Source organism: Tasmannia lanceolata, unplaced genomic scaffold, assembly GCF_043159265.1.
Source record: "Tasmannia lanceolata isolate RefF3 unplaced genomic scaffold, GAP_Taslan_0.1 ptg000018l, whole genome shotgun sequence".
NCBI lineage: Eukaryota > Viridiplantae > Streptophyta > Magnoliopsida > Canellales > Winteraceae > Tasmannia > Tasmannia lanceolata.
Genome location: NW_027518695.1, coordinates 17,438,629 through 17,543,869, shown reverse-complemented (window position 1 = coordinate 17,543,869; position 105,241 = coordinate 17,438,629). Strand labels below are relative to the sequence as shown.

Below are 105,241 nucleotides of genomic sequence, written 5' to 3'. Positions count from 1 at the left end.
GGGTGATCCAAAGCATTCATTTTATGGGCCCTCACTATGGTGTGCCTAAAAAATCAGCTTCATAGGATCATCTAACCTTTCGAACCGTGGAGGCAAAAAATGGACAAATTTGTGAAGGTTTATACACGTCCATTTTACCTCCACAAATCGTAGGGTTGGGATGATCCTAGCTGATTTTTTGTGGACACCCTATCTATGTGAGGGCCAATCAAATAAATGGTTTAGATCACCCAAACAATATGGGCCCCATTGTATTTTAAGCTAGTGTGTAGATAAGTTATTTACACCGGTGTGTAGAAACCGTTTTCTATTTTTTTTGGTAAGTTTTCAAATTTCACTGTAGCCATAATATTCTGCCTTTTAAAAAGGAGTGCGCACTTTAAGCTCCATCACACCCCAAGCTCATGTTAAGATCCACCATCACCTCTTTTCCTTTACACACAGCAAACTTTTTCTTTGTTTACCCATTCGGGAAAACCAGAGAAATCATTTCCCTTGTTTTTCGAATGCATTTTTAATGGAACCATACGCCCAATTCCAAACTGCAAATCCTCCTCCCTACCCCAATTACACATACTACCCCCCAAACCCAAACCCAAACCCAAACCCAAACCCTAACCCTATTCCCTCATACCCTCAACCAGATTCAAATTCTTACTATTCCCAAGTGGGTTTTGAAGGCCAAGGTGTTCAGTACCCCCCCAACTACCAGCAGCATGTGATTCAGCATCCTGTTAGTTATCCATCTGTAAGTAATGATCTCATTCCTCAAAAAAAATAAAAAAAAATCTGCATTTTGGAATATTTTTTTTGTATTTTATTTTTGTGGGGTTCATTTGTTTTTCTTTTTTTGTTTGATGATATGAAATGGGTTGGATCTGAAATTAGTTGTTGAATGTTGTATGGACTGGATTGTGTTATTTCTTTAGTTACTATTTTTTGTGCTTCTCTTGTTTAGTATTTTTTTGTGCAGTTTAGTATTTATTTAGTTATTATTATTTATACTTCTTTTGTTTAGTATGATTTTGATATGATCATCTGTAAGTTAGTGATCTTATTTTTTTTCCTTTTCTTTTCTGCATTTTGGATAGTTTTGTATTTTATTTTTGTGGGGTTCCTTTGTTTTTCTTTTTTGTTTGATGAGATGAAATGGGTTGGAGCTGAAATTAGTTGTTGATTGGTGTATGGACTGTGTATTAGGTTATCCATTTATTTATTATTATTTAAACTACTTTTGTTTAGTTTTTTTTAGTATTCATTTAGTTATTTTTATTTATACTTCTCTTGTTTAGTATGCTTTGACATGATCATCTGTAAGTGATGATCTCCTTCCCGATTTTTTTCCTTTTCTTTTCTGCATTTTAGGATATTTTTATATTTTATTTTTGTGGGGTTCTTTTGTTTTCCTTTTTTGTTTGATGAGATGATATGAAAAATGGTTGATATTATTTGATATGAAAAATGGTTCCATCCATATGGGTTTTGAAATTTTGTTTATTTATATATTTATTTAGTTATTCGTATTTAAATTTATGCTTAATGAGTTTGGTTTCAATACTTTTTCTTTCTTCATTTCTCAAATAAGGATTTGGTTAGAGCAAATTGGTTATTATATTTGGCCCTGGACCTGCTGCCGATAGTCTATTTGCTTGGAAATTGTGTTCCTTTGTTTTATTTTTTGTTGGGATGCTCTTGATTCTTCTTATCTGGAGTATGTTGGAGTGAATACTTTTCTGCAATTGGGTTTTCAGTGATTAGTGTGTGACTAGTCTCATTTTTATGTGGTTTTGGTATAAATGGGTAGTTACATTCAAGACCTTGATTGGTGATGAGTTTCATGTTTTCTTAGAGCAAGAAAATTGCTGGGACAGCATGGTTTTTTTTTCTCTACAAGCAATCATTCTCAACAACTCAACTCAACTCAACAAAGCCTTTGTCCCAAACTAGTTGGGGTCGGCTAAATGAATCCTTTTGAAAATTTTCATGAAGAAGGTGAAAGGAATCTACCCGGCTCTAATCTTGGCTTTAGTTGGGTTCTTCTACGTGGATCATTTTCTTCCATTCTATCCTATCCAAGTTTATGTCCTCAACAGATGGGTTTAAATCTTAAACAATCAATACGAGTACGTGGTTTGTTAATTGCAGAGGTACGGGTTATTTGCTTACTGCATTTGACGTTTAACAAACATTTTATGTGGTAAATTGCTTCTATTGTGTATTATAAGCAAGGTTTTAAATTTTGACTGAAATCCGAAATTTCGGTCAACACTGAAATCGAAACGAACGAAACCCGAAATCTTCGAAACGCACCAAATTTAATTTCGCCAAAATTTCATGAAAAGTATTAATTTTTTAATCATTTACCAAATTTCAGCCGAAATAACAGAAATTTCGGTAATTTCGGCCCAAAAAATGAAATTTCGAGCTCCCAATACAAAATTCCGGGATTTCGGCTGAAATTTCGGTTTCGGTGAGGACCGAAATTGACCCCGAAACCGAAATTTAAAACCTTGATCATAAGACATTGTTTTATTATTGGTTTGATACTTTGTGATGCTACATTTGGGTAAGTGGTTTGCTTCTTTTTATTTTTCCCTACATTTGGGTACGTATGAACCTTTTTTCAGTATTGATTGTAGCATGCACTGTATTTCTTTCTTTTGTTCAATTTTTGCTGCTAGAGTGGCTTGATTATTTATCCAGGCATGACAGGAGTATCATGGTGAATCTTATCAAGACTTTGGAGCACATGGGTGGTTCTTTCTTCTGTTTAGTAATTGCTTATTGTATGAATATTGTTGATTTTCAATCTAGACTTATTGGGTTTTCTTCTTTCTTTTATGTGCTACATTACTTCGTATCTCTTATTCCTGACAATTAGCCAAGGATGGATAGATTTTCTTACTCCAAAACTAATCTGTGGGTTGCAAACTGTTTTATTTTTTTTCTCATCAATTATTTTGTTTCCTTATTTTTTCTCTTGTCATTTACTTTTTTTTAAAAGCATGTTTAATCTCTGAGAGCACTCATATTGATGATTCTGGCTATGTTCCATCTCTCAGTTGTGTTCAGTGAACTGCTTTGTTCATCGGTGCAATATCCTGGTATGACAGTTATTAGTGTTTTGATGGAAATGAGGATGCCTGTTTAAGGCTTCATATGCTAGGTATAAAGTTTTATTATTTGGATGGTACTTGTTGAAATCATAAGTGGATTTTGAATCTTAAGCTAATATATTGATCTCAAAGATGCGATCTTATTTAAATCTTAAATTCTTAAAAGTGCAAATAAATGGTTGATTTGGAGAACATTTGTTAAATTTGAAGGAGAAATGTACATCCACTGACAATGAAATGGGATCAAGATTCTAGCATATGAGGATTTACTCAATTTCAATTTGGTATTAGCAAATCTTTCAGTGATTTTAAATTATTGTGTCCTAATTTTAAAGCCATCGCATCTAATATTTCTATGATTTTTCATAAAAAAAACTAATATTTGTATGAGGTTGGAGAATACTTGTATGGTAGAATCTTTCAAAGTTGGCACCACACATGTGTAGGTTATCTTTTCCTGGGTGATTTTCGCTATTAAAATTACTTCATTCCAACCTCACTATTTGTTGGTCTCTAAAGATATCAACAACTTTAGGGGGTTCAATTTTTTTTATTTTTTTTTAATGTTTTTTTGTATAATGGGAGGGGGGGAAGGGGGTTGAAGAACATATGATCTTTCTTGCAATTGGCTGGAAGGATTATGCAAGCCAATGATGGAAGGAGGTGGGAGTCCATATTAACATTTTCTTGGGGAAGTGGTGGTGGCTAAGTGATGATTATTGTTAATAAATTTGATTTAGCTTAATATTATTGGCATAGTGATGTGGGATAACATTATTTATGATAATTGAATGTATCACCATGATTTCTTGATAGTTGCCATCGAGGTTTCTTAATAGTTCGAGTGGGACCGACAACAAATTCGTAAATCAGCAGATGTCACAGAGGCAAATGGGGCCAAGATATGATCCATATATTGAAAAAAGAGGTGAAAATGGGGTCAATCTGAACTGCTTATTCAAACTGAAGTTCATCCCTTTCTTGCCATCCTTTAGTGAGCTCCCCTAGGCGGCTTTCGACAGGATTCTAGGATGAGGCGGCATGTGGGTGGGTGGGAGACTGTGATGTGGAGCGGGAAGCAAAACTCAAGCTCTATCCGTGACTTGGTATGCTCTGATACCTAGTCTGGTGTGGATCGGCGAGCGGACAATTGAAATTAAAATTCATATCTGATTTAGATCTATAAAATTGAAGTTCAGATCTGAAACTTGCAGAAAAATCTGCAGGATTCTCGAAGAGAACTGGACTGACGTTCAGAGAAACTTTGGCTGGAATTCGAAGCAATTCTGAAATTTCTTATTCAATTCTCAAACTACAAGTGAAAATTAAATCAAAGAACATAATCTCAAAGATACAAACTTAAATGCATAGATCTAGGTGTAGAAACGAAGAAAAGAGTGCAATTTCAGAGAAATCTAAGATAGAACTCCAAGAAGTAATAGGCGTTAACTTACCAACTTCTCCCAACTTCTCCAAAAGCTTACGCTGTTGGAGAAAGGCGTTATTTATCTTTTATACTTTAACACTCCCCTGCACGTGTGGCAAACACGTGGCACATGTTGTCCCACTTTGGGCCGACCATCGCATGTGGAATTTTGCTATCCGGGAGGTTAGAACTCGAGACCTTTGGCTCTGATACCATGTTAACTTACCAATTTCTCCAAAAGCTCAAGCTGTTGGAGAAAGGCGTTATTTATCTTTAATACTTTAACAATAGGAATTACAAAACCTCACGCGAACTTGCACTGCTGCAAGAGCCGTGCAAATGTCCAACAGAAGAAACCTCCTCCTCTCTTGGAACCCCTCCAAGACTCTACAAACTCCAAAAATTAAAATCACTATAAAAACCAAACTAGACTTCTATACTAGACCCTATTTATAGAAAAATCCCAGCCCCTTTAGTGGATGACAGCTCATGCTTAGCTGTCATGCCAGCTCACTAACGGCCCACACATTGATGATGTGGCACACAATGCACTTGTACACTTTACAATTTATGAACATACATGCTACACACAATTACAATCATGTCATACTTCCTTGCCCTAGCCAAGTTCAGAGTCTTCTCCTCTTCAAACGTCCTGACCTCCTTAGGGCCTTAGGATGTTCAAAATAACTTATGGTAGAGGCAGTAGGAACAGTCATAACTTCATACTTCATTGCTGCCCTTCTCCAAATTCCAGTGCTAACAATTTTCTTTCTTTCTATTGTATTTTCTTTTTTCTTAGTTGCTTCTCTCGTAGCTCTGACCATAACGATGGGCCCTCTTTTATTCCTTTAATGAAATTATCATTATTTCAAAAAAAAAAAAGGTAACAAGAATTTTATTAATATGGCATTAACTGAAATACATCATCGGGGAAGAGGCATCCCACCGATATCAAGACATTTACATCATCATGCTACTCGAAAAAAGACAACATGCAGCGCCAACCCAAAGCCCCACACCCAATGGTTAGATCCATAAACATTGAAAACAACCCCCAAAAATATTGAATGCCCTGTGACATATAGGACAGAAATATCAAAGCATTTCTGCTGGTGACATTTAAGACTATTCTAACACATTTACCATGACTTGTTCTTCAGCCATGTCCACTCCCTGTTTTGCCAATGCGTCCGCCGATTCATTTGTTGATCTCCTCATTTGTTGAATTTGAGGGTTAACGTTACGAATGAGGTCCCTAATTTCAGCAATGATATATGCCAACTTCCATGGGCCTTTTGCCTTCTTAGATGCCCATGCTATTACATTGGTTGAGTCTCCTTCAATCATTAGAGGGACGAGACGAGCTTCCATGCACTACCTAAGGCCCCATGATAACACTTTAGCTTTGGCTTCATTTGAGTCACATATTCCAGTAGATCCTAAATACAACGTTATTGGCCTTCCCTTTGAGTCACGAATAATTCCACTGATCCCTGATGGGCCCGGTTTGCCTCTTGAACTCCCATTGAAATTCAGTTTGAGACAACCAATAAGAGGTGGCTGCCAGTTTGGAGCAACAATTGGTCTTGGTCTATTCTCTTGTGCAATTGCTTGCCACTCTCTCAGCACATCTCTCACTTGGTAAGTTCCTCCTAACTTATCCTTTCACCCCCATAAGATTATATCAATTTTCACATCTAGTAGCATCCTTCCCCAAGTCCTTCTCGTGTCCTTGAATATGTGGTTGTTCCTTTCCTTCCAAATGTGCTATGTGATAGCGTATGGGGCTGCCTTCCATAATGCTTGGCCAGTTTCTCCAAAGGGACTCGCACACCAATTTGAGAAGATTTTGCTAATCGGCCTTTGGAGGACCCATGATAGGCTGATACAGTTTACCAATGGCGTCTACCTCGATAGGAGAAAGAGCAATGCACAATGATATGGCCCAGTGTCTCTTCCTGCTTTTTGCATAAAATGCACCTGCTTCCAATATGAAAATTTTCTTTTCTTGAACCGATTGCAAGTGCTAATCTTCCGACTAACCATAGTCCAAGTAAAAGCTTTAATCCTTGGAGGGGCTACGGATCTCCAAATTTTTGCATACCGAGAAGATCTCACATTGCTTGCATGCAACCTGTACAAGAAAGAACGGACAGAAAATAATCCTTGAGGGTCAGGACTCCAAACTCTCTCATCTGAAAGTTTGGGAGAGCAATAGTGGGAATGCAAAGACTATGAGAAAGGCGAAATTGGTGATCTAATCTTTAAGATTACACCTAAGTCTAGCATCCCAGATTACCCTTCCATCTCCTCCGTTGGTAAGATAATCAGAAACTCACGCATCTCTATTTGCCTCTAGGAGGTATAAGTTCGGAAAAGCATGCAACATACTAGACTCTCCTGGCCATGATTCTACTCTCACCTTTTCCCACCCTATATCTAACTAGGGGTTTTAAGAAAAGCTATAACGATTAAGGTTTTCTGTCAATGAAATACAGTGTCATGGCAGCAGCCTCAAGCAAAATGATTTTGCAAAACATTCATGGTGGATGATGAGTTTGAATGATCTCGATGTTGTGAAGGTGTTTCTGCTTACAAGCTTTGTTGGCGCATAGCTTTGGGCAGGAATCCATAAGATTGCTGGTGCCTTAATTTATGTGAGATGTATTCTGTTGAATGTAGGCAGCAATTCATATTTTTTGCCCTCTTGACTACATTTATCCAAATAATACAAAACCTAATATTGCAGTATGATTGCCAAGCATTTGGGTCAGTGTTGGTAGACTAAAGCCAATTATTTCATGATAGTGTTAGATCTATGCCATAGATTACTGGAAAATGACTCCTCAACATTATCTAGTAGACCCTTTTCCACCTCACTTAGCAATTGGTTCCTGATGTCTTATAGTCAATTAGATCGTTATAATCCCTCTTTTAATTAACGTGTTCAAACTTTTCGTTTGCAGTCTTCATCCGGAGTTATGAAGTGTACTCACTTTAGATTTATAGCTAAAAAATGAATTCTCACTTGAATCATATAATAGTGGACTGCTGTTCCTTCCCCGAATTGCTTTTCCCAATTCAGTTGAAAAGAAAACAACTTGTAGTTTTTGGTTTTCTCTTTTGCGTTTTGTTCTTTTTTACGAAGAGTGCATCTTTTACTGTTGAGTTACCCATTTATTGCTACTTGCTTTCAAATTAGGCTTTATTTTTTCTTACTTAATAGGAAATCTGCATATTATTGTGTAACTCAGATCACATCAATGTTAAAAGAGTCTTTTTAGATGATCAATGCTTTCATTAAGGAAAATGGTGAACTCTATGGCATGGGTCTACCGCCATGTGCCCATGTGTACCGTGATTAGTTCTGTAAATCTTGTCGGCCTCTGACTCATCGTCCCGGGTCATTCCGTCATTGGGTGATCGTAGGCCTTGTTCATGGGTGATGAAAAAGGCATTCTTTTAGGCTTGTCTAAGCCATTGGCTGTTTGTATGGCTTAATCTTAATGTAATTGATGTTTGGCATGGGGCCTGGTTCCACTGGGTCGCCAAAGGCATTCTTTTAGGCTTGTCTAAGCCATTGGCTGTTTGTATGGCTTAATCTTAATGTAATTGACGTTTGGCATGGGGCCTGGTTCCACTGGGTCGCCTGGTGATGAACTATGAGATCATTAGTACTGATCACCAAGCACATGTACCACTTGTATGGTGGCATACATGGCCTTCTCAAGTATCATAATAATACTATTTTGCAAGTCCATTGTGTATTTAAATTGTATGTATGTGTTTATGAGTTTTGGTGTATGTATGCATGCATGGGTGGAGTGTTAGATTGTTCTTAATTTTCTTGCTCTTTTGAGATCAAGGTAAGATGGGAACTGGAATTCATTTTAGGATGTGGATCAAGGTAAAATGAACTATTTTCCTAGTTAATTTTAAGATGCGCGTGGAGGTCTATTACCTTCCTCCCCCTTGAGGATGTTTTTTTCTCTTGCTTTGATCTCTTTATTGTTCTATTGCTTTTTTCCTTTTTGTATCTTTCCGGCTCGACCATCTCGTTCTTGCTTGTTTTTTAATGAAATCTGCTACCATTCAAAAAGAAAAGAAAAGAAAGATGCGTGTGGAGGTGATACAACCCTCTTTCGTCCTCATCTGTTGTCTTCAGGCACGTGCGGTGTTCCGTGAATGGGGCACTGGGCAGGCTTGCTAAGGAAGGGGTGGAGAAGGAAAATTTTGAGCTTTTTGATTTTTTACCACCTTGATTTTCTCCTTTTGTTTCTTGCTATTGTTTCTTCTCTATTCTTTCTTTGTATTCAACCATCTCGGTCTATTTTAATGACATGAAATGCCGTTCTAAAAAAAACACTCTTTCGTTCAATTGTGCTAGGCCTTGTTTTAGGGAGGAAGCTTCGTAGCTTTGTAAGTCTCATAAGTGTACTTCAGTTAGGGATGGGGGGACATCTTGTCCTGCCATCCGATTGTATGGATCTTTTTTATTTATTACTATTTTTGGGTTGTAAGCTGGGATCGAACCTGCGACCTCAAGGTTGAAATACAAAGCTTCAACCATCGACCCCAACAGTGAAGGTAAACATCTATGGATGGATCTTCATTATCAATAAAGTTACTTCTTTTCAAAAAAAAAGAAAAAGAATTATGCATTGGTTTGTATGAGGGTGAACAAATGCATGCCTCATCTACGAAAGAGAAACATGGAAAGTTTTTTTTTGCCGGAATAAGCAAGTATGCATATGTATATATGCATGTGTAGAGTTTATGTATACATGTCATACTTCATACTAATTTGCTATCTTATTTCTTGTTAAATGATATCCACACTCCCTTGTTTTGATAATGGCATTCCCCACTTTTGTTGGACGCTTTTCTAATTGGTGGTAGATATCATTCTGGGAATTGTAACAGTCTTTAACGGCTAATTAGAAAACTCTAAAACAAGGAATGTGGATACCATTTACCCATTTCTTCTGCATTGCTTTCAGATTAATCTCTTCTTGATTCCCCGCAGGTCATTAGACCTCCAAATAGCATTGACCAATGGGCTGCTGTGAATCCAAATCAAATGTACTGGAATGGCCACATGATTCCCCCTTTTGCCGATGGTGCTAAGAAGAAGGGCCGAAAGAAAAATAAGGTTGTGCAATCCCTATGGTGCGATCTCTGCAAGATGAATTGCAACAGCCGAGACATGCTTGTCAAGCACAGATTAGGGAAGAAACACAAGAAGAATCTTAAAGAACTAGAATCAAAGAAAGAGGCCAATGCAACAGCAAAGCCTCCTAACCCGGCTGTGCAATCCCTATGGTGCGATCTCTGCAAGATCGATTGCAACAACCAAGATGCCCTTGTCAAGCACGGATTAGGGAAGAAACACAAGAAGAATCTTGAAAAACTAGAAAAATCAAAGATAGAGGCCAATGCAACAGCAAAGCCTAGTAACCCGGCTTTGCAATCCCTATGGTGCGATATCTGCAAGATCGATTGCAACAGCCAAGACGCACTTGTCAAGCACAGATTAGGGAAGAAACACAACAAGAATCTTGAAAAACTAGAAGAACCAAAGAAAGAGGCCGATACAGCAGCAAAGCCTAGTAACCCGGATGCAGAGAAGAGGGAAAATCCGCTGGTGGAGCAGGGAAAAGATGTTGGGGGATCAGAAACGAGGAAAGGGGCACTAAGATCAGAGGCTGGGGAGGAATTGGAGACCAAGAGACAGAAACTAATGCAAAGCGGGACTGGTGCAGATTCAGTGAGAATGTGTGCAATTTGCAATGTTGTTTGCAATAGTGAGTCCGTGTTCAATTACCACCTTTTAGGGCGAAAACATATTGCCCTGGTGAAGAAACAGGGGGAAGGGGTGGCCTTTGCTTGAGATGGATTTCCAGGGTAGGAAACAAGTATCTAGGATACATTGTTTTTCCTCTCTGTTTTTAATGGAAAGTAGGCTTGGATGATCTATCATTTTGATACTATTTTGGTAAGAGATCAATGTAACCATTTCAATTATCTACCTCTTTCTTTGTTTCTCTTGCCAAATATTATATCCAAGTTTATCAATGATTTGCCATGAGCTTCTTCCTCTGTTCTGTAAGCAGGAGAAAGCCATATAAGTTTGAGGGTAGGAAAGTGGGAATAGCAATATGCTCTAATTCCTGCTGTCTCAGGGTAACCAAACAACTTATAATAGGGGTGCAAGATGGGTCTGGTTGGGTCGGATTTAGCCCAACCCGAGCTAGCATTACCTCAACCCAAGCCCGACCCGTCCTGACCCAATCTGAGCCTTGGGTGGAGAGGGTCAGCCCTGACCTAACCCACTCCTAAATCTCTCAACCCTAGCCCAACTCATCTAACCCAATTTTCCGAATTCGGCTGGATACAAAGAAATAATCCTAAAGTTTTGAAAACCGCAATAAAATTAAGGGAATGGGCTGGCTTCAACCCTAACCCGACCCAAAATTAAATCGGGTTGGCTTTTCCCAGCCCAAGCCGAAATTGGATTGAACCCATCGGGTTCTGGTTGAGCCTGGCCCAAGTTGCACCCCTAGCTTATAATCGGGAACTAAACCTCAACCCATTAGGCTCTTGGGCACATCTGGACTGGGATGGATGATTAGATCCGTTGATCCGATCAGTGGCCATAAGTATGATCTCAAACCCTTTATCTATCAACCATGTGGCTTTCTTCATGAGGATCAATGGCCTGGATTACACCTAGTGGGACCGTGAAAATGATCCCAACTATGGCTCGATGTCTCCCCTTCCTCGAGTGTTTGGGACCGTTGATCTAGATTGTTGAATTTCAACTTATTGGACGGACGATGCGGATCTAACCGCGTTGACGCCCACAGGTCTCAAGTGGGAATTTTGTTTTTGGATCATATCTTACTTGCGCATGGCGTGGGAAAAATTAGTTAGGGTACTGATAAATTCGCACTCCCTATAGGATAATTTGCACCCCTTTAACGTCAAATGACGTCAAACAGCGTTAAAGTCTGCCACATACCCTTCCTTTTCAACGCTGTTTGACGTCAATTCCGGGTACAGTGGTGCGAATTATCTTCCAGGGGCGCGAATTTATCATATCCCATTAGTTAATACGATAATTCATTTTTCGTGACCGACACGTGTACGGTGGTAATAAGTTTGCTGAAGATCTAGACTGAGGACGAAATCAGCTCGTCATTTTATTCGGGATATTCCCGACACGTTTTCTCTTTTCCCAGAAGTTAAACGAAATAAAAGGATCAAAGAGTGAATTTACGGATAGATAGTAATTTCAACTTTATTAACCTTCGAGAGGCACCGTACATACCAAAAGACCATTTTACCCTTTTACATTACTAAATTTCTTGATTATTTTTCATCCCACTTTATTTGTTGGATGATCTACTCCCACTTCAACTCAAAAGAAAATAAGGAGGAAAACCAAGAATTAGCATTGAAAAAACAGAAAAAAAAAATACATTTTCAAAAGATTGGATCAGCTCACAAAAAACGAGCCGACTCGCAAAAGATCAGGTCGACTAGCAAACACAAAATCAAATTGGGAACTATAATGTGTTTTTTTTGCCAACACTTGACCCAATTTTTACCGATTTGATTTGATTTTTATTGATTTGACCTGATTTTTGTTGATTTAACCCTATTTATTTTACTGAGGTGACCCATTTTAAAAAAATTTAACCTCATTCTATTCTCTTCCCTTGCTCTTCTTATTCTTGCTTTTCTTATTCTTTCATGTCAAATGGCCGACCGAATACCAGTGGAAATGAAAATACACATAAAAAGAAAAAGAAAAAAGAGATGAAGTGGGCAAAATGGTCTTTAGACCACATGGCGCCCCTCTTGGCTCAATATAGTTGGAACCACCAGCAATCTGTAAATATTTACTTCGCATTTTCCCTTATATACACAAAAAGAAAGAATACAATAAAAAAAGAGCCAAACGGTCTTATTCTTCTCACCGATAAATCTATATTTTTACGCTCCCACGTTTCCTTGTTCCTTCTCTGTTCTCACCATCTCATTTCATCCGAAGGAAGAAAACTCTTTAAATTTCTGCCTAAAAACAGGTGAACCCTCTTCCCCTTTTTCATTTGCCTCATCTATCCCATTCTCTCCTATTACTTACAATCCTCTCCTCTTGAGGATTTCAGGTACCCTTTTCTAAACCATCCTCTCTCATTTCATTTTTTCTGCTTCTGGGTTTTGATTTCACCCCTCTTTCATCTTTTTTTTTTGTGATTTTTCTTGTTGTTTTTTTTATCTCCACCCTTTTTATTTGTGGGTTGTTTGAGATTTTAATCTTTGCTTCCTCTTTTCTTCTTAATTTCCTCTGTGGGTTTCCAAATCTTTTGTTTTTGCAATCTAGTCCTTTTTTGGGAAATTTAGGGTACCTTTTTTTTGTTGCTTGATTGTTTTTGTTCTAGGAAGCATAAATTTCAATTTTGTTTCTTCGTTTTAATCTTTGCATCCTTCTTTTTTCTTAATTTCCTTTGTGGGTTTCCAAATTTCTTTGATTTTTCTGTCTCTTGATTGTTTTTGTTCCTGCAATCTGGACCTTTTTGGGAATTTTAGGGTTCCATTTTTTTGTTGTTTGATTGTTTTTGTTCTAGGAAGCATAAATTTCAATTTTGTTTTCTGTTTCTAGGTTTTGATTATTGTATTCTTTTATATTGGTTCTTTCAACTCTGTAATCTAGTACTAGTTGTATTACATTCCCTGATTTCAGTGTGGCCAATTTCAGTTTTCTAGCCTCTTGTTTAATTTTAAGTACTTTTGTATTTGTGCTCTTATCTCCTTAAAGAAATCCACTTTCTCCTCTTTGTTAGGTCATTTATGCTTTTTCTATCTTACCCGTTTGCGAATTTCAAGAATTCTTTTCTAATATCTCCTTTCATTTCAGTTTTTTCTCTGGCTTTTGAATTTTTACTATGGTATTCTTTTATGTTTATTTCTACAATTTATTTTTTAAATTGTTCTTTTTGGGTTCCATCCCATTGGTTTTAGGAATTTCAGATTGGGGTTTATTCTCCCTGCTTCTTTTTTTTTCTTTTTTTTTCTCGTCTTCTTTTCATTATCTTTTGTGTTGATTCTTGAGCATTTTATCTTCTTTTTGTTTATCTGCTGTTTAATTTATCTCATTGATATTCTTAGGTACCCTTGAAGATTACTGCATTGGTTCAAGTTTCAGAATTCGAGGACTCGTATTTGATTTTTGCAATCTCTTCTTTTGACCATCACATGTCTAAAACTGGGATAATGAAAACAGCTATGAATAAAACCACAAATCAACAGTCTGCCAATCCCGGGTTAACTGGTTCTAACCCTTTTGATTCTGACACTGATTCTGATCAGAATCAAACTTTAAAACCCACAAGAACATCTGCTCATGTTCCCAGTAAAGAAAATCTCAGAACCAGTCTTCTTAGTTACAATGAAGAAGAGGAGAGAGGTGCTTATTCCTCTGCCTCATCGTCTTCACATTCAATTTCTTTGGCTGCAAAAAACCAATACAAGAATGATTTTCGTGACTCGGGTGGGTTACAGAACCAGACTGTGACAGAAATGGAAGGTTATGCAGTGTATAAGGCAGAAGAGACCACGAAGCAAGTTAACAGTTGCCTGAAGATTGCTGAAGATATTAGAGAAGATGCTACGACGACTCTGATAACCTTGCATCAACAGGGTGAGCAAATTACGCGAACCCATATGGTTGCTGCCGACATGGATCATGACCTCAGTAGGGTAATGTTCTCTTTCCTTAATTCAATCTTGTATTATATATTTATAGCATGCTGAACAAGGAATTATGCAACCATGTATATCCATGTAACTTGAAATTCCATATTTTGAAAGATTGCCAACTGAGACATGCATTGAGAATTTAACACAACTTCTAGGGCAATGCTTTATTCTATCTTTCCACTTTTCTAGTTTTTTGGTATTGTTTATGTAGTTCTAATGCATTTCTATTTATCAGGGTACACATCCATACTTCTTATTTATGTAATGTTTGCTATAATTATCTCTTCCCTGATATCACTTCAGAGTTCAGATGTTCTTATTTCTGTAATGTTTGATATAATACCTCTTCCAAGATAACAATTCAGAGTTCAGATGTCTGAGTGCGGTTAGTGAGATTGCCGAGAATGACACCTGCTGTCCATGTCTGATGCAGACCAATAAAGGGAGTACTGTTTGGTTAATATATTTTCTGTTTATTTGTTCTTTCCCTTTGTGCCTACAGTGTCAAGTAATTGACTAGAAGGTATTACTTGTTGTCCTTTGTTATTGTTTTGTGATTGTATTTTATTTTCATTTAAACTGAGAAATAGTTTCTTCCATTTTGATATGGGATTTGGGAGTTGTTTCAAATTTAAATCATCATTTTTTAAACAGTAGCTAATCATCCCCGCAGAAGTGGAGTAATAAATATTACAAGGATCATTCTCACAGGAATGGATTAATAAATGTTCACTGCTCATCAGTTGCTTAAGGAATGCTACTGTAGAGACTCCTATTTCTAAATATTATGGTTCACCTTGATTTGTGACTTTGGTTCATGTGTTTTTTAAGCCAAAGCAATCATGTTTATACCCCAAGTTATCATGATTACTTCCTAGCTCTTATGCTGTTGCAATCTGTGTCTGCGCGTTCTGCTATCCAAATTGTCAATTCACTCCTGTGTAGCCCCAATTTAGGATGGATCTCTCTTCTTTCTATTGTTTTGGGTTCAAAAAGCTCAGCTTCTAACCCAATGAATTTCCAAAATCCCTATCCTTTAAGAGCACAATGGAAACTCCTCATCGGATTGCTCAGAAGTTGTTTCTCCCTATGTTTCAGGAACTGACATTCTTTCTAAAAATGTGTAAATGAAATTTGATTTGATATTAGGGACCATACATCCTAGTTTCCTGTTGTCATGTTGACTTAAAGAGCCTGAAGATTGGCTCAAACTCGCAGCTTCTCAGGCTCATATGGTAGGACATTAACTGGTATATGGATGTGGTGTTTAACTGTGTATTATGCTTTTCCAATGCTTTTGTTGTCCTACAATACCTTCTCTTCCATATATAGGAGCTTGAGCTTTTGGTTGTCCTGCCCTTAACTGTGAAAGTGCAGGGAGGTGCAGCATCATAGTCACTCCTTTTTAAATTGGAGGATTTTTCATGTTCATCTTGTTCTCATGTAATTATATTTTTTTATGTCGGATTCTTTTATGTACCTCTAATGTTCTCAGGTAGCCATTGTAATTTTCCTGTGTACATGTGTTTAATTTGTCTCTATATGGATAATGTGGATATTCACATTTATGTGTTCCACATTGTTAATTGATTCTGTATTGATCCATCATTTAGATCTGAAGTTATCATCATGTTTAAAAAGTCATTGACTCCGATTAGGAGTTTTCTGCGCGGGATGGTAATAGCGAGGCGAAAAAAAGGCAATCTCTGAGGCGAAAAAAAAAGGTCGACTTCTTGCGCTTCCCTCCCTAGGCTCCCTAGGGCTTCCGCCTAGGGAGGGAGGTGGCCTCTCTCTCTCTCTCTCTCTCTGTGGAATCTCGCCCTCTCGTCTCTCCCATGGTTTTAAATTTCGGCCGAAACGTTTCGTTTCGGCCGAAATATTTCGTTTCGGCCGAAATATTTCGGTTTCGGTGGAAACCGAAACGAAATTCACTGTGAGTCGGAAAAGTACCAAACTTCGCCGAAACGTTTCGGAAATTTTCGGTGAAATTTCGGAAATTTCGGTGAAGTTTCGGAAATTTTCGGTGAAACGTTTCGGAAATTTCGGTGAAACGTTTCGGAAATTTCGGTGAAATTTCGGAAATTTCGGTGAAATTTCGGAAATTTCGGTGAAATTTCGGAAATTTCGGTGAAATTTCGGAAATTTCGGTGAAACGTTTCGGAAATTTCCAAAATTTCACCGAAATTTCGGTGAAATTTTTACAAGATTTCGTCCGAAATTTCGTTCCGAAACCGAAACCGAAACCGAGATTTAAAACCTTGGTCTCTCCCCATTGGTGCTTTTTTGAGTCTCGCCTCCTCTTTCTCGTCTCTCCCATTGTTAGCAAAAGATGAGCAGTGGAGGCCAGATCTGGAGTATGCCTCTTCCGTTGTGGCTAGATCTAGGGCTGTGGAGGTAGGATCTGGGGACGTGGAGGCTGGATTGGGAGCCCTAGAGGCCGAATCTGAAGCCATGGAGGCCGTGAAGCTGGACCTGGAGCCGAGTAAAACCGTGGAGGTTGCCGGAGGTCGTGAAAGACAGTGGGGTGCTGGACCTAGAGCTGTGGAAGGCCGCTATAGGCGTTGAGGCCGTGGAGGCCATGGATTATCGGATCTGGAGTAGGGGTGCAACTTGGGTCGGGTTGAACCCGAATTTTGGGCGAGGTGGGTTGACAAAATTCGGGTTGGGTTCGGGTCCGGGTTGGGGTTTGGCAACCCGACCAAAATTCGGGTTGGGTTGGGTTGGGCATCAGGCAACCCGACCCAACCCGTAACCTTGCAAAGAATAAGATTAACACATTACTTTTTGACATTTTTAGTTTTTCACGTGTTGTTTTTTCTACCTTCTAATTTTCTGTCCTTGAAAATATAATAGTGTATACTTTATATACTTATAAAAAAGTCAAAAACAAAAAGTAAAGGCAATCCCTAACCTAGAGAGTAGAAATCCTTATTCTCTATTTCTCTTTGAGAGAAGCCAGCAGCCTCCAATCCTTCATCGGACCATCTCTCATTCTTTTTCGGTTGTTCCGCCGCAGGACCTACAAGATTCTCTCTCTCTCTCCGATTTTTTTCATTAAGATTTAAGGAGGCAGTTTTTTCATTAAGATTTAAAGAGGCATTTGATGGGGTAACTGATTTAAAAAGGCATTTTTTTCATTAAGATTTCAACAGAAATCCAACCCAACTTGGGAAATCGGGTTGGGTTGGGTTGGGTTCGGGTTCGGGTTAGGGAAAAATCAATTTGGGTTGGGTTGGGCTAGCCAAGCCGGGTTGAAACTCGGGTTGGGGGTTGAACTTTTTGGGTTGGGTTGGGTTGGCCTCAACCCGACCCGAGTTGCACCCCTAATCTGGAGGCCATGGGGAATCTGGGAGGCTGTGGATCGCCAGACTTAGCAATGGGGTTGATGGGTTTGATCGTAGGAGGCTGTGGTCTTCAGAATCAAGATCGTGGGTGGTGGCCTGAGGACGGGTGTGATGGCCCATGGCAACGGAGGTGGCCGGATTCTTGATGACGATGATGGTGGCTGAGACTCCCCCGGCGAAGATGACTTTTGTGGAGGAGATATAGAAGGGATTGGAGGTGGTGACCGTGGAGAAGGGGGTGGTCGTTGGCAGGGAGGATGACCCGCTAGGTTTTGGTGGTGGTATGAGGTGGAGGCAGCCGGAGATCCGACAGTATTGTTGGGTGGTTGGCTATCGTGCACGGTTAGGGACGCACAATAGCTTTGGGCTCTCGAGTGGGATTTTTTAAAATCAAATTCAGAATGTGGTGGAGAAGTCTGTGGCAGGTCACGATCTTGGCTTGGTGGGCCCCACAATATGGCACTTTTTGTTGAATTCGTTACAATTGAGGCTATTGGGTAATGGGCTTTTCTTTTGGGCCAAAGAGAATGCTCCTGGGCAATTCATACTATGTATATCTGGTGGGACTACTGATCCCCGTTGTAAATTTTGCTAGTATGAATATATTTGTCAATTTAAAAGAAAAAAGAAAAAAAAGTCATTGACTCCAGGTATTGGAAAGTTCTGAGAAAAATTGAGAGGACGGGAGAGTGGGAGAGGGAGAAATTGAGACGGGAGTGAGAAGATGGTCTGAAGTGGATAAAATATTAGGGAAAAAAACTCTATTTTGAGTAGAGTTTTTCTTTTGCTTGTTTTTCAGCCATTTCTCATCCTCTCCTCACTCATGTCCTCTCAATTCTGTCCCTCTCCCACCCTTCTTGTCCATCTGCCGTGACTGGATAAACTAAAATAGAAAGTATATGAAATCGTGATATGTGGATATAGATCTGTGTATCCAGTTTCAACATGGATACGAGTTGCCTAAAAGAGGTAAACACAATATTCAATAAAAAAACGGAATGTCACACTTGACACGGTACAAAAACATGTCCACACACCCACATTAAGTCTAACACTTCGAGCAATACTAGTAAAAGTGTCCAAAGGAGTGTCGACACGTGTGGACACGGGTGTCGTGTCGGACACGGCAGGACACGTGAGTCGGCAATAGAGTGTCGGCCAAATCATAGCTAATATTCCATGAAAAATAATTCATGGCTGCCAACTCAACTCAACAACTCAACAATTCATGGCTGCCAAACTTGGCCTAAATGTTATGCATCATTTATAAAGTTTTATTGGATAGGCTGTTGTAGTTAGGCTGCAGAAGACGAATTCTGTTGTTTATTCATAAATGTGCTTGTTTAGTTATGCGTTATTTGTAAAGTTTTATTGGATAGGCTGTTGTACAAAAGACAAAACTCTGTTGTTTTATTTATAAATGTGCTCGTTTATTTGTTAAAGCTGCCCGCCTCAGAAGCTTATTTCAAAAAAATGCATGTCCTTGCTAGCAGCTAAAATCTGGCTTTCTAATAACAATACCCAACATTTATAATTCATAACAGGGAACACTTCCTGATTTTTTGATGTTATTTCAGGGCGAGAAACTTTTGGGAAGTCTTGGGGGCCTTTTCTCCAAGACATGGAAGCCAAAGAAAACTCGTACAATTTCTGGCCCTGTGATCACACGAGGTTAGTTTATTAGAACTTTTGGGGTGAATTTGTTTTACCCTATCAATGTTTGTATTTGATTTTCGGTTGATTGATTTGCAGATGATCCAATCCAAAGAAAAGGAAATCACTTAGAGCAGAAGGAAAGGTTGGGAATAGGGCGGAGTGCTCCTATGGGGCAATCAAATCCTCGACAATATGCTTCTGAACCATCAAATGCACTAGAGAAAGTTGAGGTCTGTGTTGGTATTTTTATTGATTATATCAAATTTAGATCACTATTTATTTATGCATTAGGGGACATAAGGACAACAATATTTGTGTGGTTTATCTGTTTCTCTTGTTTGTTTCTTTTCTATTTTTTTCTAATAACAGGTAGAGAAGGCAAAGCAAGATGATGCTCTTTCTGATTTAAGCAATGTGTTGGGTCAGCTGAAGGATATGGCTGTTGATATGGGATCTGAGATAGAAAGGTCAGTTCGTTTGCATCACATAAAATCAGAACATCCTTTTCCATTTATTCATTTAACAAGTCACGAATCTCATGATAACGTGAAATTACCCTATCGATTCAAAGATGCTCCTGACCAAATAAACCTTTTTCATCCAATCAATCCCAACGGTAGGAAGACTACTTGGAACAGAATGGAAGAAACAAAAACAGAACTCCTAAAAAAAAACTAACAAAAAGAACACAATAGTTGAGATTTTGTGACCACCATTGCTATTCTCATAATCCATAATATAGAATCATCATTTGCGATTAGCTATTTCCTAACTGCTGCTATTTTCATAATCCAAAATATAGAATCATCAGTTGTGAGCATGGTTTTAAATTTTGACCGAAATCCAAAATTTCGGATTTCAGTCAGACCCGAAACCGAAATCGGCAATACCCGAAACGTTACAGGTTTTTGGCCGAAATAATGAAAAATCGTTTTGTACAAAATTTAAGGAAATTCAACCCAAAAATCTCGATTATTTAAATTGTATAATATTTTCCCGAAATTTCGGCTGAAATTTTGTATTAACTAAAATATTGTTTTTAGTGGTTTCGTCGGATTTCAGCCGGAATTTTGAAATTTCGGTTTCGGAGGGCTGAAACACACCGAAACCGAAATTTAAAACCATGGTTGTGAGAAGCTATTGCCCTTGAATACTGTGATAATCCTTGATCTGGCTATCATACTAGTGTATACATATCAGACATTCTAATTTATTGTTTTATTTGTATTTTTGTGATTATGAATTTGAAGAAAATATTGATATTTTGCGATTTAAAAAAAGAAAAGAAAATATTGATACAATGTTGGATGTTCTCATCAACCCTTCGTTAAATTCCAAGGTGATAATTTTTTGATTGTTTATCGTTGAGTGATTCATACACAAAATCAAGGGTTCGACTAATCGATATGTCTCTACATATAGTTGAAATTCATTTTCTTAATCTGTATCTTCAATTTTTGCAAGTCATATAAAACTAGGTTAAAAGTTAAAAAAACACATAATGTAGAGGATTATACGACAGTATTTTAACTCTGTTGGTTTTAAGGAAACATCAGTTGGGTCTTTTTCTTTATGGAGGTACTTGAGAACTGGATCCATTGAGGGACTGGATCACCAAACATTACATAGCTACACGTTGATTGGTCGTACCATCAAGAGAGAGGATCTCTTTAAAGTTCAATCGAGCTCTTGGTTTTTCTGTCCTTCAGTTTGATAACATCTTTCAGATCTGTGTCTCATTTTCTATAATTATTTTCTTTTCTTTTTTCCCAGAAAAAAAACAAACCTGCAACTCAGCATACTAGTTACAAAACTGTAGGGTGCCAATAAGAGCTTGTCATAGATTGGCTTCACTTTGTTATATCTTCAAAGTTGTATTCAGCCTCTGTTATTTGTTTCATTTCTGATCCTGTTCTGAAATGTGTCTGTCTCTTTTATAATTGCAGGCAGAACACAGGTCTGGATCATCTACATGATGATGTGGAGGAATTGAACTTCAGAGTGAAAGGTGTAACCCAACGTGGGCGTCGTCTGCTCGGGAAATAGACCATTGATTGAAGAGCAGTAGCTGGTTTTCAGCTACTTTTGCTGAGCTTCACTTGATTTCTTTATGCTTGTCTAGAATTTGGTTATACTGCCATTTTAGATGGGTCTCATGATATTTTACAGGGTTCTTCCTTTTTCTGGCATACAGTAAACCAAATGGAATTGTCTAATGACATTTACAGATTTCTTCCTCTTCTCTGGCAAACAGCAAACCAAGTGGAATTGTGTCTATTTGTGCGCATGAGAGAGAGAGAGAGAGAGAGAGAGAGAGAGAGATCATACCAACTGATCGATTACTGGTTCCCGGTCACGATTCAGGGAAAACTTTTCAATGTTTTTAGCTTTTCCATTTTGGATTAAAAGAAAAAAATTTCTGACGGAAAATTATTTTCCCTTTCACAATTTAGAGAGAAATAATATGATTGTGGTTAATTTAGAGTAATATCATCATAAATTGAAGGACCCTCTAAACAAAAATTTATGGGAATGAGATTCGCAGTCTAATTGATGCATTTAATTGGAATCCAATAATACAGTTCAAGTCATCTCTTGACCTGTGCAAAAAAATTAGGAAATCTTGAAATCCAAACAGTGCCTTTAGGCTACATTTGGATACCAGCAAGATTCAGATTTGGATTTAGTTGATATTTTGAACCGGATGAGATCCTTAGATTTTCAAATCATCTACAACAGTGCAAAAAATTCTAATTTTCAAATCTTTTCTGCGGGACATTATTTGGAAATATTTGTGGCAACTTCAGTCACCATCGCTGCTCCCCCACGTTGCTCCGGCAGCAGCGAGACATTCCTCCCTCCCTCTCTTTCTCTCTCTCTTAAAACATGATCATGAAGATTATTGATGTGTTTTGTATGCAAAACTCAAATCCAAATCAATATACAAATGCATGAGGTATCCAAACGGGCCCAATCAACTTAATCAACTTAAATTAAAACTTGTAGCGAAAGCAAAACCAGCACATCCAAACAAGCAGAATTAGCAGGTCAAGAGATAACTTGAACCAACCATAATCAACTTAAATTCACTAAGAAATCAGTTGCCTAACAGGCCAAACAGAATTGCTTGAAACGACTGCTTTGCTTCCAGAATTTGGCACAAATCCAAACCAAATACGGCTCACAATTCTGAAATCAGAACGGGTGGAACGGGTCAGAATTACCAAACACCATTCTCTGTTTTCTCTTTTCTCTGATATAGGAAAAGTGCAGAAGCACAACCAAGAAGGGTTAAAGAACAAGGCCTAAGACGATGCTCATCTTTCCAATCGGTCTCTTATTGGCCGTTGACAGCCTGTGAAAGTGTGAAATAAAGGAAGGAGTGCCAATATCAGAACAGGATTCCAGATACCAGCGCCCATTTCTAACATAGAAATATACATACTCTTTACTATATCTCCTTCTGTACTCTATCCTCGGCTTCAATAAAACCATAAGGTCTGAGATTCACATACACACAAATATACGTATATTTAGTATTTACAAAGCTCCTAGAGAGAGATCAAGCCCCAGCCACAGAGTCATGTTCAATCCAACCTTTACCCAGATAAGTAAAGTTCCCGTAAAGTACTAAGAAACTTATTTTCCACATGCTTAGTTAAACCAATTTGCATTAAGATCACTGAGCTGTTGGATCGACGAAAGGTCATCAGTTGCAGACAGGTTGTTCGCTTATGTTTCGTCGTTCTTCACTGGAATCCAGTTCTTTCTTGAAGCAGCTTCTCTCCTGGAACGTGATATGAACCCAAGAACATAACCCAAAAAGGCCCCAAGCAACAAAACACTCCCTCCTTCAACATACCATGAGAATTCGAAAGCCTTGCCCCCTCTCAGGTTTAGGCCAGAAGGAATCTCCACCACGTCATGGGCTTTGCCATCATGATTTCCAATATAAGTAAGCGTTAGCTTCTCTCGAGTTGCGATGAGCCTAGTGTATCCAAACTCGCCCCCACGGTACATCGACCAATTGGGTTGCGGGTAGATTGGGTCCGTTGAGTGATCGTGCCTCGGCTCCCAGATGGGTTGCCAGTCTTGTCCCGCCATCCCAATCACAATGTGCACTGGCAAGCCCATGCCCATGTCCCCACAAGTAAAGTTGTTTACAGGGCAGAATCTCTCATACCTATGGACATGTCCCCACAGTGCAAGGGTCACCTTGTTCTTGACCAACAGAGGCTCCAAGTGCTCAAGCATCTTCTGTCTCAATGGGGTATCCCTGATCTCATTGCTTGTTGTGTACATAGGACGGTGCCCTTGGACGACAACAAATGGGGTCTTCTTCCTATTGACATTCTCCAAATCATGCTTGAGAAAATTATACTGGTCACTTCCTATAAGGAAATTAGTTTCAGTCGATAAGTACACGAAATGAACGACCCCTGCATCGAACGAGTAGTAAAGGTTCCGGGTGTCGGGAGCCCCAGTTCCAGTTGGTAAAGATGAGTTTCCGGGCATGTTGAATTTGAGACTGTAAGGGACCCCACATTCCCCACCTCCATCTGTACCGTATGCAGCCCACGATGGTTTCCATGGCTGTGATGGCCAGTCATATTCGTGATTGCCTATGCATACGTGGTATGGGACCTTGGAAGCGAGAGGTTCAATCTGAGTGAAGAAGGCGTCCCACAGCCATGAAAAGCCTCTTGCATAACTGATATCGCCGATGTGTGAAATAAAGGCGGGCTTATTACCAAGGGCTTCGATGTCACGGAGAATCCACTTCACTGTAGATATGCTTTCTTCTTGGGTACGGATAAAGGTCGCATATGGCACTGAAGTGCCCATATCTCCAAATAGAAACGCAATTGTCTCATCAGAGTCACTGTCCCGAGAAACAAAGCTATGAGTCGCACTCCAACCTCCTGCATTGCTACCAACCTGACATTACAAAAATGGAGAATATATAGTATTATGAAGTTAGGCCATTTTTATGCTAATTACAAATATAAATGCAAATGAACAGGCTGTTTTTTAATCTTCAGATTACAGAAACCCGAAGATAAGAATTGAAGGTGTGACGCATCAAACAAAAGAAGGATGTACAATATGATAAATTAACAAAGGTTGAATTTGGATATGGAAAAACAGATTTCTCTCATTGATAAGAACGGCATGATTAAATAGAGAAGCGATAACCTGGTTCTATTATGATAAAATCATTTAAACTAGTCTCAATGCAGCAGTATGAATGAAATAATATAACTTAAGACCGGCACTGTAAATCACAGACATGAGTGTGCCTTTACCCTGTCATAGATGAGGTTTACAAATCAAAACAAAAACAGATGAGTATTAAGGTACTTCCCGTATCAATTTTAGACTAAGGTAGCAAAGCCAAGATGAGCAGCAATGAGAATTCGAAAACCAATGGTAAAATTGAGAAAAAAAACCCACGACAACAGCAAAACACTAGGAAGACTATACACATGAACACCCATATATACAAATGCAACACAAGCATGTGCACACAAATGACCAGCCAAATTGCATACACATACTCTGCTGGTACAATGTCAAAAATTAGAAATAGAGCTAGGCAAGCAGCCTGCCAGTGAACTACGGATGAAGGCTCAACAGAATTGGATTTTTAATTTTAAAATTGTAATGAACTAAAAGCAGGGAAGCTTACTCATAACCAAAAACTAGCTACTTGTCTTGTCCGAAGGTAAGGCAAGAAGGATGGCTGGTTTAACTATGGGTCTTCTCTGAAAGGAAAAACAAGGGAATAGATTGTAACAGGATAAGATTGGCACTGGCTATCAGCTTGTAAATACTACGTGGCTTGGTGGTAAGTTATAAGCCTCATTTACTTACCTAATATCAAGCTTGGGATCAAATGACAAGAAGATGAATTGTGAGAAATGATTGGGGAAGCTTAACAGTAAATATGAATCGCTAAAGGGTTCTCCTTATAGAAAATATTTATAACAGTTAAGGATGTTTGTATATAAATTTAAAAGAAAAAAAGGATATACTGGTAATGCAAATTAAGTGGCAACAGATGACAGGAAAGGTAACTTGCAATCCTATAATATGAACGGTCAACTTTTATGGAGAAAATCTCTCTATCAGAATTTAGAGCAATAAAAAAGAAAACTGAAAAAAGACAGATCCAGAAACCTAAAGAGTAACTTTTAAAAAGTTATAGTATTTTGGATTTATTTTTCAGTTGCACTTTAGTAGTTGATGCCAACAATAGTGATAATTTGCGGCTTCTAGTTTGCATGACTATAAAACAGAAAAGTAATGCATGTTGTTGTACGCCCATGCATGATAAAATATATTGAGACATCCGAGTAGGTCAAAAGAGTAAGATTAAAGATGGCGTTAACGAAGAGGAATTAAAACATGCACAAGACTGGTCAGTCCAAGAAATAAGTAATACTTCATGAAATGAGCCCTTGGAAGGTTGCTGGATCTTTGGAGCTAACTTTGAAAATCATTGGCAAGTGGTGAGTGATAACTAACTGAAATGTCCGGCTTGGTCAACTTTTGTGCCTGAGATTAATTCTTTCTAGCACTTTTGAATGTGAATGCTAGGATTCCTTCATAATAAAAACTTCCTCTTATCACATGGAAACAAAACAGTATCCACTCACCCAAAGACATGAAACCTACTTAAGGCGTGAGAAAGAGGGAAATCCGATACTATTATAAACCACTACCCACACAGAAAGCACTTAAAAAAAAGACAAACAGCATCAACAAATCAAATAAAGACAATTAACTCCGTCTGAAAAAAGTATTTTTTGAATGGCTAAGAGCAAAATATTATTCAAAAGAATGAGAGGGCCAACGGGCGAGATTGTTGAGGCTACAAGAAAAGGAAATACAAAAAACACGAGGAACTAACATCATGGAAGTAAACAATCACAAAATTCCAACTCAGCCCTCCCGACCTAGCATGGCCAACCTATCACCCTCTCCATTGGCTGATTTTTTAACATGCTGAAACCTTGCACCAAAACCGCCAATTCTCTCTTGAATCTCATCTATCAACTCAACGAATCTCCAAGCATGAGAATGACTTCCACACAACCACCAGATTACATTAAGGGAATCTCCCTCAACAGTCAGAGAACTAAGAATACCTTCATCCACTATTCTGGTACCTTATACGACCGATCTTAATCCAGCTTCATTGGAGTTTGTAATCCCGATTGGCCCAGAGAAAGCCCACCTTTTCGACCCCCTGTCGTCCCTTTGAAACTCCGTTTCAAAAAGTAAAGGCTTTTTACAAACAAATCCCTAATTTGAAGAATATTTCCCAATTAGTCATTATGAAATGGACAAAAAGTTCAACCTTCTGAAAAATATTTCCAGAATGTCTATAAATGGAGCCCACTAACCCAATGACATGAAGGATGCTCAAGGCGCACGAGAGAGAGAGAGAGAGAGAGAGAGAGAGAGAGAGAGAGAGAGAGAGAGAGAGAGAGAGAGAGATCCCACGCTATTACAAATCACTAACCACAAAAAAAAAACTTAAATAAAAAAAGAAAATAGACAAACAGCATAAACAAATTAAACAAAGACAGCTAACTCCCTTTCAAAAGTTAGGATTTTTTTTACCAAAAATATTCCTCAATTAGTCATTATGAAACGGACAAAAAGTTCAAGCTTTTGAAAAATAATTCCAAATTGCTCATAAACACTAAACCTTACCATTGTTGATCAAAATGCCTTCCATTGACATCTAAAATCTAAAATTGTGATATTTTCCCCTAAGATTACTAGTCATAATGCTACTTATATTTAAAATGAATAAAGTTCATAAGAAAAAAAACAAGTTTCATGGAAAAAAAGCATGCTTTTAGAGTTGCACAAAGGACATTTTGTATAAATAAATAAAAAACATAATTTCTACTTGTAACATAGTTACAATTTAGTGACTTTTTTTTTAATGTTGAATGTTATGGCAAAATCATGATTCTTGGTGACATTGAAAAATGTTTTACAGGATAGGATTTATAGTGGGAAAACCAAGGGCCACTTACCATTCAAATGAAAAAGACTAAGGACCTCTTTGGATGCCACCAAAATTGGTCTTTATTTGCTAATAAGATTATGTTAATTTAATCTTATTAGCAAATAGGACATTAAGGCATCTTTGGAAGCCAGTAAGTATTTTATTTCTAAAGCATATTATAAGCATTATTTGTGAATGATCACATGCAACCTCACAACCATTCTCATACAAGATTATATGAAAAATTGAAAATAATTTTACCACAAATTAATCCCAACCTATGAGAAACAAGTAATGACTGAATATACACCCAATTCAAGAAATGAACAGGTTAACCCGAAGCACAACGACAAGCAACTTTTTTCTTTTCGAGGGAAGTTCTTATCAAAGACCCGACCAGATTTTTTGGCACTTCAGATTTCAGACATTCTAGCCTCCTCTGAAAGTTGACGACTAAACACTTTGAGCATTTCCAATCCCCCAGTCTGCCTTCCTTCTCCTTGCTACCCTTAATAATCGCTCCTCACGCCTACTCCTTTGCACCTTCCAAATCTCCTGGTTTCGCTTACTTCCAAGGACACCGTGATCTCTTAAACCCACCTATCTTCAATGGTTGCTGGTTTCCAAGCCTGATTTGGGTGAGAGTTCCTGTTACTTTCTCTTGCCAAATCACTCAAACACATGTTCTTCTCAAACTCCTCCATTCTTCTTCTAGATCCACTGATCCTCACACCTTACCATCAATCATACCAACTCTAGATACTAAGGATCAACATACACGGCGATAGAGCGTCCAAACGACAAGCAAGTTATCCTCATTCATAAAAAGAAAAACAAGCAGAAACAGAACAAATCTATGCCAAAGCTGAGTGAAATCATCTAATCAAACAAGAAAGACTCATCCAAGAGACGAAAAGGACTAATTCCATCATATGCTATGATACAACAGCACATAAAAAAAAATACCTGATAAAAGATGAAAAAAAAATCCAAGATTATGACAAGCAAACTACAGAAAAGAAACCCACTTAATTCAATAAAAAAGTAAAAAAAAAACAAACGAACAGACCATATAACTATATTGGATCATATAATCAAAGAAACCCACATACCCCAATATGTCCAAAAGCAGAAAAAGAAAACATAATAAACCGACTCCAAGTCATGATAAAAGATCTACAAATTACATAAACAAAATAAGAAAAAAGGAATTCCAGAACAGTAACAAAAGCAAAACAAATGCTAATTCAAAAAACAATAACGAAAAATTGTCCACCTTACCCTGTAATAATACCTCTCCCCCTTCTTCAAATTCTTCATCACCCCATCATGAATGAACCCCGGATCTCTCCACCCAACACTATCGTTCGCTGGCGAATCACACATATCCGACCTCTCATACCTGTTAATGAAACAACCCATTACTTCAAATGCTTTTTAATATCAAGGAGTTGTTGGGTTTTGACCCAGCAATAGCTCTGATGCAATGTGAAACAACTAATTACTCTAAAAGCTTAAGCTAACTGTTTGTTTTAGATTAGGACAACCGATTGTAGAGTCCCCAACCGATTATTGGACCTAAAATTGCACTAAATTTGAGTCAAATAATCGGGTGGGGACTCCACAATCAGTTGCCATAATCTAAAGCAAACAGGTCTTTAGCGTTGGAGTTATTTAATCATTTATACTTTAACAATACCTTTTAACCTCAGTCTTCACAATCTGATCAAGCTGCCCTTCCTCAACCCCATAATTCACAAAGCTCTCAAACCCATCTCTCATAATAAAAATCACTCTCATCTCATCATTTTTCGAAGTAAACGACAAGTGAATTTGCTCCGGACCCATCACCAAAAACCCTAATTCAGCCGATTTTGCTAAGAAATGCTTTGTTCCTGGTAATGGGTTGTGGTCATGATCGACCCGTTTAGGGTCTATCTCGTTTTCGGACCATCGAAAGATCCGAAATTCGTAATTGGACCGGAGATTGATGAGTGGGAGAGAGAGGGACCCAGATCCGGATTTCCAATTAGGGCTAGAGGAGAGGAATTTGTAACCGATGAAATCGGAATCGGATGAATTGGGGGGACAATAGATTCCAAGCCAGTCGAGATTGGAAGGAGAATCGATTCCATTCCATTGGATTTGAACGGAATCGAGGGATTTGTTTAGGGTTTCGGGGGTGATGTTGAGAGAAACAGGGGAGGAGAATGCTGTGAGGAGGAGTGTGGAGAAGAAGGTTAGGAGGGGGAGAGGGGGAGAAAGGGGGGTGAGGGAAATCATGGTAGGAAGAGTTTTAGAGAGAGAAATTTTGAATGGGTTTTGGTGGGGGTTTTTTTCATGGGTTTCAATGTAGATGGAGATAAGAATGGACAGACAATGTCATATGAGAATATGGGATATTCTTTTTTCGATCTTCAAAGTCAAGTAATCTTCGGTTCTTGTTGATGGGTCACTGCCAAATGATAATAAACTTTATTAGCTAATTGGAGAAATGGATTTGATAAGAGCACAGCTATGTTTTGATATTTACACTAACTCATCTTGTTTTTTAATACTTAAACAGCTGACAAAAGGTTATAAAAAGCTCGCAAGCTGATTAAAAAATGAGAAGACAAGCTAGGTTTGTGCAATTATTAAAACATGGTTGTGCTTAGGGGTGTTTGTTCGGTTATAACCGAACCAAACAGACCGAAATTTGATAACAAATTTTGAAAACTGAAACCGAACCGAAATTTCTAAAATCCGAACCAAAACCGAACCTATTAAAAATTCGGTTATAACCGAATAACTGAATAGTAGGGAGAAAAAGAGGAAAAAAAAGTAAAATCTCGGTTTGGACCGGAGGGCTAGGATTAGCCTATTGAAATAATTTTTTTAGCACAGCCTATTTAAGTTGTGATCAATCAAATTGATGGTTTTGATCATCCTATGGAGTACCCATATAGCATTGTCTTGGGAAAAATAATGGTTTTTATCTATAATTTCGGTTATTCGGTTAACCGGTTATTTTTTTTTTTAGATAACCGAACCCGAACCCAAATAACTGAATTTCCAGAAAAAAAAAAAAAAAAAAACCGAAACCGAACCAGAAGGAGAAAAAACCAAACCGAACCGACCAAACCAATTCGGTTCAGATCAGTTGTTCGATTATAACCGAATAATGAACACCCATAATTGTGTTGATATCATTTCCCTTACCGAAAATGAAGTAAAATAAGAAAAAGCTACCAACTTGGTTGAAATTGCCAAGTTACCAAACTTTTAAAGAAAGGAAGATTTTAAATTGCATTATATGGTTGGGCTGGTAGTGTATATTGCTGGCACGAACAGTGGTGCCATACGATGAAAAAGAGAAAGATACCAACAAAAAACCCCCAATGACCATCACTGCAACTTGGAAGATGAGGAAAAGAAAGAAGAAAAAGCAAAAGGAAAAAGAAAAGAGGACAAATAATAGGAATAAAAAGGAAATTGAGGCTGGAAAAATCGAAGGCGAAGAAAAATCAAGGTTTAGCTTTTCTTAGCATAAACCTAAATGAGGCTTGATGAATCAAGTGCATAGAATCATCTGATCAAGGTGTTTTCAGCGGCATTTGTCTGAACTTATGGGAAGTGAGATATTCGCCTTCACTTTTTACTTAGGACAGCTTCTTCTAGTCCATCTATGAATACTCATTTAGTCATTTACACAAGACGGGGCTGTCCCAAGTAAAAAAGGGGTTGAATTTATCAATCTCCCTTCTGTTTTTCTTTTCCTGGAAACGCGGGTAATTTCCGAAACATTTTCAAATAGAGAAGCGATAGATTTAGGACGATGATAAATTCGCACCCCTGTAAAGGCGGGTATGCCGTATGCGCCTATGAGGCAGACTTAATGCTTTTAACGTATCAAGTGGTGCGGATTATCCTATAGGGGAAGCGAATTTATCATTGCCCTAAATTAAACAGAGGAAAAGAAAGATAAACAACTGGGGAAAAGAACTGAGAGTACGAAAGGAATAAGTTTAAACAGAGATTTTGCAGATCCGAGAGAGAAAATTAGGGTTTTCGGACCTTCAGATCGAGAAATGAAATCTCAGATCCGTTCTTCCATCGATCTCTGTACATAAAGATCTCGGATCTCCATGGCGTCTCAATCGGCATTTGCTTTTATCTGCTGCCTCAGTCTCTTACTCACTTTTTCTCATTGCAAAACCCTAAAGAGAGACGGTAATCTATCGATCGCTTCTAATTGTAGAGTTTTTTTGTTGAAATCGAAACTCGATGTTTTGAATCTTAGGTTTTAGTAGTGTGGAAAATGAATTCACTTCGTTTTGACTTTGGATTGAAATTTGAAGTTAGATGATTAGGTTTTTTTCGGCCTGTGAAAATTGAGTTTTTTGCTTAGTTTATTGCTTCTGAATTGAGTTGAATTCTGACATTTTTCTGTCGATTAATCTCGGACGTGCTTGGGAATAAGGATTTTGCGTTATTTCAACTGATTAGGTTGTGATTAGTCAGTTCTTTTATTATTATTTTGGGTAACGCAGAGAGAAAATTTAGTTTCTGTTTTGGTTTCCAGTTAATTGACTTGAAGTTTCTCATTTTATTCTAGTATTGTCTCTTACATGCTTAAAATTCTTGCTTTTATGGTATTGTGATTTATTGGATTGACGTTAAAGTTAAACAGTCAGTTTTCGAGGTTAGGGTTTTGTGATTTAGTTCACCCTCTGGTTTATATAGCATAAATGGACTTGTATTCTGCCATGTTATTGTCCGTGGATTGATCACTTGCTTCAATTGTAGGATTTTCTGCTATATCAATTGGTATGGTTGAAACTTTAAGTTAGTAAAAAAATTTCTTGTTTGGCTTCTAACCAGTGAATCAATTTGAACTCAGCCATTCTTTTGTGGTTGATCTTTGATATGCTTAAAATCAGTGTCATTTTGATGTATACAAATTGATTGGATTAATGGTTGAAGACAGTTCTTGAAATTAGGGCCTCGTAGGGCTTCGTTCTGTGGCAAGAGATTTTAATTTGTGTTTTTGTTTCTTATGAGTCAATTGACTTGAATTCTTCTGTTTCTGCTGCCAAATTATCTCTCTTAGTCCTTAAGGTAGGTTTTTTTTATGTCATTTCAACTGAGTTTAGGAAGTTTGTTGGCAGATGATTAGAATATGAAAAACCTTATTAAAAAAAAATGATTAGAATATGAAAATTAATATTGTGTTAAATGTTTGGGTTAGTTATTGAATTGTGAGGCTATGTTTTTTGTATCTATAGATCGTTATATGCTTAAAGATTAGGTCGATTGTATAGAAGCTCGGAGTTTGACAATCAGATAGTTGAATACTATTCTTTTGTTTTGCAGAACCCAAACCATTTTGCACAGCGCTACAGTGTTCCGTTTTATTCTTAGTTACTATGTGGTTTGATTTTGGGTCTAATTATACGTGAATTCAGGCATTGTATTAAACAAATAAGGAAGGTGAAACACCGACTAGCTTTGCATTTTGGGTTCTTATATTTGGCATGTAAGTAAAATCCTCTTGTGAATAAAAGAAAGCCAAATATGATTTGACATCAATAATGATGGAATTGTGATAGAAAAGGGTTTTGTATAGCAGCTAGTAAACCATGAACTATCTTAGGTTTTAGACCTTTTTTGCTAGAAGATTTTTTTGAGCAAAGGAATAAAAAGGAAAAGTATTGCACAAGAGGCAGAGATTACCCCACATACACAAAATCTCTGGTCTCCATCTTTAACCGGGGAATCCACTCAATAATGCCTACTTGTCTCCTAGGATCCATATAATAACTCTTAATTCATGAAATAACATTCTGCAAATGCTCCTCCACACGGAGACTTCCACCAACATTGACGATGCAGAGCTTAAGACAGATCAAAAGGAGCTAGTACTTCCACTTCTTTAGAATTCTTTAATCTAATCAATCAGGAAAAGGACAACACAACATTCCCCAAATGATTCCAAACCACTCCTCAATCACCCATGACCCATCAGACTTGAGTTCTCCGACGAGGAGATATCTAAGTTAAGCCTGAGGGAATTAGGAGGTGGAGGACTCCACTTAGCTTTCTTCTTTCCCTTTCTATCCATGAGTATCACATTGCATTTCATACATATATGTATCTTGAGTATTATGGCCTCTAAATTTATCTCTCACAATAGCGTATGTGAACACGAGACTCTTAAGTGGCTTGATCCGAGCAACCAACCTTTCTTTGTCTTCAATAATGGTCAGTGTCGTTCATTTTAGAAGACCCAAACAACCACATATGGGATCATGAGCTTTAAAACACAACCTTTATCCCATGAGTGTCGACACTTCCACTCGTCTCCTCCAACAAGCCCGAGAACAAATATGGGAAAAACCAACAAATGCCAATACACTCAAGATCAACCTCCATACCTCCCTCTCCAACCGGCAATGAAGAAAAATATGTTTGCACGATTCTTTAGCCACCTTGTACAACACACAACGATTCACCATATGACACATTTTTCTCTTTAAAACATCGACAATGTTTATCTTTTGATGTGCTAATGGCCAACAAAAAACTTTACATCTTAGGCAGGACATGAGATTTCCGCAAGTGCATCCAATGGAACGAAGTGTTGTGCACCCCAAGAGAGAAACCAAAACAAAGATCTCACAGAGAACATACCGTTGGATCTGGCTATCATAGGTTATAGAATTTAATATATTGTGTACTGACTTCGTCATGATAATTACTTTTGAATTCAATGCCTTTGTTTTCATTATTTTTCACTTATCCGCTGCATTAATGTCGATGGGGCATTTTCTATGGCAACTGTGGCAACTGCATGATTGTGTTGCATTTTGTATTAATTGTTGCATGTTGTGATGAAAGTGAACAGATCTGGATTTGATGTCATTTTCTTGGTATAATGTGGAAATTGTCAATTGCCTTTTCAACTAATCAATTTTATGTGATGTGCAATGCTTTCTTTTTTGTGTTTTTCTTTTCTTTTCATTACTCAATATGGAATTAAAGAGGCATAAATGGATTTGATGTTTGTAAAGAAATGAAAAGAAATTTTAGAGCTTTGTCATGAGTTCAAGAATGTTATTCGGGTTGCAGTTAAAGCCTTGAATGAAATAAAAGCATCTCTAGGATGGAGGGTGGTATATGCATGGGTTGGAGATGATCCGTGTGGAGACGGTGACCTACCACCATGGTCTGGTGTGACATGCTCCAGTCAAGGAGATTATAGGGTGGTAACAGAACTGTAAGTTAAAATCTTTCTTTTGGTGGATAAGTAAAAAGCATCCATGTTACCTTCATCTGTCTTTTTATCAATCTTTTGAAATGTGATTTTAAAGATTCATTCCAATCAGTATGTGCTATGGTCGGGAGGACTAATCTTTCTTGTAAAGTTTTATTTTGCGTATTAAAGACTTCTTTGCAATTTAATCAGCATCTTCACTAAAGGTGTCACGTGCGTTTTCTAAACATTGAAGATGCATATAATGAGAGTCAAATCTGAGATGATTGCCAGGGGAGAGTTGTAGGGTGCTCATTACAAACATTCTTTACTTGCAGGGAAGTTTATGCAGTATCAATTGTTGGGCCTTTTCCCACTGCAGTGACCAATCTGCTGGATCTGACAAGGCTGTAAGAACCCTCAGTCTTCTAGTTCTATCTATAGTATCTATGAATTAAGCCCATCACTATGGTATAACATATGTACTCATGTTTTTAGTAACCTACTAGGCTACTATGGAAGATTTGAAAATATAGGATTTAAACTCCAATAATTTTTTTGGGACAGTTAAAAAACTGATTAAAAAGATGAATACGGACAGTGCACTCTTCTTTTTTATTAACCTAATCAATTACCAATCTATCAATACTTTGCATGAATGCTATGCATGTTTGCTGTCTATCATGGTAATTGGAGGCTTTCATTAATTTTATGTGCAATCCCTAGGCTTTCATTAATTGCATTTTGTTTTTCATGACAATTTATCAGCCAAATATCTTACTTTTTTGTTTTATGCAAGTGTACACAATTGTACAAAGCAATATATGTTGAGGCAATCCTATTTCCTTGATGTACTGGGTAGGAAATAGATGTTTATTTTATAAATAACGATAGTTGCCTGGTGGGTTGTAATATTGAGATATATAACTAGTTGCCTTGGTGCAGAGAATAGGGACTGGATGTGTAGTATTTAGATCAGTCCATACTAGAGGGATTGGGCTCCAAATGCTTTTTTCCCTAGCAGCTTGTAATAGTTGTGTATTTATGTTTATTTATGTAATTAGGATGACTCATTTTCAACAACGTAAGAAGCTGCTTTCTATTAAGCATTCATTCAGCTCTTGGCAATGCTGGTCCTCTTAGAAATTTTTTTGCTTGCAAAAGAAAATATTTGGTCTGCATTTCTTTGTGACAAACCTCCATGTTTACATGTACAACAAAGAAATCATCTTACTAGTTTATATCTAACTATATGAGGGCAATTTAAATTTAAATTTTGTTTTAGTCCATCAAATTGTTCTTTTCTTCATTTATTCTTTTCTTCAAACAAATGCCTAATATGTTTTCTTGCGCCTAAATGACAGGGATCTTCACAATAACAAGTTAACTGGCCCAATCCCAACTGAAATCGGCCGGCTGAAGCGTCTTAGAACATTGTACTTTCTACCCTCTTCCATAGGCTTTTATTCACTTGTGAAGTGTTCTTATTTAATTTGTTCTTAGGGCATTACATGCATCTTTTTTTTTTTTTGAATGGCTGAGAATTACATGCAGTTCTTTTTTATGTTTCTCGTTATCCTTTATTGCGCGAGCCAAACAGATATTTTCTGCATTGACGTGGTGGTCTCTACTCTCAAAGGCCAACCCACCATGCACGTGAAATGTGCTCATTGATCTGACTCCACCAATTGAAAAGGATCACCATTTGTGTACATTTAAAAGTAAATGTGGATACAGATCCACATTAAATGAGCAAAAATCCATTGATCAGATGATTAGAATAATTGACTAGTGCAATGCTTGGTATGGGCCCACAACTTTGGGCAATACTAATCATCCTGCACATGCGCTACATGTAAAGTATGCAAGATTGAAACCACTATAAGTGTAGTAGTCTTGGGATGATTACATTAAGCTCTCATTTGATATCAATTTGTAACATTGACTGTTTCTGAAATAGGAAAAAAATTGTACTCATCCCTGTTAGAGGCATCATTATATTTTAGTCGACCATAGTTGCAACAGTGGGAAGCGAGTGCGAGAAGCAATGCGGGAGAAGCACGAAGTGAGGAGTTTAGAAGAGAGAAAATACAAGAACCGAAAAGCTCTAAAGAAAGTAAAGAAGAAATGTGTAGAAAGCGTCATTGAAAGTGAACATGAAGGATGTAATGAGCCTCATTGGAATCAAACAAGAAATGTATAGAGCGAGTAGTGTTATAGTAGGTTTGGATTAACTTAGGTAAGGATTACAAGTGGTAAAGAAGGCTTCACGACTGATTAGAATTACTAGTTTTAGGAACATAGCAAGTGTGACGCATGCACGAAGATCTTCCTCGAATATCGAATTTGTCTTATCTTAATCATAGTTTATGGGTTGTTCTCAAACTTTGTTTGCATTGGATAGTTAAGAGCCACTGGCATCTGGCCAGAGAAGCCATGTTACCCTAAACAATCTAAAATAGATGTCAGAACAATGATGGACTCCTCAATTTGAATTGTAAAGCCATGCCCATATGTACCTATGTCATACATATATACTTTAACATAGCAAGTGAGTCCTTTGAAGCAAGAAAATGCGAAAAACCTGGGGAACGTTATAACTCTTGACTGTATCTTTCTCATATTTGACAATTTTGGTCCCTTCTGTACTTACACACCTGTTAAATCTTGATTTGTTTTTTTAAAAGATATTGATTAATGAAAGGCAAAAAAGACTACAATGGGGGCATGGGCTGCCTTCATGCAAGATCTCCTTATTTGCTAAATCATTGGTACTCCTAGGGATATCCTGGTTTGCATCCTTGAGCAAATAATTCTTCATGTTTTGATTTAATTTCCCGTTGTGCATAAATTGTTTCATGTTACCAATAGAAGATCGATGCAAAAGAAATTTGTTTCCTAACCGGTTATAATTCTGTTGTTATCCTGTGCTTTATAGAAATTTGAGGTGGAATAAGCTACAAGATGTCATTCCTCCTGAAATTGGAGAACTGAAGAGGCTGACTAATCTGTGAGTATTTCAGACCTTTTTCACACAAATTACCTAATTGATGTAATCCTTTAACTTAAGTATCTTCAAGGGATATTAACTGGAACATTTTCCAGGTACCTGAGCTTCAATAATTTTAAAGGGGAAATTCCTAAGGAGCTTGCAAATCTACCAGAGCTTCGTTATCTCTATCTTCACGAGAACCGCTTTACGGGCAAAATTCCTGCTGAATTGGGGAATCTCCCAAACCTGCGGCACTTGTACTCTGTCTTCTCTGAGCTGGAGGATTCCATATATCAGCATGATTTTTGTATCTTATAATTTATCTTTTTCTCACTATTGTAAACTTGTATATCTTAGGTCTTTTATAGATTTGCAATTTGCTAATCTGCAGCCTTCTATTCTCAGGGATGTTAGTAACAACCATTTAGTGGGAACTATAAGGGAGCTCATCCGCGTTGAGGGCAGCTTTCCTTCACTGCGCAACCTGTAAGTTCATGTCAATATTGGCATGTGAGTGGAAGTGTTCTATTTGTTAAACACATAGATATCTGTTAACAAGGACACTCATTCCAAACATTTTTCATTTCAATTGCTTGTGCCCGACGCATGCCATACTTATTTGTATGCCAGTTGTATAGTTCTAGGGCGATGATATTTTCACCCCCCCCTGCAGTACGCATTCGGCCCCCCTTTTAACGTGATTTGATGTCAAAAAGCCTTAAAGTTGCCCACTGTTCACGTAATAAGGGGGGGATGCGTACTGCAGGGGAGGTGAAAATATCATCACTCTAGTTCTATTATGTTTGTAGTTTTCTAAATACATTTTTCTACACCTTTATGCCTTTCTGGACCAAAATCTGAAGATATCATCTGGTTATCACTATGTACTTTCACATACGTGCCAGCATGTTGGGCTTTCTAGATCCCCTTGTTTCCCACTCGTCACATCATGTCCATGTGTAAGTTTAGTTTTTTGTTACTATTTATCCATAACTAGTTTAATACAATATACATATATATATTTATCCAAATGCATTTTGTATGTTATGAACTGATTTTGTCTTAATAATATATCCTTCATATTTACAAATTAACTGTCTATATTCGTGTCATATCGAGATTGATTAGGTTGTTGTGTTCGAGTTCAACACTTTACATTCTCTGACACCGAGATACAGATAAATGTGTTCATGTCCAAGTTATTCAGGCACATTCACATCTCTTAGTGTCCAATTGTATGATTTTTTTGTCTTCATTTTTTTATCTAGATTTTGATATCATTCAAAACAGTGTGTCATCTAATTAAGTTTGTGAGACATGTTTTCCATTTAAACACCAAAGGCACATCCACATCTCTTAATTCCAATTGTATGATTTTTGGTCGTCATTTTTCTCTCTAGATTTTGATATCATTCAAAACACCAAACACCAATTAAGTTTGTGAGAGATTTTTTCCATTTAAACACCAAACACCAGGAATTACTCTTCTATTTATTTTACCTGTTGACCTCCTGCAAAGATTTCCTTAGTTTCCTTCTTTGAAGAAGCAAATACTTGTAATTGTAGTATTTGCAAATATTTAATATTGCAAAGCAACCCCCTTACATACTTTAAGAACTTCCAGATGATTCATCCTTCATTTTTGATATCTAGGTACCTAAATAACAACTACTTAACTGGAGGGATACCAGCACAGCTTGCAAACTTGACAAATCTAGAAATCTTGTAAGTATTTTGATGTCAAATGAATAATTGCTTAAGCGTTTTCTTCTACCGCTTTCTGCCTGAAATCCTTCTCTTGGGCTTCTTGCAATAGTGGATTCTCTTAAGTTTCTTGATGTTTCGGTTGTAGGTACTTGTCCTACAACAAGATGTCTGGGACGATACCTTCCGGGCTTGCCCATATTTCTAAATTGACTTACCTGTGAGTTTTATTATCTACTCTTGAATTTAATTTCTGAAATAGGATCTTCGCTTTCTTGTTTTGGTTTTGCCCTTGATGTTGAATGGAACAACCATGGATTTTTATCCATGTGCTTCTCATGATTTCTTGTTAGTTGTCAGCTGTGTTCATTCAAGAGTTCAGAAACTTAACCAAAAAATGAGTGTAGTCAAGTCAACTTGACCGAGTAACTCCTGAATCGATGTTGAGTTGATAGAAATTGGAGGGGTTCTTATATTAAAATAAGAATCAACTTGACCAAGTAACTCCTGACTTAGATATAAATTGGAGGTATTTTTATATTAAAATACATATTTTGCATGTGTGTGTGTGTGTGTGTGTGTGTGTGTGTGTGTGTGTGTGTTGTTATATTAAAATAAGAATCAACCATTGACGTTGAAGATTCAAATGAAGTTGAGATGAAACAATTGTTAACTGAGTTGAAGAATTTTAAAAAAAGAATTGTGAGGTTCTATCATTATGGCGAAGAGGCTTTCTGGTAGGTGGGTAGATTGGTAAAGGATTGATTGTGAGTTCTGAATTTCTGCTAGAGGTGCTTGAGAATGGATAGGTGGTTGGTCTATGACCCTGGATGTTGAAGGTGTCCTTGGGGTGACTTCATTTTCAAGAAAAGATAAACAAAAGAGAACATGAGAAATAATATGGTGTCTGCCTGTAGATGGCATAATGGAGGTTCAAGAACAGTGCTCCCCTTCATATTTGATCCAGCGACAGTTGTTAGATCAAATATCAAGGGAGCACCTTGATTACATGCAGCTACACCCGAACACCACATAAAAACTCAGAATATAAATTTAGGAATGTCATTCTTTTTTTAGGAAAAGACCAACAGAGAGAATATTTGTTTCAGTTCTCTCAGCCTGTGTTTCTGTGTTGATGGTTGGGGGTGGTGGGTTGTGTCTATCCATGTGTACTTATGCATGCAATTCTGTAGGTTGGCATGTATGTGCATATGTATTTCTTCCAAATTTTGAGCTCTACTCAAATCTCCAATATGTGTGCATGAAGATTTCTTCTGGTCCTTAGAGATTAGCAGGGATCATTGATGAAATAGTAGAGATTTGTAACTTTAGTGCCTTTTCATTTTGTCATACACTTCTTAGTTCTAATGAGGCTCTGGACTCTCTCAAGAGTCACGGATTTTTTGTTTGTAGGGCAATCTTTGTGGCTGCGGACTCTCACCCTAAAGGAGTCACGGATTCTTTGTTTGTGGGGCATTCTCTGCCCCTATTGTAATTCATATTCTTTTGCGTTTCCTTCGTCTTTATAGAGTTTTATGCAAACTTAAGCTGGAAATTATGAAGGACATGCCAATGTTTGATATGTATGCAAATGCATTTTTGTACATATGCATGGCTTGCAATTTCTGAATTCAACTTGGTCCAGCCATTGCAAAACTTGCCAATTATATAGAAAATCATTCAGCTGATTTATTTATAAAATTAAAGCCAGACAACTCCATACTTGAAGCCTGGGCGAAACCGAGTTGATTTGACAAGTGCTGAACACTTTAGTGACTTTTGATAATTTTTTGTTAGGTACCTAACCAATACGTCAAAAGCACTAGGACTGATGGAACGTACGAGGCTAAGCCTTGTTAAACCTTTCCCATACCAGGCTGAGTACCACCTAGTCCCATACCTAGGCAGGCCACTACCCAGGACTAACCATTCTACCACGCTTCCTCGTCTAACATCTTCGCGGCCCAATATGTGGCGATTTTCACTATGGCTTTTTTTATTAGGTAGCCCTTTCTAGGTAGTCCTCTCCACAGGTCGCCCCTTCTGTGACTCGAACCCATGACGTGGTGGCTGCTATGATACCAAGTGTTAGGTACCAAACCAATACACCAAAAGGGCCATTCAAAACAAAAAAATAACGATACACCAAAAGGCCCTAGGGCTGATGGAACTTGTTCGGCCAAGCCCTTTAAACCTGTCCCACGCAAGGTTGGGTCCCACCTAGTCCCATACCTAGGCAGGCCCTCACCTAGAAGTCTAGAACCGTAACATTTTCCATGTAAAATATGTATGTTTTTGTATATCTATATACTCATGACCCATTAGTGACTGGCCAATCATTGTTGTTCCTTGCACTCACCTCTTCATCATGCAATTTCAGGTATTTGGATCACAACCTATTTACAGGAAGGATTCCAGATGCCTTCTATAAACACCCTTTCTTGAAAGAAATGTGAGTTCCTGAAATCATTTGAAAGACTTAAAACACGATTGAAATTCTCGAAGAAAACTAAACAGAACTCTCCATGCTGGTGCAGGTATATTGAAGGCAACCAATTCAAGCCAGGTGTAAACCCTAAGGGTGTCCACAACGTGCTTGAACTCTCTGACTCTGAGTTCCTATTTTAGAGCACATTGTTTTATTCTTTTTCAGTTTAGGTATTATATTTTTACCATACCACTTATGGAATGACACTTCCAAATGAAATGGTTCTTTCTACACATTCTTTTGGTTTGCAAAAACTAAGAAGAGGATTTGGGAATTAACAGTGTTTTAAACTCATGATTGGACAAGAACTAGTCCAAATATATTGTTTCCCTTTGGAATTTGGATCAGTGAATGGGATTTGCTAGGCAATTTCACAGAAAACCATTTCGCGGCTGACTTTTGCAGGAGAGAACAGTCACACAGGCTCACATTTTAGCAGATTGTCTTATTGATTTAATTCATCTGAGATCCATATGAGTTGGCTGTTCTCTCCTGCAAAAGTCATCTGCGAAATGACTTTCCGCGAAATTGCCTAGTTAAAAATATATGCATGTAAAAATTCCTTGCATAAGGACTGCACTGTAATCTCTCTTCTTTGTTGCTTGCATTTTTACTCCATTTGTTTGTCTTTTCCTAAAATTGACTCCATTGCCACCTCCCATGCACCAGTTAAATGAGCTTTCTTAGAAAACATGATAATTTCGTCCCTTTCTCAGCATTTCACCTCCTTTTGTTTGTATCTTCAGTCCTGTTTCTTTTGATGTAAAACATGAGCAAAACTAATGTTATGTCCAATTTTAGTGAAAAAATGGGTGTAAATTTTGTTTTACGCTTATAAATAAAGTCACTCAAAAGAAGGAATAAGGGAGGGAGTGAAAAGGGAATGGAAATACTTGAAGAGGGGGTGAAAATATCATAACCCTTTTAGAAATAAGACAAGCAAAAGAGAAAATGAGGTGGCTATAGGCCCATGTGTCACGGCCCGACTACATAATTGAATCAAAAGATGGGCAACCATCAAGTCTAACCCATTACAATTTTCCCATCATAATTGGATGATTTTAAAACCTTAATTGGGATTTGCTAGCGTTATGGGAAAAATAAGGCCCAAAAAGGCCACACCAATAGGGCCCACAAGGGCCCACCTCACTACTCCCTCTTCATCCATAAGGACCCCCTATAACCGCGAGTTTCCAAAGCTAGAATCATCAAAGTTGAACTTTAGGAATCCAGAATCCGGCGGCTCCAAAAGCCTGAACAATCACAGCTCTCATCTTCAAACTTCTTTGGCAGCCTTAACAAAAACCACCATGTTGTAGTTCATAAGCGAAAAACACGCCTCTAGTAACATCAACAATATCATTTTGTGAATGAATGATCTTCAAATCCTAGATTGAAAACATGATATAGAGCTTCACAGATAGACTGCACATCGTAAAATCACTTTAAGTCCAAAATCAGCTGTTATTTTTTTCATCTACATATATAAGCATATCCACTGGTAAATTAACAGCCAAAATGATTTTGTGCAACTAAGAGTACATGCTAAAATGTAGTATGCATTATATATGTGATAGCGAAATCAGAGGGCATTGATGCATCCTCATCAAAGGGTTATGGGAAGATCATTTTGTCTATAAGAACTGGAGACCACGAGAGAAAATCAGTCTCTCTCACCAAACCCACCCAGAAACCGTTGTACACCCTTCTCACCTATTCTGAGCTCTCGACCCTCTTCTGAAAACTAGAAAACGAATATAAGCCGTAAAACCCCTAATACATAGTGGGTCAAAACAAGCTTACCCGAGCCAGGCCCAACTCACTTAAATAGCGGGTCGGGCCCAACGGTCGGGTCACACACAGTTTTCGGACCCAACTGGGTTGAGAAGGATGAATGGGTAAGAAGTATAACATTAATCACTAAACAAGCGCGTCAGCAACTTGATTGCCACCCTGTAGAATGGTGATTACCTCCTTGTAGAACTTGTTGATACCTTCCATTTGTCGATCCAACACAAGATTTCCCAACAGTTCTGCAACACTAGTCCCACTATACTTCAGCACTTTTTAGGCTCTTTGTTCAATGTGTTGGAGGATTGCAGATTGATCCCTCTCTGCATATAACTTTCAGCTTCCTGTTTTAGATTAGCACAGTTAGTTCTTTGAAATTCTCAAATGCAAGCTACAATTAACTCAACATAGAAACAATAGCATTTCTGGTTGTCTACATCTGCACAGCTGAATCTTGAAGAGTAAAATAAAAATAAAGACATTTCTTGGTAAACATCAAACTCCATAGGCATTGATACTAATTGATCAAAATGATCCTATTCATTGGATGTTAATGAATTATCCATGAATGAGATGATCAAATTATCCATCTTATTGTCACACAAATGAACTCTAATCCCCAAGCATAATCACTTTAAAATGGGTCAAATGACCCTGTTTTTTCTGAACTGGTAAATAAAAACATTATAAACAAATGAAGAAAAGACAGACTGCAAAGGGAGCAGAGATAGGCATAGCAGGTACAAGTTTATCGAGTCATTTCTTGTGTAGCTGAACTTTTTCCTTTGTTCATGATCTTCACTTTGTAGATATGTCTCATTTATCACAAGTATCCATTTGACCGTTGTGAGTCAGAGGCCCATCTTACCACCTAGTGATATACATATTTTGCCTTTATCTACAGAAAAAATGACCTCAATGTCTCATTTATCACAAGTATCCATTTGACCGTTGTGAGTCAGAGGCCCATCTTACCACCTAGTGATAAACATTATTTGCCTTTATCTACAGAAAAACTGACCTCAATGAGTGGCCATGGCAAAAGAAACCTATAAAAGATGCCTACCAAAAGCACCAACCTTCCTTGACTCTAAAACATCACCAATCCAAGAATGACGAATACAAAAGGTTGCATTGAAGCAATTGACTGATTAGCAATTACTATATATAAATAATTTAATGATCAGTTTGCCCATGCCTTCACCATACTCTCAAGCTAAGACTCAACCATGCTCTAATGAAGCTTGATGTGATTCCTTGGCAGTGGAATACCAACAGAGCTTTAGATACCAAGGAAATGCACATATTATATTACCATTTGCCAATTGCCAGAGTCAAACATTGGCTAAGTCCATCTGATACACAAAAATAAAACCCAAATTTGGATGCAAAGATAGAGAATGTTCAAAGACTCACTGAGCAGTAATTACTAGCACCAGGAGTGGAAGAATTCATAGTAGCAACAAAAGGTACAAAAAAATGCTAAATTTTAATACTTTGAGATGTGTGCATTTGTAAGATTTAAAGTAGGAGCTACGCCTTAAGTGGAAGATTTGTGTCACTATACATGAGAAGATGGACTAATTGGACTTCTCATTAGCCGGCAAGAGAAATAGTTTTTCTGAATCTCCTGATGGCAGAGTACACTTATATTAACGTCTCATGAGCATACAAGTCTACTTGGACTTCTCATTATGATACAGTAGCCATACTCTGCACCACACATGGGAAAGACAAATTTGATACTTCTGCTCAATCTACTCCACAAGAGCCAATGAAAAAATACTAAGCATACCAAAAAACAAATGCACACACCCATTTCAAAAATTCATTAGACTCACATCAGCTGCATAGGACACTTTCAACTTTAATAGCAATGCAAATTTCTAGTACTTTTCAAAATATCACCCAATTCTAGGAAAATGACATCTCAATAATTAGAACAAATATTGAAAAAAAGCGGGTGAAAGATCCAGACTGAGAAGAGTTGCCCCGCCCAAAAGGAGAGGCAAATCCGGCAAAAGAGCATAGAGAGGTGACGATTAAGCTGTAGATCAAAATTAATAGTAATCTTTTCATCGGATACATGTCGTATGATATTTCAATTTTAATGACAATGCATATCATTTTCTACCCCAGACAAAAATTAGAAGAAATACTGAAAAGCCGTGAAGGGAGGGGATGAAAGCTCTAGACTGAGAAGAGTAGCCCTGCAGAGTAGGAGAGGCAAAATGAGCTAAAGACAAGAGGAGGGTGACGATTAGGCTATAGACCAAAATTAATAATAATGTATTAAACTAATTCAGCAAAACTGTACCAATATGTTTTATGAATCGCCTTAAAATCCGATGCATACTTATTAAGCAATGTGCATGACATGAAGGCACAAAAGCACAAGAATAATCTCACGTTAATTTGAAAATTGCTCAATATGGACAAATCTACTAAACTCTAAATTGAGATATCATGATTTCATGAATATTTAAATCAGAATTTCATACAAGAGAATACACAATTTTTATAAAGAAGTAAAAGGGAGAATCTATTGACATACCAGACCAGGCACATGGCTAGCAAGTGGAAGAAAATAAATCCCACCACCATCTTTGGCCATAAAACCATAATATCCTTAGAGGCACTGGTAAATCTTACAGACGAGCAAAACCTCGTTCCCCAAATATATATCTGGCAAGCAAGAAACAATGAAATGAAAACCTTCAATGAAAGTAAACACTCAAAATCCCCGTATGCTTAACCATACCTTCAAAACACACAAGGTGTTGCAAATTCCAAAACCAAAGGAAGAAAATGAGCATTATGGTTCGGCATCTTAGTTCTAACGACCAGTACTTCAAATTTTATGCTCTGAAACCTTCTCAAAGGGGCAGTGATTACAAAATTCAACACTCCATGCTTAAAAGTACTGCTCCCCTCTAACACATAATGAAGCTGCTTGGTGCCCTGCAGACTCGAACTGCTCGTTCATGTTCACCAATAACATGTGTATCTCTTCCATCTGAGGGTGTGTTTTCTCGCCTGCAACAAACTCATGAACAGATCCTCTAATCTCAATCGAGCTGCAACCCGGTGTTTTAGGCACACCGCTGTCCTTCATCAATTTTCGCATCTTTCTTGCAGCATCATAGTTCCCGTCAGCTGCGCAGATATTTGAGAGTAAAACATAGACTCCACTGTGACGTTCTAACTGGAAGAGGCGCTCGGATGCAATCTTTACCAATTGATTTTCTCCATGATTCCAGCAAGCGCTTAGTAACGCCCTCCACAAAATAGCTTCCTCTGATGGGCTGATTGAGCTGGGTATCTTTTGGATGATTTCATTTGCCTCTTTAAAGAGTCCAGCTCGACCTAGGAAGTCAATCACACACCCATAATGCTCTCCCTTGGGTTCAATGCCATACACAGTCTTCATTCTGTTAAATTCCTGCAACCCTTTGTCCACCATGCCCGAATGACTACAAGCAGTAAAAATGGCAATGAAGGTGACGTCATCGGGGTTAATTCCAACTTCCCTCATTTCCGAGAACAGCTTAAACGCACCCTCTCCATCCCCATTCATTGCCAATCCTAAAATCATAACGTTCCAACACACAACATCTCTTTGAGGCATTTCATCAAAAAGTTTCTTTGCCAAACCCAAACACCCACATTTTACATACATGTCTATAAGAGCAGTACCCAACTTCACACCCAACGACAACCCAATTCGCTCCACATATCTATGAATCCATATCCCAATTTCCAGAGCTCCCAATTGAGCACAAGCACAAAGAATACTCACTAAAACTCCCTCATCAGGCTCCAAATTTCCCAACTGCATCAACCTAAACATATGTAGCCCCTCCTTGAAACAATTATTCTGCACATAACCAGAAATCATGGAACCCCATATACCTCTATCCTTCACTGGCGTTTCATCAAACATCAAACGCGCCTCGTCAACATCACCCTTCTTTGAATACCCATGAATCATGACTGTCCATGACACTGCAGTTGTATGGGGCATTTCATCAAACACCTTCCTGGCTATTTTCATTTCACCACACACTGAATACATTAGAATCAAAGTATTCCCAACAAAGATATCAAACCCAAATCCTAATTTCACAGCATGGGTATGAATCTGTTCTCCTAATTGACAATCTTTCAAATTAGAACAAGCCTTCAAGACATAGGGAAGTGTGTAATTATCAGGGTATAAACTATCCTTAAACATGTGACTATAAATTTCTATGGTTTTCTTTAACTCACCCTTTAGTAAGAAGGCTTTGATCATGGTGTTACATATACAGATTGTGGGGTGTTTTATTCGTTCAAAGAGTAGTCTTGCATAGCTTAGGCTTCCATGATTTGGGTCTGAGCAGAAGGCCATGAGCCTGCTGAGGGCAAAACTGTCTTTTTGAAGCCCTCCAATGATAATCTGTGAATGGGTTTGCTTCAGTTGCTTCATATTCTTACATTTCTCCAATAGTTTAAGGCTTTTTCTACTACCTGACATAGGATTTCATGTATTTTTCTTTCTTTTTTTGCGTAGGTAAATTAACATGTATTTTTTTTTTTGATGGGCAAAAATAACATGTATTTCTGGTGCTTTTCTATCACCATTGATGGGCAAAAATACCATAGTCCCTTTTTCTATCTTACCCGTTTGCGAATTTCAAGAATTCTTTTCTAATATCTCCTTTCATTTCAGTTTTTTCTCTGGCTTTTGAATTTTTACTATGGTATTCTTTTATGTTTATTTCTACAATTTATTTTTTAAATTGTTCTTTTTGGGTTCCATCCCATTGGTTTTAGGAAATTCAGATTGGGGTTTATTCTCCCTGCTTCTTTTTTTTTATTTTTCTCGTCTTCTTTTCATTATCTTTTGTGTTGATTCTTGAGCATTGTATCTTCTTTTTGTTTATCTGCTGTTTAATTTATCTCATTGATATTCTTAGGTACCCTTGAAGATTACTGCATTGGTTCAAGTTTCAGAATTCGAGGACTCCTATTTGATTTTTGCAATCTCTTCTTTTGACCATCACATGTCTAAAACTGGGATAATGAAAACAGCTATGAATAAAACCACAAATCAACAGTCTGCCAATCCCGGGTTAACTGGTTCTAACCCTTTTGATTCTGACACTGATTCTGATCAGAATCAAACTTTAAAACCCACAAGAACATCTGCTCATGTTCCCAGTAAAGAAAATCTCAGAACCAGTCTTCTTAGTTACAATGAAGAAGAGGAGAGAGGTGCTTATTCCTCTGCCTCATCGTCTTCACATTCAATTTCTTTGGCTGCAAAAAACCAATACAAGAATGATTTTCGTGACTGGGGTGGGTTACAGAACCAGACTGTGACAGAAATGGAAGGTTATGCAGTGTATAAGGCAGAAGAGACCACGAAGCAAGTTAACAGTTGCCTGAAGATTGCTGAAGATATTAGAGAAGATGCTACGACGACTCTGATAACCTTGCATCAACAGGGTGAGCAAATTACGCGAACCCATATGGTTGCTGCCGACATGGATCATGATCTCAGTAGGGTAATGTTCTCTTTCCTTAATTCAATCTTGTGTTATATATTTATAGCATGCTGAACAAGGAATTATGCAACCATGTATATCCATGTAACTTGAAATTCCATATTTTGAAAGATTGCCAACTGAGACATGCATTGAGAATTTAACACAGCTTCTAGGATAATGCTTTATTCTATCTTTCCACTTTTCTAGTTTTTTGGTATTGTTTATGTAGTTCTAATGCATTTCTATTTATCAGGGTACACATCCATACTTCTTATTTATGTAATGTTTGCTATAATTATCTCTTCCCTGATATCACTTCAGAGTTCAGATGTTCTTATTTCTGTAATGTTTGATATAATACCTCTTCCAAGATAACAATTCAGAGTTCAGATGTCTGAGTGCGGTTAGTGAGATTGCCGAGAATGACACCTGCTGTCCATGTCTGATGCAGACCAATAAAGGGAGTACTGTTTGGTTAATATATTTTCTGTTTATTTTTTCTTTCCCTTTGTGCCTACAGTGTCAAGTAATTGACTAGAAGGTATTACTTGTTGTCCTTTGTTATTGTTTTGTGGTTGTATTTTATTTTCATTTAAACTGAGAAATAGTTTCTTCCATTTTGATATGGGATTTGGGAGTTGTTTCAAATCTAAATCATCATTTTTTAAACAGTAGCTAATCATCCCCGCAGAAGTGGAGTAATAAATATTACAAGGATCATTCTCACAGGAATGGATTAATAAATGTTCACCGCTCATCAGTTGCTTAAGGAATGCTACTGTAGAGACTCTTATTTCTAAATATTACGGTTCACCTTGATTTGTGACTTTGGTTCATGTGTTTTTTAAGCCAAAGCAATCATGTTTATACCCCAAGTTATCATTATTACTTCCTAGCTCTTATGCTGTTGCAATCTGTGTCTGCGCGTTCTGCTATCCAAAATGTCAATTCACTCTGTGTAACCCCAATTTAGGATGGATCTCTCTTCTTTCTATTGTTTTGGGTTCAAAAAGCTCAGCTTCTAACCCAATGAATTTCCAAAATCCCTATCCTTTAAGAGCACAATGGAAGCTCCTCATCGGACTGCTCAGAAGTTGTTTCTCCCTATGTTTCAGGAACTGACATTCTTTCTAAAAATGTGTAAATGAAATTTGATTTGATATTAGGGACCATACATCCTAGTTTCCTGTTGTCATGTTGACTTAAAGAGCCTTAAGATTGGCTCAAACTCGCAGCTTCTCAGGCTCATATGGTAGGCATTAACTGGTATATGGATGTGGTGTTTAACTGTGTATTATGCTTTTCCAATGCTTTTGTTGTCCTACAATACCTTCTCTTCCATATATAGGAGCTTGAGCTTTTGGTTATCCTGCCCTTAACTGTGAAAGTGCAGGGAGGTGCAGCATCATAGTCACTCCTTTTTAAATTGGAGGATTTTTCATGTTCCTCTTGTTCTCATGTAATTATATTTTTTTATGTCGGATTCTTTTATGTACCTCTAATGTTCTCAGGTAACCATTGTAATTTTCCTGTGTACATGTGTTTCATTTGTCTCTATATGGATAATGTGGATATTCACATTTATGTGTTCCACATTGTTAATTGATTCTGTAGTGATCCATCATTTAGATCTGAAGTTATCATCATGTTTAAAAAGTCATTGACTCCATCATTTATGTGTTCCTCTTGTTCTCATGTAATTATATTTTTTTATGTCGGATTCTTTTATGTACCTCTAATGTTCTCAGGTAACCATTGTAATTTTCCTGTGTACATGTGTTTCATTTGTCTCTATATGGATAATGTGGATATTCACATTTATGTGTTCCACATTGTTAATTGATTCTGTAGTGATCCATCATTTAGATCTGAAGTTATCATCATGTTTAAAAAGTCATTGACTCCGATCAGGAGTTTTCTGCGCGGGATGGTAATAGCAAGGCGAAAAAAAGGCAATCTCTGAGGCGAAAAAAAAAAGGTCGACTTTGTGCGCTTCCCTCCCTAGGGCTTCCGCCTAGGGAGGGAGGTAGTCTCTCTCTCTCTCTCTCTCTCTCTCTCTCTCTCTCTGGAACCTCGCCCTCTCGTCTCTCCCCATTGGTGCTTTTTTGAGTCTCGCCTCCTCTTTCTCGTCTCTCCCATTGTTAGCAAAAGATGAGCAGTGGAGGCCAGATCTGGAGTATGCCTCTTCCGTGGTGGCTAGATCTAGGGCTGTGGAGGTAGGATCTGGGGACGTGGAGGCTGGATTAGGAGCCGTAGAGGCCGGATCTGAAGTCATGGAGGCCGTGAAGCTGGACCTGGAGCCGAGTAAAACTGTGGAGGTTGCCGGAGGTCGTGAAAGACAGTGGGGTGCTGGACCTGGAGTTGTGGAAGGCCAGCTATAGGTGGTGAGGCCGTGGATTATCGGATCTGGAGTAGGGGTGCAACTTGGGTCGGGTTGAACCCGAATTTTGGGCGGGGTGGGTTGACAAAATTCGGGTTGGGTCCGAGTCCGGGTTGGGGTTTGGCAACCCGACCAAAATTCGGGTTGGGTTGGGTTGGGCATCAGGCAACCCGACCCAACCCGTAACCCGGCAAAGAATAAGATTAACACGTTACTTTTTGACATTTTTAGTTTTTAACGTGTTGTTTTTTCTACCTTCTAATTTTCTGTCCTTGAAAATATAATAGTGTATACTTTATATACTTATCAAAAAGTCAAAAACAAAAAGTAAAGGCAAACCCTAACCTAGAAAGTAGAAATCCTTATTCTCTATTTCTCTTTGAGAGAAGCCAGCAGCCTCCAATCCTCCATCGGACTATCTCTCATTCTTTTTCGGTTCTTCCGCCACAGGACCTACAAGGTTCTCTCTCTCTCCGATTTTTTCAATTAAGATTTAAAAAGGCATTTGATGGGGTAACTGATTTAAAGAGGCATTTTTTTCATTAAGATTTCAACAGAAACCCAACCCAACTTGGGAAATCGGGTTGGGTTGGGTTGGGTTGGGTTCGGGTTAGGGAAAAATCAATTTGGGTTGGGTTGGGTTAGCCAAGCCGGGTTGAAACTCGGGTTGGGTTGGGGGTTGAAGTTTTGGGTTAGGTTGGGTTGGCCTCCACCCGACCCGAGTTGCACCCCTAATCTGGAGGCCATGGGGAATCTGGGAGGCTGTGGATCGCCGGACTTAGCAATGGGGTTGATGGGTTTGACCGTAGGAGGCTGTGGTCTTCGGAATCAAGATCGTGGGTGGTGGCCTGAGGACGGGTGTGATGGCCCATGGCAACGGAGGTGGCCGGATTCTTGATGACGATGGTGGTGGCTGAGACTCCCCCGGCGAAGATGACTTTTGTGGAGGAGATGTAGAAGGGATTGGAGGTGGTGACCGTGGAGAAAGGGGTGGTCGTTGGCGGGGAGGATGACCCGCTGGGTTTTGGTGGTGGTATGAGGTGGAGGCAGCCGGAGATCCGACAGTATTGTTGGGTGGTTGGCTATAGTGCACGTTAGGGGCGCACAATAGCTCTGGGCTCTCGAGTGGGATTTTTTAAAATCAAATTCAGAATGTGGTGGAGAAGTCTGTGGCAGGTCACGATCTTGACTTGGTGGGCCCCACAATATGGCACTTTTTGTTGAATTCGTTACAATTGAGGCTATTGGGTAATGGGCTTTTCTTTTGGGCCAAGGAGAATGCTCCTGGGCAATTCATACTATGTATATCCGGTGGGACTACTGGTCCCCATTGTAAATTTTGCTAGTATGAATATTTTTGTCAATTTTCAAAAAAAAAAAAAAAAGTCATTGACTCCAGGTATTGGAAAGTTCTGAGAAAAATTGAGAGGACGGGAGAGTGGGAGAGGGAGAAATTGAGACGGGAGTGAGAAGATGGTTTGAAGTGGATAAAATATTAGGGATAAAGACTCTATTTTGAGTAGAGTTTTTCTTTTGCTTGTTTTTCAGCCATTTCTCATCCTCTCCTCACTCATGTCCTCTCTGTCCCTCTCCCACCCTTCTTGTCCATCTGCCGTGACTAGATAGACTAATATTCTATGATTTGTGGATACAAACACGAGTGTCAAGTGTCGACACAGACACGGAGTGTCGGACACGGCAAACCCCCAAGCTTTAGAAACGGGGACATGGCTAAAATAGAAAGTATATGAAATCGTGATATGTGGATATGGATCTATGTGTCCAATTTCAACATGGATACGAGTTGCCTAAAAGAGAATGTCACACTTGACACGGTACAAAAACATGTCCACACACCCACATTAAGTCTAACACTTCCAGCAATACTAGTAAAAGTGTCCAAAGGAGTGTCGACACGTATGGACACGGGTGTCGTGTCGGACACGGCAAGACACGTGAGTCGGCAATAAAGTGTCGGCCAAATCATAGCTAATATTCCATGAAAAATAATTCATGGCTGCCAACTCAACTCAACAACTCAACAACTCAACAATTCATGGCTGCCAAACTTGGCCTAAATGTTATGCATCATTTATAAAATTTTATTGGATAGGCTGTTGTAGTTAGGCTGCAGAAGACGAATTCTGTTGTTTATTCATAAATGTGCTTGTTTAGTTATGCGTTATTTGTAAAGTTTTATTGGATAGGCTGTTGTAGTTATGGTACAAAAGACAAAACTCTGTTGTTATTTATAAATGTGCGCGTTTATTTGTTAAAGCTGCCCGCCTCAGAAGCTTATTTCAAAAAAATGCATGTCCTTGCTAGCAGCTAAAATCTGGCTTTCTAATAACAATACCCAACATTTATAATTCATAACAGGGAACACTTCCTGATTTTTTGATGTTATTTCAGGGCGAGAAACTTTTGGGAAGTCTTGGGGGTCTTTTCTCCAAGACATGGAAGCCAAAGAAAACTCGTACAATTTCTGGCCCTGTGATCACACGAGGTAAGTTTATTAGAACTTTTGGGGTGAATTTGTTTTACCCTATCAATGTTTGTATTTGATTTTCGGTTGATTGATTTGCAGATGATCCAATCCAAAGAAAAGGAAATCACTTAGAGCAGAAGGAAAGGTTGGGAATAGGACGGAGTGCTCCTATGGGGCAATCAAATCCTCGACAATATTCTTCTGAACCATCAAATGCACTAGAGAAAGTTGAGGTCCATGTTGGTATTTTTATTGATTATATCAAATTTAGATCACTATTTATTTATGCATTAGGGGAGCATAAAGGACAACAATATTTGTGTGATTTATCTGTTTCTCTTGTTTGTTTCTTTTCTATTTTTTTCTAATAACAGGTAGAGAAGGCAAAGCAAGATGATACTCTTTCTGATTTAAGCAATGTGTTGGGTCAGCTGAAGGATATGGCTGTTGATATGGGATCTGAGATAGAAAGGTCAGTTCCTTTGCATGAGATGAAATCAGAACATCCTTTTCCATTTATTCATTTAACAAGTCATGAATCTCATGATAACGTGAAATTACCCTATCGATTCAAAGATGCTCCTGAGCAAATAAACCTTTTTCATCCAATCAATCCCAACGGTAGGAAGACTACTTGGAACAGAATGGAAGAAACAAAAACAGAACTCCTAAAAAAAACCTAACAATAAGAACACAATAAATAATGTTGTAGTTTAGATTTTGTGACCACCATTGCTATTCTCATAATCCATAATATAGAATCATCATTTGCGATTAGCTATTTCCTAACTGCTGCTATTTTCATAATCCAAAATATAGAATCATCAGTTGTGAGCATGGTTTTAAATTTTGACCGAAATCCGAAATTTCGGATTTCAGTCAGACCCGAAACCGAAATCGGCAATACCCAAAACGTTACTGGTTTTTGGCCGAAATAATGAAAAATCGTTTTGTGTCCAAAATTTAAGGAAATTCAACCCAAAAATCTCGATTATTTAAATTGTATAATATTTTCCCAAAATTTCGGCTGAAATTTTGTATTAAATAAAATATTGTTTTTAATGGTTTCGTCGGATTTCAGCCGGAATTTTGAAATTTCGGTTTCGAAGGGCTGAAACGCATACCGAAACCGAAATTTAAAACCATGGTTGTGAGAAGCTATTGCCCTTGAATACTGTGATAATCCTTGATCTGGCTATCATGCTAGTGTATACATATCAGACATTCTAATTTATTGTTTTATTTGTTCTTTTTGTGATTATGAATTTGAAGAAAATATTGATATTTTGCAATTTAAAAAAAGAAAAGAAAATATTGATACAATGTTGGATGTTCTCATCAACCCTTCGTTAAATACCCAAGGTGATAATTGTTTTATTGTTTATCGTTGAGTGATTCATACACAAAATCAAGGGTTCGACTAATCGATATGTCTCTACATACAGTTGAAATTCATTTTCTTAATCTGTATCTTCAATTTTTGCAAGTCATATAAAACTAGGTTAAAAGTTAAAAAAACACACATAATGCAGAGGATTATACGACAGTATTTTAACTCTGTTGGTTTTAAGTAAACATCAGTTGGGTTGAGAACTGGATCCATGAACTGGATCCATTGAGGGACTGGATCACCAAACATTACATAGCTACACGTTGATTGGTCGTACCATCAAGAGAGAGGATCTCTTTAAAGTTCAATCGAGCTCTTGGTTTTTCTGTCCTTCAGTTTGATAACATCTTTCAGATCTGTGTCTCATTTTCTATAATTATTTTCTTTTCTTTTTTCCCAGAAAAGAAAAAACCTGCAACTCAGCATACTATTTACAAAACTGTAGGGTGCCAATAAGAGCTTGTCATGGATTGGCTTCACTTTGTTATATCTTCAAAGTTGTATTCAGCCACTGTTATTTGTTTCATTTCTGATCCTGTTCTGAAATGTCTTTGTTTCTTTTATAATTGCAGGCAGAACACAGGTCTGGATCATCTACATGATGATGTGGAGGAATTGAACTTCAGAGTGAAAGGTGTAACCCAACGTGGGCGTCGTCTGCTCGGGAAATAGACCATTGATTGAAGAGCAGTAGCTGGTTTTCAGCTACTTTTGCTGAGCTTCACTTGATTTCTTTATGCTTGTCTAGAATTTGGTTATACTGCCATTTTAGATGGGTCTCATGATATTTTACAGGGTTCTTCGTTTTTCTGGCATACAGTAAACCAAATGGAATTGTCTAATGACATTTACAGATTTCTTCCTCTTCTCTGGCAAACAGCAAACGAAATGGAATTGTGTCTATTTGTGCGCATGTGAGAGAGAGAGAGAGAGAGAGAGAGAGAGAGAGAGAGAGAGAGAGAGAGCGCGGGAGATCATACCAACTGATCGATTACTGGTTCCCGGTCACGATTCAGGGAAAACTTTTCAATGTTTTCCCTGAAAAAAATTTGGATTAAAAGAAAAAAATTTCTGATGGAAAATTATTTTCCCTTTCACAATTTAGAGGGAAATATCATCCTAAATTGAAGGACCCCTAAATAAAAATTGAACAGGGTTGGTTCAAGTCATCTCTTGACCTGTGCAAAAAAATTAGGAAATCTTGAAATCCAAACAGTGCCTTTAGGCCACATTTGGATACCACCAAGATTTAGATTTGGATTTAGTTGATATTTTGAACCGGATCAGATCCTTAGATTTCCAAATCAGCTACAACAGTGCAAAAAATTCTGATTTTCAAATCTTTTCTGCAAGACATTATTTGGAAATATTTGTGGCAACTTCAGTCACCATCGCTGCTCCCTCATGTTGCTCCGGCAGCAGCGAGACATTCCTCCCTCTCTTTCTCTCTCTCTTAAAACATGATCATGAAGATGATTGATGTGTATTGTATCCAAAACTCAAATCCAAATCAATATACAAATGCATGAGGTATCCAAACAGGCCCAATCAACTCTCTTTCTCTCTCTTAGAACATGATCATGAAGATGATTGATGTGTATTGTATCCAAAACTCAAATCCAAATCAATATACAAATGCATGAGGTATCCAAACGGGCCCAATCAACGCAACTTAAATTAAAACTTGTAGCGAAAGCAAAACCAGCACATCCAAACAAGCAGAATTAGCAGGTCAAGAGATAACTTGAACCAACCATAATCAACTTAAATTTACTAAGAAATCAGTTGCCTAACAGGTCAAACAGAATTGCTTGAAACGACTGCTTTGCTTCCAGAATTTGGCACAAATCCAAACCAAATACCGCTCACAATTCTGAAATCAGAACGGGTGGAACGGGTCAGATACACCATTCTCTGTTTTCTCTTTTCTCTGATATAGGAAAAGTGCAGAAGCACAACCAAGAAGGGTTAAAGAACAAGGCCTCAGACGATGCTCATCTTTCCAATCGGACTCTTATTGGCCGTTGACAGCCTGTGAAAGTGTAAAATAAAGGAAGGAGTGCCAGTATCAGAACAGGATTCCAGATACCAGCGCCCATTTCTAACATAGAAATATACATAATCTTTACTATATCTCCTTCTGTACTCTATCCTCGGCTTCAATAAAACCATAAGGTCTGAGATTCACATACACACAAATATACATATATTTAGTATTTACAAAGCTCCTAGAGAGAGAGAGATCAAGCCCCAGCCACAGAGTCATGTTCAATCCAACCTTTACCCAGATAAGTAAAGTTCCCGTTAAGTACTAAGAAACTTATTTTCCACATGCTTAGTTAAATCAATTTGCATTAAGATCACTGAGCTGTTGGATCGACGAAAGGGCATCAGTTGCAGACAGGTTGTTCGCTTATGCTTCGTCGTTCTTCACTGGAATCCAGTTCTTTCTTGAAGCGGCTTCTCTCCTGGAACGTGATATGAACCCAAGAACATAACCCAAAAAGACCCCAAGCAACAAAACACTCCCTCCTTCAACATACCATGAGAATTCGAAAGCCTTGCCCCCTCTCAGGTTTAGGCCAGAAGGGATCTCCACCACGTCATGGGCTTTGCCATCATGATTTCCAATATAAGTAAGCGTTAGCTTCTCTCGAGTTGCGATGAGCCTAGTGTATCCAAACTCGCCCCCACGGTACATCGACCAATTGGGTTGCGGGTAGATTAGGTCCGTTGGGTGATCGTGCCTCGGCTCCCAGATGGATTGCCAGTCTTGTCCCGCCATCCCAATCACAATGTGCACTGGTAAGCCCATGCCCATGTCCCCACAAGTAAAGTTGTTTACAGGGCAGAATCTCTCATACCTATGGACATGTCCCCACAGTGCAAGGGTCACCTTGTTCTTGACCAACAGAGGCTCCAAGTGCTGAAGCATCTTCTGTCTCAATGGGGTATCCCTGATCTCATTGCTTGTTGTGTACATAGGACGGTGCCCTTGGACGACAACAAATGGGGTCTTCTTCCTATTGACATTCTCCAAATCATGCTTGAGAAAATTATACTGGTCACTTCCTATAAGGAAATTAGTTTCAGTCGATAAGTACACGAAATGGACGACCCCTGCATCGAACGAGTAGTAAAGGTTCCGGGTGTCGGGAGCCCCAGTTCCAGTTGGTAAAGATGAGTTTCCGGGCATGTTGAATTTGAGACTGTAAGGGACCCCACATTCCCCACCTCCATCTGTACCGTATGCAGCCCACGATGGTTTCCATGGCTGTGATGGCCAGTCATATTCGTGATTGCCTATGCATACGTGGTATGGGACCTTGGAAGCGAGAGGTTCAATCTGAGTGAAGAAGGCGTCCCACAGCCATGAAAAGCCTCTTGCATAACTGATATCGCCGATGTGTGAAATAAAGGCGGGCTTATTACCAAGGGCTTCGATGTCACGGAGAATCCACTTCACTGTAGATATGCTTTCTTCTGGGGTACGGATAAAGGTCGCATATGGCACTGAAGTGCCCATATCTCCAAATAGAAACGCAATTGTCTCATCAGAGTCACTGTCCCGAGAAACAAAGCTATGAGTCGCACTCCAACCTCCTGCATTGCTACCAACCTGACATTACAAAAATGGAGAATATATAGTATTATGAAGTTAGGCCATTTTTATGCTAATTACAAATATAAATGCAAATGAACAGGCTGTTTTTTAATCTTCAGATTACAGAAACCCGAAGATAAGAATTGAAGGTGTGACGCATCAAACAAAAGAAGGATGTACAATATGATAAATTAACAAAGGTTGAATTTGGATATGGAAAAACAGATTTCTCTCATTGATAAGAACGGCATGATTAAATAGAGAAGCGATAACCTGGTTCTATTATGATAAAATCATTTAAACTAGTCTCAATGCAGCAGTATGAATGAAATAATATAACTTAAGACCGGCACTGTAAATCACAGACATGAGTGTGCCTTTACCCTGTCATAGATGAGGTTTACAAATCAAAACAAAAACAGATGAGTATTAAGGTACTTCCCGTATCAATTTTAGACTAAGGTAGCAAAGCCAAGATGAGCAGCAATGAGAATTCGAAAACCAATGGTAAAATTGAGAAAAAAAACCCACGACAACAGCAAAACACTAGGAAGACTATACAAATGAACACCCATATATACAAATGCAACACAAGCATGTGCACACAAATGACCAGCCAAATTGCATACACATACTCTGCTGGTACAATGTCAAAAATTAGAAATAGAGCTAGGCAAGCAGCCTGCCAGTGAACTACGGATGAAGGCTCAACAGAATTGGATTTTTATTTTTAAAACTGTAATGAACTAAAAGCAGGGAAGCTTACTCATAACCAAAAAGTAGCTACTTGTCTTGTCCGAAGGTAAGGCAAGAAGGATGGCTGGTTTAACTATGGGTCTTCTCTGAAAGGAAAAACAAGGGAATAGATTGTAACAGGATAAGATTGGCACTGGCTATCAGCTTGTAAATACTACGTGGCTTGGTGGTAAGTTATAAGCCTCATTTACTTACCTAATATCAAGCTTGGGATCAAATGACAAGAAGATGAATTGTGAGAAATGATTGGGGAAGCTTAACAGTAAATATGAATCGCTAAAGGGTTCTCCTTATAGAAAAGATTTATAACAGTTAAGGATGTTTGTATATAAATTTAAAAGAAAAAAAGGATATACTGGTAATGCAAATTAAGTGGCAACAGATGACAGGAAAGGTAACTTGCAATCCTATAATATGAACGGTCAACTTTTATGGAGAAAATCTCTCTATCAGAATTTAGAGCAATAAAAAGAAAACTGAAAAAAGACAGATCCAGAAACCTAAAGAGTAACTTTTAAAAAGTTATAGTATTTTGGATTTATTTTTCAGTTGCACTTTAGTAGTTGATGCCAACAATAGTGATAATTTGCGGCTTCTAGTTTGCATGACTATAAAACAGAAAAGTAATGCATGTTGTTGTACGCCCATGCATGATAAAATATATTGAGACATCCGAGTAGGTCGAAAGAGTAAGATTAAAGATGGCGTTAACGAAGAGGAATTAAAACATGCACAAGACTGGTTAGTCTAAGAAATAAGTAATACTTCATGAAATGAGCCCTCGGAAGGTTGCTGGATCTTTGGAGCTAACTTTGAAAATCATTGGCAAGTGGTGAGTGATAACTAACTGAAATGTCTGGCTTGGTCAACTTTTGTGCCTGAGATTAATTCTTTCTAGCACTTTTGAATGTGAATGCTAGGATTCCTTCATAATAAAAACCTCCTCTTATCACATGGAGACAAAACAGTATCCACTCACCCAAAGACATGAAACCTACTTAAGGCGTGAGAAAGAGGGATATCCGACGCTATTATAAACCACTACCCACACAGAGAGCACTTAAAAAAAAGACAAACAGCATCAACAAATCAAATAAAGACAATTAACTCCGTCTGAAAAAAGTATTTTTTGAATGGCTAAGAGCAAAATATTATTCAAAAGAATGAGAGGGCCAACGGGCAAGATTTTGAGGCTACAAGAAAAGGAAATACAAAAAACACGAGGAACTAACATCATGGAAGTAAACAATCACAAAATTCCAACTCAGCCCTCCCGACCTAGCATGGGCCAACCTATCACCTTCTCCATTGGCTGATTTTTTAACATGCTGAAACCTTGCACCAAAACCGCCAATTCTCTCTTGAATCTCATCTATCAACTCAACGAATCTCCAAGCATGAGAATGACTTCCACACAACCACCAGATTACATTAAGGGAATCTCCCTCAACAGTCAGAGAACTAAGAATACCTTCATCCACTATTCTGGTACCTTATACGACCGATCTTAATCCAGCTTCATTGGAGTTTGTAATCCCGATTGGCCCAGAGAAAGCCCACCTTTTCGACCCCCTGTCGTCCCTTTGAAACTCCGTTTCAAAAAGTAAAGGCTTTTTACAAACAAATCCCTAATTTGAAGAATATTTCCCAATTAGTCATTATGAAATGGACAAAAAGTTCAACCTTCTGAAAAATATTTCCAGAACGTCTATAAATGGAGCCCACTAACCCAATGACATGAAGGATGCTTAAGGCGCACGAGAGAGAGAGAGAGAGAGAGAGAGAGAGAGAGAGAGAGAGAGAGAGAGAGAGAGAGAGAGAGAGAGATCCCACGCTATTACAAATCACTAACCACAAAAAAAAACTTAAATAAAAAAAGAAAATAGACAAACAGCATAAACAAATTAAACAAAGACAGCTAACTCCCTTTCAAAAGTTAGGATTTTTTTTACCAAAAATATTCCTCAATTAGTCATTATGAAACGGACAAAAAGTTCAAGCTTTTGAAAAATAATTCCAAATTGCTCATAAACACTAAACCTTACCATTGTTGATCAAAATGCCTTCCATTGACATCTAAAATCTAAAATTGTGATATTTTCCCCTAAGATTACTAGTCATAATGCTACTTATATTTAAAATGAATAAACTTCATAAGAAAAAAAAACAAGTTTCATGGAAAAAAACCATGCTTTTAGAGTTGCACAAAGGACATTTTGTAAAAAAAAAAAAAAAAACATAATTTCTACTTGTAACATAGTTACAATTTAGTGACTTTTTTTTTAATGTTGAACGTTATGGCAAAATCATGATTCTTGGTGACATTGAAAAATGTTTTACAGGATAGGATTTATAGTGGGAAAACCAAGGGCCACTTACCATTCAAATGAAAAAGACTAAGGACCTCTTTGGATGCCACCAAAATTGGTCTTTATTTGCTAATAAGATTATGTTAATTTAATCTTATTAGCAAATAGGATATTAAGGCATCTTTGGAAGCCAGTAAGTATTTATTTCTAAAGCATATTATAAGCATTATTTGTGAATGATCACATACAACCTCACAACCATTCGCATACAAGATTATATGAAAAATTGAAAATAATTTTAACACAAATTAATCCCAACCTATGAGAAACAAGTAATGACTGAATATACACCCAATTCAAGAAATGAACAGGTTAACCCGAAGCACATCGACAAGCAACTTTTTTCTTTTCGAGGGAAGTTCAGAGGGAAGTTCTTATCAAAGCCCGACCAGATTTTTTGGCACTTCAGATTTCAGACATTCTAGCCTCCTCCGAAAGTTGACGACTAAACACTTTGAGCATTTCCAATCCCCCAGTCTGCCTTCCTTCTCCTTGCTACCCTTAATAATCACTCCTCACGCCTACTCCTTTGCACCTTCCAGATCTCCTGGTTTCGCTTACTTCCAAGGACACCGTGATCTCTTAAACCCACCTATCTTCAATGGTTGCTGGTTTCCAAGCCTGATTTGGGTGAGAGTTCCTGTTACTTTCTCTTGCCAAACCACTCAAACACATGTTCTTCTCAAACTCCTCCATTCTTCTTCTAGATCCACTGATCCTCACACCTTACCATCAATCATACCAACTCTAGATACTAAGGATCAACATACATGGCGATAGAACGTCCAAACGACAAGCAAGTTATCCTCATTCATAAAAAGAAAAACAAGCAGAAACAGAACAAATCTATGCCAAAGCTGAGTGAAATCATCTAATCAAACAAGAAAGACTTATCCAAGAGACGAAAAGGACTAATTCCATCATATGCTATGATACAACAGCACATCAAAAAAAATATACCCGATAAAAGATGAAAAAAAAAAATCCAAGATTATGACAAGCAAACTACAGAAAAGAAACCCACTTAATTCAATAAAAAAGTAAAAAGAAAACAAACGAACAGACCATATAACTATATTGGATCATATAATCAAAGAAACCCACATACCCCAATATGTCCAAAAGCAGAAAAAGAAAACATAATAAACCGACTCCAAGTCATGATAAAAGATCTACAAATTACATAAACAAAATAAGAAAAAGGAATTCCAGAACAGTAACAAAAGCAAAACAAATGCTAATTCAAAAAACAATAACGAAAAATTGTCCACCTTACCCTGTAATAATACCTCTCCCCCTTCTTCAAATTCTTCATCACCCCATCATGAATGAACCCCGGATCTCTCCACCCAACACTATCGTTCGCTGGCGAATCACACATATCCGACCTCTCATACCTGTTAATGAAACAACCCATTACTTCAAATGCTTTTTAATATCAAGGAGTTGTTGGGTTTTGACCCAGCAATAGCTCTGATACAATGTGAAACAACTAATTACTCTAAAAGCTTAAGCTAACTGTTTGTTTTAGATTATGACAACCGATTGTAGAGTCCCCAACCGATTATTGGACCTAAAATTGCACTAAATTTGAGTCAAATAATCGGGTGGGGACTCCACAATCAGTTGCCATAATCTAAAGCAAACAGGTCTTTAGCGTTGGTGTTATTTAATCATTTATACTTTAACAATACCTTTTAACCTCAGTCTTCACAATCTGATCAAGCTGCCCTTCCTCAACCCCATAATTCACAAAGCTCTCAAACCCATCTCTCATAATAAAAATCACTCTCATCTCATCATTTTTCGAAGTAAACGACAAGTGAATTTGCTCCGGACCCATCACCAAAAACCCTAATTCAGCCGATTTTGCTAAGAAATGCTTTGTTCCTGGTAATGGGTTGTGGTCATGATCGACCCGTTTAGGGTCTATCTCGTTTTCGGACCATCGAAAGATCCGAAATTCGTAATTGGACCGGAGATTGATGAGTGGGAGAGAGAGGGACCCAGATCCGGATTTCCAATTAGGGCTAGAGGAGAGGAATTTGTAACCGATGAAATCGGAATCGGATGAATTGGGGGGAGAATAGATTCCAAGCCAGTCGAGATTGGAAGGAGAATCGATTCCATTCCATTGGATTTGAACGGAATCGAGGGATTTGTTTAGGGTTTCGGGGGTGATGTTGAGAGAAACAGGGGAGGAGAATGCTGTGAGGAGGAGTGTGGAGAAGAAGGTTAGGAGGGGGAGAGGGGGAGAAAGGGGGGTGAGGGAAATCATGGTAGGAAGAGTTTTAGAGAGAGAAATTTTGATTGGGCTTTGGTGGGGGGTTTTTTTCATGGGTTTCAATGTAGATGGAGATAAGAATGGACAGACAATGTCATATGAGAATATGGGATATTCTTTTTTCGATCTTCAAAGTCAAGTAATCTTCGGTTCTTGTTGATGGGTCACTGCCAAATGATAATAAACTTTATTAGCTAATTAGAGAAATGGATTTGATAAGAGCACAGCTATGTTTTGATATTTACACTAACTCATCTTGTTTTTTAATACTTAAACCGCTGACAAAAGGTTATAAAAAGCTCGCAAGCTGATTAAAAAAATGAGAAGACAAGCTAGGTTTGTGCAATTATTAAAACATGGTTGTGCTTAGGGGTGTTTGTTCGGTTATAACCGAACCAAACAGACCGAAATTTGATAACAAATTTTGAAAATTGAAACCGAACCGAAATTTCTAAAATCCGAACCAAAACCGAACCTATTAGAAATTCGGTTATAACCGAATAACTGAATAGTAGGGAGAAAAAGAGGAAAAAAAAGCAAAATCTCGGTTTGGATCGGAGGGCTAGGATTAGCCTATCGAAATGATTTTTTTAGCACAGCCTATTTAAGTTGTGATCAATCAAATTGACGGTTTTGATCATCCTATGGAGTACCCATATAGCATTGTTTTGGAAAAAATAATGGTTTTTATCCATAATTTCAGTTATTCGGTTAACCGGTTTTTTTTTTTTTTAGATAACCGAACCCGAACCCAAATAACTGAATTTCCAGAAAAAAAAAAAAAAACCGAAACCGAACCAGAAGGAGAAAAAACCAAACCGAACCGACCAAACCAATTCGGTTCAGATCAGTTGTTCGATTATAACCGAATAATGAACACCCATAATTGTGTTGATATCATTTCCCTTACCGAAAATGAAGTAAAATAAGAAAAAGCTACCAACTTGGTTGAAATTGCCTAGTTACCAAACTTTTAAAGAAAGGAAGATTTTATATTGCATTATATGGGTGGGCTGGTAGTGTATATTGCTGGCACGAACAGTGGTGCCATACGATGAAAAAGAGAAAGATACCAACGAAAAACCCCCCAATGACCATCACTGCAACTTGGAAGATGAGGAAAAGAAAGAAGAAAAAGCAAAACGAAAAACAAAAGAGGACGAATAATAGGAATAAAAAGGAAATTGAGGCTGGAAAAATCGAAGGCGAAGAAAAATCAAGGTTTAGCTTTTCTTAGCATAAACCTAAATGAGGCTCGATGAATCAAGTGCTTAGAATCATCTGATCAAGGTGTTTTCAGCTGCATTTGTCTGAACTTATGATTTTCGTTGGAATCAACGGATCCGATCATGCACATGTGGCATAAGCTATGCCCAAAACGTGTTAGTTAGTAAGGGGCCTTACAGGCCCTGTCTTTGTAACATTTACACCCTGTTCGTTTCAGACCTATTATTGGACTCAAATTTAAATGTAACTTTGAGTCCAATAATAGGTTTTGGACTTACAATCGGTTGTCATAATGTGAAACGAACAGGCCGTTAATAGGTTGGAGATCATCTTGCTTGATGGGCCCAAATTTATTTGGGGGGGCCCAGATGAGCAAAAACCCTCTGCTTTGGGAAGTGAGATATTCGCCTTCACTTTTTACTTAGGACAGCCTCTTCTAGTCCATCTATGAATACTCATTTAGTCATTTACACAAGACGGGGCTGTCCCAAGTAGAAAAGGGGTTGAATTTATCAATCTCCCCTCTGTTTTTCTTTTCCTGGAAACGCGGGTAATTTCCGAAACATTTTCAAATATAGAAGCGATAGATTTAGGACGCTGATAAATTCGCACCCCCTACAGAATAATTCGCACCCCTGTAAAGGCGGGTATGCCGTATGCGCCTATGCGGCAGACTTTAATGCTTTTAACGTATCAAGGGGTGCGGATTATCCTATAGGGGAAGCGAATTTATCATTGCCCTAAATTAAAAAGAGGAAAAGAAAGATAAACTGGGGAAAAGATCTGAGAGTACGAAAGGAATAAGTTTAAACAGAGATTTTGCAGATCCGAGAGAGAAAATTAGGGTTTTCGGACCTTCAGATCGAGAAATGAAATCTCAGATCCGTTCTTCCATCGATCTCTGTACATAAAGATCTTGGATCTCCATGGCGTCTCAATCGGCATTTGCTTTTATCTGCTGCCTCAGTCTCTTACTCACTTGTTCTCATTGCAAAACCCTAAAGAGAGACGGTAATCTCTCAATCGCTTCTAATTGTAGAGTTTTACTGTTGAAATCGAAACTCGATGTTTTGAATCTTAGGTTTTCGTATTGTGGCAAGTGAATTCACTTCGTTTTGACTTTGGATTGAAATTTGAAGTTAGATGATTAGGTTTTTTTCAGCCTGAGAAAATTGAGTTTGTTGCTTAGTTTATTGCTTCTGAATTGAGTTGAATTCTGACATTTTTCTGTCGATTGATCTCGGACGTGCTTGGGAATAAGGATTTTGCGTTATTTCAACTGATTAGGTTGTGATTAGTCAGTTCTTTTATTATTATTTTGGGTAACGCAGAGAGAAAATTTAGTTTCTGTTTTGGTTTCCAGTTAATTGACTTGAAGTTGCTCATTTTATTCTAGTATTGTCTCTTACATGCTTAAAATTCTTGCTTTTATGGTATTGTGATTTATTGGATTGACGTTAAAGTTAAACAGTCAGTTTTCGAGGTTAGGGTTTTGTGATTTAGTTCACCCTCTGGTTTATATAGTATAAATGGACTTGAATTCTGCCATGTTATTGTCTGTGGATTGATCACTTGCTTCAATTGTAGGATTTTCTGCTATATCAATTGGTATGGTTGAAACTTTAAGTTAGTAAAATTTTTTCTTGTTTGGCTTCTAACCAGTGAATCAATTTGAACTCAGCCATTCTTTTGTGGTTTGATCTTTGACATGCTTAAAATCAGTGTCATTTTGAAGTATACAAATTGATTGGATTAATGGTTGAAGACAGTTCTTGAAATTAGGGCCTCGTAGGGCTTCGTTCTGTGGCAAGAAATTTTAATTTGTGTTTTAGTTTCTTCTGAGTCAATTGACTTGAATTCTTCTGTTTCTGCTGCCAAATTATCTCTCTTAGTCCTTAAGGTAGGTTTTTTTTTATGTCATTTCAACTGAGTTTAGGAAATTTGTTGGCAGATGATTAGAATATGAAAATTAATATTGTGTTAAATGTTTGGGTTAGTTATTGAATTGTGAGGCTATGTTTTTTTGTATCTATAGATCGTTATATGCTTAAAGATTAGGTCGATTGTATAGAAGCTTGGAGTTTGACTAGTTGAATACTATTCTTTTGTTTTGCAGAACCCAAACCATTTTGCACAGCGCTACAGTGTTCCGTTTTATGCTTAGTTACTATGTGGTTTGATTTTGGGTCTAATTATACGTGAATTCAGGCATTGTATTAAACAAATAAGGAAGGTGAAACACCGACTAGCTTTGCATTTTAGGTTCTTATATTTGGTATGTAAGTAAAATCCTCTTGTGAATAAAAGAAAGCCAAATATGATTTGACATCAATAATGATGGAATTGTGATAGAAAAGGGTTTTGTATAGCAGCTAGTAAACCATGAACTATCTTAGGTTTTAGACCTTTTTTGCTAGAAGATTTTTTTGAGCAAAGGAATAAAAAGGAAAAGTATTGCACAAGAGGCAGAGATTACCCCACATACACAAAATCTCTGGTCTCCACCTTTAACTGGGGAATCCACTCAGTAATGCCCACTTATCTCCTAGGATCCATATAATAACTCTTAATTCATGAAATAACATTCAGCAAATGCTCCTCCACACGGAGACTTCCACCAACATTGACGATGCAGAGCTTAAGACAGATCAAAAGGAGCTAGTACTTCCACTTCTTTAGAATTCTTTAATCTAATCAATCAGGAAAAGGACAACACAACATTCCCCAAATGATTCCAAACCACTCCTCAATCACCCATGACCCATCAGACTCGAGTTCTCCGACGAGGAGATATCAAAGTTAAGCCTGAGGGAATTAGGAGGTGGAGGACTCCACTTAGCTTTCTTCTTCTTTCCCTTTCTATCCATGAGTATCACATCGCATTTCATACATATATGTATCTTGAGTATTATGGCCTCTAAATTTATCTCTCACAATAGCGTATGTGAACACGAGACTCTTAAGTGGCTTGATCCGAGCAACCAACCTTTCTTTGTCTTCAATAATGCTCAGTGTCGTTCATTTTAGAAGACCCAAACAACCACATATGGGATCATGAGCTTTAAAACACAACCTTTATCCCATGAGTGTCGACACTTCCACTCGTCTCCTCCAACAAGCCCGAGAACAAATATGGGAAAAACCAACAAATGCCAATACACTCAAGATCAACCTCCATACCTCCCTCTCCAACCGGCAATGAAGAAAGATATGTTTGCACGATTCTTTAGCCACCTTGTACAACACACAACGACTCACCATATGACACATTTTTCTCTTTAAAACATCGACAATGTTTATCTTTTGATGTGCTAATGTCCAACAAAAAACTTTACATCTTAGGCAGGACATGAGATTTCCGCAAGTGCATCCAATGGAACGAAGTGTTGTGCACCCCAAGAGAGAAACCAAAACAAAGATCTCACAGAGAACATACCGTTGGATCTGGCTATCATAGGTTATAGAATTTAATATATTGTGTACTGACTTCGTCATGATAATTACTTTTGAATTCAATGGCTTTGTTTTCATTATTTTTCACTTATCCGCTGCATTAATGTCGATGGAGCATTTTCTATGGCAACTGTGGCAACTGCATGATTGTGTTGCATTTTGTATTAATTGTTGCATGTTGTGATGAAAGTGAACAGATCTGGATTTGATGTCATTTTCTTGGTATAATGTGGAAATTGTCAATTGCCTTGTCAACTAATCAATTTTATGTGATGTGCAATGCTTTCTTTTTTGTGTTTTTCTTTTCTTTTCATTACTCAATATGGAATTAAAGAGGCATAAATGGATTTGATGTTTGTAAAGAAAATGAAAAGAAATTTTAGAGCTTTGTCATGAGTTCAAGAATGTTATTCGGGTTGCAGTTAAAGCCTTGAATGAAATAAAAGCATCTCTAGGATGGAGGGTGGTATATGCATGGGTTGGAGATGATCCGTGTGGAGACGGTGACCTACCACCATGGTCTGGTGTGACATGCTCCAGTCAAGGAGATTATAGGGTAGTAACAGAACTGTAAGTTAAAATCTTTCTTTTGGTGGATAAGTAAAAAGCATCCATGTTACCTTCATCTGTCTTTTTATCAATCTTTTGAAATGTGATTTTAAAGATTCATTCCAATCAGTATGTGCTATGGTCGGGAGGACTAATCTTTCTTGTAAAGTTTTATTTTGCGTATTAAAGACTTCTTTGCAATTTAATCAGCATCTTCACTAAAGGTGTCACGTCCGTTTTCTAAACATTGAAGATGCATATAATGAGAGTCAAATCTGAGATGATTGCCAGGGGAGAGTTGTAGGGTGCTTATTACAATCATTCTTTACTTGCAGGGAAGTTTATGCAGTATCAATTGTTGGGCCTTTTCCCACTGCAGTGACCAATCTGCTGGATCTGACAAGGCTGTAAGAACCCTCAGTCTTCTAGTTCTATCTATAGTATCTATGAATTAAGCCCATCACTATGGTATAACATATGTACTCATGTTTTTAGTAACCTACTATGGAAGATTTGAAAATATAGGATTTAAACTCCAATAAATTTTTTGGGACAGTTAAAAAACTGATTAAAAAGATGAATACGGACAGTGCACTCTTCTTTTTTATTAACCTAATCAATTACAAATCTATCAGTACTTTGCATGAATGCTATGCATGCTTGCTGGCTATCATGGTAATTGGAGGCTTTCATTAATTTTATGTGCAATCCCTATGCTATTTATTAATTGCATTTTGGCTTTCATGACAATTTATCAGCCAAATATCTTACTTTTTGTTTTATGCAAGTGTACAGAATTGTACAAAGCAATATACATTGAGGCAATCCTATTTCCTTGATGTACTGGGTAGGAAATAGATGTTTATTTTATAAATAACGATAGTTGCCTGGTGGGTTGTAATATTGAGATATATAACTAGTTGCCTTGGTGCAGAGAATAGGGACTGGATGTGTAGTATTTAGATCAGTCCATACAAGAGGGATTGGGCTCCAAATGCTTTTTTCCCTAGCAGCTTGTAATAGTTGTGTATTTATGTAATTAGGATGACTCATTTTCAACAACGTAAGAGGCTGCTTTCTATTAAGCATTCATTCAGCTCTTGGCAATGCTGGTCCTCTTAGAAAATTTTTTGCTTGCAAAAGAAAATATTTGGTCTGCATTTCTTTGTGACAAACCTCCATGTTTACATGTACAACAAAGAAATCATCTTACTAGTTTATATCTAACTATATGAGGGCAATTTAAATTTTAATGTTGTTTTAGTCCATCAAATTGTTCTTTTCTTCATTTATTCTTTTCTTCAAACAAATGCCTAATATGTTTTCTTGCGCCTAAATGACAGGGATCTTCACAATAACAAGTTAACTGGCCCAATCCCAACTGAAATCGGCCGGCTGAAGCGTCTTAGAACATTGTACTTTCTACCCTCTTCCATAGGCTTTTATTCACTTGTGAAGTGTTCTTATTTAATTTGTTCTTAGGGCATTACATGCATCTTTTTTTTTTGAATGGCTGAGAATTACATGCAGTTCTTTTTTATGTTTCTCGTTATCCTTTATTGCGCGAGCCAAACGGATATTTTCTTGCATTGACGTGGTGGTCTCTACTCTCAAAGGCCAACCCACCATGCACGTGAAATGTGCTCATTGATCTGACTCCACCAATTGAAAAGGATCACCATTTGTGTACATTTAAAAGTAAATGTGGTAAATGTGGATACAGATCCACATTAAATGGGCAAAAATCCATTGATCAGATGATTAGAATAATTGACTAGTGCAATGCTTGGTATGGGCCCACAACTTTGGGCAATACTAATCATCCTGCACATGCGCTACATGTAAAGTATGCAAGATTGAAACCACTATAAGTGTAGTAGTCTTGGGATGATTACATTAAGCTTTCATTTGATATCAATTTGTAACATTGACTCTTTCTGAAATAGGAAAAAAATTGTACTCATCCCTGTTAGAGGCATCATTATATTTTAGTCGACCATAGTTGCAACAGTGGGAAGCGAGTGCGAGAAGCAATGCGGGAGAAGCACGAAGTGAGGGGTTCAGAAGAGAGAAAATACAAGAACCGAAAAGCTCTAAAGAAAGTAAAGAAGAAATGTGTAGAAAGCGTCATTGGAAGTGAACATGAAGGATGTAATGAGCCTCATAGGAATCAAACAAGAAATGTATAGAGCGAGTAGTGTTATAGTAGGTTTGGATTAACTTAGGTAAGGATTACAAGTGGTAAAGAAGGCTTCACGACTGATTAGAATTACTAGTTTTAGGAACATAGCAAGTGTGACGCATGCACGAAGATCTTCCTCGAATATCGAATTTGTCTCTTAATCATAGTTTATGGGTTGTTCTCAAACTTTGTTTGCATTGGACAGTTAAGAGCCACTGGCATCTGGCCAGAGAAGCCATGTTACCCTAAACAATCTAAAATAGATGTCAGAATAATGATGGACTCCTCAATTTGAAGTGTAAAGCCATGCCCATATGTACCTATGTCATACGCATATACTTTAACATAGCAAGTGAGTCCTTTGAAGCAAGAAAATGCGAAAAACCTGGGGAACGTCATAACTCTTGACTGTATCTTTCTCATATTTGACAATTTTGGTCCCTTCTATACTTACACACCTGTTAAATCTTGATTTTTTTTTTAAAAGATATTGATTAATGAAAGGCAAAAAAGACTACAATGGGGGCATGGGCTGCCTTCATGCAAGATCTCCTTATTTGCTAAATCATTGGTACTCCTAGGGATATCCTGGTTTGCATCCTTGAGCAAATAATTCTTCATGTTTTGATTTAATTTCCCGTTGTGCATAAACTGTTTCATGTTGCCAATAGAAGATCGATGCAAAAGAAATTTGTTTCCTAACCGGTTATAATTTTGTTGTTATCCTGTGCTTTATAGAAATTTGAGGTGGAATAAGCTACAAGATGTCATTCCTCCTGAAATTGGAGAACTGAAGAGGCTGACTAATCTGTGAGTATTTCAGACCTTTTTCACACAAATTACCTAATTGATGTAATCCTTTAACTTAAGTATCTTCAAGGGATATTAACTGGAACATTTTCCAGGTATCTGAGCTTCAATAATTTTAAAGGGGAAATTCCTAAGGAGCTTGCAAATCTACCAGAGCTTCGTTATCTCTATCTTCACGAGAACCGCTTTACTGGCAAAATTCCTGCTGAATTGGGGAATCTCCCAAACCTGCGGCACTTGTACTCTGTCTTCTCTGAGCTGGATTCCATATATCAGCATGATTTTTGTATCTTATAATTTATCTTTTTCTCACTATTGTAAACTTGTATATCTTAGGTCTTTTATAGATTTGCAATTTGCTAATCTGCAGCCTTCTATTCTCAGGGATGTTAGTAACAACCATTTAGTGGGAACTATAAGGGAGCTCATCCGTGTTGAGGGCAGCTTTCCTTCACTGCGCAACCTGTAAGTTCATGTCAATATTGGCATGTGAGTGGAAGTGTTCTATTTGGTAAACACATAGATATCTGTTAACAAGGACACTCATTCCAAACATTTTTCATTTCAATTGCTTGTGCCCGACACATGCCATACTTATTTGTATGCCAGTTGTATAGTTCTAGGGCGATAATATTTTCACCCCCCCTGCAGTACGCATTCGGCCCCCCTTTTAACGTGATTTGACGTCAAAAAGCCTTAAAGTTGCCCACTGTTCACGTTATAAGGGGGGAATGCGAACTGCAGGGGGGGTGAAAATATCATCACCCTAGTTCTATTATGTTTGTAGTTTTCTAAATACATTTTTCTACACCTTTATGCCTTTATGGACCAAAATCTGAAGATATCATCTGGTTATCACTATGTACTTTCACATACGTGCCAGCATGTTGGGCTTTCTAGATCCCCTTGTTTCCCACTCGTCACATCATGTCCATGTGTAAGTTTAGTTTTGTGTTACTATTTATCCATAACTAGTTTAATACAATATACATAAATATTTATCCAAATGCATTTTGTATGTTATGAACTGATTTTGTCTTAATAATATATCCTTCATATTTACAAATTAACTGTCTATATTCGTGTCATATCGAGATTGATTAGGTTGTTGTGTTTGAGTTCGACACTTTACATTCTCTGACACCGAGATACAGATAAATGTGTTCATGTCCAAGTTATTCAGGCACATTCACATCTCTTAGTGTCCAATTGTATGATTTTTTTGTCTTCATTTTTTTATCTAGATTTTGATATCATTCAAAACAGTGTCATCTAATTAAGTTTGTGAGACATGTTTTCCATTTAAACACCAAAGGCACATCCACATCTCTTAATTCCAATTGTATGATTTTTGGTTGTCATTTTTCTCTCTAGATTTTGATATCATTCAAAACACCAGACACCAATTAAGTTTGTGAGAGATTTTTTCCATTTAAACACCAAACACCAGGAATTACTCTTCTATTTATTTTACTTGTTGACCTCCTGCAAAGATTTCCTTAGTTTCCTTCTTTGAAGAAGCAAATACTCGTAATTGTAATATTTGCAAATATTTAATATTGCAAAGCAACCCCCTTACATACTTTAAGAACTTCCAGATGATTCATCCTTCATTTTTGATATCTAGGTACCTAAATAACAACTACTTAACTGGAGGGATACCAGCACAGCTTGCAAACTTGACAAATCTAGAAATCTTGTAAGTATTTTGATGTCAAATGAATAATTGCTTAAGCGTTTTCTTCTACTGCTTTCTGCCTGAAATCGTTCTCTTGGGCTTCTTGCAATAGTGGATTCTCTTAAGTTTCTTGATGTTTCGGTTGTAGGTACCTGTCCTACAACAAGATGTCTGGGACGATACCTTCCGGGCTTGCCCATATTTCTAAATTGACTTACCTGTGAGTTTTATTATCTACTCTTGAATTTAATTTCTGAAATAGGATCTTCGCTTTCTTGTTTTGGTTTTGCCCCTGATGTTGAATGGAACAACCATGGATTTTTATCCATGTGCTTCTCATGATTACTTGTTAGTTGTCAGCTGTGTTCATTCACAGTTCAGAAACTTAACCAAAAAATGAGTGTAGTCGAGTCAACTTGACCGAGTAACTACTGAATCGATGTTGAGTCGATAGAAATTGGAGGGGTTCTTATATTAAAATAAGAATCAACTTGACCAAGTAACTCCTGACTTAGATATAAATTGGAGGTATTTTTATATTAAAATACATATTTTGCATGTGTGTGTGTGTGTGTGCATATATGTATATACATTATATTGTTAAGAATATAACAAGTCTTTTGACTTTAAAGACGAGTTTATGGGCTTTATTCTCGCATATAGATTTTTATCACGCACCGAATCATTGTCAAGTTGACCATTGATGTTGAAGATTCAAATGAAGTTGAGATGAAAGCATTGTTAACTGAGTTGAAGAATTTTAAAAAAAGAATTGTGAGGTTCTATCGTTATGGCGAAGAGGCTTTCTGGTAGGTGGGGAGATTGGTAAAGGATTGATTGTGAGTTCTGAATTTCTGCTAGAGGTGCTTGAGAATGGATAGGTGGTGGGTCTATGACCCTGGATGTTGAAGGTGTCCTTGGGGTGACTTCATTTTCAAGAAAAGATAAACAAAAGAGAACATGAGAAATGATATGGTGTCTGCCTGTAGATGGCATAATGGAGGTTCAACAACAGTGCTCCCCTTCATATTTGATCCAGCGACAGTTGTTAGATCAAATATCAAGGGAGCACCTTGATTACATGCAACTACACCCGAACACCATATAAAAACTCAGAATATAAATTTAGGAATGTCATTCTTTTTTTAGGAAAAGACCAACAGAGAGAATATTTGTTTAAGTTCTCTCAGCCTGTGTTTCTGTGTTGATGGTTGGGGGTGGTGGGTTGTGTCTATCCATGTGTACTTATGCATGCAATTCTGTAGGTTGGCATGTATGTGCATATGTATTTCTTCCAAATTTTGAGCTCTACTCAAATCTCCAATATGTGTACATGAAGATTTCTTCTGGTCCTTAGAGATTAGCAGGGATCATTGATGAAATAGTAGAGATTTGTAACTTTAGTGCCTTTTCATTTTGTCATACACATCTTAGTTCTAATGAGGCTCTGGACTCTCTCAAGAGTCATGGATTTTTTGTTTGTAGGGCAATCTTTGTGGCTGCGGACTCTCACCCTAAAGGAGTCACGGATTCTTTGTTTGTGGGGCATTCTCTGCCCCTATTGTAATTCATATTCTTTTGCGTTTCCTTCGTCTTTATAGAGTTTTATGCAAACTTAAGCTGGGAACTATGAAGGACATGCCAATGTTTGATATGTATGCATGTATTTGTATGCAAATGCATTTTTGTACATATGCATGGCTTGCAATTTCTGAATTCAACTTGGTCCAGCCATTGCAAAACTTGCCAATTATATAGAAAATCATTCAGCTGATTTATTTATAAAATTAAAGCCAGACAACTCCATACTAGAAGCCTGGGCGAAACCGAGTTGATTTGACAAGTGCTGAACACTTTAGTGACTTTTGATAATTTTTTGTTAGGTACCTAACCAATACGTCAAAAGCACTAGGACTGATGGAACGTGCGAGGCTAAGCCTTGTTAAACCTTTCCCATACAAGGCTGAGTACCACCTAGTCCCATACCTAGGCAGGCCACTACCCAGGACTAACCATTCTACCACGCTTCCTCGTCTAACATCTTCGCGGCCCAATATGTGGCGATTTTCACTCTGGCTTTTTTTTATTAGGTTGCCCTTTCTAGGTAGTCCTCTCCATCTAGGTAGTCCTCTCCACAGGTCGCCCCCTCTGTGACTCGAACCCATGACGTGGTGGCTGCTATGATACCAAGTGTTAGGTACCAAATAAGTACACCAAAAGGGCCATTCAAAAAAAAAAAAAAACAGCACACCAAAAGGCCCTAGGGCTGATGGAACTTGTTCGGCCAAGCCCTTTAAACCTGTCCCATGCAAGGTTGGGTCCCACCTAGTCCCATACCTAGGCAGGCCCTCACCTAGGACCGTAACATTTTCCATGTAAAATATGTATGTTTTTGTATATCTATATACTCATGACCCATTTGTGACTGGCCAATCATTGTTGTTCCTTGCACTCACCTCTTCATCATGCAATTTCAGGTATTTGGATCACAACCTATTCACAGGAAGGATTCCAGATGCCTTCTATAAACACCCTTTCTTGAAAGAAATGTGAGTTCCTGAAATCATTTGAAAGACTTTAAAACACGATTGAAATTCTCGAAGAAAACTAAACAGAACTCTCCATGCTGGTGCAGGTATATTGAAGGCAACCAATTCAAGCCAGGTGTAAACCCTAAGGGTGTCCACAACGTGCTTGAACTCTCTGACTCTGAGTTCCTATTTTAGAGCACATTGTTTTATTCTTTCAGTTTAGGTATTATATTTTTACCATACCACTTATGAAATGACACTTCCAAATGAAATGATTCTTTCTACACATTCTTTTGGTTTGCAAAAACTAAGAAGCCCTTGTTTTGATATTGGCAACCTTCATCATTTTAGACTTCATTCACTATTGCGAAAAATGTGCCTAAACGGATGCTTGCTGGTATCAGCCTAAACTCTAAAGAGTAGTGGTGGTGTCAAGAGCAAAAAAATGTTAAAATTTTCTACACAATTGGATTACTTATATAAGATGAGGTTAGTACACTCTTGAAATGGAGGCAGATGGGCATTGCTTTCTCTAATTGTAAATTTACTTATATGCTAGTTAGATTAATTTTGAAAGTATTATTCTATTGTAGAGGGAGCACTTATTTTTAGAAGATTATATTATTTGATGATCCAAACCATTCATTTGTCGGGCCCCCAACATAAATAGGCCAAGCCCTTGAGAAATTCATCATGATCTTAACCCTACGATCCGTGGAGGGATGGCAGATTATAGAAACCTGTACAGTTTACAGGGTTAGGATTATCCTATGGAGATGATTTTTTGGGCACAGCCTATTTATGTTTGCTCCAACAAATGAAGAGAAGTGATATATTAGGCCATTTTCTTTCTAGGTCCACCCCGCTCTAGTGTATTTATGATTACTATTTTTATACTACAAGGGGTGGTCCTGTTAAGAAAAGGGGGCAAATATATTGTTTCCCTTTGGAATTTGGATCAGTTAATGGGATTTGCTAGGCAAGTTCACGGAAAACCATTTCGCGGCTGACTTTTGCAAGAGAGAACAGTCACACAGGCTCACTTTTTAGCAGATTGTGTTATTGATTTAATTCATCTGAGATCCATATGAGTTGGCTGTTCTCTCCTGCAAAAGTCATCTGCGAAATGACTTTCCGCGAAATTGCCTAGTTAAAAATATATGCATGTAAAAATTCCTTGCATAAGGACTGCACTGTAATCTCTCTTCTTTGTTGCTAGCATTTTTACTCCATTTGTTTGTCTTTTCCTAAAATTGACTCCATTGCCGCCTCCCATGCACCAGTTAAAGGAGCTTTCTTAGAAAACATGATAATTTCGTCCCTTTCTCAGCATTTCACCTCCTTTTGTTTGTATTTTCAGTCCTGTTTCTTTTGATGTAAGACATGAGCAAAACTAATGTTATGTCCAATTTTAGTGAAAAAATGGGTGTAATTTTTGTTTTACGCTTATAAATAAAGTCACTCAAAAGAAGGAATAAGGGAGTGAAAAGGGAATGGAAATACTGGAAGAGGGGGTGAAAATATCATAACTCTTTTAGAAATAAGACAAGCAAAAGAGAAAATGAGGTGGTTATAGGCCCATGTGTCACGGCCCGAGTACATAATTGAATCAAAAGATGGGCAACCATCAAGTCTAACCCATTACAACTTTCCCATCATAATTGGATGATTTTAAAACCTTAATTGGGATTTGCTAGCGTTATGGGAAAAATAAGGCCCAAAAAGGCCACACCAATAGGGCCCACAAGGGCCCACCTCACTACTCCCTCTTCATCCATAAGGACCCCCTATAACCGCGAGTTTCCAAAGCTAGAATCATCAAAGTTGAACTTTAGGAATCCAGAATCCGGCGGCTCCAAAAGCCTGAACAATCACAGCTCTCATCTTCAAACTTCTTTGGCAGCCTTAACAAAAACCACCATGTTGTAGTTCATAAGCGAAAAACACGCCTCTAGTAACATCAACAATATCATTTTGTGAATGAATGATCTTCAAATCCTAGATTGAAAACATGATATAGAGCTTCACAGATAGACTGCACATCGTAAAATCACTTTAAGTCCAAAATCAGCTGTTATTTTTTTCATCTACATATATAAGCATATCCACTGGTAAATTAACAGCCAAAATGATTTTGTGCAACTAAGAGTACATGCTAAAATGTAGTATGCATTATATATGTGATAGCGAAATCAGAGGGCATTGATGCATCCTCATCAAAGGGTTATGGGAAGATCATTTTGTCTATAAGAACTGGAGACCACGAGAGAAAATCAGTCTCTCTCACCAAACCCACCCAGAAACCGTTGTACACCCTTCTCACCTATTCTGAGCTCTCGACCCTCTTCTGAAAACTAGAAAACGAATATAAGCCGTAAAACCCCTAATACATAGTGGGTCAAAACAAGCTTACCCGAGCCAGGCCCAACTCACTTAAATAGCGGGTCGGGCCCAACGGTCGGGTCACACACAGTTTTCGGACCCAACTGGGTTGAGAAGGATGAATGGGTAAGAAGTATAACATTAATCACTAAACAAGCGCGTCAGCAACTTGATTGCCACCCTGTAGAATGGTGATTACCTCCTTGTAGAACTTGTTGATACCTTCCATTTGTCGATCCAACACAAGATTTCCCAACAGTTCTGCAACACTAGTCCCACTATACTTCAGCACTTTTTAGGCTCTTTGTTCAATGTGTTGGAGGATTACAGATTGATCCCTCTCTGCATATAACTTTCAGCTTCCTGTTTTAGATTAGCACAGTTAGTTCTTTGAAATTCTCAAATGCAAGCTACAATTAACTCAACATAGAAACAATAGCATTTCTGGTTGTCTACATCTGCACAGCTGAATCTTGAAGAGTAAAATAAAAATAAAGACATTTCTTGGTAAACATCAAACTCCATAGGCATTGATACTAATTGATCAAAATGATCCTATTCATTGGATGTTAATGAATTATCCATGAATGAGATGATCAAATTATCCATCTTATTGTCACACAAATGAACTCTAATCCCCAAGCATAATCACTTTAAAATGGGTCAAATGACCCTGTTTTTTCTGAACTGGTAAATAAAAACATTATAAACAAATGAAGAAAAGACAGACTGCAAAGGGAGCAGAGATAGGCATAGCAGGTACAAGTTTATCGAGTCATTTCTTGTGTAGCTGAACTTTTTCCTTTGTTCATGATCTTCACTTTGTAGATATGTCTCATTTATCACAAGTATCCATTTGACCGTTGTGAGTCAGAGGCCCATCTTACCACCTAGTGATAAACATATTTTGCCTTTATCTACAGAAAAAATGACCTCAATGTCTCATTTATCACAAGTATCCATTTGACCGTTGTGAGTCAGAGGCCCATCTTACCACCTAGTGATATACATATTTTGCCTTTATCTACAGAAAAACTGACCTCAATGAGTGGCCATGGCAAAAGGAACCTATAAAAGATGCCTACCAAAAGCACCAACCTTCCTTGACTCTAAAACATCACCAATCCAAGAATGACGAATACAAAAGGTTGCATTGAAGCAATTGACTGATTAGCAATTACTATATATAAATAATTTAATGATCAGTTTGCCCATGCCTTCACCATACTCTCAAGCTAAGACTCAACCATGCTCTAATGAAGCTTGATGTGATTCCTTGGCAGTGGAATACCAACAGAGCTTTAGATACCAAGGAAATGCACATATTATATTACCATTTGCCAATTGCCAGAGTCAAACATTGGCTAAGTCCATCTGATACACAAAAATAAAACCCAAATTTGGATGCAAAGATAGAGAATGTTCAAAGACTCACTGAGCAGTAATTACTAGCACCAGGAGTGGAAGAATTCATAGTAGCAACAAAAAGTACAAAAAAATGCTAAATTTTAAGACTTTGAGATGTGTGCATTTGTAAGATTTAAAGTAGGAGCTACGCCTTAAGTGGAAGATTTGTGCCACTATACATGAGAAGATGGACTAATTGGACTTCTCATTAGCTGGCAAGAGAAATAGTTTGTTCTGAATCTCCTGATGGCAGAGTACACTTATATTAAAGTCTCATGAGCATACAAGTCTACTTGGACTTCTCATTATGATACAGTAGCCATACTCTGCACCACACATGGGAAAGACAAATTTGATACTTCTGCTCAATCTACTCCACAAGAGCCAACGAAAAAATACTAAGCATACCAAAAAACAAATGCACACACCCATTTCAAAAATTCATTAGACTCACATAAGCTGCATAGGACACTTTCAACTTTAATAGCAATGCAAATTTCTAGTACTTTTCAAAACATCACCCAATTCTAGGAAAATGACATCTCAATAATTAGAACAAATACTGAAAAAAAGCGGGTGAAAGATCCAGACTGAGAAGAGTTGCCCCGCCCAAAAGGAGAGGCAAATCCGGCAAAAGAGCATAGAGAGGTGACGATTAAGCTGTAGATCAAAATTAATAGTAATCTTTTCATCGGATACATGTCGTATGATATTTCAATTTTAATGACAATGCATATCATTTTCTACCCCAGACAAAAATTAGAAGAAATACTGAAAAGCCGTGAAGGGAGGGGATGAAAGCTCTAGACTGAGAAGAGTAGCCCTGCAGAGTAGGAGAGGCAAAATGAGCTAAAGACAAGAGGAGGGTGACGATTAGGCTATAGACCAAAATTAATAATAATGTATTAAACTAATTCAGCAAAACTGTACCAATATGTTTTATGAATCGCCTTAAAATCCGATGCATACTTATTAAGCAATGTGCATGACATGAAGGCACAAAAGCACAAGAATAATCTCACGTTAATTTGAAAATTGCTCAATATGGACAAATCTACTAAACTCTAAATTGAGATATCATGATTTCATGAATATTTAAATCAGAATTTCATACAAGAGAATACACAATTTTTATAAAGAAGTAAAAGGGAGAATCTATTGACATACCAGACCAGGCACATGGCTAGCAAGTGGAAGAAAATAAATCCCACCACCATCTTTGGCCATAAAACCATAATATCCTTAGAGGCACTGGTAAATCTTACAGACGAGCAAAACCTCGTTCCCCAAATATATATCTGGCAAGCAAGAAACAATGAAATGAAAACCTTCAATGAAAGTAAACACTCAAAATCCCCGTATGCTTAAACATACCTTCAAAACACACAAGGTGTTGCAAATTCCAAAACCAAAGGAAGAAAATGAGCATTATGGTTCGGCATCTTAGTTCTAACGACCAGTACTTCAAATTTTATGCTCTGAAACCTTCTCAAAGGGGCAGTGATTACAAAATTCAACACTCCATGCTTAAAAGTACTGCTCCCCTCTAACACAGAATGAAGCTGCTTGGTGCCCTGCAGACTCGAACTGCTCGTTCATGTTCACCAATAACATGTGTATCTCTTCCATCTGAGGGTGTGTTTTCTCGCCTGCAACAAACTCATGAACAGATCCTCTAATCTCAATCGAGCTGCAACCCGGTGTTTTAGGCACACCGCTGTCCTTCATCAATTTTCGCATCTTTCTTGCAGCATCATAGTTCCCGTCAGCTGCGCAGATATTTGAGAGTAAAACATAGACTCCACTGTGACGTTCTAACTGGAAGAGGCGCTCGGATGCAATCTTTACCAATTGATTTTCTCCATGATTCCAGCAAGCGCTTAGTAACGCCCTCCACAAAATAGCTTCCTCTGATGGGCTGATTGAGCTGGGTATCTTTTGGATGATTTCATTTGCCTCTTTAAAGAGTCCAGCTCGACCTAGGAAGTCAATCACACACCCATAATGCTCTCCCTTGGGTTCAATGCCATACACAGTCTTCATTCTGTTAAATTCCTGCAACCCTTTGTCCACCATGCCCGAATGACTACAAGCAGTAAAAATGGCAATGAAGGTGACGTCATCGGGGTTAATTCCAACTTCCCTCATTTCCGAGAACAGCTTAAACGCACCCTCTCCATCCCCATTCATTGCCAATCCTAAAATCATAACGTTCCAACACACAACATCTCTTTGAGGCATTTCATCAAAAAGTTTCTTTGCCAAACCCAAACACCCACATTTTACATACATGTCTATAAGAGCAGTACCCAACTTAACACCCAACGACAACCCAATTCGCTCCACATATCTATGAATCCATATCCCAATTTCCAGAGCTCCCAATTGAGCACAAGCACAAAGAACACTCACTAAAACTCCCTCATCAGGCTCCAAATTTCCCAACTGCATCCACCTAAACATATGTAGCCCCTCCTTGAAACAATTATTCTGCACATAACCAGAAATCATGGAACCCCATATACCTCTATCCTTCACTGGCGTTTCATCAAACATCAAACGCGCCTCGTCAACATCACCCTTCTTTGAATACCCATGAATCATGACTGTCCATGACACTGCAGTTGTATGGGGCATTTCATCAAACACCTTCCTGGCTATTTTCATTTCACCACACACTGAATACATTAGAATCAAAGTATTCCCAACAAAGATATCAAACCCGAATCCTAATTTCACAGCATGGGTATGAATCTGTTCTCCTAATTGACAATCTTTCAAATTAGAACAAGCCTTCAAGACATAGGGAAGTGTGTAATTATCAGGGTATAAACTATCCTTAAACATGTGACTATAAATTTCTATGGTTTTCTTTAACTCACCCTTTAGTAAGAAGGCTTTGATCATGGTGTTACAGATACAGATTGTGGGGTGTTTTATTCGTTCAAAGAGTAGTCTTGCATAGCTTAGGCTTCCATGATTTGGGTCTGAGCAGAAGGCCATGAGCCTGCTGAGGGCAAAACTGTCTTTTTGAAGCCCTCCAATGATAATCTGTGAATGGGTTTGCTTCAGTTGCTTCATATTCTTACATTTCTCCAATAGTTTAAGGCTTTTTCTACTACCTGACATAGGATTTCATGTATTTTTCTTTCTTTTTTTGCGTAGGTAAATTAACATGTATTTTTTTTTTTGATGGGCAAAAATAACATGTATTTCTGGTGCTTTTCTATCACCAAAAAGGGGTGCCTGGGAAGAAAAGGGGGCAAATATATCATTCCCCATATTTGCCAATTGCCACAAATATTTTTCCTACTTTCTCAGCAAAGCCTAAAATGCCCTTGGTATTTTAAAAAAAATATAAGAAATTCCCCTAAAAATATAGTTTTAATGCAGGGCATTTTGGGAACCCTCAAAACTATATTTTTGATGAAATGGCTTTCCTAAGGGAATGCTTGGATGTGCAGAAAGTGTTTTTTTCCGTGGAAAGCGATTTCGACAGTGACTTGTGCATGAGAGAACAGCCACACAGGCTCGCTTTTTAGCAGATTTTGTCTTATTCATTTAAGTCATTTGAGGTGGCTGTTCTTTGTGCAAAAGTCAGCCGCAGAATGGCTTTCCGCAAAATTGCCTAGCAAATCCCTTATAACTTACACCCTTCTGCACTTGTTCATTGATACCAAAATAATAGGACACTCTACAATTTGATGCCAACAATTTATTCACTGGCACAAACTTGAGCAATAGCTATACATATAACATGATGTTGTGTGGGATTATAGATGATATTCACCTCAGACCTAGCTTGACAATCCTCTTTGAATACTTCCACAATCAGTTCTTATTTTGCAGATGAAATTATTTTAATTTAATCTTACTTGCAATTAGGACATTAAGGTCTCTTTGGAAGCTATTAATTATATCATTTCAAAGACTATTTTAATAATTATTTGCAAATAATCATATTTAACTTCAAAACCATTTGCATATAAGTTTTTAGAGGTATCTAGGCCTCTCTCCTTTCATTCTCAAATAATTGGAGCATTCTCCCCAGCTAAAGGATATTCCCCCAATTCACCTTCACTTTCCTCCCCTTTTCACCAAAGTTAGCAGCCCTCTAAATGTGATCCCAATCCATCCTCTATCTTCATTTTCATCCTCGTAGCCTCCATGTAAATGCCACCTCCATTTATTTCTCTCTCATCTCTTTGAAAAAAGGAATTTGCTAGGGGCCATCGTAGAAGGCATTTCGCGCCTGGGCTGTTGCATTTGAGAGCAGCCACCTCGGATAAATTAAATGAATAAGACAAAATCTGAGCCTGTGTAGCTACTTTCACATGCAACGGCCCTGCTGCGAAATGTCTTTCTGCGATAATCCCTAGCAAATCCCTTAAAAAAATAATTGTCAACACAAGAATGAATCAAATGCTCTAGCCCAAAAACAAAAGCTAAAACCTCACATCATAAAAGTGACAGGAGGAAAAATCAAATTTCCCCAAAAAGAGCCCATCTTGGGAGGAAAAAAAAAGGAAAAATATCTCTCTCTCCCCAGAACAAAGATCATCTTGGGAGAAAAAAAATCAAGGAAAAATCTCTCTCTTGATTTCCCCAAAACAAAGCCCATCTTGGGAGGGAAAAAAAGGAAAAATCTCTCTCTCTCTCTCTCTCTCTCTCTCTCTCTCTCATATTTCTTCATGTAACAAAACAAACCCATTACTATACCTCTACCTCTTCCCAATCTTTGAACTGAAACAAACCCAAAACCCATCTTAGAAATCCGGACAAAACAAACCCATTACAATACCTCTGTTTCTTCCCAATCTTTGAACTGAAGCAAACCCAAAACCCATCTTAGAAATCCAATACCGGATTTGAAAATATTCCCAAAAATCCAATCCTAGAAAAAACCCATAAAACATTCCCTCCTCTTTCCTCCCCGATGCTAATTTTTTTGGTTCATTTCATGAAATTTCTGAATTCGGTTTTTAGGGTTATCTAAAACCATGCAGCTTCATATCTCTCCTAGCATGAGAAGCATCACAATATCAAGCAACAATGGGTTTTTTGACTTGATGAAGATCAAAGTCTTAGCTCGTCACATCTCTTATCGGACTGTTTTCCACACCATCCTCATTCTTGCCTTCTTATTGCCCTTTGTTTTCATACTCACCGCTCTCGTCACTCTCGAAGGCGTCAATAAGTGCTCTTCATTCGGTACTATCCGCGCCTTTTGATTCTATATATATATTACTCTCTCTTTGTTTAATTGTATACCCATTTGTTTATTGGCATCTCTATTGCTATGAATTTTAGGTCTTTTAGCTATTTGGCTTGTTGTAAGATGTTATAGAGAGATGGATCTGATATAAGTTTTGTTGGTTTTATTGGATTTGATTTTGAATTGTTGGATTTTGATCTGTGTTGAAATTGTTTTTCTAGTGTCGGTTTAATTTAATAGAACGCTGTTCTATCAAAACAGAAATTAGAGAAGAAGGTGATAGAGAAAGAGGAAAACAATGAGTTAATTCGAGGGAACTCAGGCCTCCAGTGTTAATTGCACTAATTGTGAGTATTCCTTGCTGAATAGTCATACGACATCTACATTATAAATCAGCAAAATAGGAAAAAAATTAAGAAAATCTAATATAATATGGAAATAACATAAATAAGGAAAGCAATCTAAATAAGGAAATCGGGTTCTAACATGGTTGTTGGGTGCATTCTCCTCTCTCTCTCTCTCTCTCTCTCTCTCTCTCTCTCTCTCTCTCTCTCTCTCTCTCTCTCTCTCTCTCTCTCTCTCTCTCTCGGTAATGATCCGTTTGAATTTTGATTGATTTTGTTACGCGTAACCTGATTAGATTTGAATCTTTGGTTTTCGATCTGGGTCCTGAACTCCCTATCTTATCAGGTTTGAACTGATTGGATTTTGTTTCTTTCGATTGATTGAATTTGAATTGTTGCATTTTCAACCTCTTCTACTTATGGTTATTGGGAGTGTTTTGAATTCTTGGGTTTTGAGTTGGGTCGTGTTCTCAGTCTTGTTTTCTGTTTCCGTCATTGTTATTAATCTTTGTCGTTGATTGAGTTTCGATTTATTGGGCTTTTACACTTGGATTTTAATTGCTTTGGAGTAATGAATCATGGATTACTAATGTTAACAGGTGACTGACCTACTTTGTTGAATTTGCTATTTAATTGGATTTATTTTTGGATTCTGAAACTGTGTTTCTATTTGCAGCACTATTTTCTTGGAAGAGTCATAGGTCTAACTACATCTTGTGGAAACCTTATTGCTTGATCTTGAAGTATTAGATTTTTACAATTGTCTTTTGCATGGTTAGCAAACGCACCCTAATCGGGGTCATTGAGCCAGAACTCAAAAGCTCACTTCAGAAGCTCAACTCTTCTTGCTCACAAAATTTACTGTGCTTCATACACCCTTCTAGATTTAGGAATTGCAGTTCATATTGGCTAAGAATAGCACTTCCTAATTAATCAGAATCATGCATCCTTCCTAGTTAATGCAAAGTGCATTTCCTATCAATTAGATCCTTGCTTCTAGTCTAACTTGAAACATACATTCCTTTAACTAAGTGTACTCTTCGTATTTAGGTAGGTGATTTCTTTTAAAGGGGTTGCTGGACATGCATTATTTTTCATTTATGTAGGCCTTTCTTTTGATTTTGTGACATTTATTTAGCCTAGATGTAGGGATGTCCACATTTTGCCCTTGGCCCGCTTACCCTTAAAAAACCATAATTTATAACATTTTGCATATGAGCCCTCGCATACCCTTTTATCCTATCGGATGAAACCCTACTCCCCGTAAACTTATCTTCCTCCATTCTATTTTGGCTGGCCTTGGGCCCATCACTTGACTTGGAAAAGTATACTGCTCTATATAAACACACATCAAATCCTCTCTAAGACCCAATCTTGGAAAAATGTGAAAGAGAACCCCCTTGGTCGACCTTCCCTCCCCTCTACATCTTTCCCTCTTCATCTCTTTCTTTTTTTCCCTTCTCCCTCTCCTTCCACCACCCATCACATCATCTTCTTCTCTTCATACATTCTTTTCTTGCAACTCCCTATCTTTCTTCTTTGTCTCGTTCTTTGTGATTTCATTTCTCTTTTCACCTCATTTTCTCTTTTTCTTTTTATTCTTACCATGGTTTTAAATTTCCCCAATTTTTTTTCGAAACGACCAAAATGTCTCTGTTTTCATCCCCACTTCGACGAATTCTCAATGAATTCCTTCCACGTCATTATTTCCGTCGAAATTCCTACTGAAATTCCTGAAATTCGATCGAAATGGTCAAAACAACAAAAAGGGAAAGATGTTATGATTTGCATTTCATTTTATTTCATTAATGTAGAGAATGATATTTGGTAGGTAACATTATGGAACAACAACAAAAAAGCAACCGTATCTTATGCATGGGATGTCATGTCGTCAAGAGACCAATAATACCTCATAACTCTACGTGGTATTGATATAGAGTTGGGATCCTTGGAGGGGAGACTGATCATTGTACTTTCTTATACTTCATTACATTGTTCTTCTTTATTGACTTTACTGTCCAGATATGTGTGACGACGCATGTCACACTAGGTGTTCAATGTGATTAAGCCATTATGGATAGCTTTCTTGCTTATGTGATGGTTTATAAGTAAGCATTTGTGCTTATTCTAGCATTTCCCAAAGTTTCATCTTAAAATTTCATCATTTGCATATGTTTCCTTATGTTTCCGTGATTTTACTTGATTTCCACCAAAATTTCCATCAAAACCTAAATGTTTCCGCTTCCATGCCGACCGAAATTGAAATCAAAACCGAAATTTAAAATCTTGGTTTTTACCCCCCTTGGTTGGGTTCATAAATTGTTCTCCCTTGTTTGGTTTAATAAACCGTTCCCCCTCGGTTGGATTCATAAAATGCTCCCCTTTGCACCTTTATCTTTCCGTTTTTTTTTTTAAATTTTGGTCTTGATGTCTTCTTGATCCTCCTGATCTCTTTGATCATGATTTCTTTCTTGATCTTGATTTTGATCTTTTTCTTGTTCTTGATTCGATATTCTTCTCTCTTTATCTTATTTGAGATCAGCCCTTACCTCTATACTCTAGCTATCTCTCTTCCCCCTCTTTGAGACCTACTGCAGACGATGCCCGAGGCCCTGTATGTCATCACAATTCCAAAGTCGTGCATCCAATGTTCTCTTGGCTGTCTTTTTTTCACTCTTTTTTTCTTTTGTTCATGCCTGGGTTGTTTATTCCAGCTCGTTTCTTGATTTTGGTTGACATTAGATTTTCAAGAACATTTCTCTGCAGGAGGTTTTGGTGTATTTTCTGATCTTATATAACATGTTTTGGTGCATAGATTTTTGTGCTAGTCATTTTGGCACGTCCTGGTTCTCATTTATGCACTGTTTGGGAAAGAATTCAGATTATTGTAGTGTTTTGTTAACTAGGTTGTACATGATTGTGAATGTTTTTCATCTGTAGTATTTCCTTTGTTTCAGATTGTTTGGGCAGGCGATTAGGACCGAGGCTTCTTGGTAGGGCAGATGATTCAATGGTATCTATTTCTTGTTAGATATATTTGAAAATTTTGAATAATTGTTCTTTTTTATGATCAATGGAATAGCTTAGTTGCCAAGAACTAGGTATATTCTAGTCTTATTCCGGATCATTGGTGTCCGTTGTACAGAGGCTGGTTAGAGACTTATACAAGATCCTTAATCAAGTGAATTCTGAGGAAATCCCAGATGGAACGAAGCTTCCAGCATCGTTCAGTGAATTTGTTGCTGAAATGAAGAATAACCAGTGTGATGCTAAGACATTTGCTATCAGGTTAAAGGCGATGGTATGCCTCTTTCTTTATATATCCTGTACTCTTAAGCTAATTTATTTGATATCTGTTTTCAAGATATCTTCGTAATGATGTCGCTAATTATTTCATTCATATGATGACAGTCTGGTGTAACTAAACATGCAGAATGATCTGCTATGGATTTCATAATTTAAAAAAAATAAAATGTTGAAACTGGGTTTACGATGTATGAGTGAAGTAATGCACCTTTTAGATCTTAGCATTTAGTGATGACAGTGTTTTTAGAGACAAAGGCGTAAGGTTAGGCATTTTTCTTGTTGAGGCGTGAAGTGTAAAAGTTGAGGTGTGAGTCCAAAGCCTTACAATTTTTTAATTTGTTTAAAATAATAAATATAAAATATAAGAAGTACTGCAAAATTTAAAAAATATATATTCTTTTTTTTTGGTCAAAAGATATTATCATCCATCGAAAATACACTGACAAAATAAAGTATCTAACAATGATTACCAAGTTACCCACCAAATATTACGAAGTAGACAGCTAGAGGCTAGAGAGATTAACAGTTTTTTGGTGCATTCCCCAATTTTCTGCAAGAGGTATTAGGCAGCTAATACCTCTGGCGCACCGATGATCACAAAACAGACATCTAATAAGCACCTTTTTTGCTCCCTTCCCCTCCGGATTTTCGTTGCATATCTCCATAAAATATCTTTCTTATCACCCATTTTTACACCCAATTGATCAAAATCACTCCAATAGACCCAAATATTTGTTAATAATAACTTTGAATGGATGCATAAAACCGAACAAATTAAGGATTTTTATTCACCAAGTCAAGGAATACACAATCGAAAACTAATCCGCCACCATTAGCTTCATTTTGATGAAAGAAAACCACCGGAAACAATGGTTTTTGACCATTGGGCAGAAATCACAAAAACAAGATGTAAGAAAAAAACTCCTTAAAACCCGAAAAATCTCTAAACTCTCTAAAAACAAATATTAAATCTTCAAATGGGTCTTATAAGAACGTGCTTACCCTATTACACCTTAGTAGGTGTTCTAGAGAAGAAAAGACAAAAAATGGTGAAAATCCAAAATGTTGGAGGTTTCGGTCGTAAAATTAGTGGTTGTTTGTCAGAGGGCCAAATACACCTTTCAATGCCTTTTATTATGCTTTTCTCCCAAAAGTTTACACCATTCAGGCCAAGCTAGATGTGTTTTTTTAACGCCTGGCCCTGAGGCGCGACTTGAGGTATACACTTCTAGCAACATTGAAAACACTGAATGACACGTCTATAGAATGTCAAACATCTTAGTCCGTTTGCTTTTGCATAGTTTTGAGTACAAGTTAATATGTTGGTATGCACAAATTGTTTTTGTTGTATCTAAGAACGCTAACTTTTGTTAAACAAAATAAGATAACTTATGAGGTGGTTATGACAAAATGTGGGTCCTTGAAAGGAAAAAAATGCCTACTAAATATGTTGATGTGATTAAGGATATGTACGATGGAGCAGTAACTAGTGTCAGAACCACGGATGGAACGTCTAGTGAGTTTCCAATTACAATAGGACTGCACCAAGGATCAACTCTAAGCTCTTATTGTTTTACACTAGTTATGGATGAGCTTACAGAGGACATCCAGGATGAGGTGCCGTGGTGTATGTTATTTGCAGATGACATAGTATTAATCGACGAAACAAAGGCAGTAGTAATTGCTAAATTAGAGTTATGGAGAACTACTTTGGAATCTAAAGGTTTTAGACTGAGTAGGACTAAGACAGAATATATGGAATGCAACTTTAGTAATGTAAGGAGGCGGGACGAGGATGTAGTAAATATGACTGGACAGGAGATACCTAAGAGGGATATCTTTCGCTATCTTGGTTCAATTCTACATAAGGAAGGAGAGATTGAAGAGGATGTTAACCATAGAATAAGAGCAGGTTGGTTGAAGTGGAAGCTTGCCTCAGGAATCCTATGCTACCGTAAAGTCCCTACCAAGTTGAAGGGAAAGTTTTATAAGACAACTATGAGGCCAGCCATGCTGTACGGCTCAGAATGTTGGGCCACCAAGAAGCAGGATGTGCATAAGATGAGTGTAGCGGAGATGCGAATGCTTAGATGGATGTGTGGCCACACAAGGCAAGATAGAATTAAAAATGAAGACATTTTTAAAAAGGTGGGGGTGGCTCCAATTGAGGAGAAGATGAGAGAGCACCGCTTAAGATGGTTTGGACATATCCAACGTAGGCCTTTGGATGCTCCGGTAAGAAAAGGCGACTCATGCCAACTTGATGGGGTAAAAAGAGGTAGGGGCAGACCGAAAATAACTTGGGTAGAAACAGTGAGGAAAGACTTGATAGCTAGGAACATAACAGAGAACACGACATTGGATATGATAGAATGGAAGAAAATGATCCATGTAGAAGAACACAAATAGAACTAGGATTAGAGCTGGGTAGATTCCTTTTACCTTCTTCAAGAATTTTTTCTAAAGGATTCATTTAGCCGACCCCAACTAGTTTGGGACAAAGGCTTTGTTGAGTTGAGTTGAGTATGTTGCTTGGGCATGGCTGCAACTGTCATAATTCAACGTAGTTACGAAGAGCTGAGCTTGAAAACCCCAAAAATAGATCTGTGGATTCAGCAATATATTTCAATTGATTTTAAAGTTTTAAATATCTTTTGTACTATTTTGACTTTTCTCTCAAATCAGGAGAAAAAAAAGAAAAGTAAAGAAATGAGAACTCATATTCCTTTTCTTTTACTTCTATACTACATGCATCCAGACAGACCCTTATGGAATAGCTTGGTTGGACGGAGTCCAGGAGTTGCATAAACTGTTTATTGAAATTCATGCTGAAAAAATGGTTCAGTCCCTGGTCCTTTTTATTCAAATTCTTGTTCATATTTATGCCCTATAAATTGTGGAATTATTCTTTGCCAAAGGATTATTGATCGTATCACTATATTTTTGTTTTCATTTATAGAGTTACAATTTGATTCTCTTCCCCCTTGATCTATACTCTGTATTTTTTCTTATTTTTCTTTCGTTGTTTGTGTTGCTTTCTGTATTGACCATCTCAGTCCCTTTTCTCTTGGAATAAAATTGGCTACTATTCAAAAATAAAAATTAAAAATTATAGAGCTACAATTGCATTGTGTATGTTCTTATATATTAATCAATTTAATCTGATATTAGTGGAAAATAAAGTTTGACAAAGTATTTTGTTACATCACACGCAGGTTGAGAAACTTGAGAATGAGGCCAGGGAATCTAAGCTGCTAGAGGTAACCCACAAGCATTTTGCCGCAACTGCTATTCCAGAAGGCATCCACTGTCTCTCCTTGCGTTTGACCGATGAATATTCATCCAACGCTCATGCACGTAAACAGTTGCCATCTCCCGAGTTACTACCCTTGCTTTCAGATAACTCTTACTGCCATTTTATTATAGCTAGTGATAATATCCTTGCGGCGTCAGTTGTGGTCAACTCTACCGTAAGATCATCTTTAAACCCTAAAAAGATTATCTTTCATGTCATAACTGACAAGAAAACTTATGCGGGTATGCACTCGTGGTTTGCATTGAACCCTCTTCCCCCCGCCATTGTTGAGGTGAAAGGTGTTCACCAGTTTGAATGGTTAACCAGAGAAAATGTACCTGTGCTTGAAGCTGTTGAGAAGCATCAATTGATTCGAAATTACTACCATGGAAACCACATTAGTGGGGCCAATCTCAGTGAAAGTCCGAGGTCTGTTGCTTCAAGATTGCTGGCCAGGAGTCCAAAGTACATTTCACTACTCAACCATCTCCGCATTTACCTTCCAGAGGTAATCAGATATGACATGATTTTTTGCCTTTTCTTTGTTGTGGAGAATAAAGTCTATGTTATCTAAAATTTAAACCTGGAAGCAGTGCTAAGAAGATTAAAAATGGTCTGGAAATCAGTCCTCACATTTAAGATACCAACTTGTCTTGGTTGGAGAGAAAATAGTTAGAAAAAAAGGAAAATAAATGCCAACTTTGCAAAAATCTGAAAAAGGAAAGAGATAAATAGAGTGTCAAAGAAAATGGTTGAGGTCCTTGAGGAAAATAATCAGAAGAAAAAGATCAAGTAAGCTAGGTTAGGGTGAACCAAGAAAGAAAGAGAAGGATTTGGGTTCTCTTAGGGAGACTTTTTGAGTGGTTGGGTTAGGGGTGCAGAGTGTTCAAAATTACTAATTCAAACCTTTTGTTTTGGTAAGTAAGCTGGGATTGAACTTCTGACATCTGGGTCAAAGAACAAAGCCTTAACCATCGAGCTAGAGGCTCAATCCCAAATGCAAACCTTCTTTACAAAAGGAAAGGAAAAAAAAAGTGCAAGCCCAACATATACATTATCTATCCTACGTTCATAGACCCGGCTTATGAGGTCTGAATTTGATAATCTAATTGCCAATATTTTTCAAAAAACCAGAAGTTCCTCCCAAGCAGATGAAATATCTCACTTTTGGAGTTTTTTACCTATATTTTTCTTTTCCCGACACCATGCCATCAACTAGGGCAGCTTTCTTTTTATTACTTTGGGTAGCATTATGCAGATTTCAGTGACAAGCCACCATGTGATGTATGTGAACAGCTCTTTCCGAACCTCAACAAGGTGGTCTTTCTAGATGACGACGTTGTAATTCAGCGTGACCTCTCACCACTGTGGGAGATCAACCTTGATGGCAAGGTAAACGGCGCTGTAGAAACTTGTGAAGGCAAAGATAAGTGGGTAATGTCAAAGCGCTTCAAGAATTACTTCAATTTTTCTCAACCCCTCATAGCAAAGAATCTAGATCCAGAAGAGTGTGCATGGGCCTATGGGATGAACGTTTTCGACTTAGCTGCCTGGAGGAAGACAAGTATCAGAGGCACGTACCATTACTGGGTGAAGGAGGTAATATCTTGAGTCACATGCATTAAAATTTCAATTTAGAATTGGTGATGGATGGGTTATCTCTTTTTGAAGATTCCTCTAGTACCCTCAAATTTCAAATTTAGAATTGCTTACATTCTAATCCCTTGCTGTTATTATTTTTATCTGCTCTATTGGTTTGTTCACTTAACCGAAATTTATTATCTTCCTTTCTCCTCACCAAAACCCCAGTTGACTTGGCTTAATGTCCTCTTTTGTTCTGTTCTCTTAATGCATTCTTCAGTTTTTTACCAATTTCATTTCCATCAATACATCCTTTATATATTTCAGCTTATATCATGTCCACTTTTCTTTCCTCCAAATCATTTGGAACTATAATCTTATGTCAATCTTTTTCTTGCTCTGGTCAACTTGGTTGAGTAATTGTCTGATTTTTTCTAGCCGACTTGCTAAGAGTGGGTGAGGTTCGAGTTGGAAAACTTTTCTTGGAGTTCAAATACTTCTTAGATCTGATTTATGAAGAATGGGAAAGGAGAACATTTATGGATTAACAGCAACCCATTTTCCTAATTTAATCATTTGCCATTTCAAAAAAAAAAAAAGTTTTCATGCTTGCCTTTCTTTGTCCATGGATTGCTTGGTCCTTTGTTACTGTTTCTGAGAACTATTTTTGGGTGCAGAATCTTAAGTCGAACTTGACGATGTGGAGGCTTGGGACTCTACCGCCGGCTCTGATTGCATTCAGGGGCAATGTTCATCCTATCGACCCATCATGGCACATGCTTGGCTTAGGCTACCAAAATAACACAGACCTCGATTGTGCGAGGAAGGCTGCTGTAATTCACTACAATGGTCAGTGCAAGCCATGGTTAGAGATTGCTTTTGAGCATCTGCAGCCACTGTGGACAAAGCATGTAAACTACTCCAATGACTTTGTAAGAAACTGCCATATCGTGGAACCTTAGTAGATCAACAGAGAAAGAGGGAGACTTAGATTACAGTTAGTTTTGGGTCGCGGAGATTTACTGATACTCATTAAGGAAAACAATAAACACGCTATGCAAGTGATATGGAGGAACCAAGATATTGCCCCACCTGCAGAGGATTGCATTATTGATGTTATGAGAGATTCTTTCATCTGTAAAATAGCAATCCTTGTTAGGGGACTTGTATTCCTACTCTTATGAGGGGACAGCTCCATTACCCATATTTCGGTGCGAAGAGAATTGGATGCTGGACAGGTAGTAATGCGCTCATAATCAAAACTGCTAGAGTGCAGAAAGGTGCTGCTTGATTCAATCGCATGGATGCAAGAACAGTTTGAACTGTTCTTTTTCGAATCCTCTAGATTCCATTTCATTTCTTTTCCTATTCTTCCATTTCCTACCAATTGTTTTTTTTTGTTTCTGTATTCATTTGGTGATTTTTAGTGGTCATGGAGATTGCTGTGTTACTGAGCCCATTGAATATGTGGGCAATTTTTTAGGATATTGTTACCATTCATGTGTGTAAATAATTGACAGCCCTTGACATTTTAACCATGGGATAGGGATAATTCACACCTTCATCACCCTCTGATCTGAACTGATCTGAATATGGAGTGCCCCAAAAATCATTTATGGAATCTTCTACAGATCGGAGGGTTAGGGTCATCCGATGGAAATTATTTTTGGGGCACAACCTATTTACGTTGTGCCCAAACAGATGAACGGTTTGGATAATCATATGGAGTGGGCCGTACCTTCTTTTTTAGACTTCACTTGTTTTCACGGCCACCCATCATATAAATTCTCCAATGACCCTCATTGAACCACTGCAAAATAGGTTGTGCCCAAACAGATGAACGGTTTGGATCATCATATGGAGTGGGCCGTACCTTCTTTTTTAGACTTCACGTGTTTTCACGGCCACCCATCATATAAATTCTCCAATGACCCTCATTGAACCACTGCAAAAAATTGAATGCTTACACTGGTATTAGAAATTTAAAAGTGTTCATGATATTATTTTTTTTGAAATTTGTTCATGATATTTATGATGCCTTGTTATGTAATGTCTGTAAAAAGCATGTCATGCCTAAAGTAATGCCATATAACACAAAACTACATTATTAAACAAGTAATAACAGTAACAAGTTCATTGAAATACTATTCAGAATATGTAAGATCAAAATTTGTGAAAATTCAATCTGTTTATCAGTGACTGTAATTCAGTCTAATGAAAAGCTAAATTACAAAATGAAACAACAAAATAATCACTAGTACACTGTTGTGATGACATCCCTCAGTCTTGCACAGGAGTCTTCGCAACCAAGATAGATCAAGTTTCTGCCCTTCTTAGCAACAAGTCACCTACCAAATAAAATGAAAAGTAATAACTAATTGGCTGTGAAGAATCCAAACACATCCATTGAATTTTACTCTGCAAAACGAGCCTTCTAAAAGATAAACTTTAAACAATAAGTATGTGTAAACAAACTTGTGGAATCCTAATGGTGAACTGAACGATGCACTAGAGAAATATTTAAGTATGTGCATGAAAAAGTTACAATACCAGTCCCATTTAGAGATTATGTAGCATATACTATATAGTATATGCTATGTATTATAGCAGCTTAGGGTGAAAATGATTCGTGGTGAAATAGACTATTATCAAAACATAGTACCAACATAGTAAACTCTTGACCCTGTTACTACTGTATTAAAATTCCACATTCTGCATTTCCCAAGTCCGTTCCCACTCAACTAAATTGTTGCAAGTTCTGAATGTATTCTCAACTCAACTCAACTAAGCCTTAGTCCCAAACTAGTTGGGGCTGGATAATGAAGTTCTGGATGTATTAATTAGAGATATTATATGATGAACGAGCGGACATGCTCGTATTCATCATCCCGCCCTTGATATTTGATCCGGAAGCAGCACAGTTTTTAAGATGATGCTGTTGGATCAAATATCAACGGCAGTACTTCAGTAATAAGATGAATGCGAGCATCTCCGCTCGTTCATCATATAATTTCTCATATAAATTATTCACATCTAATTCATGTTTTTTTATGTAGCTATAGGGGTGCAACTCGGGTCTGCGAATTCATGTTCAGCTTTTACCATAAAATCAGAACGAGCGGACATGCTCAAATTGCACCCATGTAGCTATTATAATTTTGAAGACTTACTCATTGCCAACAGAATGATTGCAGAGAAAGGAACACAGTGTTAATAGCTTTGACTTACCGATTACTGGAAATCCAGCACGTATACCTGTATGGTACACGATCAAAGCCAACTCTTGGACACATCTCAAGCTAGGTTTGTATTAATATTAGACCCTGTCAAAGTTTAGAAATGACTGTGTCTGTGTCCACTTTCCATTTGGCATACTCATGGGCAATGCTGATTGTACTCTTGCTGTGACTCAAAAAGAACTCTGCAAGCAGGATCTGAAGTTCTTCATCCGTTAGGTCACCATGACTACCCTGTAGACAAAATAGAAGCACTCAGTTAATTATGATCATTTCTGAGTAAATGCATATGAATCTTTTATTTTTTGTTATGGAAGTCCATAGAAACAAATGCAAATTAAAGAAATTTAAGATGGAATACACACTTAGAAACCATCACAAAAGCAAAACAGTCATCCATAAAGATATAATAATTTCAAACGCCGAGTGAGATTCGCTGTCGCACATGTCCAGAACAGTAAAATTCATTCAAAAATATTTTTTTAGAAGATATTTTATTGATAAAAGAAAGCAAATACAAAGGCAGGGACAAGATGTTCCCCCTAACTAATGCAGAGAATCACAAGAGACCACACTGGCAAAGCACCCCTACAGCCAGTCCACCTTCCTTGGATGCTACAAAACCAGTAAAGAATACTGCTCAGCCATACAGACTGAATACAGACCCTACCAGAGAGGGATTAGTTCCCAAAAGCCAAAGCACCCGAAACAAATATTTCAAGTCTCATACCCCATTAGGGAATCAAGTTACTGGTTGATATTAGAGACTGCTTGGATGATTGACATTCCTTCCTTGTCTGCCCCTTCTTTTGCAAGCTTATCAGCCTCTTCATTTGCTGACCGCCGCATGGGTTGAAACTTGGGTTTGATAAACGCTACTAAGTCCCTTTTTTCCAAAATTTCAGCCGAATTCTGGTTGGTGGATTCCAATTAGTAGCTAGAACTTCCAGCAATTTGAATAACTGTTTCAAAATGCGGATGCGGGTCAAAACGCAGCCAAAGCGAATCCCGGTCAACTCAGCACAACACGGTCGAGTACTTGGTCGACACAGCTGGGTACTTGGTTGGCACGGTCATAACTCGAGAGAGTCAAAGGAGTTTTGATTGACTTTGTAGAGCAAAATGCAGACATGGAGAAGAATGTGGCCAAGGTAAAAGAAGTCGAGGGTATCCACGATGACATGGGGGAGTTTTGAAACGATGATTTGAACACCATTGGTTGATTACACGAGTTTAAATTGCATTCAGTCAGATGTTTCGTATATTCATATAATCAGTTTTGTGCATGTAGAAGACTAGGGAAACCAAGGAGAAGATGTTTCTGCACAAATCAGCAGCAGTGAACTACTGTTCTCACAATTGGGAAAAAAAACAACAACAACTGCATAAGCCTGTGCCACAAGTAAGAATAATACATGTATACACAAACATAATGTATTTATTATCTATTTTGTAAGATATTATATACATTTGTATTTTTTTCACCATTTGTAAACTAAAAAAGCCTTTAAAAGGGCAGCCCATTGCACGAGGCTCCCGCCATTGTGGGGTCTGGGGAGGGCTAGATGTACGCAGCCTTACCCCTGCTTTGCAAAGAGGCTGTTTCCGTGACTCGAAACCGTGACCACCAGGTCACAATGGAGCAACCTTTAGTTGTAGTAAAAAGCCTTTAGTTGTAGTAAAAAGATGCAACACATTTTTTAAATTCTATCACACACAGCATGGTGCATGAGGATGCCTGAAGCAACTGAAACATTGAAAGAGTCCACCATGCCTTTCATAGGAATGCTACAATGCAACTCAGACAGTTCCAGAGCCTCATCACTTATGCCCCTGCAATCAGGTATTAAGCAAGCATCAACTACTACTCATACAAAACTGGACAAGAATAGTTTCGATGCATGTTATCAATCAAAGCGAACATTTGCATAATATGGCATGCCTAAGAAAAGTAATTTGGGATTTGCATAACAGGGCATGGACTAGAATTACCTTTGTGTGATTTCTTTCATCAAGAATACGTACCATTTGATGTGAAGTTTGTAGAGAATAAGCACATATTGCTATGGTAAGTGAAAACCCCTTTTTCTTTCTACTTTTTATTTAATTTTTTTTTTTAAAGGTAACGAATTTTATTTGAAATCAGGAGACACGATGTCCCACAAGTTGAAACAGTACAGAGTGCATGGGCACCAAATGGCCCCAAAATCATACTGAATTACATCTCATTCTCATCTGCAGAAAGGTATACTACCCTTGGCTCCGTTAAGAAAACTCCCGCCGTAGCCAAAGCATCTGCGTTTGAGTTTGTAGATCGGTGCTTGTGGTTAAGCAGCGGTTTTAAAACCCGAATCAAATCTCTGATTTCGTCTATAATCTGACATAGACGCCATAGACCGCCACATCTCCCTTGTGCCCATGCGATGACATTGCTAGAATCACCCTCGATCATCAGCGGCCCAAGATTGTTCATTGCAAACCACTTTAATCCAAATAGGAGGCCCTTCGCTTTGGCTTCATTTGCGTCGCAAATCCCCGCCGAACTCGCATACGTCATTATTGTTCTACCATCCGGGTCTTTGATTATCCCGCCAAAGCCCGCCAATCCCGGATTGCCTAACGAACTACCGTCGAAATTAAGCTTTAGCCATCCGCAGGGGGGAGGGGACCACATAGGTTTGATACAAGAATTACTTTTTTTTTCTGACATCACCTGATTCCAGTTTCTAAGGATGATGCTAACCGGATAGGGAAGTCCACCCTTAGCCTTTATCCAAGCAATCAGTGAAAGTTTTACTTCTAACGCGATATGATAGAATCCCCTACTTTTGTTTAGGAAGATTCAGTTGTTCTTCTCCCTCCTTAAGTGCCACAATACAGCTATAGGGATTGCCTTCCATAAAGATTGACCCAGACAACCATTAAGACTACCGCGCCAATTCAGCACTGTATCGCATATGCTTCCTTGGAACACCCAACAGCATCTGAACGATCTCATGATGGCCATCCACAATCTATAAGCATACGGGCACCAAATAAATAGATGATCAATGCATTCCTCCGCCTTATTGCATAAGACGCACCTACTCGCCATCTGGATTCCCCTTCTTTTCAACGGTCCACGCAAATGCAACAACTCTAGGAGGGACCGTTGTGAACCATACACGTGCCTTCTTAGATTGATTGTCACCGCCTTCGTTCATCGTTTTAAAAAAGGAGCGAACCGAGAATACCCCATCAACATCAGGGATTCATATCCACACGTCCTCGCGGAAAGGAGATAAGTAACATTTTGAAAAGGAGCGAACCGAGAATACCCTATCAATCTATTCAACATGTTTTAATGTTTTACATTCTTTTCTGTTGTTCTGATTTCTGAGCAGGTTTGAAGTGAACCATGACTTATCGGCTTCTTATGAACTGTGAACTTGATTCTAGATTCTTGTCGAGAGGTAAGATGGAATAGAAACCTAGGACCTCAAGGTTTAAGTACAAAGCCTCCCACGATTGAGTTACAGGCCCAACCCCAAGATTCCAGACTTCATTATATCTTTGTGCAAAGTGGGTTTGAGGTTTTTACCCTTTTATGATGATTAATGATAGAAAAGGAAGCACCAAATATTTCTAAAGTCGTTGCTATTTTTCTTTATCTTTTCTATGTGCTTCTTTATTTTTCTGATTTCATTGCTTAAAAAGCAGGAATTCTTGAGACTGATGCCAGAAGCCTCGAGGCCTATGCTTCACGTCATCCCCGCCTTATAAATACTGATCATACAAATCCAATTACAAGATAAAAAAAAGTGGTGGACCACTTTAAGTTACAAACTTTCAGTGGCAATGTTGGATAGTTTGAAGACTACACTTATTTTCATTTAAATAAGCCTCCAAAAAATATCTTTAAGGGTAAATCATTTCTTAAAAGTCAATGCAAGAAGATCAAGCACTAATTATGAGATTTACATGCCAAGATGTGTTATCTTCCTTGGGCCTTGTGAGAGAATGTAAGACTGGACATATTTTAACCAACAAACATGTCATTTGGTCGACTTGCTTACACATCAAGGGACATGACAATCATTCCAAAATGGTTCTCACACACAGTTGCTAACAAATTTCAACGCTGACCCTAATATAATTTTGGTGGATACACCTGTTGGCTCAAATCTCTCACTATATCTGAAGAAAAAGGAGAAAAAGTTGCACTGCTAATTTTAATAATGAAATGGTTAAAACCTCATTATCTAACTGTCCCGTATTTGACATTCATCAATCATGCTCATCTCTATGAGTTTAAAACTTTACAATCTCTCTAGTTCACCTATAACCATGTTAAACCAATACAAACTAGATGATGGCTAGAATAAAATTGTATTGTTAAACCCATTATTAAAATTTCCAAAAACGTATGTATTTCTAAAATTATTCATGTAAGAAATTGCTAACAAAAAATTTCTCACAGACATTAAGATGATGCTTATGGTGAAGAAATTGAATTGTATCCATATGCTTTCGCTTTTGGTGGTTGGCATGTGTAACTAGTATTGTTATCATATGCGACAATTGTACCATTACCTGGGTAAGAAAGTGCATAGTCAGAAGTCAATCTGATTAAAATTAGTCCTCCTCTTTCACATAACTCTCATGGGTCTTGCTTGGCTAGTAAAGAATAATTTGTTTAAGTTCAAGATGGTAACTTCAAGATTCTATGTGCATTAGCAATGGAGATTAATGGTTGAGATTGAGAGCATGCAAGAAGGTACCTAAAGAAACATAGGTGAACACTATTGATCCAAGAAAGATGACAAAATTTCTTGTCTTTTTTTTAAAACAAGACCATGAAAAATGCAACAAAGTTATTGAAAGCAGGATGACTCAACCTGCCATAATAAGGAACATAAAAAAACACTCTGCAGATAATAGTGCACAAAAATATGAACTTATATTTAAAAGGATATACTCACTTATGTTCATTTCTGACAACAATAGCTGTTGGGCATGACCGATCCATATCATAAATGGAAACCTACAAAATCCCTATATTATCTTTTAGATTTCATAAATCAGCCTTTATGCCAGCAAGACCTGTGACGAATCTACGAATATTATATTAATATGACAACTTTTGGAATCATAATAAAAGTAAATCTACTTGGAAAATTACCGCTACAACAATTACTTAAATGGAGGAATACAGCTCTTTGCCCAGTGCTTGACATGTTCTCGAATCAATAAAGACAAGTTTTTTGAAGAGGAGCAGTAAACACACATTCAAGAGCTAAAGTTTTGTGCTACAGTCACGAGCTGGAGATAAGCAGACTCAAACCACTGACATCCGCCACGAGGCAAACCACAGTGAACTAAAACAGATACATATTGTGAAACATATCAGTTCTAACCAAAACATTCTGGCTACAGTTTTGGGCTATGGTCACGAGCTGGAGATAAGCAGACTCGAACCACTGAAATCCGCCACGAGGCAAACCATGGTGAACTATAACAGATACATATCATGAAACATCAGTTCTAACGAAAACATTCAGGAGTCCGAGCCCCCCCCCCCCCAAAAAAAAAAAAAAAGAAAAGAAAGAAAATAGGAGGAAATAAAAAATAAGTATGAAATGTTTGATAAGATTTGATAAAACATATGAAATGTTCTGATGGTATTTGGTGAGTATTAGGCTCTTGTCCACTCATCACAATACTAGTTCGTTCGTATGATATTTTAGCCAACGATTAATGGAAGAAAATGAAAATTGAATAAACAATATAAAGCATACTATGGATCTACCACTGATCAACATTATATATCAACAGATTTGATGCCAACATCGTAGATATATAACATTCTAAGAAATTACAATAACAAAAAAAAAAGAGTCGCCACAGTATAAAAAAATTAAAATTTTGCTTATTTACCACCAGTCTGCTAGTTAAATAGTTAATACATCATAGATCCATCAATCTAGTACAAAATCCAATATATGGTGTTCTCACGGTATAACTCAAAAATGGGTTAGTACTTAAGCAATTGAATCTCAAATGCAAAATTTGAAAAAAAAAAAATCCGAAAAATATGGCCAAAGCACATACGAGTCCTACAGATGTTATGAATTACACCAGCGTTTCACAGCGAGCTAGATTGAACATGCGTAAAAAAGACCATTCCACTGGAACATTTATCCCATGCACAATCATAAAGAGAATCAATTCTAAAATATAAACTGATGTGAACTTGATCCCACATTTAAGTCATAAATGGCTTTGAAACATATGATCCTTAGTTTGAAAGTGGCTATCTGGCAGAATAAAAATACAACTAATTCTAATGGCATAGAAAATGCATTTATGAAAAATATAGATAGTCCAACACAAAAAGGTTCTGATAGAAAGGAGGTCAGTACTGCATCCGTTCCCACATGCGTTGTGGCAATCCGATAACCACTTAATTTCAACACCTTAAAGCACTGTTGGGTAGACTTCCAAAGTTCTATATCCAACAACTTTTCGGCACCCGTGCTAACATGGCGATTGTCTCTATACCTGCAATAAGCACACAGAGATATAAGAGACTACCAGGGAACAAGGTAGAATATCATAGTGCAAAAGGGAGCTACCAAACGCAAGTGGAAAGAATACATCATGATCCATTCTATTTAAGCTACTACGAACAAATAGAAATTCCATACAATATGAAGTCTAGATCATGATTTCATTAGACAAGAAATTATATACCATGGTCATAGCACTTGTGTATGTTGATCAAGGCAGTTGATTTCGTGGGTCACAACCAGACCACATAGGCTGGCAGCTCCCACAGCAAGTGACTGATCCAAACAGCTTGATAAAAGGGGTTTTTTGGGGTTTTCACTAAAAATGTCAAGAGCTGCCATTTGCATACCATGATTGAGAGGTTAGGATACTCAATTCATTGTGAGGCTTGAGAGACTAGTACGGTTTGGTGTCCAACTGTTACGAACCCAAATCAGTTCGTAAGGTGATTGAACTCAGGGGGAAGATTAGCCTCTCAAGCCACTTCGAGGGAGGGGTCAGTCCTTCCTGTGTAGAGACTAGACACAATTTTGGGCTTAAAATTCTTCATTGATTTGAAAAAAAGCTTATTACAAGTTATTTATACCAAATAAAACTACTTGACAACCAAGAAACCCAATCCTACAAAACTCTTAAAGGCTAGGACCAACTAAGACCTATAACTCCACTAACCCTTATCCACAACCCTTGTCATAAAGAGCCCTACCAACTCTAAGAACTAACACAATATTCATGATAAGATCATAACTTATTCACCATTCTAGGTACGTAACATTTTACCTGCCTTGAAATCAACCTTGTTCTCAGGGTTGGAGATTAAGCATTTGATAGTTGTTAAGGAGTTCCATGAGCCTTTTCCTCGGTTAAGATCTTTCTCACCGTCACAATGGACACCCCATGTACTGAACCCAAACTCCTCTTGACTCCAATTTGAGGATATCTTCTCGTGCAAGACTTTCCAAAATTCTTCTCCCTTTTCTTCTTTTTCTTTCTCCCTCCCTTTCTTCTTCTCCTTCCAATTAGTCACCATTTCGTATGTCATCATCAAGGTTGGGGCAGTTTTATTTTCAAACTAATCTTATCATTTCGTTCATCAAAGCACCCTCGTGTTTTTTTTATTTGAACGATTAAGATGGTGATGCATGGATG

The 105,241-nt window shown here is 37.8% G+C and overlaps 8 protein-coding genes, 1 long non-coding RNA gene and 1 pseudogene across 22 annotated transcripts; 6 read left to right on the top strand and 4 right to left on the bottom strand.

Annotated features, from left to right (window-relative positions):
• Nucleotides 1–410: 410 nt before the first annotated feature.
• On the top strand, nucleotides 411–10,573 carry LOC143851078 (uncharacterized). The gene is made up of 2 exons (XM_077360399.1): nucleotides 411–748; nucleotides 9,572–10,573. Exons 1-2 carry the CDS (start codon nucleotides 518–520, stop codon nucleotides 10,433–10,435), a joined length of 1,095 nt encoding a protein of 364 aa, XP_077216514.1. The 5' UTR covers nucleotides 411–517; the 3' UTR covers nucleotides 10,436–10,573.
• A 1,928-nt stretch (nucleotides 10,574–12,501) lies between these two features.
• On the top strand, nucleotides 12,502–21,548 carry LOC143850958 (SNAP25 homologous protein SNAP33-like). The gene is made up of 6 exons (XM_077360256.1): nucleotides 12,502–12,719; nucleotides 13,720–14,310; nucleotides 19,232–19,325; nucleotides 19,407–19,540; nucleotides 19,680–19,777; nucleotides 21,257–21,548. The coding sequence occupies exons 2-6, from the start codon at nucleotides 13,807–13,809 to the stop codon at nucleotides 21,354–21,356; spliced, it is 930 nt and encodes a 309-aa protein (XP_077216371.1). The 5' UTR covers nucleotides 12,502–12,719; nucleotides 13,720–13,806; the 3' UTR covers nucleotides 21,357–21,548.
• Nucleotides 21,549–22,277: 729 nt separating this feature from the next.
• LOC143849650 (putative inactive purple acid phosphatase 2) lies at nucleotides 22,278–29,691 on the bottom strand. Its single transcript, XM_077358762.1, has 3 exons — nucleotides 29,036–29,691; nucleotides 28,618–28,738; nucleotides 22,278–24,248 (listed from the first exon to the last, which is right to left on the bottom strand). Exons 1-3 carry the CDS (start codon nucleotides 29,617–29,619, stop codon nucleotides 23,043–23,045), a joined length of 1,911 nt encoding a protein of 636 aa, XP_077214877.1. The 5' UTR covers nucleotides 29,620–29,691; the 3' UTR covers nucleotides 22,278–23,042.
• A 1,466-nt stretch (nucleotides 29,692–31,157) lies between these two features.
• LOC143850893 (uncharacterized) lies at nucleotides 31,158–41,987 on the top strand. The gene is made up of 11 exons (XM_077360172.1): nucleotides 31,158–31,548; nucleotides 34,447–34,594; nucleotides 34,909–34,980; nucleotides 35,935–36,006; nucleotides 37,509–37,580; nucleotides 37,676–37,819; nucleotides 37,968–38,048; nucleotides 39,216–39,287; nucleotides 39,415–39,486; nucleotides 41,647–41,718; nucleotides 41,804–41,987. Exons 1-11 carry the CDS (start codon nucleotides 31,464–31,466, stop codon nucleotides 41,892–41,894), a joined length of 981 nt encoding a protein of 326 aa, XP_077216287.1. The 5' UTR covers nucleotides 31,158–31,463; the 3' UTR covers nucleotides 41,895–41,987.
• Nucleotides 41,988–46,173: 4,186 nt separating this feature from the next.
• Nucleotides 46,174–56,198, top strand: LOC143849511 (SNAP25 homologous protein SNAP33-like). 9 transcript variants are annotated; one of them, XM_077358561.1, is made up of 6 exons: nucleotides 46,174–47,678; nucleotides 48,504–49,094; nucleotides 53,869–53,962; nucleotides 54,044–54,171; nucleotides 54,319–54,416; nucleotides 55,907–56,198. In XM_077358561.1, exons 1-6 carry the CDS (start codon nucleotides 47,535–47,537, stop codon nucleotides 56,004–56,006), a joined length of 1,155 nt encoding a protein of 384 aa, XP_077214676.1. In that variant the 5' UTR covers nucleotides 46,174–47,534; the 3' UTR covers nucleotides 56,007–56,198. The 9 variants fall into 9 exon arrangements, with proteins under 9 accessions (XP_077214676.1, XP_077214674.1, XP_077214680.1 ...); XM_077358559.1 differs by having other exon boundaries at nucleotides 54,044–54,183; XM_077358565.1 differs by having other exon boundaries at nucleotides 46,176–46,567; nucleotides 54,044–54,183.
• Nucleotides 56,199–57,331: 1,133 nt separating this feature from the next.
• Nucleotides 57,332–64,411, bottom strand: LOC143852040 (putative inactive purple acid phosphatase 2). Its single transcript, XM_077361547.1, has 3 exons — nucleotides 63,758–64,411; nucleotides 63,340–63,460; nucleotides 57,332–58,953 (listed from the first exon to the last, which is right to left on the bottom strand). Exons 1-3 carry the CDS (start codon nucleotides 64,399–64,401, stop codon nucleotides 57,748–57,750), a joined length of 1,971 nt encoding a protein of 656 aa, XP_077217662.1. The 5' UTR covers nucleotides 64,402–64,411; the 3' UTR covers nucleotides 57,332–57,747.
• Nucleotides 64,412–66,339: 1,928 nt separating this feature from the next.
• Nucleotides 66,340–77,063, top strand: LOC143849829 (uncharacterized). The gene is made up of 11 exons (XM_077359039.1): nucleotides 66,340–66,585; nucleotides 69,450–69,597; nucleotides 69,912–69,983; nucleotides 70,920–70,991; nucleotides 72,497–72,568; nucleotides 72,664–72,807; nucleotides 72,953–73,033; nucleotides 74,196–74,267; nucleotides 74,395–74,466; nucleotides 76,724–76,795; nucleotides 76,882–77,063. The coding sequence occupies exons 1-11, from the start codon at nucleotides 66,501–66,503 to the stop codon at nucleotides 76,970–76,972; spliced, it is 981 nt and encodes a 326-aa protein (XP_077215154.1). The 5' UTR covers nucleotides 66,340–66,500; the 3' UTR covers nucleotides 76,973–77,063.
• Nucleotides 77,064–78,332: 1,269 nt separating this feature from the next.
• On the bottom strand, nucleotides 78,333–83,778 carry LOC143851278 (pentatricopeptide repeat-containing protein At5g66520 pseudogene; annotated as a pseudogene). Of its 4 annotated transcripts, none has more exons than XR_013236277.1 (4): nucleotides 81,941–83,778; nucleotides 81,734–81,864; nucleotides 79,359–79,522; nucleotides 78,333–78,728 (listed from the first exon to the last, which is right to left on the bottom strand). The product of XR_013236277.1 is annotated as a pentatricopeptide repeat-containing protein At5g66520 pseudogene, transcript variant X2 (transcript). The 4 variants fall into 4 exon arrangements; XR_013236278.1 differs by having other exon boundaries at nucleotides 78,333–78,681; XR_013236279.1 differs by having other exon boundaries at nucleotides 78,685–78,812.
• A 1,244-nt stretch (nucleotides 83,779–85,022) lies between these two features.
• Nucleotides 85,023–95,803, top strand: LOC143851279 (putative galacturonosyltransferase 13). Of its 2 annotated transcripts, none has more exons than XM_077360643.1 (6): nucleotides 85,023–85,777; nucleotides 89,083–89,138; nucleotides 89,271–89,426; nucleotides 92,647–93,234; nucleotides 94,023–94,325; nucleotides 94,985–95,803. In XM_077360643.1, the coding sequence occupies exons 1-6, from the start codon at nucleotides 85,567–85,569 to the stop codon at nucleotides 95,267–95,269; spliced, it is 1,599 nt and encodes a 532-aa protein (XP_077216758.1). In that variant the 5' UTR covers nucleotides 85,023–85,566; the 3' UTR covers nucleotides 95,270–95,803. The 2 variants fall into 2 exon arrangements, with proteins under 2 accessions (XP_077216758.1, XP_077216759.1); XM_077360644.1 differs by lacking the exon at nucleotides 85,023–85,777 and adding an exon at nucleotides 86,076–86,128.
• Nucleotides 95,804–99,315: 3,512 nt separating this feature from the next.
• LOC143851284 (uncharacterized) lies at nucleotides 99,316–103,971 on the bottom strand. The gene is made up of 3 exons (XR_013236280.1): nucleotides 103,945–103,971; nucleotides 102,505–102,566; nucleotides 99,316–99,376 (listed from the first exon to the last, which is right to left on the bottom strand). It is a non-coding gene; the product is annotated as an uncharacterized LOC143851284 (long non-coding RNA).
• Between the last annotated feature and the right edge of the window lie 1,270 nt (nucleotides 103,972–105,241).

Coding starts and splice junctions, on each gene's coding strand:
- LOC143851279 (XM_077360643.1), top strand. CDS start 85,567: ATGCAGCTTCATATCTCTCCTAGCATGAGAAGCATCACAATATCAAGC. Junction 89,427..92,646: donor CTATCAGGTTAAAGGCGATG/GTATGCCTCTTT, acceptor CATCACACGCAG/GTTGAGAAACTTGAGAATGA. Junction 93,235..94,022: donor TCCGCATTTACCTTCCAGAG/GTAATCAGATAT, acceptor GTATGTGAACAG/CTCTTTCCGAACCTCAACAA.
- LOC143849511 (XM_077358559.1), top strand. CDS start 47,535: ATGACTGTCCATGACACTGCAGTTGTATGGGGCATTTCATCAAACACC. Junction 47,679..48,503: donor ATCCTAATTTCACAGCATGG/GTATGAATCTGT, acceptor TGATATTCTTAG/GTACCCTTGAAGATTACTGC. Junction 49,095..53,868: donor TGGATCATGATCTCAGTAGG/GTAATGTTCTCT, acceptor ATGTTATTTCAG/GGCGAGAAACTTTTGGGAAG.
- LOC143852040 (XM_077361547.1), bottom strand. CDS start 64,401: ATGAAAAAAACCCCCCACCAAAGCCCAATCAAAATTTCTCTCTCTAAA. Junction 63,461..63,757: donor GTGAAGACTGAGGTTAAAAG/GTATTGTTAAAG, acceptor TTTCATTAACAG/GTATGAGAGGTCGGATATGT. Junction 58,954..63,339: donor GGGAGAGGTATTATTACAGG/GTAAGGTGGACA, acceptor TTGTAATGTCAG/GTTGGTAGCAATGCAGGAGG.
- LOC143849829 (XM_077359039.1), top strand. CDS start 66,501: ATGGCGTCTCAATCGGCATTTGCTTTTATCTGCTGCCTCAGTCTCTTA. Junction 72,808..72,952: donor CTCCCAAACCTGCGGCACTT/GTACTCTGTCTT, acceptor TTCTATTCTCAG/GGATGTTAGTAACAACCATT. Junction 73,034..74,195: donor TTTCCTTCACTGCGCAACCT/GTAAGTTCATGT, acceptor TTTGATATCTAG/GTACCTAAATAACAACTACT.
- LOC143849650 (XM_077358762.1), bottom strand. CDS start 29,619: ATGATTTCCCTCACCCCCCTTTCTCCCCCTCTCCCCCTCCTAACCTTC. Junction 28,739..29,035: donor GTGAAGACTGAGGTTAAAAG/GTATTGTTAAAG, acceptor TTTCATTAACAG/GTATGAGAGGTCGGATATGT. Junction 24,249..28,617: donor GGGAGAGGTATTATTACAGG/GTAAGGTGGACA, acceptor TTGTAATGTCAG/GTTGGTAGCAATGCAGGAGG.
- LOC143851078 (XM_077360399.1), top strand. CDS start 518: ATGGAACCATACGCCCAATTCCAAACTGCAAATCCTCCTCCCTACCCC. Junction 749..9,571: donor ATCCTGTTAGTTATCCATCT/GTAAGTAATGAT, acceptor GATTCCCCGCAG/GTCATTAGACCTCCAAATAG.
- LOC143850893 (XM_077360172.1), top strand. CDS start 31,464: ATGGCGTCTCAATCGGCATTTGCTTTTATCTGCTGCCTCAGTCTCTTA. Junction 36,007..37,508: donor CTGAAGCGTCTTAGAACATT/GTACTTTCTACC, acceptor TGTGCTTTATAG/AAATTTGAGGTGGAATAAGC. Junction 41,719..41,803: donor CACCCTTTCTTGAAAGAAAT/GTGAGTTCCTGA, acceptor ATGCTGGTGCAG/GTATATTGAAGGCAACCAAT.
- LOC143850958 (XM_077360256.1), top strand. CDS start 13,807: ATGTCTAAAACTGGGATAATGAAAACAGCTATGAATAAAACCACAAAT. Junction 14,311..19,231: donor TGGATCATGACCTCAGTAGG/GTAATGTTCTCT, acceptor ATGTTATTTCAG/GGCGAGAAACTTTTGGGAAG. Junction 19,326..19,406: donor TGGCCCTGTGATCACACGAG/GTTAGTTTATTA, acceptor ATTGATTTGCAG/ATGATCCAATCCAAAGAAAA.